This window comes from Miniopterus schreibersii (assembly GCF_964146895.1).
Source record: "Miniopterus schreibersii genome assembly, chromosome: 16".
NCBI classification, from domain to species: Eukaryota; Metazoa; Chordata; class Mammalia; order Chiroptera; family Miniopteridae; genus Miniopterus; species Miniopterus schreibersii.
In genome coordinates this window covers 23037844-23167515 of record NC_138116.1, presented here as the reverse complement: position 1 = coordinate 23167515, position 129672 = coordinate 23037844, and the positions used below count along the sequence as shown (strand labels likewise).

Here is a 129672-nt window from a genome sequence, read left to right as displayed (position 1 = left end):
AACATTAAAGTGATATAATCCACAATTGAACTTTCTAACTTTTGATTTTGGACATTTAAAAACTTTTTGGACATAAAAAGTAGCAAGGAAAGTATAATTGCACCCTATGTATTTCACAATTGATTTTTTTTTAAAAAAATATGTCTTTATTGATTTCAGACAGAGGAAGGGAGAGGGAGAGATAGAAACATCAGTGATGAGAGAGTCGTCATTGATCGGCTGCCTGCTGCACGCCTGGCACTGAGGGCTGAGCCGGCAACCTGGGCATGTGCCCTGACCGGGATCCGAACCGCGACCTCCTGGGTCCTAGGTTGATGCTCAACCGCTGACCCACGCCGGCCGGGCCACAATTGATTTTAAATGAAAAACTTACGCCAAGTATAAATTTGAGAACACTCTCTTTCGGGAATCACTTGAATGCTAAGGTAAATTTGTGTATGGTACCTGTGCCTTGGTAAAAGAAATCAAATCATGTAATATTTTTTAAATAAGTGATTATGTTTTAATATCTTTATAATTATTAGAGAAAGGGTAGAGGCAAATTAAAAAAAAAATTTAAATCCTCTCCCGAGGGTATGTTTATTGATTTTAGAGAGAGAGGAAGGGGGAGAGAGAGAGAGGGAGAAAGAAGCATCGATTGGTTGCCTCCCACCGGTGCCCAGACCAGGCATTGAACCCACAGCCCTTTGCTGTACAGGACAATGCCCCAGCCAAGGAGCCACCTGGCCAGGGCTACTTTTTTATTTTAAGTATTTCCTAATCCTTGTTTACACCGCTTGCTGGGAATTATGCATTTCATGGCGGCATTGTCAGGGATCTGTGACTGCTCTTCGCTCATGTCCGTGTTCCTCCCGATTGCCACGTCCGTGCTCGTGGTCGTCAGCAGCTCGTGGTTGTCAGCAGCTACATTTTCAGCCATAAAATGTATGGCTTTAGCCCGCATTCCAGTCTGCCTCAGAAACACATTTTGCCAGGAATGTCTCCCTTAAAATGTATTTAACTTTTAACAGTCTTCATAGTCTTTAAATGTACTTTCCAGAAAAGCAGCTTTTAGAAAGAGAAAAAATGTTTCCATCATTTCCATTATTTGCTACATTTCTTTCTGCCTTGTTGCCACTGTGGATGTGATGTTGATTTATTGGCAGTACAGTGGCAGCATGCCAGAGCTGGATGGGACATGGAGATCATTTATTTGTTTATTTATTTATTTTTCAATCCTCACCCTAGGATACTTTTTTTCCATTGCTTTTCGGAGAGAGTAGAAGGGAGAGAGAGAAACATCAATTCGAGAGACACACAGTGACTGGTTGCCTCCTGCGGGAGCCACAACCAGGGCCTGGGATGGAGCCTGCAACTGAAGTAGGTGCCCTTGGCTGGAATCGAACCTGGGACCCTTCAGTTCACAGGCCAATGCTCTAACCACTGAGCCAAACTGGCTAGGGCTGGAGGTCATTTATTAATTAGGCCTTCCCAGCCTTTCCCCTTCAGTGTTCACAAAGATGGACAGCACCCCAAGGAAAAGGAAGGGAAGAGGCATGGTGGGAGGGGCTGCCTGGAGGCTCCAGTCACAGGCCAGCACCTATTTTTAAAAAATATATATATATATCTTTTTATTGATTTCAGAGAGAGGAAGGGAGAGGGAGAGAGAGGGAGAGAGAAACATCAATGATGAAAGAGTCATTGATCGGCTCCCTCCTGCACCACCCCTGCTGGGATCCGGCAGGCCACCCGGGCACGTGCCCTCACCAGGAATCGAACCGTGATCTCCTGGATCCTAGGTCCTTGCTCAACCGCTGAACTATACAGGCTGGGCACCAGCATCCATTTTAAGCGCCCTAAGTCTATTTCAACTTCTCATTTTACGAATGAGGAAACTGAGGCTCATTTCTTTTTCAAAAAAGTATTGCATTATGTACACATAATAGTATTATTGTGCATGGTCTGTATTTTCCCTTCTTTTATTGTAAAAGTTGCACTTCCCCCCACTTTTTACCGTAAATGTGATTTCTGTTCGACTCATGATATATTTGTGTTGGTGCTTTTGTTTGTGTTTTTGTTAATCCTTACCCGAGGTTTTTCCATTGACTTTTTAGAGAGAGTGGAAGGCAGGGGGAGAGACACATCAATTGTTTGCCTCCCACGCGTGCCCGACGGAGGCCGGGCCTGCAAGCAAGGTGCGTGCCCTTGACCAGAATGGAACTCAAGACCCTTCAGTCTGAGCCAGAATGGCTAGGGCTGGGCTGGTGCTTTTGTCACAGTTCCTTTGTAAGATCCTGTCCCAGTCATTTGTGCTTTGTGTCTTCACAGGTTTTTATTTTCTGATGAGATTTTAAAATGTTTCCAATATGATAAGGTATTATATTTCCTGCTGCTGCTTTAATATATTGTTATATTTAATAAGTTGATCTCTTTAAGTATCTGGGATTCAGTTATTATTCCTTTATTTCTAGAACTCTTATTGTTCATATTTTTTGGTCCATTTGGACTACTGGTGTCAGTACATTTCTCTAGCTATGCCAGGTTAGAGAATTTGGCTAATTAAAAGTATTTAGGAGATTATTAAAAAATATTTTTTTACATGGTTTTAGTTTCCTGCTCTCCATCATCTGGTTTGTTAAATCCTTGCCACCAAAATAATTATTTAGAAGTCTAATTGAAAATTGGGAGATCCAGCCCTATAGTCACCTTTTAGCACTTTTTATTAATGGTTTTTGTCTTGGAGCTCTTGTTTTCTCAGTCTTGGCCTGCCTGCCCCTCTGGCTCCTTACCTCTCCAGTTTATGACTTTGGCTGTTGACCTGAGGCCTCTGCAGGTCTCAGACAATCCCTCTGTGCAGGCTCTCGGGGCGGCTCTGTGACTGCTCTGAGGATTCCCCAGTGAAGACTGTCAGAGGCCCTTCCCTTGCTCGCTTCAACCCATCTGTAAATTAGTGATAGAACCAAGTCAGCAAATGTGTTTTCAGGATGGACCAAGACCAAACAGGTTGAAACAATGTTCCCTCTGTTGAGTCACCCTGTGATCAAATAAGTAAGGAACCCTGGAAACACCAGCGTCCTATTCCCTCTGCCATAGTTCCTCCTTGGCTCAGGAGTGATACATAGCTTAAGGTGTTTTTTTGTTCATCACGTGTTGAAGAAAAGTCATTCTCAAACTGTTCTCACGTGTTGGAATCAAAGTAATTTTAATCTTATCTTCCCTAATCTGAATTGACATCTGTGTGACAGGGTTCCTCCTCCTTGGCATATCTTAGAAGCATTTGAGGGTACAGAAAACATAAGATTGTATACTCTGGAGCCTTTGCTTTGTCAATGTGGATTTTTTTTTTTAAATAAATAAATAAGCCCGCTGGGCATGGCTCAGCTGTTGAGCATCGACCTATGATCCAGGAGATTGCAGTTCAGTTCCCAGTCAGGGCACATGCCCAGGTTTTGGGATCAATCCCTAGTAGGGGGAGTATAGGAGGAAGCTGATCAATGACTCTCTCATCATTGATGTTTCTATCTCTCTCTCTCCCTCTCCCTTCCTCTCTCTGAAATCAATAAAGATATATTTTTTAAAAAAGAGAAAGAAAGATAGATAGATAGATAGATAGATAGATAGATAGATAGAGAAAGAAAGAAAGAAAGAAAGAAAGAAAGAAAGAAAGAAAGAAAGAAAGAAAAAGAAAGAAAGAGAAAGAGAAAAAGAAAGAGAAAAAGAAAGAAAGAAAAAACTGTCTTTACATACAGGAGACATAAGACATGATTGTACATAAAAAATCCTAAGAAATATTAAAAAAAAAAAGCACTACTAGAACTAATAAGTGAGGTTAGAAAGGTTACAGGATACAAGGCCTATGTATGCAAATCAGTTGTATTTTTAAAATTAAAATTGTTTAATTGCTTATTTTTAAAATTGTGGTAAAATATACATAACATAAAAGTTACCATTTTAACCATTTTAAGTGTATAGTTCAGTGGCATTAAGTACATTCACACTGTTGTGCAATCATCAAGATGTCTTCTTAACACAACATTTTCATAACTGAATATATATATATATATATATATATATATACACACACACATACATCATGAAGAATTGAAAGGGGAATCAGGAAGGTTTATATATTACCTGCATTTCTACTTCAAGATAGAAAAAGCCTAAGCACTGAGTTATACGTATAACTCCTTACCAGCCAGTCTGAATGTGGCAACACCAGATCCCTCACACTTCCTTGGGAAGACAGGAAAAAACAACAACTAATAAATATTTTAATGGTAGATGACAATGTATGCTACATAAAATAACCTCTACCAGGTTTTAAACGTTACAGCATCAAAACGTATTTGTTGTAATAAATATAGGAAATATAGTTAAGCAGAAAAAGAAGACAACCTGGAAGGATACTGACCTTTTGGGAATTCGTAACTGTCCCTTTCAGTATTTGAGGATTTAAATAGGATTAGCTGGTGTGTGAGTTAATGGTAAGCCCGGCAATAACACATCAATAGGTTTTATTTCTGGTTTTGTTTGAAAGAAAGCCTTTGGATGGATCTATTTTATATATGTGTGGGCGTCTTTCCCCCCCTCCTAAGTGATGTTTGCTGCGTCAGCTGGTTAAGTATGTATGTATAGCTCAAGTACATGGAATGTGTTTTCTGACCTTTGAATTGGAAGAGACTCGATTTTACCAAGCGTTTTACATTCCTAGGTGATCATTAGAATTGGATAACACAAGAGTCTGATGATGAGAGTCTGGCTTCCATTTAATTTGGAAGAGAGGTATCGGTGCCAGATGGTGAACTGCCAATGGTAAACTCCTTATCTGCGCTGGTAGAGGGCTGGTACTGCAAACATTTCTCTGGAACGGAATATCCAAATGGCTTCTGTGTCCTTTTGCAACTCATCACCGACTTAGAATAACAGACTCTTTGATCTAGAAGCCCAACCCCTTATTTTTACAGACCCTTAGGCCCCTAATCAGACACAGGTGCTCCTCTCCCAGTTTTCCCCTTGCAGTCATGTGACTAGTTACTCACATTAACGCATAAACAATAGAGTGAGAAATTCTTCAGCCAGGAGATATTTTGCTTGTCTTTGTTGTCTTCAGCACTTAACTCAGTGCCTGGATCTTAGTAGCTTCTCAATAAATATTTATTGAGTGAATGAATGTTGAAACCAAGGCCCACGGACAGGAAGTGACCTGCCTAAGATCACAGATCTAGTTAGTAACTGATAAGTAGGTTATGATAACATTTTAATTACGTTGCATTGCTTGAAAGCACATGGTGAGAGGCCAGAATTTGGCTGAATCTTGGAACAAAACTCTAGTAATGGGTTATTCACAGAATTAGAAATTCATGGGATAGTCCATAGCATCAAGAATGGACTGATTTGGAAAAAAGAAAAAGAAAAAAAAAAGACTTGACTCTGAGGTCCATGGAGAGTTTTTTGGGTTTTTTTTGTACCTTAAAGCTTTGTTTTTCTTGCTAATGCTCTACCAGTCTGAATGATGTGTACATGTTTATTGGGAGGAGGAAGCTACCTTGGTTGGGAAAGGCTAGAATGGGAGAAGTCCCTCATCTGTGGAATGGCAGTGAGACCTCTCCCCATTCCCAGGGTCCATAGACCCTTGATTACATTCATGATTAGTCTTTGTTGGAAATACGTAATCATTTTTAGCATAGGTTGGAGACAGTTTGGCGGCAACCCTGTGTGTGTGTGTGTGTGTGTGTGTGTGTGTGTGAGATGAGTATTCCTGTGCCAAGTTCAAGGCTGGTTTTCTATTTTGTTTTTTGAGGCAGAGAGGGTTGGAGTAGGATACTAGCATGAGAACACCAGCTCAGTGATAGTTGTGGTTTTTGAGGAGGTCAGAGTGACCCAGAAAATGTAATCTGGCCAGTAGCGAGGCTGCAGTCATCACTGAGCTCAGCAGAGTTTGATCTGAAGATGTGCTCCAGGAAGGTGTGGCCCAACAGACCTGCTGGAAGTCCTTTTCATCCACTATTTCAAGGTGACAAGGTGAGCACTAGACTCACCTGTATGGCCATACAGAAAGGCGTGTAAGGTCTGGGTTGACCCACACGTAGGGGTGTATTGCTGTGGGCAAGGGGAGAGGCCTGTGTCCTGCTTTCCTTGGTCATTATGAGCCTCAGGCAGGTGGACCAGTGAGTTCAGCACCTGGCTGGACCTCAGGAATGAGGTTGATTAACCTTTGATCCCAAGTCCTCTGCAGGCTTTTATGCATCTGGAGAACAAGTAGGAAAGAATTAGCTTCAGTTCTCACTCTCTGACTTGCTGCTTCTTTAGAAGTGCCATCATATCTTTATTTTTATTTTTTTATTTAAAAAAAAAAAAATCTTTATTGATTTCAGAGAGAAGAAGGGAGAGGGAGAGGAAGAGATAGAAACATCACTGATGAGAGAGCCATCATTGATCGGCTGCCTATTGCTTGCCCCTGATGGGATCGAGCCCACAACCCGGGCATGTGGCCTGACCAGAAATCGAACCGCGATCTCCTGGATCCTAGGTCGATGCTCAACTGCTGAGCCATGCCCAGCTGGGCAATTTCTTTATTTTTAATATTTTTTATTTTTCAGTTACAGTTGATGTTCAATGTGCCATCATTTTTTGACATTAGGAATTGTTAGCATTGGGTTGGGGCCTGAAGCATGGGTTTTATAAGTCAAGAACCACTTGAAATTATTTTCAAATTCATGTTTCTGTTTTTTTAGGGAGGTTCAGAGTGGATTCTCAAAGAGATCCATGAATCAGCAGAAGTTCAGAACTATTGGCGCAGGGCAAGCGGGAGGAAGGCATGCATGTATTGGGGTCTTATTCACACGGCAGGGGTATAAGTGAATGGGGTGTGGCAGGGTCATAATCATCAGTGTGGTGGCTCAGGACCTACAGATTAGCAGCTGTTGCATCAGCTGACAATGGCAGTTACTGGAAGGCATGCACACACATATGGGTTAAAGGTAGTGGTCAGGAACTTGCTGAAAAAGCAGGGGACAATGGCAGTGTATACAGAGAAATAAATATTGTGCATTCAAAGGAACATAGCTGTTGGGATGGAACAGTCACTGTGGGGAGATCCCTGAACACAACTGAACACTGGAGCAGACAGTTTTATAGTGCTCTCGGGACTGATGTGTTTATAACCCACGAGAGGGCCAGGTTACAAGGATTTCCCGGGGCCGTGATAGACTTCAGTTAAGGTTGTTCCGTAGCTCTGGGTGGGGGACCCTCTTAAGCTGTATTGCCTATGGTTATGTCCTAGAAGCAGAGGGAGTAGTCTGGCCTTTCTTAGCCTCTTGAACTAAACCCTATTATGTTCATCTATTGCGTTTTTCTCATGAACTTCAGGGTATTTTTTCATATTATCCCTGTGGCCAGTGCTCTCTGTGATTCATTTCCAGCCTTGGGGGCCAGGCTGATGGGATACTCAGAATAGTACCGTTTACAGAACTGAAATCTAATTGGGCAAGAGAAAAGTTCTGGGTAGCAGTTCTTGCCAGATTTAAGAATCCTAAGCAAGTGGAGTGGGAATTCTCAGGGAGGACTACAGATTAGGGAAAGGAAGATAAATCATTTTCAAGACTTGGGGCTGTTTGGCCCAGAGTTTTCCTCATTAGCCCTGATGTAGTTTGGTGATCCTGAGGCTCTCTCACTCCTCGCCACCTCCTTCCAGCCATGTCTTGACAGTGGCTGAGCTCCTTGAGCAAAGCAAGGTTCTGGAAGTTGCTTAAGAGGAGCACATCCAGTTGGCAACTTTGTTTTACCCTATGGTTTACCTTCCAGCTGAGCCAGTTCTGACTGCCCCCTTTTCCCATCTTACTTTACAGATTTGGCCTTGGAACTACTCTACCTTCCACTGATATTCCATTTTGGTGTAGCTGTCTACAGATCCAGTTCATGATTCATGACTATTATTTGATCTTGTAGGAAGTAAGATAGCCGTAGTCACTAGTTTGTTTCCATTCAGGTGCTAATGGCACCTTGTATAAGATATCCATTGAGAAAATTTCCAAAGGATCAAATATCAGAAATTCAGCTACATCAAGCCATTTGGTTCCTGATACCATAAGCTATTCTGTATAAGAATCTTGGGCTATCTTATGTCATGCATAAAAGGAATTTTAAAAATTTCATGTCTAAAGTTGCACAATTACATCTCTTCCTCCGTGCCCCCCCTTTCCCTCCTCTTTGAAAATGGTCTAGGATTAAAGTCACAATATTCCTAATCTGTAGGCCAATGGTGAACATACAAATTTATCCTGGGGTAGACTATTATCTGATTGTGTGGCAAGTCTCTTAATGTCTTGTTAAAGGAAAGGCAGGGAGCAGAAGCTGTGGCCTTGACAACATTCTTTCATTTGTTCAACCAAGGTTTATCCAAGAGCTACATTGTGGGGGGACCTCTGGTAGATATCAGGAACACAGAAATAAAGACACTGTCCCAGGCATGGAAATGCACAGACCAGAGGGGGAGACAGGAAAATGAATCATTCATTGAAACATAGTGGGGTAATTTCCAGGAGAGCAAGAACAGAGTGTAGGTTACCCTGAGGAAGGTCGTGGTTTCTTTCAGTGGAAAAGCAGTAGCCCTTCATTTAAAAAAAATTTTTTTTACTATTATTTTTACCCTTGTTACATTTTTATCAGGAAAAAATATTATTCCATGTAGATATGCTTCCCTTTGCTTACCATGCTTTTCCCTGTGGATGTCAGTGAATGAACTACGCCCCTGTCTACAACATCCTACTGGCTGGCTTCTCTCTGTGAAGCTGTCATACCTGGGTAGGGCCAGACCCCCCTTTCTCTGCCTTTGGCCTTCACTCAGCCCCAGGTGGGCCCTGATGGCCCCATTTGCCCAGTGTGAGCTTCCCCCTCTCAGCTGATGAGAGGAGGTGGTTGAGCTGCAGAAGAGAAGTGAACTCCACCTCCCATTCCCCTGCTCAGCCTGGGCCTTTGCACATGGGAGTCCCTCTGCCTTCTCATACATTTCCACTTGGGAAGTTCTCCTTCAGAATTCAAGGCTCTGTCAAACAATCATTTCTCTATGTGACTTCCACAGCTTTTCGTTCTTGCAAACGTTCAACAAATATTTATTTTTTAATAATTTTTTGAGTGTATATTTATCAAAGCTGGGGGTAGTGAAACAAAGGAAGGGCTTAGGCTAGAAGAAGCAACAGCAGAGGGCCTAGGTGGTGCTCTGCTTTGGCTTTCTAGAAACATTATGGGAAAGAAGTGAGCCACGCAGGATGCTGTGGACTCATTGGGAAGTAAAAGTCACAGTGACAGATGTGAGCCAAGGTGGGACTGCTGTTAGCTCACTGAAAAGTCAGAGAAAAGGGGGCCTTGGAGACAGGTTCAGGGGGTTATCCTGGGACAAGCTGCTGCTACCTGCTGCTCCCCTGGTTGCAAGTCTGGCTGGGACCCTTACAGCTTAGGAGAAAGGGAGCAGAGATACACTCCTGAGAAAGGGGGAAGAAAAGCATGAGTGTGCTCCAGAGGAAGCCCACCTCAACAAATATTTATTGAGAACACACTGTTGTGATCCCACTGAAGTATGCTTACCACCTTGACAGTCACTCTTCTGTGTAGATGTCTTGGGCTGTGAATTTTTTGAGATTCAGGGCCTTAACTTATTAATCAAGGTATTCCCAGTTCCTGGAAAGGGTTCAGGCACATAGCCCTTAATATATTTGTTTTAAAAATGAATAAGTTTCCCCTTTCTGGAATGGCTTAGTGGTGGATTTGAGGGTTGGAAGGAAGACTTGCCCACCTCTGGGTTCCACAGCCGGGGTCACTAACATAGCATTGCCAGAGACATGAGGAGGGTGTTTCTATCTGGGTTGCATGGGGTGTTTGACCCTGACTGACAGGGCCTGCCACTTTGCAAGAAACTAAGTTTTACGATTTTACCAATTCATGCTGCAGTGACCCAGCTCTTGGGGGTTTAATTAAAACTTATAAATGATGGATTAGTAAATCAGATTGTCAATTTAAATTGTTTCTGTTAGTTCCCTAGAACAGCCCATCCCCTGTTTAAGACACCCAAGAGGGAATGAAAAGTGAGCCAGTGGCAGTGGGCATTACTGGAGGAGGTATTGTATACTGGATTTTAATCGACTTTCTACTGCAGAGTGCCTGCCCATTTCTAGGGAGATCTAGAATGCTTGCAGCTGGTGGAGACCATGGATAAGGTGTCCTGGACTGATCACTAACTCTGTCCAGTGTCTGTGTGTAGCCTCATCACCCCTTTGCCTCATCTCAATCCACTTTCCAAAGTTACAATCCCTAAGTTTCAGATTCGTTTACACCACTCCGTTTTTGGTAATGTCTCATGTCTCTGTCTCTGTCTCTGTCTCTGTCTCTGTCTCTGTCTCTGGGTCTCTGTCTCATGTAAGTAGGGTCACATCACATGGAATGTTCTGGGAACATTACCTTTAGTTGGCTTATTTTCTCTTCTTCGTTTAGTCAAAAAGAGGCCCCTGTTCCAGGCTTGAGCATTGTGCCTTCTTTCCAGTTTTTCCGCAGCAGCCGTCTCTCATTGGTACTGTTAATTCTGCAGCTTGCAGGCTCTCAGACCACAGGGTTTTTTCACCACCAGCACCACCTGCTGCCCTGATTCCCAGAGGCCTCTCTCCCTTTCCACCTGGCCTCCTCACTGCCCTCTAGTTGACACACGTTGGGGTTTGCGGCAGGCCAAGAACAGGGAGGGGCTGTGCTGGTGTGGGGTGATGGGCGATCTGGAAATAGCCTTGGGGGAGGGCCCTGGCTCTGAAACTGGCATTGAGGTGTTTGCTGAGCTTATAATGCCTGGCACTCGACAGTCAGAAAACGGAGGCATCTTTGCAGATCTAATTAGTTCTCCTTCCCAGGGAGGCCCACTTGCATAGGGTGTTCACTCCTCTGGATTGGAGACTGTAGTACTATCCACACAAACTTTTACTCTGGACTAGTTGGGTGTTTCCTCTGCCTGGGGCTCTGTGCTCTTACTGGATCCTGCAAAGGTGGGCCCTAGGATCGTTTTTGGTCTGGAAGTGGGCCAGTCGGCCATTCACATATAGTAGCCTTGCCACGTCTGCCAGCCTATGATCCCCACTTGTGCACATGTCCCAGGTGATGAAATACTGGTCATCAGGGGCAGGAGCGGTAAAATGGGAGAAGCAAGGAGAGGTATCCATAGTGCAGGGGTCAGAGGTGAAGCCATGAAGGGACCAGGTGCAGGCTGGTTTTCCCTGAAGTCATCTTCCTCCCTACTGGGAGGATCTCCCTGAGTCAGCCTTGGCAACCCATAGTGACAGGCTCATGCTTTGACTGTTGTGACAGGTTTGTGGCCTCCCCGCCACCCTCAGGCAGCCCAGGGCCTGCCTGGTTTCTGACTGCCTGATCTCTGCCCAGTAATCTGGCAAGGGTCCCCTTTGTTCATAAGGGTCTGGCCTGTATGCTGTCCACTGTGTTTACAGAGCTTTATTAAAGATGAATAGGTTCATGAAAGAAAGTGTCTCAGGCCAATAGTGGGCAAGAGGGAAAACATTCTTAAATTTGCCCAAAGTTCCTGGGTGCTCTTCGGCCTCTGTAGGGAGCTGCAGACACCTTTTAGGGCTGGTGCTTCCCCCGTGTGCTGAGCTCTGCCAGCCCCAATCCCTCATCCACTGGGCCTGACCCTCTGGCTTTGGCTGCAGACAGCCTAGGGTGATGAGGGTAAGAAGGCAGGCACAGCTCCCCAGCTACTCTGACCTGTGTGATGGGAACACTTTGTAGGTATACTTGTAGCCAGTTGAAGCTGACACCTCCTCCCCTAGATTGCATCTGCCCTATCAAGGTCACCAATAGCCTCTGACAACCATGGGCCCATCCAATGGCTCCAAAAGACCTCAGAAATGGGATGATTCTATACCAGCCCTGTAAGATATCACAAAAGGCAGGGTGAGGTACAATAGTTAGGAACACTGATGCCAGTCACGCAAACCAGGATTTGACTCCAACCCTGCCATCTACTAGCTGGGTGACTTGGTAAACTAAACTCTTGGCCTCAGTTTCCTTATTTATAAAATGGGATTAATAATATCTACCACTTCAGAAGGTTGTTGTGAGGATTAAATAAAATAATATTTCGTACTTAACACAGTGCCACATGTTACAGCTACTATAATCTTTACCTTTGGGGTGCATAAGGGCCTAAAAGGGGCCCTGACAATCCACCAGTCTAGGGACAACCTGCTTTGTCCTTTTGACCCTGAAGATCTATTTATTTTGAATCCTCACCTGAGGATACATGTCCAGACTGGGGACTGAACGAACCTGCAACCTAGTTATGTGCCCCCGACTGGGAATCAAACCCGCAGCCCTTGTGGTGTAGGGGACAATGCTCCAACCGAGGCACCCAGTTGGGGTGATCCTGAAGATTTAGATCACTATGTATTACTACTTTCCTTCAACCTTTCACCGGAAGTGGAAGGCACTGGACCTTTAAATAACAAGACCACCTGAGAATAGAATCATGGCACCTGCCCGGCCGGGCGTGGCTCAGCGGTTGAGCGTTGACCTGGGATCCAGGCGATCGGGGTTCGATTCCCGGTCAGGGCACATGCCTGGGTTGCGGGCTTGATCAATGACTCTCTCATCATTGATGTCTCTCTTTCCGTCTCCTTTCCTCTCTCTGAAATTAATAAAGATATATTAAAAAAAGAAAAAAAGAGAATCATGGCGCCTTAGCTATGGGCCCATTTTTGGCCCTGCTTACAGTCTAGGCTTCAGGTTTGTTTGGTCTCCTGACTTAATTGTCCTAGACTCCAGCTGCCTGACCAGTGGCTCTCTAGGCCTGGCTCTCAAGGACTACCCCATTTGCTAGAAGATTAAAGGCATTGGGGCAGTCTATTGCTTGCCTAGGGCCTGGTGATGGGGCTGGCAGCTGTGGGCCTGCTGCCCTAACGATCAACAGGACACTGCTGTGGGAACGTGAAACTGGTGGAATGGTCACCTGATACAGGGAGGGGTAGGAAGGAATAGTACGCAGAGTGTCAGATAGTATTTGTGGGCCTTTTTACCCTGGAAACATATTTCTCAGGTGGGTCAACCCCACCTGTTCTCCAAAACTAGGCAAGAGAAGGAAAAGCTAGGGGAGGTGGTTTGCTCAGAGCTGAAGATGCTGGAAATGGGGGAAGACCCTGTTAGTAATGGGGAGGGAACAGGCATTCCCTTTCTCCAGTTCTCCACGCCTTCAAAGAGACCAGTGATTTGATTTATATCCAGTGCTTTATTAAACATAAATAGTCTCACAAGAGGAGAAATAAGTGTGTCCCCAGGCCAACAGAGAGTATGTGTATGTGTTTATGAGAAAGAAATGTGTGAGGTCCCTGATCTGTGCTCTGAAGAGGTGGTCAGTCAGGCAGGGCCTGGGCCAACCTGTAAGGCAGATGAGGGTCTCTGTCCTAGGGGATTCACTGTTCCTGGGTGCCCCAGGAGATGTAGTCTGGCCGCGTGGCGGCATGGTACTCATCGATGAGCTGCTGCACAATCTCCCTGGATGTGTCCAGCTCATCAAAGTTCTCCTTGAAGATGTCCTCCTTGCGGAACTGCTCCAGGAAGGCCTCCCGCTTCCGCAGCTTGTCATACTGGCGACAGGTCCGCTCAAAGAGCTTGAGGTGTGCAGAAAGCAGGGGTCAAAAAGAACTTTGAGGAAAAATATGGCCCAGAGAGCCAGGGAACCAAGGCTGGGCTATCTTCACAGTAAAAAAGCCAGAAGCAGAGCAGCAGGGATGTAGAGAGGTGAAGCACAACCAGGAAAATTATTATGGGAAAATAGGTGCAAACTGTGAAACTCACCGAGGAGATGCTGGTATGGTTGGCCATCATGAGGCCACTGACCCGATGCGCAGAAGGCAGGTAGGGAGACTTTCTCGACAGGGCCACTTGGATGCTGGCTGGGCCCCAGGGGATAAAGTTGGCCAACTTCCGTTCCCGGATCCTCTGCAGGCTCTTGTGGACCTAGGGTGGGCACAGGGGTGGTGGTGGTGGCCTCTCCTCTACCCTTGCAGGTTTCAGGGGTGGAGTGAAGGGGCCTCACCTACCTGAGTGGGATCCACCTCCCCCTGGATGATGTTGAGGATGGCGATGTAGCAGTGGTTGGTCTGGCGATCCCGGCCAGTGGACACCATTACATTCTTGGGCTGCAGCAGCCGCCTCATGACATCCAGGACCGTGGTCTTCCTCACGCTGGCCACCTGAGGGGACAGTGGGCCACAGGGATCAGGCCAGCACTCAGGGCACAGTCCACAGATGCATGGGCAGAGAAGACAGGCAACACATGTCCTGCACCAGACTTGGGGCAGTATGGCCTCTTTGGGGAGTGTCTTTAGATTCAGGTCTATACTGAGCTTCTGCTGTGGGATCAGGAATCTTAACCATCCTCAGCTCAGCAAACTCATGCCCCTGTGCAGGAGCATAAGTAGATCCCATTCGGCCCAAGCCCTGCAGAGAGCCAAAGGCAGGGGACAGAGGAGAGCAAGGAAGTTGTATAGTCTGTGCCAGTCCCTGAGCACAGAGCCTCCTGGGGCAGCAGGGAGAAGAGAAAGGCGGGGTTAGAGCCTCTGGGCCCAGGGCAGTTGGGCCTGGGACACTGAGGGCCGCTCTTACCGACTGGTCCGTGGTGAGGGGGGTGTAACCAGTCATGAGGAAATGGAGCCGTGGTGTGGGAATGAGTGAGGCGATGAGGCCAATGAGGTCGTTGTTCATGTAGCCAGGGTAGCGCAGGGTGGTGGTGCTGGCTGACATGATGGTGGACACCTGGGGACAGGGATGCCAGGTCATGGGTCTTGGCCCGGTTGGGGGTGCTCCCTTCCCCAGACAGCATTCCAGTAGGGAAGGGTTTTAGTCCAAGAGTCCAGGAGTGATGGCTCACCAGCTGGTTGATCTGGGAGAAGGATGGGTTCTGGATGTGTAGGCGGTCTGTGGCAATGCGGTTTAGGGCTGTGTTGTCCAGCACTACCTGGGGGGATAGATGAGGGTGGCAGATTTTGGGGATTAGAAAGAACATGAGCTCTGCCTGAGCCTGGGCTCTAAAGCTTAATTTCCCTTAAATCTTATAACCAGAAAGACCCATCCAAAAGGGATTTGCACAGGAATAGGGCCCAGGAGGCCTTAAAATGGAATTTTTAAATGCATGAAAATGATGAAACAGTTGGGGGGGTTGGGAGTAGGCAAAGGTAGAATCAACTTACCACACAGTCTGCATTCTGGGTCAGCCTCTTGAGTGTGAGCAGTGAGTTATAGGGCTGGACTACCACGTCACTCATCTCATCCTGGTTGGGGAACACTGAGTATGTCTGTACCAGCTTCTTGGGGTACCTGGTGGGGGTTGGGAGAAGAGAGTCAAGGCAACGGATTGGAGACTTAGTAAACATGGGATTCCCAACAGCTGTCTGGAAGCAGCTAAGTCTGGACGGGGAAAATAGTATGGGGCCATAAGATAAGGAGAGAAAGGAGACTTGAATTTGGAAGTCTATAACTTTCCCAAATGGCAGAGAGAAATCTTAGGATCTAGGGTTCCAAGCTCAAACTGTCCAGACTCTCCCTAAACCTCCATCTCTTCATCTAGGGCCTGAATTCTAGGTTCCGGTTCAAAGCCCCAGGAGTGGACCAGGTTCTCAATCATTGTATCTTGACTTTCCTCACTACAGGAGGAACTAGAAGGTATCTTTCCTGCTCCAGTGAATAGGAAGGTATATTTGGAGGGAATCCAGGTTACTTGGAAAACCACGTCCTCCCAGCCCCTCAAAACACAGACTTACCTGTCGTTCAGCCGTTCTAAGAGGTAGGAGCCCAGGCCAGAGCCTGTCCCCCCAGCGATGGAGTGACATAGCACAAAGCCCTACATGGGAAAGAGGCAGTCAGTGTCGTGGTATCTTGTGGCAGGATTCAAAACTGAACCCATCTCACAATTTTTTGGAGTCCTATCTTCCTGAGGCCTCTCCTCCACTTCCCTCCCCCAACACACAGAACTTAGGAGACTCTGTCTTATTTCTCAGAAGGTCTGGTGGCTTCTAAAGGGTGTTACTAAGCCTTCCCTATGTCGGTTCCCACCAGCATTCCTGAGACACTTACCTCTAGACTGTCACTGCCATCTGCTTCCCGGTCTATGATGTCAAAAATGTCCTCATGGATCTTCTCTCCCTGTACAGACATGGGGAGGGTCAGAGTGGCAGGACCATGAGACAAGGACTCTGATATCAGAATAGCCACCCTTAATTCTCCTTATAGCACCTAAAAGTTCTTTTCTGGAGCAAGGCGGCCCTGCTTTTTATTTGCATTGAGAAGTTAGGAGCAGGCACTCTACATCCAGACTGCCTAAGTTCATATATTACGTCTAGTTCTACTTGGCCGAGTGACTCTGGGTAGGTTACCTAATATTTCTATACCTGTTTCACCTGTATAATGAATGTAATAATACAGGTCCATAAACCCTTATCTAAAATCTTTGGAGCTTATGTTTAGAATATTTCAGATTCTAGAAAGGCAATATGGTACATATAATGTATGTTCAGCAAAACACCAGTAGGGGTATGATCAAATATATTAATATTTCTGCAAAGAAAGATATGAGTAATGACAATAAGTTGGATAGAAACTATAAAATAGCCTGTCTCCACTGAGAGTTGGTTTTGCTGCTAAATGAGTTATAAATCATCTTTTGCTTTCAGATTTTTTGGGGGATTCTGGAACGGCAGATAAGTAAGTGTCTGTGGGTTTTGGAGAGGTGTAAACAAGTTAATATATGTAAAGCACTTAGTATGGCCTGGTACTAGCTAGTGTAGTCTCTTAATAATGTTACATAGTTGACTTAGAGAAAAGAACTCCCCTCAGCCATGTCTCTCCCCTCCTACTGTCTGATTTCATCTCTCGGGGAAGTCACAGGGCCTGTCCCCACACAGGAAAGGTGTTGCAGGCCCTGCCAGGGAACAGCAAATTACCTGGGAGAATCCACTGGCCCAGTTGTTGCCAGCTCCTCCTCCATGCTCGGACAGGTAGATGTTCTCTGGGTTGTAGAGCTTGGCATAGGGGGAGTTGAGGATGGAGTGGATCACCCGGGGCTCCAGGTCCAGCAATACAGCCCTGGGGATGTAGTGCTCATCGTCTGCCTGTCAAAAGGAGTCCAGGACAAACCAAATCAGAAAAGGCCTGCCCAGTCCCCTGTCCTCCCAACTTTGGCTCCTGCCTGCCCTCCCTCCTCAAGCCGGCCACCCTGCGTGGCTGTGCCCAGAGAGTTTCCCAGTACCAAGCCTCTGCCCTTCCCTTCAGGCCCCCTGGGCAACTGCCGGCCCCGGCCAAGTCGCTGGGAGCACCTGGTAGAAAAAGACGTCCTTGCGGTCAGTGCCCTCGGTGGCGAATTCTTCCACGATGCCCTCGGGGCTGATACCATGCTCGGCGCACAGTTGTTTCCAGAACTCGAACCCAACTGGGGGGGAGGAGGGATGGGCAGGGGTGAAAGAGGATATCTGGGTCTGGGCAGGTTCCAACTAGGAGCGCCTGAGTGCAGGGATAGGAAGTCAAACTTCAGGAGTCTCCCACGACAGAGGAATAGGCTGTATGCCGACGCCTGGGCAGGGAAAGGCCCCTCCGGGTTGGGTAACTGGACACTGGGGCGGGCATGTCCCGCTTTAGGATTCTGGGAGGGCAGATGGGAGTCTAGGATTCCACAGTGAGATCCCATTTAATCTAGTGAGCCTGGCTAATGGAGGGGGCGGGGGTTCGCTCACTCTGATTGCCGCACTGGCCCAACTGTAGGGTGATGATTTCCCTCGGCATCGCTCCTCAGGCACCGGCGCTTCAGCCGCTCCCGCTAGCAAAGCCGCTGCTCGCCAGCCCGCTCACCGCACCACGCAGGCGCCAAACAACCCGCTCCGCCCACGAACTTTCTCCGCTCCAATGAGAAGTGAGTTCTGGAGATGGTACTTCCTTATTCGTTTGGCTTCAGTCATGCAAACTGCGCGTGCGCAGCTCCGGTTCGGGCTTAGAGCCCGGGAGATCCGGAGGTATTTTTGACGCAGCGTTCTTTCCTCTGGGTGGATGGGAGTTAGAGCGTCTGCGCAGGCGCTGTCAAGGAAAGCCACCTCCCCCGCCGAATCGCGCATCTGCGCAGTTGGTGTTATTGTGATTGTCGGGCCGTGGCCCCGGATGTGGTGGCTGCCAGGGGCTGATGGCGGAGGCTGAGGGGGTTGCCGCGGTCCCAGGCCCATCTTCGAGGCCGACTTTCAGGGGCCGCGGCGCTATGTCAGGCTCCTTGGAGCGGGACCAGCAGGTTGAGGCGGCGCAGCGGGCCCTGGTGGAGGTGCTAGGGCCTTACGAGCCTCTGCTGAGCCGGGTGCAGGCAGCACTTGTGTGGGAGCGGCCAGCCAGGAGCGCCCTGTGGTGCCTGGGGCTGAACGCGGCTTTCTGGTGAGAAACTAGACCCTCGGAAACCCTCCGGGGCGCGAACTCGTCAGGTTTCTCTAGGGCTCCACCTGTCGCCTCCCCTGTTTTCTTCGCTGCACTAACTCCTTCCCATACCTGCCTAATGTTGCCTCACTTCCTTCCACTCTATCCCGCGGGCAGCCTTCGGCACCGCAGTTCTCCGCAGGCCTCCCAGGTGTCTACCTTGTATTATCTACCCCCGCACCCTCGCCCCGCACATCTGGCAGGAGCTTCTGGTAATATCTTGAGCCGCCCGCGGTGAGCTAGGGCCCCTCCTTTTAGGCAGGGAAAGCTGTGGCCCTTTTAAGGCCATCACCTCCTTTTCTCTTGTCTACTCAAATGTGGTTTGAAGGCTGTTTCCAGAGATGTTAGTAGTTGTTATTGTTATTGGGGTACATGCGTGAGGCGTGAGGTCTTGAAAAGGTATCCATAGGTGTGATAAGAAAACAAGCCTGAGCGATGGGAATTAGAATTAGCATGTTTAGATGTACTCTCGCCCACTCAAGGAAGTTTGTGGAGCCTGAGCGTCAGTGAGACCCTCCAAAACTGCTACTTGGAAATTATAAGCTTTTAAAGAACAGTTATGAAATAGTGATTGTGAGATTTCACCCTTTTGAAAGCCACTTAGGATTGCAGCTCCTTCCTGTTCCAAGGAATTAGGCTTCTTTAGCCATGGTATAGAGGCAAGGAAATTGAGGATGTCTGATAGTGTGTGTGAGTTTTCTTGAGCTGGAAAAGGGCTGTAAATATACTTTAAGAATCTGTGTGTGTCTTGCTCTGTGAAAATGAAACTACTGATTCTCTTAGTTGTCATCACCTAAAGTGGACTTAGGTCTTCATAAGATCTACCTGAGCAGATCTAGGGAAGTATTATCGTTCAAATTCCCAGGGAACTGGGGTGGGGGGTGAGGGGGTGGGGCTTCTACAGCTGAATGAAATAAGGCTATTCTGGATGAACCTGAAACAGGACAAGTTACGTGTTTCCAGAAATTTTTGGTTTTGCTCAAAATAGCTTTCCTCTTAAAATTCTTGATTATAAAACCAAAACACTTATTATTCTTTCTCTGAAAGAAGATTTTTAGTCAGTTGTAGCACAGGGTTTTTGAGTTCATTGACAGGAAGACACAACGTTTAACTATAAAGTTAATCCTCTCAGAGTTTGAAGGAGACTCAGGTTAAAGTTGTCACAGTAACCTTTGCCATTTGTTGCTTCCAGAGTCTAGCAAACTTGATAATAAACAACAATCTTTTTTTTTTTTTTTTTTACAGCAGTCTTCATTTTTTTTGGAGGGGGGCGGGCAGGTAGTGCTTCTTCTTTGATCCCCAGGTACCTACTTCTCTCCTGTTGTTCTCTGTCAGAAACCCGTAACCTCTCAGAAGTGTTTACCAAAATGACCTTTTCTTTTTTCCTTCTGCGTCCCTATCCCAACCCCAAAACCCAAACCCCAGACCCCAGACCCCAGACCATCCAGTCAAAACTTCATTTCCTACATTGGGATTGTACTCATAAAAAAGAAATTGGTCCTCAATAAACCAGTTTTGTATCAAAGTGTGACTGGCTAATATATAAAAACTTTATCAGGATTTAAATGAATCCTGATAAACCAAGGGTTTATTAATGCACATGGATCAGTAGCATGTAAGTTGTTATTTTTGAGGAGGGGACTTTCTACATGCCTCTTGCCTGAGAGATTTTTGAAGTAGAATGCAGGTAGAGGTCTAGTATAAGGAGCTGCTCTGACAGAGACACCTCTAAGTGTTACAGTGTTAGCCTTAATTTGTTCATCCCCAACAGTGTTACTAAATTTTATTAATATGCTATGTTTAGAATCTCACTCAGATCCCCACTTTTCTACTCTTGGTCCCTTAAAGCATTGTTGTGATTGGTCTTTATCTCTGGCATTTCCCGGTAGCTTGCCTGTTCTGTATCCAGAACAGTTCCTCTTGTTACGTTCCCCATCACACTCTTAAGTAGGTGGGAGAGAGATATAGCAAAATGAGGGTGTGACTCTTGACACTGAAAGCAAATGGGTATGCCATTTATGGAAAGGACTCATACTTGTGAAGGGCACAGAATGACTAATAGTATTAAGGCCCAAGAAGCTAAGGTAGTTTGGCATTGGAGTTCACAGGATTGTTTGTTTTAGTAAATAAATGCTCTTCCAGGAAGGTAGTTTGAGATTTAAAATGAAAGTTAGACTTCACCTTCCAGTAACATCACATTGAATATAGATGTTGACATTTCACTTTGGAATGTCGAAGAGTGACTTTAATTCTTGGACATTTTAAGTGTTTAGGAAACAAAGGCTCAAGTCAGAGAGAAATCACATCTGAAATATTTTTCATTATTTGTTTTGAATTATGATATATCACTACCTGGGATGTTTTATTCATTTTGCAGTATTAGAAGATTGGGTAGGAGTACAGAAAAATCAGAATTCAGGAAGGTGACTTAACTTTCAAAGTTCTCAGTGAAGTATTCTCAGTGAAGGTTTTTATGTACCTATGAGTATGCTCTCTTACATCTTAATAAAAACAACATAAAAGGTAGAGATAGATGTAGATGCTTTGCCACCACAGTATTTCAAGGCTTTCAGTCTTAAAAAAAAATTTTTCAGGCTTCAGAGAAATTATGGTGATCACATCAGAGATCTTTCAGCCCATTTTTCTTCTGGTCACTGATATGTTATTATCACTAGGATCAGGCCTTCCTTTCCAATTGCTTGTGTGTGTTTTTTTTCTTCTTTTTCCCCCAAGTTGCTTGTATTTTCATTCTCCTCAAAGTCACCTATAAATGAATGATTTGGGAGAAGTGGATGAGTCAGCAAGAGTGTATCCTGACAGGATCAGGAAAGAACATGCTTGAGTAACTTTTTAGTTTGATTCAGGCCTGGTAGATATGGGCAGGACAAAGGAACCTCGGAAGTGTGTGAGCGCGTGGTGACCGCTGGGGCCTAGGTGACCGCTGAGCTGCCTTCCAGTTCTCAGCATTCTGTGATTCTAGGTGGTTTTTAAACGACAGGTACTGATTTAGAGCAATCACAAGCTCATTCCCTGTTAGGATCTGCTTTTATAGTCACTAGTCTGAGTTAACCATGCACCATATTCTAGAGAATGTTATGGAATCTATTGTTTTTACAATTGAAAAAACCCCCACACGATGCCCCCCCATCTCTCCAAATTAAAAAATGGCCCCAAAAGTGATTAAAGATATATAGCAATTCTGATTTTTAAAAGGTTAGAATTTGCCCGGCCAGGCGTGGCTCAGCGTTTGAGCGTCGACCTAGGATCCTGGCGATTGGGTTTCAATTCCCAGTCAGGGCCCATGGGTTGCGGGCTGCAGCTGATCAATGACTTGCTCATCATTGATGTTTCTCTCTCTCTCCCTCTCCTTTCCTCTCTCTGAAATCAATAAAGATATATTTAAAAAAAAAACACAAAACAAAAACCCAAATACCAGTGGCTAAAAAAAAATAAAAAAAAATAAAAAAAAAAATAAAAGGATAGAATTTGAGTAAAAACAATAGTGAGAAACGGGAAGTGCGAGGGAGGGCCCATTTAAGTAGAAACATTTGTGCCGTGAAAAAAGTTTACACCTCAAATTTCAGATGAAATCTGTTTAACAAATGTTTCTGATGATAGTCTTTGAAGGGTTCTTGTTGCTTTTTGTAGCCAAGAAGACTCCCAAGGATGCCTTGGCTTTTTTTGTTTGTTTGTTTTGCCTCTCTTTTGCCATCAGCTTTTATCTGTTTTAATTATAAGGTTGGGTGCTTTCTGTCCATTAACATAAGGTAGTCAAAGCAGCTAGTTGGTTTCATTTCTGGTTTTGTGCAAGCAGTAACTATCACTACATGACATAGGCTGAGTTAATTTTTTTCATTCTAATTTACAGTGGCTCATTAACTAGACAGCCACAAGTGCTGTACGATAATGGGCGTTTTGTCCCTATAGGATGGCATGGTTCTGAAGTGCCACTGAGACAAGCTTACTCTGTAATAATGAAGGAACCCAGCAATAGTGTCTTCTTTGATTGAAAATAGACGTGATCTTTATTTTGTTTGATTATAGCATAAGCTTTTGATTATAGTAAACTCCAATTTACCTGTACTAAAATGAGGATCCTATAGTTAACCTCAAAAAAATTGTTTAGTTTTGGAATTTCTCATGACTTTTCTGGATACTAAACTTTTCCCAAGGAATAGTTTATTTAGACTGATAATTAATTGGATTTTAGCTACTAATAAAGGGGAGGGACAGTTTACAAAGCACAAATAATAAGTCAATGGATATATAAATTTTTACTCTCATTGATAAAAATTCTATGTAAATAAATGACAATGAATTACTTTATTGCTTATTAGGTTTTTAAAAAATTATTTATTTTAGATAGAGGAAGGGAGGAGGAGAGAAAGAAAGAGAAACATCGATTTGTTGTTCCACTTATTTATGCATTCATTGATTGATTCTTGTATGTGCCCTAACTGGAGATTGAACCCCCAACCTTGGCGTATCAGAACGATTCTCTAACTGACTAAGATACTGGGCCAGGGCCTGAAACGTTTTTTATGGAAACTTTAAAGCATGTATAAGTAGACAGAATAATATGTACCACCATATACCCAGCTTTAAATATTTTCACCTCATGGCCAATTTTCAGTCTTGTATACCCCAATTGTTTCCCATCTTCTCCTTGAATTTGAGGCAGATTCTAGATGTCATATCATTTAATCTGTGGTTCAGTATGTGTCTCTGAAAAATAAACTTTAAAAAAATACTACTACCACTATCACATGTAAAAAATTAATGATTTCAGTGAGTGTTCAAATTTCCAGTTTTCTTACAAATGCCATTTTGTTTTTTTTAAAGCTGTTTGTTTGGGTTGTGATCCAAATGAAGTCCACATATATTTACTTTGTTGGTTTCCTTTCAGCCTTCTTCCTCTTTGCAGTGTATTTGTTAAAGAAACCAGTTTGTCTTGTAGTGTCCTACGGACTGGATTTTGCTGATTGCATCCTCATCTGTGGCTTAACATGTTCATGTTTCCCTGTGCTCTGTATTTCCTGTAAATTGGTAGTTGCATCTAGAGGCTTGATCAGATTTGGGTTCAAAAAACTTTTTTTTGTAAGACTATTTCATAGATGGTGTATTAATTTCATTTTTATTTTCTTGATTACTTATATTTTCTAAACTTTCTCCAGTCAACATGCTTGGCTTTAGAAATAAGAAAAATAAATATCTTAAGAACAAAGTGCCCTGACCAGGTAGCTCAGTTGATTAGAGCGTTGTCCTCATGCACCAAGGTTGCGGGTTCGACTGCAGTCAGGGCACATGCAGGGATCAATGCTTAAATGAGTGGAACAAGTCAGTTTCTCTCTCTCTCTCTCACCCCCCCATCTCTCAAATCAATTTAAAAAAACACACAAAGAAAAATTGATTGTGAGCTCACAATGGCTAGGAGTAATGGCCTATGAGCAGTCCCCAGGTTGAATAATTCACATATGACTATCCAGAGTTGACTACATTTGTAGTTGTTTTTGCTAAGTTTGGAAGTTCTCATGCTGATTATAGTTGCTGAAAAATGTTTTTCATGTTGTCTTACCAAATTTGTACACTGTTAAAGCTGCATTTAAATTTTTTGGCCTGTGTGAATAGACATTGCAAGATTAAGCTAATCCAGAGGGATCGTCCCTTATTTTTCTTCCATCCTTTACCTATAACCAGGCTCAAAAGTACTTTATGTTCAGTACTTTTACATGTCAAGGCCTCAGTTATGTCTTGTCCTTGCACATAGTTGCAGTGGTTTTTACAGGTAGGCTTTCAGGTTACCTTCATAAAATGGCATTATGTGACCCTCATTATATCCAAACACATCTTCTGAGATTGATATTCCCTTTTTGGTTAGGAATTTAGTGTCGAGGGCTGGTAGGAAAGGACCACACGCTTATCTATATTCTTTTATATTTCATAGACACCTGAGGGAGTGTTGGTACTGTCTGGTTACCTTGGAGGGATCAACTCTAGTGATTTGAGGTGATCTTTCTATTAATTAAGTTTTTATCTATATGGAGGAAAGTGTTTTCCCAAGAAATGTCGTTTTATACCACAAAAAAACTCTTCTTCCTCAGAAGTTCCTACTTTGGCTTGTTCAAGAAAAAAGTACATCTAGTCCTAAAATTTGGCTTATGGACCAGAATTAATCTTGTTCAAGATGTTAGCCTTCATGACCCAGAAAATACACCCTTTGTAAAACTCTTTACTAATTCACCTTCAAAATCCAATACCCTTTGTCATAAAAGGCCCTTCATGATCTGACTCCTCCTCCTCTCCTTGTACTCACTCTTTCCCTCTGTTTTTATGTTTCAGTTCTGTCAAACTACTTGTCTTAAATATGTCATGCCAGCTGGCTGTTCTCCCTATCTGAATGTCATCTTCTTCCCTACATCCTTTGGCCATGTTTTCTTACCATTTGTCTTTCAGATCCCTGCTTAGATGCCCTCTTCTTTGTTATCATCATGTCATGTTATATTGCAGACACACACAGACACATAAATACACTTGAGAGTAAGGTCCATGCCTTACTCGTTTCTATAACTGGACTACTTACTAGACCTTGGCATGTAATAGGCACTCAGCTGTTTGTGGGCTTAAGTTGAAGCGTAGGTGAGGGGCTGCCATCATCTTTGGAAAACTGACCTTTCTTAGGAGAGCTTAATATCCTTCCCTACTCCAGTTTATATTTGTGTTAGTAATTATGGTCTGGGAAATGGAGATTGCAGACAGTCTGGATAGCCTCCCCAGGGAGCCCTTTCAGGTACTCTGGAGAAAACAGCAGTCTCGCCACCCCAGCTACTGGGACATACTGGGACATGGAAACAGCAGCACTGGGGGCTCTGGAGCCAGTATCCTTGGCCTTGTTAAATTTGCTTGTTTGTTGGGATGATGAACTGGCTTTAGAGAGAAGATTAATGGCTTGGAGAGGCCCTAGAGGCTTATTTCTCTTAAGCTGCTCACATTTTTAATTTTCATATATAATTACAGTATTCTTTCAGTGGTGGGGTGGAAAAATTGGAATAGGGTTGTCACTTGTGACTGGATTTCCAAGTTCTTGTTTCATTTCATCCCTTATTCTTTATAGAGTTTTAAAAGTTATATAACATGGATTCATCTTTATTGAAAAAGTACAGAAATGTCTAGAGACAAAACTTAAAGTTCCTCTGCCAATCCCTATGTTTGTATGTGTATTCATATATATACACAGATAGAGCTTTTTAAAAAATATGATAAGGATTGTACTCTTGGTATTGTTCTGTGATGATGTCAAGCAAGTCATTAGGTCATATTGAGTTGAGAAGCTGTCATTTATAACCAACCCTTGGTAATACTTACCCGTGTTTGATCAGTTGCTGTGATAATAGCTAATAACACTTTAGTAGTTCTGTTCAATTTTACAATGTATTAGGTGACCTGTATTTTCTTCTTGTCTTTTTTTTTTTTTTTTAAAATATATCTTTATTGATTCAGAGAGAGGGAGAGAGAGATGGAAACATCAATGATGAGAGAGTCATTGATCGACTGCCTCCTGCACGCTCCCGACTAGGGATCGAGCCCACAACCCAGGCATGTGCTCTGACTGGGAATCGAACCACAATCTCCTGGATCCTTGGTTGATGCTCAACTGCTGAGCCACGCCTGGCCAGGCTCTTCTTGTCTTTTTAGCAGGATCAAGTATGATATTTTTCTAGATAATTAAGTATGCTGGTTGTAATACCTACAAACAATCCTGCAAGATTGATTATTGTTAAGTTACATATTGATGAGGAAACTGAGGCTTAAAGAAGTTAAGCTAATTTAATCAAGATTACATGACTAAGAGTGGCTGACTGTTCAGAGAAACAAACTCAAGCCAATCTAACTTTAAAAGCCATGCCTGTCTGCCCTGCTGAACCATATGCATTCAGCTTCCTGCTTGATCTTAGAACAGTGTTCCTCAGACCATCTTCTGTGGTGAGGACTAGTGTTGTTGTTTTCACCAATCTGTTGCAAATCAATACCTTTGTAAAATACAAAATAAATGACTTACTAGACAAATTAAGTTTAAAAAGGCATTAACAATACAAGCCCAAATGTATTCTTAGATTCAAAATTACTTGGTCAAATTGCTATACAAATTTCTAAATGCTTTCAATTTCTGTACTTACTTTCCCACAGACTGGTGAAATCAGCCCTGGACTACAGATACTCTTCAAGGCACTGCCTTAGAGGCTTTAGGGTTTTTTATAAGTATTTTACTGTGAGGATTTTTAAATGTATGCAGAGGTACAATAGTGCAAATGAAGAATCTCATGTACTATCACCCAGCTTTAGCAATTACCAACTCATGGTCAGTCTTATTTCAGCTTCTTTCACACTCTTTTCCTTGCCAAACTGTATTATTATTATTATTATTATTTTATTATTTTTTATTATTTTTAATCCTCACCCAAGGATATTTTTTCCCATTGCTTTTCAGAGAGAGTGGAAGGGAGAGAGAAACATCGATATGAGAGAGACATCAGTTGGTTGCCTCCTCCACACACCCCCACTGGAGCCAGGGATTGAGCCTGCAATCAAGGTATCTTGACTGAATCGAACCCAAGACCCTTCAGTACACAGGCTGACACTAACCACTGAGCCAAACCAGCTGGGGCCAAACTGTATTATTTTGACACAAAACCCAGATATCATATCATTTCATTCATAAATACTTTACTAAATATCTCTAAAATATAGGGACTCTAAAAATATAACTCCCATAACATTACACCTAAAAATATTAACAGTGATTCCTTAATATATTCAGATGTGCAGTCAGTGTTCAGATTTCTCAGATTGTAAATATCTATTTATGATTGATTCCTTCAAACAAGAACTAGATTTTCCTTCATTTTGTTAATGTGATACGTTACATTTATTGATTTTTGTATGTTGAACTACCTTTGCATTTCTGGAATAAATCCTGGGAATTGATCATGGTGTATAATTGTTCTAATATACTGCTGAATTCAGTTTTTTGTTTTTTATTGAGTATTTTGCATCTGTATTCATAAAGGATATTGATCTGTAGTTTCCTTGTAATGCCTTTATCTGGCTTTGGTATTAAAGTCATGCTGGCCTCATAAAATGAATCAAGAAGTGTTCCTTCTTCTTCAGTTTTCAGGAAGAGTTTAAGATGTATTGGTGTTAATTCTGAAGAACTGGCTTTTAGATTTAGCTTCAGTGCTTTCTGTGCGACCTTGACAAGTCATTTTACTGTTTTGGATTTCAGTTGGCAAAGGATATCTAATTGAATTAAATGCTCTTTAATGCATCTCTAACAGTTTATTGTCCTACACTAGGGTCTAATTTGGTATAAAAATGTTTGCTTTCATCATAACAGTGTGTTATCAAGGATGAATTTCTCCCTGAAATTAATAGAATCACAGACCTAAAAGTTGAAAGGGATTTTAAGACGGTATTTGGTGTAGTCCTCTGCCTTTATAGAAGCAAATGATTATCTCTGCCCTATAGGTAAAATAGTTGAAGTTCAGAAAGTTTAAGGGATTTTTCTCAGGGTATATAGCTAGGACTTGTTTATTACAGAGCTTGTAGTGCACAAGTGGTCTTTTCTGAAATTAGCTTAATTGGATAATGATCTTTTTTCTGTTCTTCCTTCTCTCTAGGTTCTTTGCACTGACATCCCTTCGTTTTGTATTTTTACTTGCATTCAGCTCCATGATCCTCGTGTGTATAGATCAGTGGAAAAACAAAATCTGGCCTGAAATAAAAGGTGAGTTTGTTAGCATTTAAAACACTCTGAACTTCTTTTTAAATAATTTTTACCTTTAGTTTTGGAGTTTTATGAGGTAGTATGTGGAACTGGGAATGTCTTTTGATATTTGAATTATTTGCTTTAGGAGACGCTTGAAGGGCTAGTGCTTCATCTGCATGTAGTTCCTTAGAATTGAATTCTGCCCTTCCCATTGTTAAGCTCAGGAAATCTGTATTCGCTGACTGAGATATTCTTGCCCTCATAATTGACCTGAGGAATAAGTAGTTCTTAAGTAGTCCTCAAGTTTTTAAAAAATAATTCACTCCTTTGGATACTATGTCTTTACTAAGGCAGTATCAATTTGCCTCTCAGGAATTTCTTTTAAATTGTCTATTTGCAAAGCACTAAACTAGGCATTATAACTTATATAATGTATGCTAAGATGTTTCCTTTCTCAAAGATTATACATAGTTAACATAAGAAAAGTTAAATGACAGTTATAGAACAGTACCAGAGATGTCATGGTATAATTTGTGATCTGTATGTTTGTCATGTATTTTTGTCCTAGCTCAAGCTTTGAATGAAGCAAAAGATTTGGACAGGTAGAGAGAAAAGCGTGTTTCCAGAAGGGCCAGTAGCTTGATTAGTCTGCAAAGCATCTCCTGAGAGCCGGGAATCCATCAGTTTCACAGGAGTGACAAGGTCATTAAAAGGAGTGCTAGGAAATAAAACTGAAAGTATGCTGGGATTAGCTTTTATAAGGCTTTCAAGTTAGCCTTAGAAGTTTGGACTTTATCCTATATATAGTGGTTGGTCATTGCAGATTTTTTAAATTAGAGCTGTCTGCTGAGATGATTTTAGAGATGTGTTTTATCTTTAAATCACATGGAAGGAGAAAAGGGGGAAGGAAGGAGACCTGATAGGAGACTGTGGCAGTACTTGTGAGAAGCAATCAGAGAGGTGTCTATGGAAACAAATGGTAGATAGCTTGTAGAGCTTTTAAGGAGGATGACACATCAAGACTGATAAATGGGAAGTTAGAAGAGTAAGGGATAAAAGCTGACTTTGGGATTTCAAAGCTAGGAGAGTAGGAGAATTGCATTACAGTTAGCAGATACAGGCAATGTCAGACAGGGGAGTTGGTTTGGGTGGGAAGTGAGTGAGGAAAATTGATGTGGGTTTTGGACATGTTAATTTTGAAGTGTTAGCAGGATAATCAAATCAGAATGTACAGCTTTTTAAAAAAATAGATATATATGTTTTTATTGATTTTAGAGATAGGGAGAGAGAGAAACAAACATCGATGAGAGAAGCATTGATCGACTGCCTCCTGTGTGCCCCCCACCAGGGATTGAGCCCCAAACCTGGGCATGTGCCCTGACCAGGAATCAAACTGGAGACTTCTTGGTGTACAGGCCGATGCTCAACCACTGAGCAACACCAGCTGGGCCAAATGTACAGCTTTTAAATACATTCCCTTCCTATTTCACAGAGACTTCAAGGAGTCATGTCAAAAGACTTTATATCATTCATTGTAGTCAATAGGTCTTTTTTTAAAAAGAATAAGCAGATTTCTAGGGTTGGAATAATTATAACATGCCTCGGTAACCTGGTGCACATTGATATGTTTCAACAAACCAGATACACATGAGGGGTGGGATGGACTGATTTTTGTGTATACCTTGGCTCTCAGCTTCAGTAATTAGAAGGGGCTCTGATGCTCCATTTGGATCCTCCCCTCGCCCCCACCACTCTGCTGGAGAAAGGAGCAAGCATCAGGCATCATTCCCTTGTCAGCAGCTCCCTAACTCTGGCAGTATAACATAGTCTCTTCTATTTATTTTCCCCCCCCAAACCTATTAAAACTTCAACAGTTAGACCAACAGCTTAACATTTTCACGTTTAGTTTTCCCTACCAACTAATGCTGGTGTTTGTTTTAATATTGTAGTGTCAAGACCCGACGCGTTAGACAATGAGAGGTATGGAATACTAATTGAATCCCTTTTTATTGTTCTGATTGATGCTCTTGTTGTAATATTCTGGTTATATGTTGTTAACCCCACGTTCTGGACAAAGTGTAAGCTGAGAACCTAGTCTGTTCCAAGTAATCTTTTTAACAAATCCTAAAGTTCAGGCAGCCATATGGTAAGATGGCTAGTGTCCTCCGATATTCACAAGAGAAGTTTCTGAAAAAAGGCATTACAGTGCTCCATAACCTGACATGCCAGGGAATTAGCTGCATTATCCAGCCCTACTGAGAAAACCTAGAGGCAACTTACTTCATTTGTCTCCTGGCTTTTACACCAGGTCCTTTAGTGTTTTCTGTGACCTCTGGCTGTTTAAAGTTCCCTGGTCAGAAAACACATTGGTTCCTGGCATCATCCAGCCAAAAATTCGTCTTGTGTCTTACAGCTCCTGCTTTCATTTTTCAGTCCATTCATTCCATATGTGTGATCCAAGTAATTTTCTCTGCTATGGTTTATTTTTGGTTTTGCTTTATTTTCTCACTGAGGGGTATATCCACCATTGCCTCCCCCTCAGCAACAGTGGTGTCAGACTGCTTTACTTTTATCCCTGGATTGCAATCACAGTGAATTGCAATGGTTGAGTGTATAGATAATGTTTCTAAGCACAAAGGGCCTTGGAGCTGGTGACAGGTTTACACATGAGGATTGGGCTGCCTGTTTGTAGAGTGGAGTTGTCAGAACAGGTTTGCCCTTATAGTTCCTAAATTCAAGTTTCAACCTGGTGAGCCAAGAAAAAAGTCATGCTTCACCTCCAAAGCACCTAGGACAGCCACTCCCCGGCTCCTGTTTAAACTTGGAAGCATTGGCTGCCTACACAGCAAGATAGGGGGAACCCTCAGCACCCTCCTTTCACAGCTCCCCCTTCTCTCTCCATAGCTGGGGCTTTGTGCACCCTCGATTACTCAGCGTGCCCGAGCTCTGTCACCATGTAGCTGAAGTCTGGGTTAGTGGGACCATTTTCATAAGGAATCTTTTGCTTTTCAAAAAGCAGAACCCAGGCAAGGTAAGACTCTTCCCTTTTTCATGTTCATTTTTGGCTTCTCGGTTCAGTTCATGCTAAACTGAAAAAAAAATCCTTTGCTATATATCCTCACTCAATAAAGGAAAGACCATGATTTTTATAGCGACCAAGGGAAGTTACAGGAAAGGGTTCCTGACCAGCCACTAAAACTAAAGCAAGAGCTTATTGACTCCTCCTTTGGGCTCTTCCCACTTAGATCAGGCCATCTTTCTCTTCCAAGATGAGAAAGAAAGCTTGCTTGTGTGCATTCTGTGTCATATTAAACGTGGTAGGTTGTTGGGTTTTTTGATTTTTTAAAAAATTTGACTTAAAAAACCCACCATCAACACTTGCTTTCAGAGAGAATATTTGGCTTAATCCTATTCAAACCAGTTTCCCAGCATGAAAGGTGCATCCCTATGGGGTAGCCACATCAAAGGAGTTTGAATAGAAGTGGACATCCTCTTTCCTCCCAAAGAGAATCACTATTGGATGCAAAGTGGCTGTCATTCTGATGTGTCTGTGTGTTACTCATAAGTCACAAAGAATTATCGCTGTCATATCTCTGTCTTACCTCCCATTCTCACCCCAGTCCCCTGCCATGTAGCAGAAACTTAATACTGTTTCCTGACTCCCCTAGTTCTGCTTGCTGAGCTGTGGGATACTTACCTTTTTGGCTGTCTTGGGCCGCTACATCCCTGGGCTCCTGCTGTCCTATTTAATGCGTAAGTATGGCATATACCTCCCTGTGTGAGCTTACTCTACTCATAGTGTTTCCAACTACAGCTAACTCTGGGTCTGGGGAGAGGACTTTTATATTTTGGTTCTCTAGGAAATTATCTTTTTATATATCTATTTTTATTTCAGGGAGAGGAAGGGATAGGGAGAGAAAGAGAGAAACATCAATGATGTGGCTCTGGCTCCTGGGAGCAGCTGGTGGATTTGCCTTACTCATCTCTTTCCCTTCCCTTGCCCTTCCCCTCCCCCACATGAGGATTGGGCTGCCTGCTTATAGAGTGGACTTGGCAGAACAGGTTTGCCCATGTAGTCCCTAAATTCAAGGTGGGGAGGGGGAAGAAACATCAATGATGAGAGAGAATCATTGATCTGCCTCCTGCACGCCCCCTACTGGGGATCGGGGAGAAACCTGGACATGTGCCCAGAGGGGGAATCAAACCTTAATCTCCTGGTTCATGGGTCAACTCTCAACCACTGAGCCACACTTGCCAGGCTACCTTTTTAATTTTTTTTATGACCTGTTTAGTGTCCTGAAAATATCTTCTCATGTGTATCACAGGCTCCCCACATATAAAGTCCTTATCTTACCAAATTAGCTTTAGAAATTGACAAGGTCCACTAACATATATTGTATTACCAACTATAAAGGACTGTCCCTATTTTTTTTTTCATATATATATATTTTGTTTGTTTTTTTGTTTTAGGATACATCTATAATTTTATTACAAAACTATCCTTTTGGCATTAGTTGGTTATAGTGATATCAAGATACTGTGAGTGTGGCATAGCAGCTCTGAGTAACAATTGTGTTCCTTGCTTCCTAAACAGAAATTTAATGTACCTCGGGTCCGTTACATATAAGCTACCTGCAATTATTAATGCTGCAAATCCTGATGCATATACCATTTAGGGAGGAGTTGATGCTAAAGGATTTAAGTAAGTGTTGATAAGACTACAAAAGTTCCTTTATGGGACTTTATTTCTTCTCCCTCCCCCGAAATTACTTTGCTATAAAAGAATCAAATTTCTTAGAGCTGATCTGCATGGCAGCAGCACCCAAGGAACATCATACTTAGTTCTTGTTAGAAAGCAATACCTGTGCAGTGCATGTTTTACACCACAGGCAAAGGGAATGACTGTTCTAGTTTTAAACTCCTGCATTAGAGTCTCTTAAAAAAATAAAAAGCATTCTATCAAGTTCTTCTAGATGGTGTTATTGCTGTACATTTGTTGGTAGGTCACTTTCTGTGCTGTGTTTGCTTTGAAGGGATCTTCCAATATATCTCCAATACTCGTTTCTTAAAGTGTCCTTTTCTTTAGCTAGGATTTCACATAACTCTAGTGCTTTGTTAAGAATGTCCTCCTTGTTACATTGGTTGTCTAGCATATCTTCATAGATGTCCACAAGAAAAGCAATTAGGTAGGGGGAACTGTGACTTGGTTGCAGATCAAGTAATTGATTTAATAGATTGGGATATTTGGAAAGTCCACGATCCTGCAAAATCCCTATCAAATAGTTCCATGCACTTTCATTATGTAGTACTAGTTTGATCGTTTCCAGAGTGTGCTGGACTTCTCTTTCCAATATAGCAAGATCATTGTAGCCAGTGGTGTTAGAAATTACAAAGTATCTTTGGTTCCAGACAGAATTATTTCTCACGTCCTCTTTAAGAAGTTGGTCCACATACTGCAGCTCATTATCCCAAAGTTTAAATTCCTAGATAACCCACTGTCAGTGTTGCCAGGCATGATAATTCTTAGCATCCTGATTAAGAATATCAGCAATAAACTCAAACTCCTGAGATGGATCTTTTATCCATTCCACTAATACTCGCCTATGATGCCAAACTTGACAGGTTTTGGGCTGTTTTCAGTTATTACAGTGATGTAGTTCATTTCCTCATGTAGATCCTTTTGAAGTTACTTTAAGAGAACTCTTCAGAAATGCCACACTGTGTAATTGGCTGCATTTAACTCAGTAGCATCTCTGGTTAGTTTAAAAGCTCCGTCACTTCTTTCATCATGCTGCAGAATGGCCCAGAAATAATCATAAACATGTCTAAATTTTTCACTGTAACTGATCTGGACCACTGGATTGGAGCCATCATTCTGGGGCACTGGATCTATATCGGCCCATTCTGCTCTGTCTCTGTACAGAACTTAGGTGGGTGAGTCCAGGCTCAGGAACCTGTCGTCCATAGGGGATGCCACTGCTTCTCTGGACTCAGTCACCATCACTTCTTCTTGCTGCTGCTGGGGCGGTGGCAGCTCAGGCTGACTGGGCTTACTGCCCTGCGTGGCCTCCCCGACTCCCTCAGTAGCTGCCACCTCGCCCGGTCTGCAGCGGAGTTGTTCATATGTATATATTTTAATCCTCACCCAAGGATATTTTTTCCATTGCTTTTCAGAGAGAGTGGAAGGGAGAGAGAGAGAAACATCGATGTGAGAGAGACACATCGATTGGTTGCCTTGAACCTGCAACCAAGGTACGTGCCCTTGGCCGGAATCCAACCTGGGACTCTTCAGTCCATGGGCCGACGCTCAAACTGGCTAGGGCTGTCTGTCCCTATTTAAGGAGAGAATTTTTAGAGTCATTGTATTGTGTAACAGAAGAACATAACTGTTAGGGGATCCTCTACTAGGTTCTGTTTACCCTAGATCACTCTCCCCCCCCACCCCCCCCATAGCACAGTTTTATCAATTTAGTTGCTTCCTACTGGCATGAAGTCTGTTTGAAGCTGGAGAAACTGAGTAGTTATGGTTGTGGCCATTTTATATCAGAAGCTCACATGATTTGTTTTGTAGTTTCTGAGGCATTGTTACCCTTTGGCCTTGTTTATGGCTCAGTGACACTCATACGCAAGTGTCCATACTACCTAGTTCTGCCCTCAGTATATCAGCTCTGTAGGTGGCTGCAGAAGTGTCTGCCCGCCAACAAAACCCCCCTCATGTAGTAGGGGAGACTAGTGAAGATGACCAGCAGAAGCGAGCATAACTGTTCCACACTAAGTGTCTAAGCCCCTCAGGACACAATAGCAGAGGAACAGGTAGGACTGTTTTGTGCAGCCCCTTATCCATTTTGTCACTATTTCCCACTCCTCTCAGTTGTCACTGTCATGATGTGGCCCCTTGCTGTGTACCACCGACTGTGGGATCGAGCCTATGTACGGCTGAAGCCAGCTCTGCAGCGGCTGGACTTCAGTGTCCGTGGCTACATGATGTCCAAGCAGAGAGAGAGACAACGTAAGTGTAAGGGGGAGGCTTACTTCCACTTGGACAGTTTGGGGAAGAGAAGGAAAGCCCATAGGCCTGACATAATGGGTAGGTCCTCGAAAGTGGGAAAAGTGGCATGTGGTCGGTGTGTAGGGGGTGGTAGGTAAAAGTGATATTCTATTCCAGGAAAATCTATGCAGGGTTACCAACTTTTCCCATTTGGAATTCAAAACACTCCCATTTTAAACAAATCTGAGAAAAGCCCTCCCACACTGAATAAAAGACAGTGAAGATATCCCTAGTGTGTGTTGTTTTTTTTAAATATATCTTTATTGATTTCAGAGAGAAGAGAGGGGGAGAGAGAGAGAGAAACATCAATGATGAGAGAGTCATTGATCGGCTGCCTCCTGACTGGGGATCGAGCCCGCAACCCGGGCATGTGCCCTGACCAGGAATCAAACCCCAATTGCATGGATCATAGGTTAATGCTCAACCACTGACCCATGCCCAGCAGGGGTCCCTAGTGGTTTTTATAAAACATTTTCCTTGTGCCCAACCACCGTACTGACTGCTCTTCATACATCATTTTATTTAACCTTTACAACCACCTTGAGAAGAGGGTGGTATTATCTTCCTTTTCCAGTTGAGGAAATTGAAGTTCACAGTTGGTAAATAGTAGAGCAGGTCTTTTAAACCCCCAAGCTGGGCCTCTTTTCATTACTGAGAGCTGCCTTCCAAAGATGTTTAGAATTGCTGTCTCAGAAGCCAAAAATGTACCTCCAACAGAGTAATGACAGTTGCGTGAGCTTTTCCTCTCCTGTGGTCTGATCAGGTTGGGTGTTTCATTAAGCCTTGGCCTTCAGAGAGCTCTGCATGTGGTCACCAAGGCCCTGCTCACCCTGGGGCAGCCAGTTGAATAGTATCAGTCCTCAAAAGCCTGGCTTAACTAAGGTGAAACATCTCCCTTTTCCCTCTATGGTAGTGTTTACTTTCCACCTTCACATCCAGTCTGTCCCTTGCGGATCCTGAGAGCTGTTGACAAGCCTGGTAGTTGATCATCTGTCTAGGGGAGGGGAGGGTGGCTAGTGGAGGAAAAGCTGTTGGACGAGAGATCTTTCTTTTCTGTGTTATCAACTTACCTTTCCACTTAGGCTCTGCAACTCACCCTCAGGCATTGTTACGCAGGTTTAGGGCCATATTCAGAGCTGTTGGGTTTTGTTATGTTCTCATTTCATGCCTTCGAAGCTCAAAGAGGGTAGGGGTTTCCCTTCAAGGGAAGGTGCCAAGGCCTTCTGCTCTTTCCACATAGTACGCCGCAGAGCTCTCCACCCAGAACATGCCATGGACAACCACAGTGACAGTGAAGAGGAGCTTGCTGCCTTCTGTCCTCAGGTATCTTGGGTGTGGAAGCTGCACCACTGGCCGGTTTTCTTTACTTTTTGAAGATTTTTTTTTTTTACATTTAGAGAGAGAGGAAGGGAGAGGGAGAGAGAAACATTGATGTGAGAGAGCAAAACATCACTCGGATGCCTCCTGTATGCCCCCTACTAGAGATTGGGCCCACAACCCAGGCATGTGCCCTGACTAGGAATCAAACGGCAACCTTCCACCACATGGGATGATGCCCAACCAACTGAGCCACACCAGCTGGGGGCTGGCCAGTTTTCTTTAGCTCCCTTTTAGTCATCTGGCACCTGCATTTAGGCGGTAAGCTCATGGGCTTAAGCACTGCCCTCGCCCCCTTGAGAGACCAGACATGCACATAACTGGCACTCCTGTGAGGAGAGAAGCTAGTGTTATATTGGGACTTTGTACATAGATCTCAATTTGAACTTGGTGACCAGCACACCGTCTTTCATGTCTCCCTTTAACCCCTACCATCACGGCAGAACTTCAGGAACTGGTGTGATCATCTTTTAAAGAGCCCTGCTCACCTTTGGTTGGGCAGTGTGTGTATCCTCCAGGTCACCTGTGAAAAGTATTCTCTGGATCAGTTTTCCTAAGAGTAAGTGGCTGGTTGACTCCTGCAACTGCTTTCCTTCCTCTGCTGAAGATTGATAAGGGTTTTTTCCTTGGGGGAACAGCCTAAAAATGGTCAAGATTTTGAGGGAAGTCCACATCCATGCCTGGTTACAATTCTGGATTTAGGAGTAGCCTTTAGGGCCAACTAATTAGTAAAGCGCTTTCTGGGGAACTGCATCTGTACTTTTTTTTACTTTTTAAAAAAAAAAAATTTATTGCATTGTTTTTAATGGCATCATCTCTTCAGGCTTGTCTGTGTTTTCTTTCCTAAGCTGGATGATTCTACTGTTGCCAGGGAATTGGCCATCACAGACTCTGAGCACTCGGATGCTGAAGTCTCCTGTACAGACAATGGCACATTCAATCTTTCACGGGGCCAAACACCTCTAACAGAAGGCTCTGAAGGTGAGGGTAACCTTGGACCTGAGTTGATAATGGCTCTGTTGCCTTTCAGCTTCCCCAGACAACGGGGGATACTGCCCTCTCCTCTCCTGTTTTCTGAGTAGTGGATCAGGTGGCAGAGCAGCCTTAGGGATATGGCAGTCAGGATGGCACAGCTGTACTCCTTAGAATCCTGTTTCTTAGTCGCCTGAGGTTGTAGGTTCATGGGGAGCATAGTGGAAGAAGAGAGGAGAAGTTCTCTGGCCAGTACAGGTCACAGCAGTCTTTATGTAGTGGGGGGAAAGCTGACCAGGGCTGTGGGTTTTGCTTCACTCTTAGATATCCAGGGTGGTTATATGGGGCTGTCTTTGTGGGGCTGGGGCCAGGTAGTTGCCATGTCTCACACACCCTTCTATGCTCTCAGACCTAGATGGTCACAGTGATCCAGAGGAATCCTTTGCCAGAGACCTTCCAGACTTCCCTTCCATTAATGTGGATCCTGCTGGCCTGGATGACGAGGACGATACCAGCATTGGAATGCCCAGCTTGATGTACCGTTCCCCACCAGGGGCTGAGGAGCCCCCGGTCTCCCCAGCCAGCCAGGATGAGGCTGCACTGCCAGAGCTCCTGCTTGGTGCCCTGCCTGCAGGATCCAACCTCACCAGCAACCTTGCCAGCCTGGTCTCCCAGGGCATGATCCAGCTGGCCCTGTCAGGCGCCTCCCAGCCAGGCCCTTCTGGCCCACCTCCCCGGAGAGCAACCAGAGGCTTCCTCCGGGTCCCCAGCTCAGACCTGGACACTGATGCTGAGGGGGATGACTTTGAACTTCTGGACCAGTCAGAGCTGAGTCAACTGGACCCTGCCAGTTCCAGGAGCCACTGAGGCAGAGACTCCTTTTGGGGGTCACTGTGGTTTAGGTTTTTCTTCTCCTCATCCCACTAAAGGTGAAGGGGCAATGGAAGAACCCAGGTCCCATCCCCTGAATTATATTTGTATGCCTGGTGGCCTGGCTGGTGCTCAGAGGCCTGTTGAGAGAGGATACTCTCACTCCTTGTTACCAGCTGGACATCATTTCTGAGCTCAGTCACTGAAATGAGAGTGGACTTCCTTAGGGAGGCTTCTCTCCATCAGGATGGTACTTTTGGGGAACAAAGTAGTCAGGGGTATTGGTTCCCCTTTGAGGGGGGTGCTGCTGTTTGCTTCTAGGTATGGGTGCTCTGGGGCCCTCATTGATCGAAGAGCCCTTCCTTCCCTTCCTTCTCCATCACCTCCTTACAGGCCCAAGTCAGGCAGCAGCTGGAAGGGTTACACTGTCATCCTCTTTTGCTAAGCCATGATTTGATTTGTCTTTTTCTAAACAAGGTTGTCCTTTGGTTCTGCAGAGCAGGCCTGTTCCCTCGGCCCCAGTCCATCCTCATTTTTTGAGGCCTAATCCCCAGTGCTCCAAAACATTGCTTGTGAAATTTAAGAAATGTGAACATGATGTGGGGGTGGACCTTTTCTACATTACCTTGGGCCATGGGGTCAGCTGGCTGGAAGGGTGAGTGCCTCTATATCTCATGGTCTCACTAAATCTTCTGGAGCTGCCTAGTTGTCCTTGGTGCTGCTAACCCCTGGCTCCATTTGACCAGCCTGAGCAACTAGCAAAGCAATATCATACCATACCCATTTCTACATTCCTGTTTGTTCCCCTGCTCCTCCCCTGGAGAAGCAATATTCCATGGAGGATGCCAGAGTAGCACTTTACAAATGGCTTCGTGGCATTCATCCCAGGAGCCACCAGCTTTTCTTGCACCAGCTGTTCTTACTCTCTGTTCAGCTCCTTTAATACTTTTTATATTGAACTGCTTCCCAACTTGGTAGGGCCTTTTAAGGATGAGCCTAGTTAGCAAGAATGTTTCTGTAAGGAGCAGAGACCCCTCTAAGGGGTATCTGTTAGACTGCCCCTAGTAAAATCATGTGAGACAAAAACTAAAATGGGTGATTAGTTTTAAACCTATGTCAGCTTACACCCTTTCTCTGCTTCCCCAATCAGAGCTCAAGCCAAACTCTCCTATCCTCATTCCCTCTACACTAACCCTTTGCTGATCCTCAGGGACCACTCCCCCAACACCCCCACACCTGGGTGAGGGATGCTAGAGCCCATTTTCATGTGCTATAGGTGGGAGTGTGCTAACATGTTTGCTCTTGGTTGATGGAAAGTAGAGGCCAGGAAGTGGAAATTGTTAGCAGTGAGAAGGGAGAAGAGCTAGGTGTGTTTCATAGTCACCTTTGTATGGTTAGGGGTAATGGCATCTCCCCACTTCAGGGTTCTCGAACAGATTTTGGGCACCTTATCTTTTCTCAGAGTCCATGTCTTACAGGTGATCTCTGATGTGGAAAAAAATGGGAGGTGTGGGACCAGGAGTGGGATTTTGTATGTTTGCATGAGTGTGTGTAGCTCCAGGCCTTTGGAGTTAGCAAGAGGGAGGGAAGGAAGGAGAGCAAAATCTTTGGAAGGTGTTTCTTGTACCTGGGGGATCCCGCTCTGAATCTCCTTAGTCCTCCACTGTGAATTGGGGTGGGGATGGGGGTGGGAGGGGTGCTGGGGAATAAATCTTGTATGAGAACAATTTTTAAGAGACTAAAGTTGAATGATGTCCTACCCTTGATAGGTCTTCTCTTGTTCATCTGATATGTGATTAACTTGAGGAGGTGAGAGCCTCAGACGAGAGGAAGGCCAGGTGTGAGGGACCCACTTGCCTATCCCTGCTTTTCCTTTGTGATGGTCAGAAAACCACCATGGTATAAGGTCACTCTCCCCTCCCCAAGAGAGGATATGAGCATAACTGGCACTTTTGGCCGGCATCTAACCTACAGGCCAATCATTTCTAATTCTTTTTTTTAAGTTCTCACGTGAGGATATGTTTTTACTGATTTTAGAGGGGAAGAGAGAAAAACATGGGTGTGTGAGAGAAACACTGATTGGTTGCCTCCCGTACCCACCGCCACCAGGGATCAAACCTCAACCTAAGTATGTGCCCTGACTGGGAACAAAACAAGCAACCTTGCAGTGGGCAGGTGACGCTCCAACCAACTGAGGCACACTGAGGGCATCTAATTCTTGATACTGCCCCCTAAACACGTGAAGACAAGTACATTTCAAAGGCTAATGAGATTTTGAGGTAACAGAAAGCTTTAAAAAAGTAACACCACTTCCCTCTGGATTGTTTGAGCTGCAGGGACAGCTGTTCTTTTGGCCTTCAGCTGACCTCAGAAACTAGAAATACTTATTTTAAGCTTTGTCCCATTGGCCACTGTGGGCAGGAATGGAAAGCACCTGCCAGGTGCTGCCATAAGATTGACTCAGCCAACAGTAAACTCTTGTAAAAGCTTTGTGGTTTAATAGCCCCCTCCCAAGCCTACCATTCCTTGGCTTTCAAACTACAGCATGAATTGAGCGCCCCCTGTGTGCGGAGCTCGGTAACGAGCAAACAGGTGACGTTATGCGCTTTCCGGGGTGTTTTAGGCATTCTAGTAAGTCTTCACGACCACTCTTCTGCAAGTACCACTGGTTCCTATTTTACAAATGATAAGACCAACCGGCAAAGAGCCTCGAGGCGTGGAATAGGACAGGTCCCAGGGGGTAACTGCCCTGTGACCTTGAGCTAACCGCTTGCCTCGCGGGAGTTGACCCTGAGGTTTCTTCCCGTTCGAACTTTCAGCCGGCTCAGGTTCAGGAGTGCTTAGCCGCCGTTAGGCTGGGTCACAAAACCAAGGCGTGACTTACTACGGCTTCAGTTCGGAGGAGGAGGAAGGGAGCCTGCAGGCTGTGCCCCCACCTCTCCTCAGAGACTCCAGGAAGTAGGGCCCGGCGCCCAAGCTCCGGGCAGAAATCAACTACGGTGCCTCGGAAGGGTCGCGTCGTTCCTCGCGAAGGCTTCCCCTTCGCCAGTCACCTCACGGGGGCCGCCCCTCCCGCCGCCGGAAGGAGCCGTTGCCCCGAGCAACCGTAACGTCCGGCTTTAGGAGTGTGGTGGCGGGAAAGGCCATGAGTAAAAGCCGGGCTGAAGCTGCGAGTGGAGGTAAGCGGGCCCTGGGAGCCGGGGAGACCCAGAGGGGAGCGGGTGAGGGGGTCGGCAGAGTGACCCGCTCCCCTGTCTCGCCTCTTCCCGTAGCCCCCGGCATCCTTCTGAAGTACCTGCAGGAGCAGAACCGGCCCTACAGCGCGCAGGATGTGTTCGGGAACCTGCAGCGGGAACACGGGCTGGGCAAAGCGGTGAGGACCCTCTCCTGGGGTTCTTCCCCTTGGGACCCCTCGAATCAGCCTGGGGTCCTGCTGTCTCGAGGCTGCCATTCTAAGCCCTGGGCTTCCTAAGGCTTGTCGCGCGCTTTCCGCGTCACTGGCCGCCTGGGCCGAAGTCACTCTGATTGCTCCGCACCCTCCCCTCTACCAGGCAGTGGTGAAGGCCCTGGAGCAGCTGGCCCAACAAGGCAAGATCAAAGAGAAGATGTATGGCAAGCAGAAGATATATTTTGCGGACCAGGTGAGGGAAGCCTGCGCAAATTATCACCCGTGTGAGAGCCCCTAGTATGAACTCTTGGGAGGATCAGTCCTTAATACGAACTCTTTTGGGAGAGTTGAGGCAGTCCATGAAATTCAGCTGTTCTTACACCATTAAAAGGGCCCCAGCCATCCTTTAAATCAGTGTGTGTACTCCCTTGCTGTGATCCAAACCTCATGAGATTTCCAGATTTGAAATGTGATAGATGACAGAAAATCCATTTCCGCTGGGAAGTTCTTATTCCCAATCATCTAGATTAGAATCACCTTGTGCCAAATGATTTTCCTTCTGTTTCCACCTGCCTCCCTAAACACACACACGTTAATTTTGTATCCCCAGCCCAGACCTCCATCTGGATGTCTTTCAGAATCGTGGCTAAAGTAGCATGCTTCCTCTCTCCCTGCTGGCTCCTCTCACATTCTTCCTTCTTAATGGTATCACTCTTCACCCGATCCAGAGACCAGGGAGTCATTCTTAACTTCCCTTATCTCACATGGCTAGCCAGCCATCGAGTCCAGCTGATTTCCCCCTCCTTGAATTCCTCTCCTTCCCACCTGCCATCGCTGCTGTGGTTCAGGCTCTCCTCATCTGTTGCAGTATCTTGGCCCCAGCCTGCCTCTAACCTCAGCTGTCCCTGTTACTTCTTCATCCGTTAATACTAGATCATTTATATGTGTTTTACTCCTGTATCCTTAGCTCATTGGCCTTCCCCTGCCTGGAGTTTTTAGTCTCTTCTTCCTCTTTGCCCAGCTAACTCTTACTCATCCTTTAGAATTTCACTCAGGCATTACCTTTCCCAGAAACCTTCCCGGATGCTCTGAGCTAATGGCTTCTTCAGGTGCTTACCTCTTGAGACATACAGTACTGTGGTATAAACTGTTCTAGGACAGATCCCATTTCTCATTCCTCTTCCTTTACTTAGCACTCCACAGTATTTAACATCCAGTAGACATTAAATCCTCTTTTAACTGAACCAAATCACCATCAAGGCTAATTTTCCTAAAATAGGTTTCATTATGTTACTACTCTGTTGAAGGCCCCTTAAAGGAGAAGTTGGCAGATTTTTTTTTTTTCTGTAAAGGGTCAGACAGTTAATATTGTTATGCTTTGCAGGCCAGATGGTCTCTTACCACAGCTACACAACTGTCACAACTACTCAAGTCCACCACTGTAGAGCAAAAGCAGCCATAGACAATATGTAATGAATGGGTGTGGTTGTCTTAATACACTTTTGGTTTAAAAAGCATGCATCGCCCGGCTGGGCGTGGCTCAGCGGTTGAGCGTCTACCTGGGATCCAGGGGATCGGGGTTCGATTTCCGGTCAGGGCACATGCCCGGGTTGCGGGCTCGATCAATGACTCTCTCATCATTGATGTTTCTATCTCTCTCTCTCCCTCTCCTTTCCTCTCTCTGAAATCAATAAAGATATATTTAAAAAAATTAAAAAAATAAATAAGAAAAATAAAAAGCATGCATCTGGCAGGACTTGTCTTGCAGGCCACAGTTTGCTGCCTCTTGCTATAAAGGTTTAACCTTGCCTTAATGTAGAGTCCAGACTGCCCAGGATTCACATCCTTTCTAACCTGCTCCCCCTCACAAACTGAGGAGACTCCTACTGAGCCCCAACACGTCTTCCATGGGAGGGGCTCCTCAGACTTTATTACGGTGTTACCTCCGGTTTTGAATGCAATCCGTTCCGGAAGACAGTTGGAGTTCTGAAACGTTCGAAAGCTGAGGGATCAACAGCCGACAGCTAGGCCTCAGGATCCTGCCCTCAGCGGAAGCCGTGTGGCATGTTCGGCTTCCGAGGCATGTTTCAAAACAAGCATTTACTTCCGGGTTTGCGGCGTTCGTAAACCGAAATGTTCGTCAACCGAGACGTTGGGAAACCGAGGTACCACTTTACTAGAGTCCCTTAACTAAGTACCTCCCAACATGCCTCCTTGCCTGTCCAGACTCTTCCTATTGTGGAAGCCCATAACTTAGGTATCACCACTTGGGGAAGAATGTTCCTTTACTACTTCAGCCCAGTGAGAGGATTGACCACTAAACTGAAAGATATTTGTCCTATCCAGTCTCCTGACAACCTAGAAGCCCCTTGAGGACAGACATTAGGTTTCAACTTTGATACCTTGTTGGACCAAGTACTAAACTGAATGATTTCTCAAAGATACACTCCTGCTACTTTGGAAGGTCCTTTGGAAGGTTGGGGGGGGTCTCAGGTTCTTAAGTGCATGTGAATGTTGCCTTTCTAGACGTGGGTTCCCATCCTGTGTCACATCAGCCCACTTTTCTTTTCCTCCTTGTCTTTGGCAGGACCAATTTGACATGGTGAGCGACGCTGACCTCCAAAGCCTGGATGCCAAAATCGTGACCCTCACTGCCAAGGTGCAGAGCTTGCAGCAGAGCTGCCGCCACATGGAAGCTGGTAGGAATGAGCTCTTCTGGAGGGTGCCCCTAGCATCAGGGTCAGTTCAGAGGTCAGGAATTACTAAGGGAATGGTTTGTTGACTGTATTGTTGTCTCATTGCAGTGAAGATCCCTTTGCTGGGCTGCCATGGCATTACATTAAAAGAAATATAGGACAATTAATGGCTTTTGAAATACAAATAGGCAAGAAATGCATTTGCTTTCCTTACCATAATTATCAGTATACTGTTCCCACACTTCCCTTTATTCCTGCTCCTTTAACTGGCTACAGCTAACAGTCTGTTTAGCCTCACACCTGACCACTACTTGTAGATGGAGGAGGAAAGGAAACTAGAATAAACTGATAATTCTGTAAGTCTTAATCTTTCCTGAGCATTTCTAGAATAAGGGGCCCATTCTGGACCCTGGGTGTAGGACCCAGCGAATGGAGGCCTGGTCTCCTACCTCAGGGAGCACCCACTGGAAAAGACTCCCTTGGGGGATAGCAGGTGATCTCAGGGAGATGTGTTTTCAGAGCTGAAGGAATTATCTAGTGCCCTGACCACACCTGAGATGCAGAAAGAGCTCCAGGAGTTGAAGAAGGAATGTGCTGGCTACACAGAGAGACTGAAGAGCATCAAAGCAGCCACCAACCATGTGACCCCAGAAGAAAAAGAACAGGTGAGTTGGGAGGGAGGGCCCCATGTGCTGAGAAGTGAGGGCAAGGGTTGACCAGTGGCTGCCATGGGGCGAAGGGCTTAGAGGAACCTGTTTCCCCTGCTTAGGTGTACAGAGAGAGGCAGAAGTACTGCAAGGAGTGGAGGAAGCGCAAGAGGATGGTAAGTGCAGAAACTCCAAGGCAGGCCCTGGAAAATAGTAGCCCCCAGAGAAACTGCTGCCCCATATCATGTATCTGTCAGGTACTGCCAAGTACTGTCCATCTGTAAAGGGGTGGTTTTGTTTCTTGTCAGGCAACAGAGCTGTGTGATGCAATCCTTGAAGGATACTCCAAGAGCAAGAAGCAGTTCTTTGTAAGTGGTTCTCTTTCCCTTCCTTGCTCACATGAGGTTTCATCCAGGGAGGCCTCATTCACTTTTCTCCTTGCCCCACAGGAGGAAGTTGGGATAGAGACAGATGAAGATTACAACGTCAAGCTCCCAGACCCCTGAGAGCCCCTGTGCTAGGACTGGATTGTGGAGACAGAGACGTCCCAGACTGGCTGCCCGTTTCAGCCAGGTTTTTTTTGTTGTTACTGCTGCTTCCCACCTTTGAGCAGAGCAGTTGGGAGAGGGGCATAAACCAGAGTATTAGGCAGAGAGGGAAGGGAGGGAGTGCTAGTCACCTAGAATGGATGTTTATGCTCATTACATGGTTCACATTTCAATTGCTTGAGCTTAACACTTAGACTTGGAACAAAACTAAAGGAAAGCATTTGCCAATGTTTATTGTAATATAATTTGATATAAAAATATTTAACTTCCTCTGGATAATTAAACCTCCCAGATATCAAATCTGAGGAAGGCAAAAGGGAGCTTGAGGGACAAGGGTAGAGAGAGGCTATTATACACAGCATTCAAGGAGTCCAGGGCTGTACCCTGGACTCTCTTGGGTTCTATACACCCCGAGCCTTCACCTCCCCAAGTCCTGAGAGAAGTGCAAGCAGCACTGAGAGATGGTAGAGACCCAGATATACCTGACAGAAAGGCTGGGAGTGGTTTTGAGGCCCAGCTAATAATTGCAACTTTAGCAAAATTGCTTTGTTGGTGTTTAGAAAAATAAAAACTTTAATATGTGGTGCCGTATCCATTTGACTTTGCTGCACAGTGCCAATGCCTGTGGGGACAGTGGGCAGGAGTAGGGGGGAGGCTGCTTCTCTGCTGTCCAGAGCAGAGGGTAAAGAAGTGACGGAGTAAACGGCGGAGCAGCAACCTGGCAGCCCTGCCCTGAGCTGGCCAGAAAGCCGTGGCTTTGCCTTGGGCTGACCAGGCAGCTCTAGCCTCAGCACAAGCCCTTTCACCCTATGCAGCTATGAAAGTATTTTCTCTTAATGCTTTCCTCCTGTGCAACTACTGCCAAAAAGCCTAACTTGGGCCAGTTGTCACCCAAGAGGCCAACACAAGCAAACAGTAGTTTCTAAGTATGTGCAGATCATATGCCGAAATCTGAAGCTTAGGAAAGGGCAGGGTGCCCAGAGCGGACCCCATTCTGATGACTCCTATGTGTGGGGGGGAGACTGGGTAGGTTTGAGCTCTATGGTCAATATAATAAATTAATCAGAAGCTTTCACAAACACCCCAGCCCCACTGAGGATTAGGGGGGCTAGGGGACAAAACATGAAGAGAAACCAGCTGACTTGTGTACGGTGTCACAGTTCAATCTCATAAGCCCAGTGGTTGTGGCCAAGTAGGAGACTCGGGCCTTTGGTTGGCTGTTCTGCAGGTCAGTAAAGCTGGTTCTTCAGTTGGTGCAGGACACCAATCACGATCTCCCGTAGAGTCTGTTGGAGGCATCAAAGGAAGAGATGATGCTCAGGTGAGGGCACAGAGCGGTCTGTGACACCTGCCTAGACCAGGTGTGCTCTTTATAGTAAAAACAAAAGAAAGCCCCTTGGAAGCACTGATGTCTACAGTTTACTTTGCAATGCCCCCAAAACAGGATGGAGAAAGGGATGGAGAGATGGACAGTTATGTGATAAATCAAATGTGGAAAATGACAATGGTAGAATGTAGGTGATAAATGAATATTCATTGTAAGTTCTCTTGATGTTCCAGCATGTTTTAAGTGTCTTACAATAAAAATGTTGGGGAGCAAAGAAAGCAAGAATCTCAGGTACAAGTTCAAACCTCAGAAAAAGCAACTAGGCTTCAAAAGCAGAAGACTGTTTAATACCATTAACACAACGCACTGCTGCAAATAATAAGCCCCAGGAAAAACTACCTTAGTAGGCCTGCGGGTGGAGGCCAGAAATCTTTCCAAAAACCTCAAGTATTTCTGCTTCAAGTGATGGGGGCTTATATACTGGGCAGCCAAGGAGTGACTGATGTGGCCACAACATGGGCCTTACAGAAGTGCTCAGATCATACTTGATAAATGAAACTGTAACAGGAAAATTTAAACTTTAGAAAGCAGAGGGAAACGAGTGCTGAAAGTTGTAGAAACACACTGAAGAAACCTAAAACCTGCTACCTGCTTTTCTGAAATTGGCTTGGGTCACTTTGCCTAAGGGTGGGAGAAGACCCCAGACCCCATGACCACTGCCGCTCCATACCTGAGGCTTACAGTGCTCCTCAATCCAGCTGAAGACACAGGCTGACAGCTCCTGAAAGCTGGCCATGGAGATGGAGGCATTGAAGGACTGGAACAGGGAGTCCATGATGCCTTGAAACACGTTGAACTTGACCTGGTCAGAGACCTGGTCCTCCCCCTCGTGGGGGTTGTCCTGGTGTGCCTTCACAATCTGCTCATAGTTCCTGAAAGCAAGCAGGCCAGGGCTAAAGTGCTACAGCATCTCTACCAGGCCAGGAAAAATAATAGGGTGACCCTACATACCGCCCCCCACACCAGCAAGGTAATTCCTAGAGACCTTCTGGGATATATTCACAAGCTAGATATTGCTTCTAGGTCAAAAATAGACACCTATCTTCTCCAACCTTCCTTTCATTAATCCAACAGGCTTTTTCAGAGTGTCTGCTATGTGTCAAACTGTTGAGGTACAGGGTCCTGCGACTTATTATCTAAGTGGCCACCGGATGGAGTTAGAATATTATCTATTATCTAATATGGTCTTTGAACAAAAGGGAGGGTGTGACCTGAAGTTGGCCTCAGTCCCCTCTGAAGCCCTGGTTCCTGCAGTTCAGCCCCCCTTACACTTTCATGATCTTTAGAGCCATGACGTCCTTGCGTAGCGTGGACACTTCCTCCTCCTGCTTTTTCTTCTCTTTGTGCAAAAACTGGATGTAGTCAATAGCTGGGGTGGGGGTGGGAAGAGGGGTGAGCACAGAGGAAATCTTAACCAGAGGGCAAAGCTGGTCTTGTTCCCTTTCCCCTATACCCCAACTCTTCCATTACAACCCCCCAGGCTAAAAATGGGTATGAGGCTAGCCTTCCCATAGCCCCACTGGCTCCAACCCCTCCAGTGTTTTCCCTGGCCATACTCTTCTGTAGAACGATGGCTTTGCTGAGCTTTTGGGAGCCAATGGAGAAGTCCTGCTGCTGGCAGGTAGGGACGATGGTCTGAAGGTCGTCATAGCCTCTCTGTGGAGACAACAAGGGAAAAAGTTTCCTTAACTCTGAGGGGTTAAGGCAAACTGGCACAAAGCTTTTCTTCCATGACACCAAGTTCCATACAAACTAAAAGGGGTGAGTGGCTGGAAGGAGGGAGGTGTTCATGTCCAGGGACTAGACTAGCTGCCCCCAGGCCACTTGGGACTGTCTGATGGGGTTAGGGCACAATGAGTCTGAAATATGCAGGGCATTCCTGTGCTGGCTGAGGCCTCCCCAATCACCTTGATAGCATCCCTCCTCTTCTGTTCAGCCTGAGTGTGTGCTCGCCGCCGCCGGTCCTTGTAGGACTCCTTGTAGGACTCCTGGTGGTAATCACTGTCCTCGTCATCTATGCTCAGAATTGGGGGCAGGAAGAGGTCATTCTGGGGCCCAATGAGGCCCAGCTAATCCACTTTTTCCTAACTGGAAAAAGAACAGGGTGCCCAGATGACAGATGGACATAGGAACCTAATATTCTAGATGGTGAGGCCTTGTGTTTAGCACTAGGACTCTAGCACCCCATGTGGATGGCTGGAGCTTCCTAAGATACTAAAATGATGGCATACCTGAGCCCTGCCAGGTGGGGGTTGTTGCTGCCTACCTGTGTTGGGGACGGAAGAGGCACTGGTGGAACCGATGCTATTAGCTCTGGACACTACACTCCCCTTGCGTGTGCTTTCTACAAAAAGCCCTGGAAAAGAGAGGCCCCAATCACTAAGGGGTAAGGTGGGGGGACACTGCAGGACCTCAGACACCTGGGGGCACTATGGCTCCCTCATCCTTAAATGCTGACCTCTCCTCCCCTTAAACCCAAAAACCAGCCATACACTGGGCCACACACTTCCTGTAGTGCCATGCTGCAATGCTCCTGTCCCCAAGTGATTCCACTGCTCCACTGGCCTGTACCAACGATACTCATTGGCTCACAAAGTAACATCTGGGCTTGAAGAGGGTGAGAGAGTGACCAGCTGTCACTATTTCCATCACTTCCGTGCTCCAGAGCAGAGGGAACTAGGCGTCACTCTCCCATGTCTCCTATCCTTGTCCTCCAGCACCTCCCTCACTGTATCAGGCTCAGGGATAGTGGATTCTGGTCAGGTGCGGCTTGCAAGGCCAGGCGAATTTACAGGCTTTAAGTGGAAGTGTAACTCCAGAGTTGAAAACGGTGTGTGTGGGGGGCACTCACCGGGGTCCAGGCTGTTGTCGCTGTAGGCATACTCCACCTGTGGCACCCCGCAAGGGAGAAAAGCTCATCAGACCTACATCCCTGGATGGCGTCTCCTCCATTCACTCTGTGCATACAATCCTACGCGCGCACACAGGTGCACAGACAACTGAAGGACGGACACACACGCACGTGCTCAGGCAATGGAAAGACAAGTGTGTACACACACACACACACACACACACACACACGTGCGCGCGCCCGCGCGGGAAACTGAAGGATTCCCCCCCCAGAGCCAAGACTGGCTAGGTCGTGGAAGCGCCGCCCTCAGCATGATCCCACCTGCCCCACACCCCCACGTCCCCAGTCCCAAACCCCGTGGCCTCACACTCGCGCATACACGCTTCAGTCATCTCCCCACCTTGGCACGCTCGGGGGGTGAGCTGTCTTCTCTGGAGCCCCTGGGCCCGGAGAGCGAAGGTGGGGATACTGTGGGCACCGGAGGGACTTCCCTCATCTTCCGGACCCCCTACGTGCACGCGTGCGACCCACCCTCCCCTCACCGGCGTGCTCGCCCAGGGGGCTTGCCTTGACCCAGGGGTCCTCCGGAGAGGCGCCGGGTTCCGTCATCTCAGACACACCGCACCGGAAAGCAGCCAGCGGGCCGCGCTGGGCGGGGCCCTTGCAGGGAGGAAATGCGTTGCATGCACACGTGACCCAAACCCGCCAATCCGCGGCCAAGTGGTAAAGGGCGGGGCAAGGGTGGCGCGCGTGCGCACCAAGAGACACCGAACCGGGGTAGTGGGGTGAGGGTGCTCTTCGGGTTGACACCGGTTGCTTTGGGGATGTCTCCTTGTTGGTCTTTCCCTCCCTCGCGTAGGCACCATGAAACCCATTCAGTGAAATGGGGTCCCCTCAAAAGGCTTGTTCCAGTAGTGTCGTAGTTGTGCACATGCGCCCTGCCAGGCCTAGCCGTCCCGGGGACGTTTCCCCAGGCCCACCAGCCCCCTGGCCACCCCGTCCCACTTCACCACGCTGCGGGCTCTGCGGTGGCAGAGGCCTCCCGTCTTGTTGAAGAATAGTCCTCCGACACCCTGCCTAGCGTCCAGCTGGGTACTTGTGGAATTAACGCTTTCAAAGAGCCTATTGACCAAGTTATACTACTTTATAGATAGGAAACTGAAGAACCTAGAAAGTCTATGTAACTTGTCCAAATGCAAATAGCTAGTCCGTGATAGGGCCAAGGCTGGCCTCAGTCTAACTAGCTCCAAAGGCCATGCTCTTAACCACTGTACTCCTGGCTTCCACCTTAGGCCTGAGGCCTGCACCTGTGGCTCAAGGGTCCCAAAGATACCTTAGAGGCATTGAAGCAGGAAGCAGACACCATACAGACAGCACCTGGAAACATTAACCTTTAATTGTTACAATTTCCAGTGTTTGCCATCCCCCAAACCCATGCCCCTCCCCAGGTATCATACACCTGTAGGCAAGAATGGGGTTGGAATATCAGAGGGGCTGTTCCCCCATGGGCCACATCCTCAGTGTTGGCCAACACCTGCAAGCTGGGTAGGCTTCCTGTGTCCACCAGGCCCTGCCCTGCCCCGCTTAGCTCAGAGCCCTCTAGGCCCAAGCTAGGGTGAGCACAGAAGCCCCCATTCCTCCTCACCACAGGATCTCTCGTCAGCTCCAGGGGCCAATCTGGCCCCACAGAAAACTCATTATCAGTCATGGCTTGATGGCACCTATGCGCTCCTGCAGTAGGGCCCAAGCTTTCTCCACCTTTGGGCAAGCCAGAATGTTAGGAGAAAAAGAAGGCAGAGTCAGGCAGGCACTCGCTGTAGACTCCCTCCCCACAACCCAGTCTTTCCCTGGGCACCAACCTGGCGCTGGGTGACATGTGGCTCCCATAAGGTGCTCAGCACCACGTGGCTCTGGTCCACAAGCTGCTGCCCACTCATCTGGCTCTGCAGCCGGCTCTGAGCTGCAGCCTCACTCAGGCCATCCCTCTCCACAATTCGTCGTATAGCCTGAGTACAGACATGGCATTTGTCAGCCAACTGGCTCAGGCCAGGATGCAGTCTGCAGTGGAGATGGAGTGGAAGGTGGGTTCCAGATACCTCAGTTTCAGGGATGACAATGGTCCACACCTCATGCACCATGTTCTGCCAGCCGGCTTCAAGTAGCATGGCAGCTTCAATCACGCATACACGCTTTCCTGTAGGGAGACTCCAGTCACTGGCAGCAGTACCCTGCCACTTGCTACCATTCAGAGACAATGAAACATAGTCCCTGGGAAAGTGGATGGTCTGGCTTGGAGTGGGGAAACTCCCAGGGAAGGCATCTGCTTAACTGTGTCCCTTAGCCACTCCCATCATCCCTCCCACTCACCCTCAGCCACAGCCAGATCCATCTCCTCTCGGGCCAGCTTTGCGATAACTGGCCACATAATGTCCGTGAGCATCTTCAGCTGCTTCTGAGGAGCAAGATAGAGGGAGTGGGCAGTGGTTCCTCTCCTTGGAGATAGAGCCAGCCCGAGAAATGAGGTAGTTGGGAATAGATGGAGATTGGCATTCTCAGCCAGATCAGAGAGCTCCATTGGGTCCCAACCCCTAGGTCTATAGCAGCTGAGAACATTCGCAGAGGTGTGTATTTACCTTGTTCCCAAACACCCGGCTGCCCAGGACCTTTCTGTTGATAATGCCATCTTTATGGAGAATATCTAGATGACAGAGACAGAGGACTGGGCAAGGAGACCAGGCCACCTCCTCACTTCAGGCGACCTCCAGCCCTCTCCAGTTATTACCTGTTCCAAAGGCTTCCACCACGGGCTGGTACGCAGGACCACCTGGGGCATAGGCCCGATGGCCCAGTTGGTCACTGTCGATGACAAATGCCCCCAGGCCCTTCAGCCGCTGAGCTACTGCACTCTTGCCAGAGCCACTTATGCCTGTCAGTCCAATCACGTAGAGACACGGGGGGAGCTCTGGCCTAATCTGGGGGTAGATATGAGGAACTCCAGTTACTAGGGTCCTCAGGCTCATGCTTGAGCTGAATCCTTCAGTATCTACCTTCCAGCATTTCCAGCCCATCCAGGAGCTGGGAGGAAGGGAGGACATGCTTACATCTGGAGGCCGAAGCAAGATTCCCAGCATTCGCTGGCGGAAGCTGGAGGAGCTGACTTTGCCCTCTTCATTTTCCTCATGGCTTAGGTCCTGCAGTAGCTGTATCTGGAACAAGGCAAGCTCCTCCAGGTCCTGAAGTAGAGAAGGGGTGAGGTGAGGGAAGGAGGGGTGAGGTGAAGAAGGGCAAATAGATACCCAACTTGCCCCTTAGCCTCCCCTACTTACCCCAGAGGTAGAGCTTGCCTCAAAGGACAACCCGAGAACCAGTTCCTCTTTGCCTCTTTCTACCACCTTGAGCCCTCTCTTCCCTCCTCTGGGGTCATGGTACTTCCAGTAGCCGCCCCCCACCCCCAATGGCCTTCCCCGTTCCCATCCACTCCCTCTGCCAATCTCCCTCACAGGTTACATTCTCAAGGCGGAAGCGGTTGACGGCCATCCCCCCACGATAGGTCTCCTCGCTGACCACCAGGAACTCCAGGGAGGGGTCAGAGCCAGCGGGCCCATAGGGGTCCAGCAGGGGGATGATATCAAAAGTCAAGGAGGGCTTGATGTCCACCAGGAACTCACTCAGATGTTCCACACGTTCTGCGTAGGGCTGGAGCAGCTCAGGGAGCAACTTGCCTGAGGAAGGAGCCCAGAACAGTGAGATCTTTTTACTGGGGAGGAAGAGTGCGGGCCAGTTTGGGGGTGTCCTTAAGCATTCTGTCTCCAGAGGAGGGTGGCAGGAAGAAGGGACTAAGCTGGGAAGTGGTCAGTGATGGGAAAGCTATGAGAGGCAGGCAGCAGGCAAGCACAATACTCACTGCAAGGGCTGCCATGTGTCCAGAGAACTAGCAGTGCCAATGGGCATCAGAGCCATAGAGAGACTTTCAAGAACCATATCATCCTCGAGACCCCTCTTACTGTCTCTGCCACAACTCACTTGTCCATTTATTCCCAGGGTCTCAAACCTTAGGGTTCCTTGGCTCCATATTTCAGGGATTCTGATTGAGTGGTGACTAGACTACACATTGAGGAAGCTGTTTTTATTCATTTAACAAAATTTCCTTAGCATCAACTGAGTGCCCGGCACTGTGTGTGACATTTGGGAGGGGTGGAAAGTAATGGATGGCCCCACCCTTTCTCAATCTTGGCATTGGCAGGGGAGTTTTGGGGGTCCTCCACCACCCTAATCCAGTGTTTCTCCAACTCACTCTTCAACAGGTCTTTGTCTGCTACTCCCACCACAAGCTGCTCCTGGGCCAGGATGCACGCGACACTGAGCAACACCTTGTGGGCATTGTGCAGGCGGTCAAATGTGCCACCCACAGCACCGCGAAGGTAGCCACGCACCGGCTGCTTTGGAGATCTGGCCATGGGGGAGGATGGCCTGATGGTGGAGGATAAGGGGACATCCAGGGGCTCCGCAGGCAGCTCTCCAGGCCCATAATCGGGGTAGAGCAGCACTGAAGTAAGTTGTGGGGAGCAACTGTAACAACTGGTGGCGTAACGCTCTAGCTGTTGTTTGACAGGGTTGTACTGGCTTCCATCCAGGGTCTGGAAGTCAGTCAGCACCACCTCCGGCGGGTGGGCCAGATTCTGGACTGAGCTGGCCAGGGGAGGGAGAAAGGCGCTCTTGGTTCGGATATTGGTCAACAGGATTCTGATGTCCAGGTGTGAGTGCACGTTCGCGCCAGCATAGAAGTTTGTGATGAAATCGATAATCTCAAATGTGGCCTGCACGGGGCTGGACTGGGGCTGAGCCGGGCCCTCCAGGCTCATGCCCGGCTGCAGGTGTACATAGAGTGTGTGATTCACCAGCCGGGCCGCAGAAGTCAGGATAGGGGCCAGGCGAGGGGCCAGGGAGGCCAGCGGCGTCGTCAGCACCAGGAGGCCCGACCGGAATAAGGCCATGCTGCCTAGGCCTGTAGACAGTCAGGGAGACCAGTAGAGGGTGACTGAGGGGGATGTGCCTGAGGCCGGTATCTGTACGGGACCTTGGACCCAAGACAGGGGACATAGAGGGTCTGTGCCCATTGGGAGGAACCCTGGGGAGGGGACGGGGCCTGGTAAACTGCGCCTCGGGGCTATGCTGTAAGACTCGGTTTCCTCATCTCTCAGACGGCGAGGTGAGCTCGCAGAACTAAATCGAAATCCTGGGAGAGGAAACTGGACAGGAGTCCCTGAGTCATAGGGCTGGGGATTCAGAAATCCTGGGCCCTCCTGCTAAGCTGTACCAGGCTTTCCAAGGAAGCAAAGGAGGGGACTAAAGGCAGACACTCAGGCTCGGTTCGGCCCCCTACTTACTGATACCTCCGGTATTTGGTTCCACTCGCAACACCACTGAAGCTTTCCCGGGATGCAACCCGGAAGCACTAGTTAGGGACTGGGACTCCGAGCTACGGAATCCGGGAAAGGCCAAAAATCTCGAGTCTGTCGGGAGCGCGATTCTCGCGAGATTTCTCACGGGTCGTTCTGCCAGTGGGATGGGGCCGAGCTCCGAGGCTTGGGAGATGGGTGGGTGAGTCCCTCCTCCCTGACCTGAGCCGCACCGGGGCTGTGCGGGGGACGGCAAGGCTAGCTTGAAGGTGCGTTTCGCGGATACCATTCAGACCCCGAGAGAAAAGCTGGCTTCAGCCAGGTCATCAGGGGGTGGGGTGTGTCACAGGGTAGCGCTTAAATTAGGGCGCCGCGTTCCGGAGTCCTCCTGGCTCCCCTCAGTCCGAGGATCCTCACGTAGGAGGCCACTGGAAAACCCTGTCCAAGTCCCCATTTCACAGATGGGAAAATTGAGGTTCTGTACATTATAGGAACATATAGGGAGGTAATGAGAGACGCCGTGTCTTGTGCCTTCGCTACACATCCCACAAAACCAGTGATGCGCTAGTTTGCAGGAGGCGGGAGCGCTGTGTGTGAGCTCAGTAGAGCCGCCAGAAGATGGTCTTTGTGGCAGGAAAAAAACGGGCAAGAGCGGTAGGCGAGGGTTTACTGTGAAGCGAATGAGTGCTGGAAAAGCTGGAATTGGTAGTCTCCATGAGGGGGGAAGCCAGGTTGCCATCAGGAAACATTTCAGGTCAATTGTCTATGGAGATCCTCAAAAAGAAGGGAAACCAGTCTCCAGGATTCCAGGAATGTGCTGTGGTTTATTTTCCCAAACAAAATAAATGCTAACTTTCACACTTACGTGATTGTTTTTGTACGCTTAAAGAGGTCCCCCCAAGGTGTATGAGCCTCTGGCCCCACAGAACCTGGATTGGCCTCTGAAGTCAAGGATGGAATGTTATAGAGCCACAAAGGCACTGAGGTCAGGCTTCTTGTAGGAGGCATCTTAAGCTGGATTTTAAAGAGAGGAGCAGTTTGCCGGGCCAGCGTGGCTCAGCGGTTGAGCATTGACCTAGGATCCAGGAGATAACAGTTTGATACCTGGTGAGGGCTCCTGCCGGATCCCAGCGGGGATCGTGCAGGAGGCAGCGGATCAATGACTCTCTCTCCCTCTCCCTTTCTCTGAAAGCAATAAAAATAAATGAATAAGTAAGTAGAGGAGCAGCTTGAAGAAGCAAACTGCAAAGACTGTCAGGAACTGCTCTGAAACATCTGGACACACAGCCTCCCTTTCCTATACCAAGTCACTTTTGGAATAGAGCACTGAGACAGCAACTGCTGGTTAACCCTTGAGCTGGACCTAGGCATTAGGAAGCTCCTCACCCCCTCTTCTGTCCTGGGAATGTATGCTCTGCACCATTCTCACAGTGGGAGCTGTCTTCAAGGACGAAGCCTTGAGAAAGCAAGGTGTTGAAACCATCTGGACGCTGTGTGTGACTGAACCTAGTTAAAGCCTCCCTAAAACTTGTAGGATTCTGGTGGGCTGATGCAGAGATCTACTTGTTTTGTGTCCGCCCAGGACAAGTCTTGTAAGTTTTCTTCTTGCTTATTAAACCTGCCACCTAACCACTGTGCTGTACACCTGAAACTAATACAAAATAATACTGCATGTAAGCTGTAACTGAAAAACAAAATAAATAAAAAACCCCTGCTACCCACTAATCTGGAGCGGTCTGCCTCATTCTGCACCCTCTGGGTACGGGGAACCAGTTTCAGATTCCACCCGGGGAACTCCCCAGGTTGTAAACCAAAAATTGGCAAGCCATCTAGGAGACTGAAGAAACGGGCCTTGGGAAAGAGGCATCTGCTAGGGAAATTCAGGTTGGCCATTGACCTCTGCAATGGGGGGGGGCGGGGAAGGGGTTGTATGTTAGATGCTTGTGGACCACCATATGAGTACGGGGACACCCCAAACTCCAGCAGGTCTAATGTGCTTGTTTGAGGAACTGCACATAGTGCACTGTGGCAAAGAAGGGAACCCAATGGCTGCTCCAGTGGGCTGGCCTCTACTGTGGGCACTTTGACTGGCTACCAATGCCCAACCAGAGGCCTGACACTTGAGTTGGAAAGTTGGAAGAAGAGCTGAGATTAGAAAGGATGTGCAGCTGTTCACAACTCTGCCCGCTTCGGGCTGGTAGACAGAGGAGGGAGAATAGTAAGACAGTAAAAAAGGAGGTGAGGCCAGATCAACAAAGGTGTTGGGAAGCCTTGGGGGAAAACCTTATATTTTACTGAGAAAGGAAGCCACTGAAGGTGTTTTGAGCAGAGGCATGAAATGAGTACACATTTTTTTTTTTTTAGACTTTCTTTTTTTAAAATCGTCACCCAAGGATATTCCTTCCAATTGTCTTTCAGAGGGAGTGGAAGGGAGAGAGAGAGAGAAAAAACATTGATGTGAGAGAGACACATTGACTGGTTGCCTCCTGCATGTACCTTGACTGGGGCCAGGGACCTAGCCTGCAACTGACATACGTGACTTTGACCGGAATTGAACCTGAGTCCCTTCAGTCCATGGGCCAACACTCTAACCACTGAGCCAAACTGGCTAGGGCTATACTTTCATTTTTAAAAGATCATTCTGGTTGCACTGTGGAAACTTTGCTGTTGGTGGGTAAGGGTGGAATCAGGGAAACCAGTTAGGAAGCTATTGCAAAAATCCAGGAGAGATGATAGTGCATGGACTAGGGTAATTTCCAAATATGCCTTAAAGATTGAAAGTAGAGCTGTCAGTATTTGCTGGATTGGTTGAGGGATGAGACAGAGAGAGACTGAAGTCAGGAGGTATCTAAGGTTTTTGGACCAAGCAATTGGGAGCATGGAGTTGTCATGTACTGAAGTAGGGAAGACTGAAAGGGCTGGAAATCAGAAATTGGGCTTTGCACACATTAAGTTTGTTAGGCAACAAGACATTGAGCAGGCAGTTGGATATACGTAAGCCTGGAGTTTGCGGGAGACAATGGAGTTGGAGATATGTGGAGTTTTTTTGTTTGGGGGGGTCATCATCATGTAAATGGTATTCAAAGTCATGGCACTGTTACTGAATCACCTCCCAAAATTCAGGCTCATGTACCTGATGTGCTAATAGGCCAAAACACTGAGACATCAGTGCTTGGAGATACAGAAAGGTTTATTCAACTTGACAAAGTGAGAGGATGGGAGAGCAAGATCACTCAAATCCATCACTCCCCAAAAGCAAAAGAGGGAGTTTTTTTGTGGCTAGGGAGTAAGGGAGGGGGAGTTTCAGGGAACTGAGAGAAAAGTGTTTCTTTAATCACAGATAATTTTTCTGCATCAGACTCCTGGGTAGCAGCAGCTGGTCATAGCTACCTTGAAGATATTCTTTCCTTCTGCAAACAAACTCATAAATCTCTTCCTGCCCCTGAAGTTATCTCCCCCAGCTTGGCAAAGAGATACCACCACATCAGCAACTTATTACTACATTCCTGAGAACAAAGGGGGTTGATCAAGGAGAGTGGTTAACATTTGAACAAAGCCCTAAGTAAGAATTAAAATTACTTAATTCTAGCTGCCAAAATACTGTAAGCATTAAAATCACAAGGGGTTTGGCTATAGGGCTTTTTTTTTTTTTTTTTAAACTGAGAATTTAAAGAGATTATTTTAAAAATGTTTTTATTGATTTTAGAGAGGGAGAGGGAGAAGAGGTCCCATGTCTCAGAGTTGCATGTCACTTTGGCCCTGACCCTTTCCTGTGACTTTCCTGGATGCTTCAGGGACAACAGACTCATCTGGACCAACAGGGCAGGTAGATAGGTAAGGACAGGGTGGCCAAGGCCCCTTCCTAAACCTTCCCCCAGGAGCAGAAGCAGCGGGCAGTCCAAAGGCCCAGATCAGATCATTATCTGGAGGTAGGGGCAGGTCAAGATGAGTGCCACCTTCCCCCAAGGTCCCACACAAAGCCCTAGGAACCCCAGTGGGTCCCTCTTTATTGTAAGTCCACTTCCAGACGCTCTGCAGCCATGCCCCTGGTTATCCCCTCCCCACTCCTAGTCTCCCCTCAGTACCATCCCCTCCAGGGCACCCTTGCCCCTTTCCTCTGCCTGCGACCTCTTCACCTAGTTTCTGTCTGTTCACCCTTCCTCCAGTACCCAACCTGGGAGGGAGCTAGGAGATTGGCTCCACAACCCTGCAGGCCCTTTCAGTGGCTCCTGCCACTCTAGCTCCTTCGCTGGCTTCAGGAAGGACAGACCACTGAACAGAACAGCCAGGCCTGGAGCCTCAGCTAAACCTCCTGGTGAGAGGCAGCTTCTAGGCTGGTGGGGATCTCTCTGCTGAGTTTTGTCTAGGGCAGGGGGCAAGGAGGAGGGGGAGTGGGGCTGTCTCCTTTTAATTCATTTGGCCCAGTTTCTTCCTTACATCTCCGGCTTCCTCACGGGAATACAATGACAAGACTAGTAATGCCACTAGTAGTAGTAATAACTGTGCCTGCTATGAAGACCTCTATACCAGCACTTTCAGGCATTATCTCAATTCATTCTCACTACGGTCCTTGATACAGGGATTATACCCATTTTACAGATTAAAAAAACAGAGTCAGAGAAAGTAAAGAACTGGCCTGAGGTCCCATGACTAGCGGGGACTGAGTCACAACCAGACTTTCCTCCCATCCAAGCCTGCCTAACTCCTACCGCTGCAGATAAGAGCAGTGGACTTGAGGCCGGACCGGGGCTAGCTCTTCCCTCATTCGGGGAGGTTTCCAGGTAGGTGTAACCCGGCCTAACAAGTATGCCCACCGGCTGCACGCGCCAGGGCAGTGCAGTCCCGCTCCATTCCCCAGAACCGCACATCCCCTGGGCGCAAAGGAGAGAGAGGGAGACCACGGGGACCAGGCCTTTATTTCAGGGCAGCTGGGGAAGCGCTGAGCTCAGGGCCTCCCAGTTCTCCCACTCGGGCCTCCGTCTGGGCACCATCTGGACCCGCAGCGGGCTTGTCACTGAACACTGCACGGTGCATGGCAGCGACATAGCTGCAGCCGCTGGGGTCGGCGAGGCGCAGCTGCACCAGGGGCAGGATGCGCTCGGAGGTGAAGTAGCGCAGGGCTGGCTGCGAGGAGCGCAGGGCTGTGAGGAAGACCTGCGGGGGAGAGGAAGCGCCCTGGCTGGGGCTGGATGCGAAACCCAGGACTCGAGTGCCGCCTCGCTCCCAGAGCCCTGCCTGGCACCTACCTCTGTCACCTCCTCTGGGTCCTGTGCCCCCTCACGGAAGACCTGCTCGAAGTGGCGCTGGTACTGGGAGAAAAGGTCTCGGGTTTGGGCGTCTGCACCCTCCAGCACCACGTCGAGGCCGTCCTGGACCTTTTCCGGGAAGGCAGTGCGCACTGGGCCGCACTCGATGAGGCTCACGCTGGTGACCGGAGAGAGTGGCGAGTGGGCTGAGGGCCAATGCGAACAGGGCCCCGGACCTGGCCCCCAGACCCAGCCACTGTGGCACAGAGGCCAGAGGGAGGGTGGGAAAGGTCTGCACACCTGCACCGGCAGGCGGCGGGAGCTTAGGCTAACCACAGTGCTAGAAAAGTGGTTCACTGCCTGAACAGCCCTCCCACTTCCATCTGAAGGTGTGAGAGTGACTCTAGTGGCAGAATTCCAACTTGGCTGGGTCTACTGTGTGACCTTGGGGTAGTCAGCTAATCTCTCTGGGACTGAGTTTCCCAATAATAGTACAGACACCTCATGAGCATGGGCCCAGTACAGTGCCTGGCACACAACAAACATGGGCTGCAGTAGGGAGAGGCCGGGGAGAACACCTGGAGCAGCTCCCAGAAGGGATATGGGGGTTCCCAAAGTCAGGGTTCAGGGGGTTCTAAGGGCAGGGCGTGACTCACTGGATCCCGAAGGGAGGCAGCAGAACAGCCAGGCTCTCACATAAACCTTCGACTGCAAACTTGCTGGCACAGTAAACGGCGTTGAAGGGCAGCCCTTTGAGGGGAGATGAGGCTGCTGAGACTCCTATGGGAGCGCATCCCCAGAAAGCCCACTGTGGGCGCACAGTGCGACTGAACCTGGCCCAGCCCCTCGTGACTCACCCCACTCACCCATCAAGCCTCCCATGCTCCCAGTCACCAATATACGTCCTGAGCGGCGGCGCTTCATGTCTGGCAGGAAAGCCTGAAGCATCTGCACCATCCCGACCAAGTTCACGTCCAGCACAGAGCCCACGGCATCAGCTGAGTGCGCCTCCAGCGGCCCGTGCAGGCCCCGGCCGGCATTGCACACTGAGGGAAGAGGTCCGACCCCATGTGTCTCATGCACCACCCTCCACCCCAGTTGGTCCCTTGTGTTCCCTGGGCCTCAAGACACCTTGGTTTGGACACCGGGCAGGGAAGGCTCTTGCATATGTGTTTTGGGGAGGCTCACCCAATACATCCACGTGGCCCTCTGTCACACGTGCCCTGGCAGCAGCTACGGAATCTGCGTCCTGCACATCCAGCTGCAACGTCTCCAGGGAGCCAGGAGGGCACCCTTGGGACCTGGCTGCCTCCCACAGTTGGTCCTGTGTGCTCAGGTCCCGTAAAGTGGCATACACTGGAGGTTGGGGCCGAGACGAGGATCTGAATGTCCTGCTTAACTTACCTAGGTCCCCTTGGACCAGGGGCTGCTCCCATCCCAATCTCCACATGTACCTTTGAAGCTCTGGGACGGGTCTGATGCCAGGCGCAGGGCCAGGTGCAGGCCGATGCCCGAGGAGCAGCCAGTGATGAGCACCACTGTGCGGTCCATGGGGAGAGGTGTGTGGGAGAGGCTCTGGCAGTGCTAAGCTCCAGTCTCTGGATTAGATATCACCTACTTCGCTCCGCCTCTGCCCCCAGAGGTACCCACCCCTTGTTGTGTCTTCAGCACCACCTCAAGGCTGAACTCTCCAGAGGTCCCTGGCCTGCTCTCCCCACTCTGCTCTAGGTCACCGTAGAGATGAGGCCACTACTTGGAACACCCTTCTTTAGTTACTGGTCAGAGGTTGGGCGAAGCTTTGCAATCAGGAGGTGTGGGCTCCCACGTGGGCACTGAGTGTCCTGCGCAGATCTTTCTTCGGGCATGTCTCTGTCCCACATGGACAATGATAGTTTCCAAAGTTTGTTGTTGAGGGTATGAAAGGAAATGCTTTGGGAAGGCATTCTCAGTTCAAAGGTCAGGGGTTAGTATTAAAAATGAGGAGACCAAGGCAAGGGGGCAGGGAGAACTGGGCTCACACCAGTGTCCATGCTATAACCCCGAGTCATCCCAGGCATTGTAGCAGTGACATTCAGACACAGGGGCCCAGGTGATTCACCAGTTTATTAAGTTGTACTAAACAGTACTTTGATCCCAAATTTGGGGTGGTGGGGGGAGGGCAGCTCACTTCCCTCCAAATCTCCTACCCTTGATCCCACTGGCAGGTCTTGAGTTCCTTCACCAAGGCCTGGGGACCTCCAGTGACACTTGCCCAGCTCCAGACCCCAGGAGCCTGCTCAGGCCTGGAGTTTGGGGAGAACATGGCCCAGGGGTGGTTAATCTGTCACAAGGTGCCAGCCACCCACCGGGGGTAATATTTAAGGAAGAGCTTCTTGGCCAGGTCCACAGTGTCACCTTGGGGTTGCGTAGGATACCTCTTTGTGCTGAGGACAAAGGTCTGTTCCAGCTGGAAGGCGTTCTTTTCAAACTGGTGCTGTTGGAAGGGGATGCCTTGGGCCAGGCTTTCAACCAGCATTTCCATGAACAGCTGCCAGCGGGGGGTGTAGTAGTCAGCCACCAGTCCTGCCAGCTGCTTGTTGGCATAGTCTAGAACATTGCCCTCTGGCCCCCAAAGGGTCACCTGGTAGCGGCTGTTCTGTTCATAGAAATGGGCCTCGGCCTCACTGACTGCTGCTGCCCGGGCCTGCTCCAGCCAGCTGCCCAGCAGGAAGTGGCCATCACTAGCCAGTATGTTGTCCAGTGAGGGCAGAAGCTCATAGGCTAGGATGCCTGCAGCCCTCAGCAGGGGAACCAGCTCCTTGTTCAGGTAGGCAGTCCTCACCTCCTCATAGTACAAGGTGACCAGCTCCTGGACCGCCTGGCGAGTGATGTCCACCAGGTCGTAGCGGAAGGATGGGTTGCTGGCCAGGGTGGGGGTGGCTGTTAGCAGCAGCCGCCAGGCCTCAAACACATCTGATTGGTTGTACCAGACAGTAGTAACCATCTTCAGGGATGGCCGCCTGACCAGTGGGCTACGATTGTGGCCCCTGCAGGCCTCGCCAGAGCAATTGTAGACACTCCTGAGAAGTAGCCTCCATGCTGCCTCTGCGCCCCCATGGGAGACTCCATACCGCCGGGCTGCAAAGCTGGTCACCCAGGCCCCCAGATCTGTAACTGGATCCTTTCGCCAGCCCAGCTCAGCCATGAGGGCATAGACCACTTCGTTCTGGCCAATGCCTTCAGGGGCTATGCCCGTGCCTAACATTGTGGAGTTGGGGAAGAGGCGGGCGGCAGTGGGGCCTTGGTTCACAGCCTCTAGGGCCCCAAACAGGCCGTGATTGCCCCCAAAGTTATGCAGCATGCACCAGATGAAGGGCTGGCCCTGGAAGGAGGCTGTGCGGTTGTACACAGGCTGGCTCTCAGCAAACAGGTCCAGAACCAGGAGGCGGCCACGGGGCACTGCCCTGAGCACAGCCTCCACCTGGGCAGGGCCCCAGAACTGACGCTGGTTCTGGAAGAGCCAGCCTTGGAGGAGCCATATGGCGTCAGGGTCCACTGTGGTTGGGGTGGGGGGAATAGAGAAGAAGATGATGAGAAGAGAGAGGGTCAGGGGGACATTTACCCTCATTCTATAGAGAGGAAACAGAGGTCCAGAGAAGTTAAATGACTCTGTCACAGGACACTTCCTTCCCCTGGACTGCCAACCAGCCGGGCACTTCATCACACACACCCTTCCCATCTCCTCCTCCTCCCCCACTGGGAGCTCTAGGATACTGTTATCAAGCTTTGTGGAAATGGGAATTACCCAGAGGGCTGGTTCACACACACATTCATGGGCTCCAGCCCTGGTCATTCTGACTCAGGAATGGGAAGGGAAAAGACGGAGGTTGTATTTGCAGACCTGACAGGCTCTGGGCTGAATCAGACTTGGAGTAGTGCTGTTCAAGTAACTCTGAGCGAATTGGTTCCCTCTCTGGCTCACACACAGGCCTCCCCACCAAGACACTTCTGACCTGGCTCCTTTCTACCCCTCCCCTGTAAGTGGCAGGAAGAAGCACTGGGTTTACATTTGTGTACCAGGAAGGACACCTACCAGTTTTAGGTACATTCCCTATCCTCTGGCTGCTTTCCGTACCTCAGCTGGAGGTAGCAACCAAATAAAATATGGGGTGGGCAAAAGTAGGTTTACACTGTAACCAATGATACAATAATTAATAAATAAGTAATAATACAAGAACAAACTATTTCACGTACTCACAATTGTAGACCTACTTTTGCGCACCCCTGTATTTTCAATAGCCAGCACTTAATGACGCTTTACTCTGAGCCAGGCATCATTCTACTTATAAGAGAGCCCCATTTTATAGATGAAACAACTGAGGCACTGACTGGGAGGGAGGTAACTTTGCAAGTCACAGGCAGGAAGTGCCAGTGCCAGGGTTTGAGCAGGTTGCCTGGTTCCAGAGCTCACCTCTCAACCAGGGTGATTAAATAAGATGACATGCGTGTACAAGTGCTTGGTAAACTGTAAAGTGCCATGTGTCACACTCAGGTGTTACTATTCCCAGTCCCTTCTCCCAGCCCTACCTCCCTGAGGGTCCAGGGCTCCCCTTCCCCACCTCCCCCTGGCAGCAAACCTGTAATCATGGCCTGGTAGACGGCGGCAGTGGCTGCAGCGAGGTAGGAGGGCTCTGAGGATGGGGGCTGCATCTCATTGAAAGTGTCGGCCCCATAGATGTGATCTGTGCCAAACTCTTTGGTCAGCTCCCGCAGGAAGAGGCTCCCCACAATAGGGAACAGGGGGTCTTCTGGAGCCAGAAGGAAGGAGCAGGAGTAGGAGCAGTTGAAGTGTCCCCAGCTGCCCATCTGGGTGATATTGACCTGAGGGAACACCCTAGTTGGGGGTGGGAACAGTCCAGACATTTAATGCAGGCTGACACAGTATTCACTGCCAGCCTCATTCAGTTATCTGCAACTCCTGGAACTCATCCTGGTGTCTCATGCCTCCATGCCTTTACACATACTGTGCTCCATGCCTGGAGTCCTTTCCTCCCCCCTCTGCTCACCCAGCTCATTACTCCTTGATATCTTTTACGTTTTACCTAATCTGGAAAGCTTTTGCTGTCTCGCCCCTCCCACTGGCTGAAACAAGCAACACTCATTTTTCAAGGTCTGGCCCAGTACTGCCTCTGCTCTGAGCCCTTGCGGCTCCTCTTCCCCAGGCAGAAGTGACCTTGACAGAGAAGTGGGCCCTATCACTGTATTGCAGCCCCTGCCAACCTATCTCACTCCAGGGACAGGAACTCAGTGCACCTTTGTCGCTGCATTCCCAAGGCCCAGCACAGAGCCTGGTCTGGTAGTTCCAGAGAGCCTGACAAACATTCACTGAATGTATGCATGAGGCTCCTGCCACTCGGTGGGAGAGATGAAGGGGTGGCCAATGAGGCCAGCAGCATGCACTTAGTACTGTGAGAGTGGAGGAAACCAGGTGCTCATGGGAATGAAGGAGGTGGTGACCAATGCTGGGGGCCCCAGCAAGGCTTCCTGAAGGAGGGGAGGTCTCGGTTGGGCCTTGAAGATTTTTCCCAGCCACAGGAGAGGATGGGTGGGTAGCACAGAGGAGCAAAGGAGCAGGAAGGACAGAGACCAGTGCACCCCTACTACTCCTCATAAGAGCTGCCTTTTTCTAAGTCTCTGTGCCAAGCCATGTATATTTGACAAGTGAGGCCACTGAGGCGCAGAGTAGTCATATAATCCGTCCAAGGTCACATGGCTAGTGGATAGCAGAGCCTGGAATCAAGCCAGGGCCTACATCTAGAGCTTCAGTTTTTCTTTAAATCATACCTTGCAGGGGAAAATAAGTTCTGTCTCTGAGCTGAGTGGGAGGTGAGGGCACAGAGGAGGGAGGCTCACCTGGTTATAGCCTTGGGGACATGCCCTGCGAATGCAGGTAACACAGGGATCATGCCGAAGGAGCGCATCCGGTCCAGGATCCGATGCTGGGAAGAATGGGAGGGGAAATGGTGAGCATGGCCCGAGATGGGAGGCCCTTACTCCCCCAGGGCACACGGAGTCCCCAAGATCCAGTTAGGAGCCTTGAGTCTGGCCAAATACCACCCTCCCTTGGCCTGTGGCTGTCCAGGACCAATTCTATCCCCTCTCTTCCCCATTATTTTACCTGCAGGTAAAGCTGCTTGAGATGCCAGGAGTGGGGCAGGGGGCCACCCCAGGTGTGCAGGTTGCCCATGCGCCCCCAGGCCAGGAAGGCAGGACCGGTGAAGTACTCATCAATCTCTGACTGGGTCAGTCCCAAGGCCAGGTACACCTGAGAAGGAAGGCAATCCCCACACACATAAATACTTCATCTCCTTTCATTGATTCATTGAACATTCACTCATCTTTTCTCTATGGGGTGCCCTACAGTTACTAAGACAAAATGCAATCTCTGCCTGCAAGGAGCCCACAGTCCAGCAGAAATAGATCTGTGAACATGTGAGCTTACTAGTGTCACCCTTGTCACACAGGTGAAGTGAGGCACAAAGGGGCTCTCCCCAAAACAAGGAAGGGGTCTTAGACGTCTTCATGGAGCAAGGCTGGCTAGAGTGATGGGTGAGGACAGCCCTGTGGGAAGCTTAAGCAGCCCCAAGGATGGAAGCTCCCAAGCCCGGCAATGGGGCACTCCTGAGTGTGTTAGTGGAAGGTCTTGACCAGATAGAGGAACTTGAAAGGCCAGGAGTCCTGTTCAGAGGCTCTCGTGGAAATCCAGGGGGAGGGCATGAGAGCCTGAACTAGGACCATGACTAAGGATGGAAAGGATAAGGCAGATCAAGGACTGCTAATGACACAGAATCTATAGAAGCAGCTGACTGGACTTCTTAAAGGGTTTACAGTGGGGTGCTGGGAAGCACTCCTTCCTGCTTGTCTCAGCAGTGGAAGCTGTTTCCAGAGGGCTAGAGCCATCATGCACGCTACAAACACTTCTGGAGCCCTTATTCTCTGTGTGCCAGACACTGTGCTGATGTGGGGTAGGGACACCTGGGGTGGCCCGTGTGGTGCGCACATACCCGCTGCCAGATGGCCTCCTGGCCGCTCCAGGCCAGCGCCAGGTTGATGCCATTCAGTGCCATCCAGTCAATCTCCTGTTCCCAGCGGGCCCAGTCCCACCACACAAAGGAGTAGCTTTGCGTGCACACATTCTGGTAATAGCGGTACCTGTAGGCAGGAACATGAGCTGGGGCGTGTCCCTCAGTGCAAAACAGATGTCCCTCACCCCTGACATCCATCATCCTGACATAGCACAGAGGGCAGCCTGAACCCAGATCTGGCCCAGAGGTGAGGGGTTCCAACGTGGCCCCTCTACTGCTTTGCTTGGGGATCTACCCCCAGTAGAGCTAAGACTCAGGACCTGAGCTTCCGAGGCGCCCGCTGCCTGCTCCCAGCACTCCACCAGGGCCCTCTAGCCCTGCAGAGCAGACTCTTTTTTTAAATCCTCACCCGAGGATATTTTTTTCCATTGATTTTTTTAGAGAGTGGAGGGAAGGGGCGAGGTGGAGGGGGGGGGAGACATCGATATGAGGGAGACCCATGGATTGGCTGTCTGGCCCACTGCCCCCCACCACCGTGGGGATCAAGACTGCAACCGAGGTACCTGCCCTTGACCAGAACTGAACAAGCGACCCTTCAGTCCAGGGCCTACGCTCTAACCAGTGCGCCACCCTGCCAAGGCAGAACTTAGACTTTCAGTCTTTTCAGTCGTGCATCAATGTCTGGATATACAGCTAACCTCCAGATAACCCTCTGATTACCCCTGAGGGACTAAGGAAAAAATGGTCATATTCAGCCCACAGGATAACCATCTGGAACCAATCCAGAGGTTAAGAATGCAAGACGATTCTTTTCAAGAATGTACCTTTTACGTATAGGGCCATACCACCTGGAATGCTTCCAATCTTATCTGACTTCGCAAGAATGCACCTTTTTACTATAAGAACTCTTAGCTTTTTTCTTCTTGGGAACACTCTGGGTATTGCCTACTTGTGTTTCTGGTTTAGAAACCCTAAAACTCTTGAATAATTAAATCTGCATCATTTATTTCCAGCCCAATCCTCTAGATTCTTTCTGAGTTACTTGGGCAAGGCAGAGCTAGGATCTGAAGCCAGAGTGGTGCGACCCTAAGGCCAGCGCTTCCTACCAGCCTGGCGCTGCGGAGGGGCGGGGACCTCAGCCAGGTGTGAGCCGGGCCGGCGGCGGGAGGCAGCTGCAGGGGAGCCGACGGGCGCGTCCCGCCGGTACCTGTTGGGCGTGGCCTCGGTCAGCTCCTCCGGCACAGCGGGCAGCGGCCGCGGCAGGTGCAGCTGAGAGCCCGACCAGGCCACGTGGCAGCCGCAGAAGTCGCGCAGGTAGCGGTGCAGGCCCGCGGCAGCGGCCACGCCCGTGGAGCCGACCACCCGCACTTGCGCCCCGGCGCCGCCGCCGCTCAGGCGGTAGGTGTCCAGGCCGGACTCGGCCGCCAGGGCGCGCTCCACCGACACCGAGAAGGCGGCCGCTGGCCCGGGCCCCAGCAGCCGGGCCAGCAGCGCCCGCACGGCCTCCGCCTCCCGGGCCTCATCCCTGGACGAGGCTCCCGCCATGGCCAGGAGCAGGAACCCCAGAGCCGCGGACGCCGCCGCCGCCGCCTCCATGGTCCAATGGTCTCAACTTGGCGGCGGCCGCGCGGGTAACCAATTCGGGACTCGGGCCTAAGGGGCGGGGCGGCCCGGGCCCAATCAGCTGCGGGCCTTGGGTCACGTGGACCCGAAGAGAAAGCGCCCGCGGGCCGCTGAGAGACCGGCTTCCGGGTCCCACAGAGCCGCCCGAGGGTGTCTTCTGACTGCGCGTGGGGCGCGAGCGCGTGACTCCGGGAACCTCAGAAGCCTGGAGCCGGAAGCGGCGCGCTTCCCTTCACCAGCGTCTTCAGATTCCGCGCGCGTTCGCACACGAGTCACTTTCCTTCCATTCACCCAACCATCCAATAAATGTTGGGAGTTTATTTTGTACCAGGACTGCCGCCCCTCTCCGGGGGAGACCTGGAAACCATGTACTTGTGGGAAGATTCGCATGATCGTTGTGATGCTGTGAAGAAATACGAGGGCACCCAGCCTAAGGCTTCCAAAGGAAGTGACATTTAATCCGAATTAAATTGGGATTGACTAGGAGAAGAGACAGGGGAAGTACCCAAGGTAGAGAAAATGTCTGTATGAGGACCCCTGAAGGACAAAGAAAGCGCTGGGCAGATTTGAGGAACTGAAAGATCATGCACAGAGTTGGAGGGGCCATGGGCCATGGAGCCTGGGCTGGCCGTGGGGCAGGACCTGGTGGACATGTTAAGGTCTCTCCTTGGATCCTTAAGGGGTAGCAGCAGCAGCAGCCGCAGCAGCCCAAGATAGGAGTTATTTTCATTTTATATAATGAGGAACTGGGGGCCAGAGAAAGGAAATGACTCAGACAAGACCAATACTAGTAGGAGAGCAGGCCTGGGACTGCAGCTGGAACTCCCAACTCCAAGACCAGCGTTCTTGCCACTATTCCCCAAGTGCTGCAACTTTTCAGGCTCCCTCTCTGGGCGGGGAGGGCTTGAGTGAGGCTTTGTGGTGGGCCCTTTAGAAAACCTGTTTCCTAACAGGATTCTGAGTTCTTTTGGAGGCAGGTGTCGATCTCTCCAGATTGTCATACCTGAGGGAAGCTGCTTAGAGACAGGAAAGAGATCCCAGGAGGACTGCCAATCCACGGAATTTGGAGTCGTTACTGAAAAAGAACATGGGAGCCCACTGAGCTTGGCCCGCTCCCCTGCTCCCTGCCCCCAGCTGCAGACACAGCTGCAGGACCCCTGCCTTGCTCCTGGCTCAGTGAGCAGCTCTGTCAGGAGGTGCAGCCCCTGCTGTCACTCAGTTCCTAGAATCGAAAGATTCTCAGCCTTCCCCAAGGAGGGCTCCAAGACCAGCCCAGAGAGATGTGCCCTCATGGGGCTATAGTCTGTAGCACCTCCCCCCAGGCCTTTCTCCACTCCCCACCAGTACCCCTCACCCCCCACCCCATTTTCCCTCCAAACACCCCTTTCTCTGGGTGAAACTTATCAGCTTCTCTTCCTGCCTGGACCTGTTTTACTGGGATTTCTGAATCCTAGGGAACACATGGGTGAGGGAATTGGGGCTCTCTGTGCAGTCTGGATTCACCCAGAGTGGTAGTGGGTTGCTGGCAGGGGCAGTAGGTTGGGGACACCATCCAGGGAGTTGGTAGCACATTTAAAGCCTGAGCTCAAAGATGCCGGGCAGGAGCTTCAGGGATGACTCCATGCATGTCACACTCTTTTCTTACTTCCCCATCAGGCTGGGAGCTCTTTGAAGACAGTAGGAGGCTGGTTGAAGAAATTCAGGTATGAAATATTAAGCATTTACTAAAATATGAGGAAGATGTGCTGTTAATGATCTAGAATGTTCTGAAAATGGTCAAACCACTTGGGTACAGTACACTCCCATTTGTGTGCGTATTTTTTTTTTATTTTTTTTAAAAATATATCTTTATTGATTTCAGAGAGAGGAGAGGAGAGGGAGCGAGAGAGACAGAAACATCAATGATGAGAGAGTCATTGATTGGCCGCAGCCCGCAAACCGGGCATGTGCCCCGACCAGGAACCGAACCCCGATCGCCTGGATCCTAGGTCGATGCTCAACCACTGAGCCACGCCCGGCCAGGCTGTGTGCGTATTTTTAAAGGCTATGGAAACAGTAGTTGCCTCCCATGGGGTACTGGGATGCTGGGGGTGGGAGGACTTTACTTTTCAATGAATGTGTGTGAAACAAGTAGTCCGGGCTCTCCGCTCTCCATCTCATCGTGTCCTCTTTTGTTCCTGGCCCCTCTGCCTATGTACCCCAGAATACTGTACAGCCAACCCAGTTGCCTGCATGTCGCAGCCCAGCTAGGATCACACTCACCTTGCCAGTGAGGAGGAATGAGTCTTTCCCTGTCTGGCCACCAGGGAGCAGCCGATGCCTAGGACATGCCTTGGGTAGGCCGGGGAGCTGGGAAGGCAGCCAGGTCACTGGGACCTGAGGGGAGCTCCAGTGCTCCTTCGCCCCAGGGCTCCTGGGGCAGAAAGAGGCACAGTCCCACCCAGGACCCCAATGAACAAGACAGAGAGTGGGTTCTGAAGGTGGTGATGGAATTGTCCTGTTTTTATGACACCGAGCAGGCCCCAAACCACAGTTCCCATGCTGGTTCTAGGACCGTAAGATGAGAGGCATTCATGGGACAGGGGCATAGACTCAGCAGATGCCTGGGGTCCAGGGGTTCCACAAGAAGGGGATCTCCCACTTTAATCCTGTCCCCAGACGCATCCAGCAGCCAGTTCTAGGCAACTACCCATCTGTTTTCTGTCTCTCTAGATTTTCCCATTTTAGACATTTCACATAAATGCAATCATATAATGTGGTTGTGTCCAGCTTTGTAGCATAATGTTTCTGAGGTCTATTCATGTTGGAGCAAGTATCAGTGCTTTATCCATTCTTATTGCAGAATGACACCCATTATATGGATAGACCGCCTTTTGTTATCCAACCGATGGACACTTGGGCTGTTTCCATTTGGGGGCTATTATGAATGATGCTGCTATGAACACTCGCACCAGTCTGTGTGCACGTCTTTTCATTGTTTTTGAGTCAATACCCAGAAGCCCAATTGCTGGGTGTTCTCTTAGTTCGGTTTAACATTTTGAGGAACTGCCATCTGCTCTCCAAAGCAGTTGCACCATTTTACATTCCTCTCAGCAGTGACTAGGAGTTCCAGTTATTCCACATCCTTGATGACACCTGTAATTAACTTTTTTATTGTAACCATTTTAGTGGTTGTGATGTGGCATCTCCTCGTGGTTTCGATTTGCATTTCCCTAATGACTAATTATGTTGAGCACTTTTTCATGGTCTTATTGGCCATTCAACCTGGGGATAGGGTCAACTATATGATTTGTAAATATTGTCTCCCAGTGTTAACATTTTGATTTTTGTCCTTTGAAGCAAAATATTTTTAAATTTTGCTAAAGCCCAGCTTATCTTCATTGCTTGTTTTTTGTGGTGTTTTTTTTTTTTGTATCGTATCTAAAAATCATTGCTTAACCCAAGGCCAGCATGAAGACTTGTGATTTCCTCTTATGAGTTTTAGTTTTAACTCTTAACTCTTACATTTAGGTCCATGATTCATTTTGAGTTAACTTTTTTATATAGAGTGGGGTTGTGGTCCAAATTTTTTTTTTTACATGTGGATACTCAGTTTACTAATGCCATTTGTTGGAAAGACTGTTCTTTCCCCATTGAATTATCTTGGTCCCTTTGGGGAAAACCAATTGACCATAAATGTTAGGGTTTATTTCTGGACTCTCAATTTCAATTCTATTCCACTGATTCCAAAAATCTACTTTATTTATTTATAAAATTTTATTTATTGATTTAAGAGGGAGAGAGAGAAACATTGATTTGTTGTTCTACTTATTTATGCATTCACTGGTTGATTCTTGTATGTGCCCTGATCTGGAATCGAACCTGGAACTTTGGCATATTGGGGCAACGCTCTAACAGACTGAGCTACCTGGCCAGGGCCCAAATATCTATTTTAATTAGGCCTCCCTTTTTGAGTCAATAACAGAGCAGAGGCTAAAAGAGCTCATTTACCTAAATTTCCACTCTGGACTTTCGGAGGAGCCAGGTGGGGGTGCTGCCCCTAAGGCCTATTCCAGGCAGCTGGCCTGTGAGGGAGGAGAGGGTTTGAGGCTGGGGGGGACAGGAACATGAAATGAACAGGGTTTTCCTGCCCCTCCTGGAGCTGCAGTTGTCCGCCTGCTGCTCGCATTCCTGCCCAGCCCCTGCCCTGGAGGCCCTAAGAGGGAGGGATGGAGAGGGAGGGCACTGGGAAAGAATGTGGATGCCTTACATGGCACCGAGGAGGGAGAAGGCGCCCTCCCTGCCCACCCCGCCTGCCAGGACAGTCTGCAAGCTCTTCGGCCACCTGCCTACCTCAGCACCTCACATTCTCCAGCTGCCCTAAGAAACTACATGCTGAGCCTCCACTTACACCAAGGCCAAGGACATCAGGGCTCAAAATAGCCAGGCTTCTGAACCCTGAAGAACACAATTGGAAAAGAGGGAGAGGATAGGCAGATGCCCAGACCCCCATGAACCTCTGCTTTTTGGGTGTGTAGTGTATGAAGGGGAGATGAAGCTGGGTCCCTAAGTCCCCTCCCCACCATGGGTGGTGTCTGCAAAGCAGACTTGGCTCATGGAAGGGGGAAGGCGCCTGTGAAACTTGAGATAAGGAGAGAATTTCACAAACTAACTGCCTGGTCAGGGTCACAGTAGCTGTGGCCTTTGATCAGAGAGAAGCAGAAATGCTGGAGGAGGGAGGGGGAGACTGTGCGAAGCAGGGGCTGTGGGTACAGAGACAGGCAGCCTCCCTCTGTAGAGTCAAACACACTTTATTCAGCACAGGAATGTCTGAACAGAAGGGCCTTGGGAAGGGTTCCTGACAAAGAACTCTACTTCAAGCCCCGCTGTAAACAGAACAAAGATCATCATGTAAACCATGGGGACCACTGGGGGGGGGGGGGCTCTGCACAAGGTCTGGGTCAGGTCACACTGCCCAGCACATGGTGAGGCTGGGGCAACTGGGGCGGATGGCCCACACCCAGGGCCAGACCAGCCTGGGAGAGCTGAGTGAGCAGTTCTAAGAAGCTCACTCAGGAAAGCCAGGTTGGGAAGAGGGCAGGGGCCTGGACAATTCAGGGGATTATCTCGGCCACTGAAAGTGACTGGATCAATTTAGCTGAAGCAGTCAGGGCTGCTGCGTCAACACATGCTTAAAAGACTCTAAGATCCACAGCTGGTGTGGGGGTGACAGGGGAGCCGGCCCCTTGGGGGTGCTCATCAGCAGCTCACAGGGCAGGGCTGTACAGCCCTCACAACCACATGTCCGGCAGCCCTGCCAGTTGCCTCCAGTCAGCAAACTGTAAATCAAAGTGACCCTCCCTGCCCAGGATCTCACTCCCCAACTTGGGCTCACTGTGGAAGTGGGAAGGGGCACTAGGGGCAGAGCAAGGCTGGACTGCTAGCGAACCAGCCTTGATGACTACTGTCTTTCACTCAAGATTCATGATTTGGGGGTGGGGAAGGGTCTCAGGGTCTGCACCAGTGGCAATTGAAGAGCATCAATTTAAACCCTCTGCCCAAAGGATGTGTTTGGTGGCAGGGCCCTCAGTGGCCTGAGAAGCAGCAAGCCAGGACCTCTGTTTTGGGTCACTTTCAGCTGTGCTATCATGCAGGGTGCAAATGGGGGAGGGAAAGAATGGGATTCTGGGAGGGAGGAAAAGAGGTATGAGTATAGAGTGGAAGTTAGGAAGGTGGTGTTGAGTATCCTAGGACCCTTGGGGGTGACAGGGAGAAGCCACGCACGAAGGCACAGCAGGGTCCAGCTCAATTCCTGATTAACAAATGCTTTGAAGCTGGAGGTGGGAGGCAGAGGACAGAAATACCATCTTCCTGGAACCGCTCTTGCTAACCCAAGGGTAGGGTGTTAAAGAGCATCCCTCCCCCACCAGTATCTAGCATGGCAGGGAGATTCTAGAAGCTCAGAATCTGGGTGTGGATGGTAAAGACGCTCTTTCCCTGGGCTTTGGGCTCATATGTAAATGCACACAGTCACCACCAGGCGACAGAGAGGAGCTGCCTGTGGCTGGAAGGAGACGGGGAGGGCAAGGCTGGTGCCCAGTGGTGTGAGTCCAGAGCCCAGCTTCTCAAGAAAATCACTACACTACAACACACACAGCTGAGGTGGCAGGGGACCCAAGGGAGGGCCAGATCTATCTAAATGACTCATAAGTGGCTGGGGGAGGGTGGCAAGGAGGACACAAATGCCCCAAAATCCAGGAACCACAACCAACACGAGAGAGGAGCACAGCTAATCACCACGGAGTGGGTAGGGGAGGGCAGTGGGCACAGGGCCCCTGGAGGCTCACTCGTCAAACCTCCCTTCCAGAATCTGCTCGAAGGAGAAGGGTAGGAACTTGAAACCGGTCCCGCTGTAGAATTTATTCTGGAACTCGACCCTGGGGAAAGGGAAGAGGGGAGTCATCATCCCACAGAAACCATTTGGGATTTCACAGTTGGGCCAGAAAGATGCCCAACCCTAGGCTCCCCAAAGCCTTCCTTCCCTAGATGAGCTTGGGAGAGCAGCTCTGCCTCCTGCCGCCTCTGCCAGCCCACTAAACCCAGACCTCGGCCAACTTCTCCCAGTGCACACAGCTCCGCCTCGGAAGCCCAGGCCTGCCCTCAGCAAGAGCAGTGCAGCAATGCACTGGCGTGTCCTCAGTTCCTGCTCTGACCTGCTCAGCACAGGCCCATGTGCAAAAGTTCAGCAGGCGTGAGTTTCTAACAGCAAAGAAGGAGAGGACCCCAAACTCCGTGGCCTGGTGGGCTCAGGGTAGACCTCCCAGGGAAGCCTCAGGGAAGCCCCTGGGGGGCTGTGACCTCAGCTCCAGCAACCCTGCAAGCACTGCTGTTTTCTTGCTTATTTGTCCCCTTGAAGGGAGGTTTCTGAGTGAACATTGGAGACTTTCAATTTAGGGGAGGAAATTCCCAGGAAAGGGGGGAAGTCAGGAGGGGAAGTCTCCTCAAAGCCATGGCAAAAATATGCTCCAACTACAAAAACATCTGAGAAAGAATTCTTCTCTTGGGGACTGAAAGGAAAAACAGAGCTTCAACTCCCTTCCCAGGCAGCTCAGCGTCTATCCCTGCTGCTCTCCCGGGGGCCTCTCAAACTCTAGGGGAAGAGAGCGCTCCTGTGAGCACTGGGCTGTGCTTCCCCTGAAAACTCGCCCTGGATGGCTGCCCAGCAACCAAATCAGCACCAAATAAGGGCAGAAAAATGCATGATTCAGATGATAGAAAAGCCAAGGAGAGCTGCCCTGAGGAATAGTTTCCACTGGGGCTGTGTGACCCTGGGGGCACCAGAACCCCTGTAAGAACAGGAGGGGCCGGCAGGCTGCAGGCAACAGTTTACACACTGGGCTTCCTCCCTCTCCAAACCGGAGGGGAGCAATTAGCGGAAAGTGTGGGAGTGGCCTGCCCCCCCTCCCCAGCCCCTTTGTGGGCATCAGGAGGACTGTCTGCAGGAGGCGCTGAGAGGCCCTCAGAGGCCTCTTCAGCCTTGGGGTGCTGGCTGGGGACACTGACTGCAGAGCTGTCAGCTCCACCCCTGGGGAGAACAGGTGAATAATTTTCTGTGCCATTGGAACAGGTGGCCTTCTCTCCTAGCTCCACATTCCAGGGCCTGGGCCAAGGTCCCCAAGCATCCCAGACTGGAGAATTCCCACGCGCTCCTGGGCTGAGCCCCCAGGGAAAACGGATCCAGCAGGGAGAGTTTCAAACTAAAGTCAGTCACAGGATTCCCAGCAAGAGCAATTCAAACCAGGAACTGGATGTGCCCCCATGCCCCAATACTCCTACTAAGTGCCCTGCCAGTTCCAACTACTGGGAACTTGGGGAAGGTGGTGGTGATGGGGCTAGGTCCCTGTTTGTTGCCCACTGCTGTCAGGTCTGAATTCTTCATGTTGGGTAGGCTGTTCTGCATATGGCAAGGGATTTCTGAACAACTGAAAAGAGACTGACTCATCCCATTTTCATTTAACAATATGTAGCAAGATAGTGGGCAATTCACCTTCAGGTCCATGAGGTATCGGGAATTCTGACCTCCTGGCTGGCTAATTGTACAAACAATTCTAATTCCAAATTGGGCGAATGGAGACGTTTTTAGATGCCTGTGAGGTCACCACCCTTCTCTTGCCATCCCTCTGCGTGACTTAGGGTGGCCACCACTAGGGACATCTTGGGCATCTCTAGGTCAGCCCGACTTCACCCTCCTTCTCAGCGGTGCTCACCCAACCTGGCACAGAGCTGGAAAGTGATTTCCCTGTTGTCCTCCCCTCCCTCTTCTCCCTGCAAACCAGGGAAATGTGTGCTTCCTGAGAAAGTACAAACACAAAGTTCTCTGTGTGAGGGTGCAACTGGGCCCCAGGGGCCTCCCTGTGAGTTTTCCTTCCTTAGGGGCTCTGCTCAGGGAGCCTCTAGGCCCTGCCATGCTCCAAGCCACTATGACACACCTCAGAATCCCACAGTAGTGAGGACAGCCCCAGGCACTAGAATGAGTTTCTCTATCACCCCTTCCAGCTCCAACACCTGGCAAAGGCCACCCAGTGACCCAGAGGATAAATGGGAGTCCCCAGAGAGATGGCTCCTGCTATGTAACAGGAAACCTGTTTCCTTGAGTAAGTGGAGGGGGAAGAGTTCCGGGGCCTCTTCCCTTTCCTGGCAGGGGTATGACTGAGGGGAGGCAGTTTTAGAAAGATGATTCTAGGCCCAGCTGCTTCTCTGGCCCTTTCTGTTCCCCTCTGAGCAGTTCAGGGCCTGGAGCACATGTCTGTCTGGTGGCCCAAGTGTCCGGACGATGATGTCAGCCTGAGGTTACGTTTCAGGTTCTTACTTCTGGGGCAGCCAGCCATTCACTCAACAATCCCATGGAGTCCTGCTGTGGCACCACTGCATCCCTTACAACAAATTGGTCCCGGTCTTGTCCTTTTAGCCACCAACCAATCTGTGGGTGTGCAATGGCGCACGTCTATACAAATGTGTAGTCTGCGAGATAAGAAGGCAGACCATGGGCAACAATCTTTCTGCTAAAACCAATTTGGTGTCCACAGTTATAACTACAGACCCTATCCCTTCCTTTGCCTTTCCTGAGGAAGAGAAGACATCTAATTAGGGTGGCAGGAAAGTCCACTGACTCTACATGGTTGGGAGAAAAGAGAGGGACAGAGAACTCAGAAGGATGCAGAACTAGCACATTAATCTGCTCATTGTTGTTTTCAAATGTCACCCACCTCCTTCTGACCCTACATGGATCTCAGACTAGTGGTTTATATTTGTTATCAAATCATGTTTTTCTTCTCGAGCCCACAGAAGAGACTTGGAACAGGTATAATGGGTCAGCCCTTGCGTCAGAATCAGGTTACCCCAGGTGAATACCAGGGGCAAAGTGACAGGTGTGGGACATCCAGGCTGGACACCAGGAAACACAGTGACACTGTCCCTGCCGCCAGTCTCAGCAGGGCAAGCTGCCCCACCCCTCCCCAGTGCCACAACTAGGAACTCCTCTCCCCCAGGACTGAGGCCCAGGCATCCCTGAAGCACATCCACATTTGGCCAGGAGGGGGTGCACTAGTGCCAGTTTCATTCCCTCCTTTCCCATGGTGGGGATGAGCCCCACAAGCCTCCTCTATGATGGGATTGGAAAGTTGCTGCACAGTTTTCACTGTTTTTTCTCTTCTACCCAATACTTCCACTACCAAACCCCACAAATGCAACGTGGTGGACGAGCCTATTCCTTGCAAACTACATCGGAGAGGCATTCAGATGGTACATGTACCCTCCCACCTAGTGGCCTCCCCTCTCTCTAAACAGACTAAAAGCAGTTTCTTTACAAGTCACCACAGCCAGGTGCCTTCACCACAGGGCACCCCACTTTTAAGCAGGGCAGCCGTGACCTGCACCTGAACAACAGCTTACATGTGCCAGGGCACCGTGAGAGTCACTGGTATGTACATTATTTCATGTTCAGTCGTGGTGGCCTTGGCACGGGAATATTATCCTCTCTTCACATGAAAGTGAGGTTCAGAGAGGTAAGTGTTTCCCTCAGGGTTGGCCAGCTGCTGTGGGCAGAGCTGGAGTTTAAACCACGTAGGCCTGATTCTGAAACCTGCTCTCTTGTCATGTGTCACTTCCTTGGTGAGCCTGAGGAAGAAGTATCCTCTGTGACAAAACATGGCCTCGCAAACTGGAGGCTCACTCTGCAGGTTGGGCCCAAGTCCAGGCGACCTTCCTCACATTGTGGTGCGCCTGCTCACTGTACTAACAGCTCTCGTCCCCCACCTGAACGGCTCCCCATCCCGCCCAGGAAGGAGGCTACAGGCTCCCCACTTGGGAATCAAGGTGGGGTGGTAACTGTTCCCTCAAGCCCAGGGCTCAGGAGACAGAAAAGTTACCAGGAAAGGAAGGAAGCCAAGAGCGCAAGAAAAAGTGAGTCACCACAGGCTGGCTACACAGACGCTCCCTCACACCGGAGAGGCTGAGGAAGTGTGCTGGGCAGAGAGGACGCTGATAAGCTAAGAACAGGAGCGGCCAGCAGTCTGAATCATGCGGAGCTCCTACCTCCTGGCTCCACAGTAAACAACAGCTGGGCAGGGAGGAGGGCGGCAAGGAGGAAAGCCTTGTGCACTCTCAGTTGTGTACGTGTACTGAGCAACGTGTACTGAAGTGCACTGATGCAGCAGGGCAGACTCCTCCAAAGGAGCTTCTGAGGGGAGACTAAGTCCCAGCCCTCTCCCCTTACATGCCTCACTTCTCTGTAATTCAGAACAACAAACAGTGGCAACATTGAGGAGGCTCAGCTATAACAAAGCCAGAAGGAATATCAAAGATAAGGGGGGTTGGGAAGAGAAGAAGTTTGGGGTTCAGATTCTGGATTTTCTTCAGGTTTGGATTAGTGATGCAAAGAGACACTCCAAGCCTCTTCTGACCTTGAGATCATTAACACCACAGGTCATCTCATATAGGGGTTCCTAAGGTTGGGTCAGCAAATTTGCGACCCCCTCAACTGGTAAAACTCTGTGTGCACACACCACACTGGGGGGGTACTTTGGAGAGAGGGAACAGAGCTTCCAGAGCCCCTGGGGTTTGAGACTCAGAAAACGGAAAATCACAACATAAAGGAAGAAGGGGGACTCGAAGGGGCAGGTAGCCAGATATGCACATTCGGAAAATACACTACAAGAAATCCCCACCAAATTATTCATTGTTGACCTGAAATGCAAATTTAACTGGGTGTCCTGTAATTTTATTTGCTGAATCTGGCAACCCTACTTTGAGGTCATGGAGTCACAGCCCAGCCCAGACTCCAGCTATCTCTCTCACTCCCTAGGCTGAGCTCCCTCCCCATGCGGGGCCATTAAACCACAAACTACATCAAAGAAAACAAACAAATCCCGAACCTGCCCTTCTGAAGCTGCTTTGGTACACTGAGATACATCCTAGGGAAGCAGGAATCCCCCCACCACATGGAGCTGCCAGGGTCCTCCTCAAAGACGCTGGCACAATGACAGAACAAGGGGATAAAACTGGGGAACACTGTGCTCTAGCACTTTCCTGGGCTTAGAATCTATTTCAGAGCTGCTTTCATTGCTCTGAAGACAGGAGAAAGTGCTATGCCAGAGCCAAAAACCACAAACAAGCAAACAAACAAACCCTCAGCAGGTCTTTTAAGCTATCATCAAGAGCATGGAAGAATGCTAGAGAGGCAGGGAGAGGAATCTGACAACCCCCACCTGCGAATTCTCCCCGAAGGCTATGAAAATTGAGCTGTGTTATCTGTGAGCATTTCCGGAAGCTCACTCCTAAGATAGGTCCTTGGGTGTAGTGATGTGAAAGCAGACACTTCCAGTGTCACTGGATTCTGTACGGGAGGAGCAAAGCTGCCCTCAGTGCAGCTAAGGACACATTCCCCCCCCGCCTCTCCCCTCACCAGTGTAACCGCAGTGCGTGGAGGAAGGCCGAAAGGCCCTCCATGATCAGGAGGATGGTCACGGTCAGGGTGGCAAAGGCGGTGAAGATGAAGAACAGAGCCAGACTTCCTGCCAAGCTCTTCGTACGTAGGCCAATGTGGATCACCATGGTCCAAAGCACCTCAGACAGCTCTGGGGACCGGGGAGAGACATGACATGTGGTTCATTTTGGTGAGAAGCACTGTGGGCCTGGCATTTTGCTCTACCACCACTCACCTGGAGTGTTCCTTGCACTCTGGCTTCCCATGACCTTAGTGGGACCACTGTGAATCGCTAACCTGGCAAAAGTGCTGAGTCTCCCATCTGGATATCATTCTCTCTGGACTTAGGAGTCTGAATAATCCCAGAACCTTTATGTAATTTCCACTCTCTTTAAGCCCCCCACCTGAGAGAGTGCCCAGAGCAGGGGAAAGCCATAGTTTTCAATCTGAGAGAAATATACTCACGTGCATGGGCGAGGCTGAGGGCCCAGAGCCGCAGGTACGAGGCGGTGTTGGAGATGCAGCCCAGGCAGTACTCGATGGTATGGATGGCCTGGTGGACCATGGTGTCTCCAAAGTTAAACTGCGGTGGGAAGAAACCAGAGAGAAGATGTAAGGCTGGGAGGGAATGTGTAGAAGTCTGGGCTGTGGCCACATGGCACTTTGGGCTCCATGAGCCAGGAGCCCCCAGTTTTGTACTCCAGTGATGATTTCAGCTACACCATCCCTAGAAATCCTGCCAGGCTTAGTCCCCAACTGGGACACCCCCATTCCCCTCAATTCACTACATTTGAATGAACTATGTCTTTATGAGAGTCTCAACACATTTGTTTTTCTCTCCCTGCTAGGCTGTGAGCTTAAGTGGAGTGTATGCGAAGTTGAGGGTGCTCGAAGAGAACAGCTACCTGGACTTTAATGACCTGCTCTAGCCAACTCCCACCTTCTGGTGTGTGGAGTCCCCAGTTTGGAAGCACCTGCTGTGAATAAGCCAGGAGAGCAGGAAGCCCCCACGGCCAGCTGTCAGGCCCTAACCCTCTACAGTCACTTTACTTAATTAGTTTAACAAACCCTAGCAAGCAAGATAACCAACCTCCTTTTTTTTGTGTGACTTCTGAAAAGATGACACAGACATTTGGAAAAAGTTTTACCAGTTCCTAGTTAGACAGTTAAGACCAGACAGAATATCTATTGGTTTTTGTTTCTGTTTTCCTCACACTCCCTTTCTCCCAGTTTTCCTTTCAACATCAAAAATTATTTCCAGCCTGGCCGGGCGTGGCTCAGCAGTTGAGCATCGACCTAGGATCCAGGAGATCATGGTTCGATTCCTGATCAGGGCACATGCCCCGGTTGCGGGCTTGATCCCCCATCAGGGCGTGCAGGAGGCAGCCAATCAATAATGACTCTCTCATCATTGATGTTTCTCTCTCTCTCCCCCTCTCTCTTCCTCTCTCTGAAATCAATAAAGATATATTTTTAAAAAATTATTTCCAGAATAAAGGGATAGGGCTTGAACAAGCTTTCAGGAGCTCACATTTAGGACTGTTCCAAGCACAGCTGGGGAAAAATACAGATCTTTAGAAGCACCAGGTGCATTTTGTGGCCTCTCACTCTCCCAGGTGGAGAAACCAATAGAACAGGAGGTTGTTCCATTCCGGGGGCCCCTCCCCACAGCCCAGACCAGAACCCCAGGAGCAGAGGGCAGCTGTCCAATGGGCCTCCCTTCCCCAGCCTGCTCGGCCCTTGGGTCAGAGTCTATTTTTTTACTAGTTTCTTTCAAGACCCACATGACTCCACACCCAAAATATGCCAGAATTGCCATGGGAAATCACAAGCACAGGCCGAGAGAAGGGGCTAGGCTGGTAAAGGGCTAGGAGCCTGGCCTCCTGGGTGTGGCCAGTGGGGAAAGGGGCCAGCTCCAGCGCACCAGCCTTGAGCAGCTGCCTCATTTCCCTCCCCTCTGACTATCTACACCCAGAGTCCCTCAGGGTTCTTCTTCTGGAACAGGCTTGTCAAGCCACCTAGTTAACCTGAAAACTAGGCTAATCCTAGTTACCTCAATTCCAACAATGCTGTGGAGAGTTCCTTCCCACCACTGCTGGCTGTTGCCCCAAAGCCCATGCTCAGAGGAAGGAGAGGCCCCTGGCTCTAAGGAGCACAGGTATTTACTCCCAAAAGCTCTGCAAAAGCAATGACTGCGGGGCTCCCTTAGAACCAGCCACTTTCAGCATTTTTATCCCACCTCCAGTTTCTCCCATTAAAAAAAAAAGGAATGGAAGGATGGAGGAAGCTTCTCTTCCAGGCATTACCCTAACCTTCTCCTGTCCTTCATTCCCAACTTCCTGCTTTGTAACCTCTGGCAAGTTTTCTGTGTAACAGGGGAAGACAGTGGGGGGAGCATTAAGGGAGTCTAACTCCCCCTGAAAATGCCTTGTTTCTCCTCAGGCCTCCCAATTCTTTCCTGACTCATAGCAGACTAGCTGGTCCCCATGCCTCCAGACTATGCCCCCTCCCCAATCCAGTATGCCCTGTAACATCCCCACTAGGGTATTTCAGCAATGCACATTTGTTGTGTCACTTCCAGCTTCACCACCCTCTGATGGCTCCTTGTTGTCCAATCTATGGCTCATTTCTGCCAACCTCTAGTCTCACTTCTCACCAGCTACCCAACTCCTGACTCTGAGCTTCAGCCAAGCTGAGTATCTATTTATCCCCCAAGCATGATGGGCCTGCAAGCCCCTGCATCTTTATGATAACTATTCACAATGATGGTTCTGCATCCCCTGCTCCCTCCACAGAGACTCTTGCTTGACCAGACTAAGCCTAGCAGTAATATCCTTGGGGAACCCTTTCCTGGTCTCCTCCTTCCCACTCCCACTCAAGTGTTTTGCAGGTGCCCTCTTTCTGGGCATCCTGGGCATCCTGGGCATACTACGATCACAGCATCTGTCACCCAGACTGTCTCCTCCTCAATTTGTTTGGGAGTTCCTTGAAGGCAAGGACTATGTTTTTCTTCTTTTAGTTTCTGCAGCATTAAACAGAGTGCTTGACACATGGAGGGTGAATGAATGGATAGATGGGTTGGAGGAGTGCACCTGGTGAGATGACACAGTAGGGCGAGGTGCCACTGACCCTTGCTGAATGGTTAGAGCCTTCAAAGGTTTCTCTGACAATCACATTACCTGGCCCTGGTTTGCAATCGTACTAAGTGCTCTCCAGGCAAAGGGACCACTGCTTCCACTGGGCTGGAGCAATGACCTATATGGGGCAAATGGTTTTCATAGCCAAGCAAAATGGGCAAGTCTAGAAGAAATAGGCTGGACTTTAAAAAAAAAAAACTGTTTTGTTTGAAATCTTTAGATAACTGTGACAGTTATCCAGATTTCGTTGTAGGGAACTAGACTGTGTATGTGTCTGATAAAGATAAAAGTGTTATGACTACTTAGGAAGCTATGAGAAACTAAACCCCTGAGGGAGCTGGGGGGCCAGGGACTAGGGCAGCTGAATTACAGTCCATCTTCTTTGGATGTCCAACTCCCCTGTGACATGCTACAAATATGAACTGTTCTGACAATGACCATGGCATTTGGGTGCTCAATTGGTAAGACATTTAGAAAGAGCAGTATTGTCGGAGGCAATGTTACTGGGAGAAGGCTGGGCTCCTCACTAACATGGACCATACTCCTGCTGGCCCTTCCAGGAAGCTCAGCCAGAGGCTATGCACAGATGAGTGGTCCAGAGGAACATGGGAGCTCCTGGATGCCAGCACAGGGGGCCTCTCCCGCCTTCAGGAAGATGGAGCACTGTCTGTTCTTACACAAAACAGCAAAGCTTTTCCCATTCCCATCACACTGTCCCTTACAGAGGCCAGGAGAGCAAGGGAAGGGAAGGGTTCATGGGTCTAAGTATTTCAGAGAGAAGTTTTGGGGGAAGATGCAAACAGTGCAGCATGGCCTTTTAAAAACCCAATTCCAAACTTGTATATTGCTAACCGAACTCTTGCTGAGCTGGAAGGCCTACTCCAGATGCAGCCTAAACATTTCACCAACTTTCTCCCTGTTCCCTGTCATTGTTCTGTATGAGTGTCTGATGTAATATGAACTCTTTTCACACAGATGGATTGCTTTTTACTGGGATACTTCTAAAGGCAAAGCCTCCTTTTGAAGGGTGTCTACCTCCCACGTGGGTCATACAGAGGTAGAGGTGACCCTAAGGCAAGGGTCTAGCAATTCTCACTCAAGCATCATCAAGCTGATGAGGGCAGCAGGAAGAGGCTGGCTGCATCTCAGACAGGGAGGAAGGGGGAGTTTTACTCATAAGCACTCAGAGGATCAGGGAGGAAACAGCTACTCCCAGTGGCAGAGCGACCATACATAACATCACAGGAGAGGCAGGCAGAAACCAATGGGACTTAACCCCCAAGGGGAGTCACTTCAAGAATGCCAATGCAGACATTACTTGTAGCTCCTTACAAAGCCATTCTCAGAGGTATTAGATCAGCGAAGTCAATGAAACAAAGACAAAGGTGACCGACATGAGATGCAGTTAATGGAGATGAGCTTTTTCAGAACATGGATTCACGAACTGGTTAGAAATGGCCAGTGAGATGCAGGATACGTGGGTGTAATGTGTGGCCCCCGGATGCAGCAGGGTCAGCAAAGTGATCACAAGGACGGGAAGACAAGCCCCAGATAAACATGAAGGCAAAGCAGCTTGTTTCTTACCACTTCATCCTCGGTAGGCTTGAAAACACAAAGTTACACTTAGTGGGAAGCCACAGCACACACAAGGTCACAAGTCACGAACACAAGACTATCATTGCTTCTTGGGGAGGACTGTTAATGTTAAAAGGGTCTGACATGTTAGAGGCAGGCCTCCTCAGCACACAGGAAAGCAAAATCAGCAGGATTTAGAACAGTAAGACACATATTTTTAAAAGGCATCCCAACCCTTGCAGTTTCTTCTTTAAAAAGCCAAACACATAGTGAAAGTGGTCAGTCAGACTGAAAAGTCCAGCCACCTGGGTCCTCAACTCCTATCCTATTTGGTTTAAAAAGAATATAATGAATGGATGAGATTCAAAAGTTCAGAGGCTTTGTGCTATGAGTGGTCAGGTAAAGAGAGTGGGTTTTAAAAAACTGAAATTGGAGGTGGTGGTATAGGAGAAGTCTAGCTTAGCCTTACTATTTTACTCTCCCTATAAAAAGTAGGCAAATGACATTTTAAAAAGGCTCAAATAAAATATCTGCAACAAGAGCACATCCGTGGGACAGGACTTCACAGTATCAGTGGTTACAGTTCCAATTGGAACCATCCTTGGAAGGTGCAAGGGATGTGGATGCTGCCTAAGTGGGCTGAGTTTCTGGTAGTAAGAGTTGGGAAGCTGGGCCTCCTCTGTCTCGGTGCCCAGGAGAGCAGTTAGTAATTGAGATCTGCATGCAACTCAGAATTTAAGAAGTCGAACAATAGAACAAAACTGCTGTGGGCTCTGCCGGCAAGCCTGGGGTTTACAGGGCTCATTGGAAAAAGCGGTGGTGCTGTAAGAGGTCCAGAAGGCAGGCTGATCATTAGTATTAGTATGTTCATTTTTCAAGGAGAAGACTGGAGTGAGGCCACTTAGGTATACAAGACTAGGGCCGAGCCAAGGTGAAAGGAGAGGAAGCCCACACCACTGGATCTTACCTCTTCTGCATCTTCTGAATGGGTGGAGAGCTGGTCATGCTGAATAATCTCAGCATCCTCCTCTGTCGGTCCGTTGCCCACCCTGATCCCACCAAAGTTGAGAGTTCCCTACACACATGAACAGAAAGAGTAGAATTTGCCTGGGCTTTAATATGACATTTTGTGAGGTGGGGAAGGGCGATGGTTAGTACATACAAACCTCAGAAAAGCATGTATTCTAACAAAAACAAAAACTCACTGATCAAACAGCTAAGTAAAAACAAGCCACTGTTCCCACCCCAACCACCACCACCTGGGCCCCAGCCCCAACTACATTTACCACCTTATGATGGGAGGAAATATGCAGTTCTGCCTGGTGCACCAGGAGACAGCAACCTTGCCTCGGTCAATGCTAACTGAGAATCATGCTTGAATGGAAAGGCTTAATACAAACAGACTCCCATAATGAGGGTAGCTCTACCGGTAAAGCCTTCAATGGTCTAAGTTTTTCTGAAACTGAACTAAAGAGTAGACTTTGTAAGAGGGAGGGGCACCAAATGACATGGTGATTGTAACCTGGTCTGATAAGCTTTCAACAGGAGCCCCAAGAGTTCCAGCAACCTCTCCCAGAAATGTACCGGGTCTCTGCTCAAGAACAAAGGACTTCCTAGGTCAGGGAAGGAAAAAACGCTTTAATGTACGTTAGCTTGCGGCTAGAGAATACTGAGTTTAAAAAAAAGAAAAAAGGCTCCTTTCCTTCAATAGAGGATTCTGGAGTGTGAAAACAACTCTTTCACAGGCATGTGAGCAGATGCTGATAGGTGTTTGCTTCTCCTCACTTCCCAGGCATAGTTTTCAGCAGGTTCTCCAGAACCAGAATTTCTATGTCAACCTGATTTGGAAAAGCTTTGGTTTATTGAGGCAAAAGGACTCTGTGGGTACAAAAACTTGGCAGAACTGGGATTAAGTCTGACAGGTATTAATTAGTGCTAACCTGCAACAGAGTGAAAAGAGCTGAAGAAACAGCCCCTAGCCCTGGCCGGTGTGGCTCAGTTAGTTTAGTCCCATGCACCAAAAGGTTGCTGGTTGGATTCCCAGTCAGGGCACATGCCCGGATTGTGGGCTCAGTCCCCAGTAGGGGTGTGCAGCAGGCCTCTGATCGATGTTTCTCTCTTCCTCTCCCTTCCTCTCTCTTTAAAATCAATAAAAACATATTTTAAGAAAAGAAACAGCCCCGAGACCCACTTCATATGGTTTCTGTCTGGGGAGCCAAACAAGGCAAGAGTTGGAAGATGCTCTCCTGTAAAATGGCCTTCTGGGCAAGCAGCACAAACAGTGTGTAAGCAGGTCTGGTCAACTGCTTTGAGGTCCCCACTCGCACCTTCACCTTTTACCAGTCTGACCACTAGACCCCACTGTTTGGACAAGTTCTCTCTCTTCTAGCGGTGGTTCTCATGTGCTGGGTAGAGAACCAGTTGCATCAGAATCACCTTGAAAGCTGCATTTCAGTAAATAGAGATTCTCAAATATTACTCTCAGAAAGTGTAAATTTAGTAGGTCTGAGGTGGATCCTAGGGGATCTCTATTTAAAAATATATACCCCCTCCAAAAGGGGACATCTGTAATACTTTCAACAATAAAGATTATTGTTAAAAAAAAAATATATATATATATATATATATATATATATATATATATATATATACCACCAAATACAAACTGTATAATCATTTTGATTGTCTATCAAAATTGAAAATGCATGCACCCTTTGAGACTCGGCAATCCAATCCCATCTATGGCTGGGAACTTGCTTGTGAAATTTTATCAAGGACGAGGATGTTCCCTGCATTGTTATTTATAATAGCAAAGAACTGGGAACAACAACCACATCCATCAGTAAGAAAGTGATTACACAATTTTAGTATATCCAATAGAATGGTCTATAAAAAAGAGTGAGAATCACTATGAAACAATCTCCAAGATACACCACATTTTTAATAACTTAATAAATCAAGGGGCAGAATAATGCTACAGTTTAAACACAATTCTTGATGTGTCTTAAAATATATATATATGTACATCCACATATACACTTATATCAAAAGATGATAGATATATGCTGACATATGCAGAAAAAAACTTGGAGGCAAAATGCTGTTAATAATACCCTTGAGGAGGAGAAGGGTGCTGGGGACAGGGAGGCTTTCACTTTCAGTATTATTTGCATTTTCTTTTCTTTTTTTCCTCCAAATTTTTATGAGTTTATCTGAGTCAAACTGATGACACATCCAGGGAGCAAGATCTCAAATGCTCCCTTATTTGCATTTTCTAACCAAGGGCACCTATTGCTTTAATTTTATTTTTAAATGTCAGTAGGGGATTGTCTTGGTCATAGAATTATAGGCCATTTTTATTTCTTCTTCCACTTATCTGTTTTGATACCCTAAGAAACAAATGTAAAGTTCACCAGGTGATTCTGATATGTAGTCAGATTCAGGAACCATTGAAGCCCTGGGCACCTCCAGGTCATGCAAATATTACACCTGGCAACCCCTCAAAAGGTGGACTGAGAAGGCAACACAGGGCATGAGTGACAGGAGAGGACTCCTGAGGTGAGTTCTAGGGTACAGGGGGCAGGCTTCAAGACACCTGAAGCACAAGGCCAGTTCTGAAGTTTTCCCCAACTAGAGGATGAAGGCAGACAGGTTAAACCTTCCAGCTACACACTAACGACTGTCTTTTCAGAACATGGGAATGAGAGTTGTAGGAAGGGGGATGAGACATACACACACACTAGCAGAAAAAAAAGGGGGGGAAATTATACTGTGATACACAGCTTACAGACAACCAAGAGGACGCAGAACAGAACAAAAACAGATCAGTGTTCATATCCTTAGCCCTTGGGGTCAAGAGTCCAGGGTCCTTGTTACAGAATTATCATCCTGACACCTTCAGGCTGCTCTCCAGATGTCTGGCTAAAAAAAAACCCACTGGGCTAAGAGGACCTTATGAATGTGCAGGTTCCTAGACTAGGGACTTTTAACTTGGATGGCATGAAAGAAAAGATGCCAGGTTTAAGGGCATCGAGACTGATGCATCAGAAGCACACCTTAAAAACATTAAGACTAGAAGAAAGAAGAACACATGGAAAGAATGTCAATAAATGGATAGTATGTACTTTAAGCATTTTAAAAAATTTTCTTATAGGAAAAGAGAAAGCCCCTACTTGAAAATAATTTTATGCAGCAATATTAAAATATCTTCTTATTCAAAATATCAGCCCTTTTGGACTAGTTCTAGAAGGATGACCACAGTAGTTTTCTAAGTTTAAAATGATCAGAAACACCTAATGAAGGAAATGGTTATCCATCTAAATATTTCATTTTCTTTTAAAGGAGTACAATGCTACTAGACCACAATAGTACATGAGTAATCACTAGTGGTGAGACTTAAAATTCTTACAGATTCATTACCTAGAACAGACTGGACTAGTTGATATGAGGGTATTTGTAAGATTTTGGTTAAGAGATGTTTTTAAGGACAGATATTGAAATTCTTAACATTCAAAGTGCCGATACTGAATCGTAAGTTAGTATTGGAAGAAGGAAAGATCACAACAGAGATGACTCTGGTTATCACACCAGATGTACAGTACACAGGAGACACATGGCAGAGTGGAGTTCTCACTGGAACAGCTGAGGACATGAGGGCTTCTGAGTCTCTCACAAAAGTAGACATGTATAAGCTTCCACTGGAAGGAGAGTAAGTCACAGCTAAAATGGACCAAATGTCCAAGCATCATTCTGAAGCAGAACTTCAAGTGTCGGGAAATCAATTCAAGAATCACAGATATGTTCTTGCTCCATGCTGAAAAATCATCCAATACATGGTCACAGAATACAGACATGAAAGTGGATGAGTCCAAGAGCTGCCATCTTAGATTAAGATGATGGGACCCAGAGAAGGTACAACAGCCACTTTGCTTCCATAACCATGACTGTGCTTACATATTTGAATAGAAACTTAGTAGACCAATGGTAAAGATGATAGCAGGATCTACTCCTAAGAGGTGGAAATCTTGTCTGTCATCTCAATGAGTAACAAGGACATACTTCCCAAGAGCACACATGTCCCACGCTCTCAATATAGTTAAAAAAGAATTCTGCTGCACTGTTTGCCACCTCTTTACACAAAATGTGATGGTGTGTTGGTTTAAATTCACTCACTGTTGCAGCCGCTGCTGCCTCTAGTCCCTTTTGGCTCGGGGTTGGGCTGACTGGGGCCTCCACAGGTTGCCCTTCCTGATAGTGAATGGAAGAAAAGAAGAAGGGAGAAGGAAACAAAAGAGGGAGGGAGTGAAGGGGGAGACGAATGCGGGGCACATGGAAGGGTGAAGATGGTCAGAAAAGGGAGAAGGAGGGTCTTGTAACTCAGCTGCTCTCCAACAGGAACAATAATCTAACAGCCACATGAGAGTCATGCAAAAAGATGTTGTGGGTTTTACCACAGTGTAATAAGCATTACTGCACAGCCAGAAATGAATATTTGGCAACTTAAGTGTGTGTGTGTGTCTATGTGTGTATAGAATTCCTATGCACAAATACATTAAGTAAATACAAGTTTGTATGTTGCTTTTTAAAAAGAAAAAAACAGCATGCTTCAAACCAAATCTCTTCCCCGGATGTTTTGGTTGGTGAAAGTATCACAGTCTTATTTCAAAAGAAAGTGTCTCGGTGTCAGCCCTGTGGCTGCCCAGGCAAACCACATGAGTGAGTTCACCTGGCGGCAGCTCTTGCTGCCTTGCTGTGTCTGATGCTGCATCTAGACAGGCCCAGACCTGGGTTTTGCTGAGCATAGCACGAGCAAAACATGACCAGGAGAGGAAAAAACTTATGACTTATTCTCTATACCCGAGCTACTCAAAGCTGAATCCAGATGTCCAGGCAGCAAAAACATGGTTTTTTGATTTTAGCAGGTCCAGTGCTCATGCTGGGATATGACACAGATGCATTTTAAGAGTATATAGACTTATGCACAATTCATTAGATCCAACGAGGAACTGACTTGATCTTAAAAAATGTCTAGTAACTTTCAGCAACAGAAATACACCCACCAAATGCTTCCTCCTCAAATATTGATGGCGAAGGACCAGTGGTTTACACAGTAGCATCCATGGTACACACAGCAATGCAACTACAACCAGGAAACACTGAACTCCTTGCTGCAAAGAAGGACAAGGCACATCACATTAATCAAACATGCAGTTTCCAACTCCAGGACAAATTACCCCCCAAACAGCACTTTCTTACTGATCTGTGAATAACGCTATCCAGATTCTCAAAATAATTAGCAGATGTTGTGGTGAAGCCCAGGAATTGTCCCATAGGATGAGAGTTATTCTATCCTTTCTGGATACAGAAATTATAGTAGACCCTCCCAAGTAAGGAGGATGGGCTGAATTTAGATCTGGATGTATGAATTGAAAGCCAAATTTTACAGAAAGGGATTTTTAAAGGTTTTTTAGGGTAACAGAAACATCTAACTTCCTGACCTAGGATAACCACCTAAGACGGTCCACTTCTGGGCTGACGCACCTGTCCAGAATATAGCATTGTTTTATGAATGTCCTCGTAGTTAAAGACAAACATGTTTATGAAATGGATCAGAAGGCTTGGTGCTTTCTCAGATGTATAAGCGTCATAGGCTGTCCACTTGTAAAAAATAAGGATAACCAAGTAGCCAAACAAAGAGGTCATGAAGATTATTTCAGGAATAAACCCAAAGTAGATATTCAGGGGCTTCTTGAAATAGCTAAAAAAGGAAGAGAGAAAAAATGTGAAAGTGAACAGACCCAGGGTCACCCCTATACCGACTGGAGTCCTCACTAGATTTTTTCCTAATGCTCCCTCAATCTGTCTTTATCACTTTAAGAAGCCAACAGCCAGAAGCACTGGAGGCAACAGAGACAAGCAGGGTTAACTATGACTTCCAAACTTTTGGACCTTGAACAGCTCCAGTACCATCGCCACCATTCTCCCATGAGACAGAGTTTGGAAAATCTAGTACATTCCAAGATGCAGTTCATAATTTTATGTGAGTTACACATCAAGGAAAAAAAATAACTCACTCATTTTGACGAAAATTACACAAGGTTCTCTCAAAGATCTTTATGCAATTGTAAATTGTTAAGGGACTAATATTAAGTAAGCCCCATCTAAGAACACGCGATTTCTTAAAAGCATTTTTTTAACACAGAACAGAGTTCTGAGTTACTAGTCCCTCCCCCCAAATGTCATGAATTCCTTAGGTAAGAGCCCTATCTAAACTATGCACATTCTTATGACAGAAACAGAGCGGCTCACGTATGGTTGAAAAGGCTCAGGCTGACTCCAAACATCATGTGGATGATTCCCAGGATAACAGACATCTTCATCTTAAAGGAGTTGAGGAAGGTCAGTTTATTGGTAGCAATGTTCCAAATCTGTCACAACCCAAGGAACAAAAGGGTATTAAAAAGAGTGCTCAAACTGAAAAATAGTCACCCATTTAAAAAAATAAGTGTTTTTTAAATTATGGAAAATTCTAAGCACATACTTAAGTAGAGAGAATAGTGTAAGAAACAATTCCCATGGACCTGTCACCTCGCTTCAGCAATTATTACCCACTTACGGATGCTCAGTCAACCTTGTTTCCTCATAACCCCAGCCCGCTGCCCACCTCCATATTATTTTGAAGCAAAATCCAGATATTGGAACATTTTACCTGTAAATATTTCAGTGCAGATCTCTAAAAGGTAAGGACTCATTTTAAAAACATGACCACAATACTGTTATCACACCCCAAAGCATTAGTAATGATTTTTTAATATCATGAAATGTATAGTCAATATTTGAATTTCCCTGATTATGTCCAAATATTTTTAATAACTCATTTATTCAAACTAAGGTCGAGACAAGATCTATATACCGTGATTGCTGATATAGCTTTTAAGTCTCTAATCTATGGGTTCTCCCTCCAGCTCTCCTTTTTTTATTCATTATAAAATATTTGTTGAAGAAACTGGGTCGGTTACCCAGTTATTTGTAGATGCTCCCACAATCTGTGTTTTGCTGACATGGCCCTGTGGTGTTGTAGGTCCATTTACTTTTAAATATTAATTGCCTTAAGCTTTGTCCCCTAAGGACTGGATGCCTGTAATATTTTCCTGACAGTTCTTCTGCCACCACTTGGCCGTCAGATAACATTTCCTAAATCCTGACTCTGATGCAGTCATTTCCCTGAGCCAAAACCTCCCCCTGAGCCTCTACCGTCATCTCTAGGCTAAAGTGCAAAAATCTATAGCCTAATAGGCCAGATCTTCTACCATCTAGCCTGGCATCATTTTTTTCTGAACTGGCCTCTTCATGAAGAGCTTATCCTCGGTGACTTCTAACCTGAAAAGTTGTGACTGGTTCTCCCGCTAGCCCCAGCCTCACCTGAAATTCCGCTCTGTAACTCCAACTGCCTGACAGACATTTTTATCTGGGTGTCCCACAGGCACTTCAAACTCAACATCTACCCTGTAAGCATCAAATGAAATGTCTGCAAAAAAACTTTGTAACTACAGAACACTATATAAATGTGAGGTTATTATTAGACTCCAACTGACTTGAGGGTAGGAATCATGTCTTAAAGTTCTGTGTTTCCCCCAGCAGGCACTATGCCTTGCAGACAATAGGGATTCAATAAACATTTGTTAAATGCATATGTGAAATGCTATTAAACCTCTCAAGCCTCAGTTTTCTTATCTGTATAATAGGGATAGCATTATCTATCTGATAGATTGAGGATAAATCAGATATGCTGAGGGCTCAGTACAGTGCCTGGTACATAGTAAGCATTTCAGTAACATTAACTTCTCTAATAATTAAATGATCAACTCTGTATCTCACCACCTCTATGTTTTTGTGAACACCTCTCCTCACGTACAATAATCTGAAATATTTTTAAAGGCCAGATTATTTCCCATTTTAATAAGAAGCTTTAATCTCTCCGGGCCATAATGATGTTTTTTCCCATGAAATTTTATAATCGTTGCTGTCTAACGCTTATTCCTCAGCTCCCCCCACCCCCTTTCTTAGGCACATAATACAAGATTTAATCACATTTTATTTGCCTAAGTATTTGAAAAAATAATTAAATTCTGGGATAAGTTCATACAGTACATAAAGATAAGAATGGAAATTGAAACCCATAAGAAAGATGTTAAAACATCTGTGAAAAATAAAAACCAGCCCGGCCGGGTGTGGCTCAGTGGTTGAGCATCGACCTAGGATCCAGGAGATTGTGGTTTGATTCCTGGTCAGGGCACATTAGCTGGGTTGCGGGCTGGATCCTCAGTTGGGGGCGTGCAGGAGGCAGCCAATCAATGACAACTCTCTCATCATTGATGTTTCTATCTCTCTCTCTCTTCCTCTCTCTGAAATCAATAAAGATATATTAAAAAAAAAAAGTTAAAGCTATCTTTAAAATAAATAAACAAATAAATAAAAAGCAAATTAAGTTAGATTAAACTGGGAAGGAGTCTTGAAAATCAGTCTTCCCAGAGTAAATATTATTAACTACCTCTGAAATAAGCAGTGCAGGAAAAATTGGCACTTGGGTCTTCTATGGCTTTGAAGTACACTGGCAGATAAACCAACGTTTTCCAAAAATATGTCAACTAAAAACCAAATAACTACCTTCACTTTCATTCTCTTGCTTTAAGGTCACAATTTAAAATTTTAGTGTTAGACATATAGGAAAGAAGGGCTCTTACTGGATCGATGCCAAAAGGATATGGTCCACCAAAAACTCCAGGGACAGTTGGGTTCAACTGGAGCACAGGGTTCCCCCGAAGCGTCTCCTCCCTACGACGTTAGGAGAAAAGCTGCATTTATTTTTTATTGACAGAGGGGAACTACCGGGGTCCAGAAACTGACCCCGAAAGAAACTACTATGGTTATCGCATGTCTTCAATAAAAAGAATAGGGACAAGCATCTGAGATGAGAAGGGGTCAGAGACAACAACAACAAAATTAAACACATGTAAATAACCAAGTAGGGAATTTGGGGAATCTGCTTTTAATTTATAAAAAGGACCAATGTCCCCAATTTAGTCTCAGCTCCTTGAGGCTGCTGAACAAACCACAAAGTACTTCCCAGGCTGGGGGATAAATAAGAGGAGACCCTGCATTCTCCTGAAGTGGAGTTGCCAACCAGCTCCTAAGGAAGTGTTAGTTCACCACTTGTCTGGAAAACCAGAGGTGATTGGAAAGGAAAAAGCTTTGACTCTTAGTTTCTTTTGCAACTTACGTCCAATTAGATATGAACATCGGCCGCACACTCCAGGATGATCCAAAGATATTAAGAGACTTGGAAAAGCAATCGTTGTAGATGAGGCCAGTGTAGATAGAGAACACACCCATCAACAGAATAATGTACCGTCCGCTGAACACAGTGTTAAACATCTGGGAACCAGAAGAAAGAAGTCAATGAAATGTACTTTGTAGCTCATATTGTGACAATGTTGTTTAGAATACACTAGACCCTTCCTCTTGCACCACTTTACCCCATCCTGGGTCCAAGAACTTCAAGTAAAGACCAAAATACAACGTGAACAAAAAATTCACTTTCACAGCACATGGCCTCCTTAAGTGTTAAAATGAACATAGCTTCTCTATAAATCATGATGAAAGTCTTCCAGATAATAATTTTCATAATGATTGTTTGAGAAATTATAGTTTCAGTCCACTGCAGATGTAACTTAAACATTACCTCATTCTCATTCTTCTGGGAAAGGATCCGGCTCTCCCTTAACACCATCCATACAGCAAAAAGGGTCATCAAAATGCCATGGCCAAAGTCCCCAAACATCACAGCAAATAGGAAAGGGAAAGTGATGATGGTATATGGCGCTATAAAGAAATCAAAGGATGTCAGGTGGGTACCAGACTTATTGGGGTGATCATTTGTAAGGTGCATAAACGTCTAATCACTATGTTGTGCACCTGAAACTAATATAAATGGTATATGTCAGCTGTAATTAAAAAATAAATTAATATAAAACCAAAGGAGGAAAAAGACAAAGCACAAAAGAAAACCGCAACAACTTCCAACATATCACATTCCTCTCCGTATGCTACGATCGATATAAGGTGACTTTGGACTCCCAGGGAAAATATTCCCTGGCACTGTGCACCCTGGCAAAGCAGCTCGCTCTGATGGTGTCTGAGTTACTGCTGGCACTTTGAACAAAGAACACAGGAAGTGAAAGCACTGCCTCTAGCATTGGCAACAGTGTGGGTGGTTCTCTAATTCCTCTTTTCTAACCCTTGGGACACTGCCTCTGGAGCAGGTCAGCTTTCTTCTCTCGTGTAGCAACCATTTCCCAGCCGAATAAAGTCGCCGGGTAAGAGACAGAAAGCTCACAACCTGGAGCAAAGCAGATCCCGACAAAGGCTCCAGCTGAAAAGAAATTCTCAGACTCCTGATTTAATAATTAACTCTCCAAACAGATGGGAAACCTGCTTCGTGACTAACATGGTCAATAGCTGCTGTATTTTCCCTAACCTAGAACAGGGAAACCCCTTTAAAATGTCAGATATCTTGCAAAAAACTTTTTGCTTAAAGCGGTTCCTGCAAATAGCGTGTTAGAGAAAGCTAGATTTTATATCTGTAAAATGGAAGAATCCAGTCTGCTTAGCCCATGCCTATAACACCACCACTTTTTTATATATAAGATTTTTCTCCCTTTGATGGGAACTTGAATGAGATAATTTCTATAATTATTTCAAAATTTAATAATAAAATTATGAACATTTTAGTCAAGTTTTCATTGTATAACTTTTGCTTCATAATCAACAAAGTTCTCCAAATCACCTGTTCCGTAAAAACCAGAGAACAGGAGTGCCTCCTGGAGATAAACAGGCCCCTCTTCACAGGAATTACACCAGATTGAGGTCTTGACACCTTTAGCTTTAAGTCAGTTGTCAATACCATTTAAAGTGAGGCATTAAAAGATTATAACAAACAAAAAATAAAACCTCTAGGGAAAAATGATTCAAGCTTTTTTACCTGGATTTATCTCTCGGTAAGTTCCAATTCCATAAGCATCTACTAGGTTCTGGAAGCCGTACGTGAACTTGTTCGTTTTGTTATAGGTTGGGGGAGTCTGGTTCGTCTGCATCCTGTTCAAAATGGAGGGAACGGTGGAACCACTGTGCTCCTGGCAAACATTAAGCACACATATCACAGTCAGGTCATGCTCCTGAATGTGGTGGTGGTTACACAGGTGTACGTATATATCAAAACCCATTGAACTGTACACATAAAATGTATTTTTTTTTAAAAATATATCTTTATTGACTTCAGAGAGAAAAAAGGAGAGGGAGAGACAGAGATAGAAACATCAATGATGAGAGAGTCATTGATCGAGCCCGCAACCCGGGCATGTCCCTGACTAGGAATCGAACCCCGTTCGCCTGGATTCTAGGTTGAGGCTCAACTGCTGAGCCACGCCCAGCCGGGCTAAAATGTATTTTATTTTATGTAAATTATATCTCAATCTTTCCCAGTTCTTGGAGAAACTGAAACTAGGTATAAAATTTACAATGAAATATTTAAATTAAGTCTTGGGAAGAAAATTCTTACTATGAAGAAACATTTAATTCTAAAATGTGTAACCAAAGAAAACATGGAAACTCTTTCTCCAGAGACATCCTCATTTGCCTTTCTGGGAGTATCGCTGTTCTGTCCTGTTTATGGGGACAGCAAAGCACATCCTCTGCCTCTCCTGCTTCGCCACCTGCTCTGCGCTCCCTGACCCCTTGCAGTCTAGCTGAGCGTGCTTATTCAAGGTGGCTGCTGGCCACCAGACCCAAAGGTCTTTTCTCCCATATGCAAGCCCCTGGAGAGCTTCCTCTTCTTGGGTGAAAACCTTGATTCCTTAGGAGTTCCCTCCTGCTCACTAACCATGCTTTTTAGGTCTTTGCTGGCTTTCTCCTCTGCCTATCCCAACACCCTGCAGGGCTCCCCAGGTCCTGTCTTTAGCTTCCTTATTTTCTTTCTCTGAGGTCTCATTCCCTTCCACTCTCATGAATCCCACATCTTTCATTTTGCCTTTTCTATTGAGAACCTGTCCCATTATCTGCTTGACATTTCCATGTGGATTTCCATCCAGCCCCTCGATGTGATTGAAACTGAACTTACCACCTTTCCCCTAAGTTTCTCGTGCTGAACTTTTACTTCTGTTAATGGAACCATTATTCTGGCAGCCACTCGGCTTTGATGCCTCAAGAACATTCACATTTTTTTCTCCTTGTATTTCTCCCACCCACTGCTAGGAACCAGGAATACCTGATTCTTCCTTCAGAATGTCTCACAAATTCATCATTACTTTCCTTTTCCATTGTCAATTCTTCCCCTGGGGGGCCCTTTTAACTTACTACCCTGTGTTTAAAATAACATCCTAACTGACTCCCCCCCTACAGACTCTCTACTTTCCAATCCAACCAAGATGCTATGAACAGGTTACTCCTTTAAAACTCTGCTTTGATAGTGTCTTTTCGCTGCTAAGTAACTTTCAGAGCCTCTCCATTTCCTCTGGAATAAAATTTAAATCCTTTCACCTGATATTTTAAAACCTTTCTCCACTAGGTTCCAATCTACCTAATCAGGTTCACATCCGAGTCTTCCAGTTTTTTGTTTTTGCCCACCCAAGAATGGTCGTACTATACTTCCTGCCTTTGTCCACATTTTCTTCTCCTCAGTGTTGAGCAACATCTCACCCATTCTTTGAAGCCCCCATGCCACCTTCTTCTTGAAGCTTCTGTCCAATCATCTTAGTTGGAAAAACCAACCCCTCTCTCCATACACATATACCACTCTTAGCAGACTGCCTTGTATGTTTGCATGTCAGTCTCTCCAAGTAAACTGTAAGATATTTGAGGGCTTATTTTGTATACCTCTACCTAGATCAGTGCCTTGAACAGAACAGTACTTCTAACTAAATGAGTGTGCCAGGATTATACTGCAGAAGCTGTCTAATGGACTGAGAATGTGCATCAGGGAATTGACATTCTGGTCAAGAGCTACCCTGAAGAATCATGGATATATGATTAAGTCATTTAATCTTATTTGAACTGTTATTTCCACATTTGGAAAAAGGGGACACATATACAAGATGAATATATTGAAGAACTCAGAAAATAAAAAATGCCATAAAAATGTAATTAATTGTTATTGCTGATGGGAACCTCTTTTCCTAGCTGTAGGCTACACTGCTAGCTGTGGGGGACTCACCGTGCCCCTTCTGAGGGCAAACTGGATGGAGTCAAGGTCAGTGACAGGACACCAGACCTCTGCAATCAGGCACTTCTGGGTCACATCTATGTTGCACAGGTTCAGGGTGTGGTAGATGGCCTTCATCTTCCGCACTTTGATGAACCAGACACGGATGTTCTTAGCAGCTGCCTGCAGAACCCTCTGGCGGTGATCCTCTGTTTGATTCAAAACCTTTGGGAGAGAAAGTAGCATGGGATCCTTCTAACGTCAGTCTTAAATCTCAGAATATGAATGGCAAAAAGGCACGACTTTCTGAGAAGTACTCTGGGGCTCTTTGTTTTTTTCTTCCTTTGACCTGAATGTTTTTTTGTTTGTTTATTTTAGGCCAGATTACAAGAAATTAGATTTCTAGTTGCTAACATTCATTTTGTTTAGCTCAAAGCTCAAGAGAAGCCTGAGAAAATGGTTTTTACCTTTACACTATACATTTAATCTTACAACCAAACATATGGCACAACAATGCAGGTCATTGGTTTTTACCTGGACCATTAAAGAGTAGTGATTTTCCAGGTGGAACCTGTAACTCAGACTCAAAGAAGTCAGCATCACAGGCCCGGGCGCCGACAAAGCAACAAATCCATACTGAAGAACGGCAAGCTGCAGACTCCCCTGAACGTAAGCCAGCATCAGGGGACAATGGAAAAAGGCAGTGCTGAACACCACCGTCTGCCTACGCCAAGAGAGACCCATAACAGGAAACAGGAGACACTGGGGTCAGGAGGATCCAGAAGGTTTAGAGGGGATTTAGACTGCCACATACCACTGTCACCACGGGGCAGATAAGGCTCCATGTTTCTGTCAGGCTTGGGGGGAAAATGTTTCAGTGCTAATCCTCTAGAAACCAGTATAGATGTCCCTCAGAGGAATTATATTGCCAAGATTAGAGCGGGAGAATGGGGCAGGGACATTTGACATTCTACCACCTTATTTATCACCAAGTATTTAAGATTTAATAGCAGAAAAAGGGCTAGGCCAAAACTCACCATTCATATTTCTGCATGAAAATCTATCTTAAATCACTACATTTCTTTGAAGAGAAAAAAGCTACATACTAATCATTTTAGCACAAGTCTTCATCATAGCTCTTCAAGTCAGTTCAGAAAAAAAGTAGTAACTACTCCCTGAAAAACTGTCTTGGGCAGTAGGATGTGAATTCCATAGAGAGGTTTAAAAAAAAAAGCGACATGCTAGGTAAACTCTTAAACCACTCGAGAATAAAGGAACAAAGCTACTTTTTCTCCTGGCTGCTGACAATTTCACAATTACTATTATAACTTCTGGAAGGACACTAAGTAAACTGAGAAGCAATGTTCTGTTTGCTTTTTCCCTTCCCTGTCTCCCACCCCCATATCTCACTCCTTGCTATTCAATCCCTCTTTAAAGTTTCAGTTCATACGGCTGGACTGAACATGCTCTTTAAAATCTACCTATGAGCCTGGGAGGGGAGAAGACAGTCCTGGAACCCAGAACATACTAATACGGCCTATCACCCACCAGCAGTTTGTGTTAAACAGGTAAGTATATCTCAAAGGAACCGGCAGTAGGTCAAGTTGGTGGGTCACATACAATGGGGGTTGGAGGGACAGATGAGGGAGTTGAAATGGGAATTATAACATATCTCTGACAATTCTGCCACTGCTGGGAAGAAATGCCTTTGGGATTGGTATGTTCATTAATGTTTCAAGGGGCACTCATCACATTCTTTCAACAAGAAACAACACTCCAACTGGCCACCCTTTTCTATCCATGTACACATAAATCATGACTTCTTTCTTAGAGCCCCATGACAACCATGGCGTGTGCAAACCACATACACTGCGATTTGGTAAAAACCTAACGCAGTCTCTCCCTGGTACAAGTTATATCAGGATGCTTTGGCTAGACTGTGTGGTTAATATCCAAGGTGACCAGAGGGATACACACCAAGCTGTTGAGAGCGGCTGCCTCTGGAGGTAGAGTGTATGTGTGAGAGGGAGGAGCTGACTCTGTACATACTTCTGTATTATTTCTTTTTTCTTAACTAAGCATACTTTTGACTCATGATGAGGAGAATTGAATACTCTAAGCAATGATTTCAGATGCATAGCATTCCTGTCTCATTTGAGGACGATTAATGCTATTTTTAACAGTCATTCCATGAAACTTTTCCCCAGCTCCCAAGGGGACATTTCCATTTTTGGTACTCTGAGCTGCTGCAGGTACCTAATAAACTGTGTTTCAAGCAAGGAGATTGGTCTTCTATTTCAGTATTTCACAAGAACAAATTCCCTCAGCTTTCTGCGTACCATTTGGAGATCATCAATCCTGGTATTAACTCCAGAAGCCATTTCCTTCCTCTCCTGCGGTGTCTCAGGACAGGGATAGAGTGAAGCCCGGAACCTGAAACGTACAGACACAGCCTGAGGAACATGGAAATTTCTTAATCTATCCAATTTAAATAATCTCAGAAAGTAATCCTAATTTACTAGAAGGACCAAAACAGGATTAGTTCAGACTGGTGTAGTAATCAATAATAATTATTTATGGGAAGTGGCTTACAGATACAGCAGTAACATTTGAACTATCTTGACATTCTCTGTAGCTATTAAATTCCCTTAGATTAAAAAACCAAAAACCAGTAATATAAGTTATATTAGAAAAATGGCACTGAAGAAAGATCTTATGGGCAGAATTTCAGAAAAGGGCACAGTGCCTATGGCACACTGCTGGGTACACAGATCCACTGTCCCAGAACAATGTAGCATTTATAAGTCATGAATCCTAATTACTTTTTTTCAAGAAAAGGAAGTTGTGGTTTTGACAGTACTTTAAAAACTGAACTTGGGCCACTTCTAATTGTTTAAAATAGCCCTAACCTTATTAAAAGATATATTCACCGTGTCAAGGTCAACTAAAAGGATCTGGGTTTCACTATATCTTCTAAGAAGTTAGGCTGCATGGCTGTACCCTTGGGGGGAGGCACGTTTCTCTTACCCTTCACAGATTTTCTTGACTCGGTTTTTCAGCTGATCACCTTGAAAGAAAATGATGAACACAGACTTGTGCACGTAGTCGCCCTAGGCCCCAAAATGAAAACCGAGAGTTCAGACTTGTAACCAGGAAGAAAACTTCTTAAATAACTTACTTTCTCTGTGACACAGGAACAACAAGAATCATTTAAGGATACAGTGACCCTGTACTTTAAGCACTATCCTCCATCCATGTCTTAAGCTCCACTACAAAAACATCTGCCCTGTAATTACTAAGTCACAAAAAGCTTCCTATTTTGTTTTTAAACTCAACCAGGGGCTTGACACAGACACTAAGATGATTCTCTTCTTGGTACAATGTAGCCTTATTCACCAATTCCACTTAAAATCTCCTATTGCCTGGATGCCCTAAGTACAGAGGAAAGAGAAGAAAGCCATTCCTGTCTGTCCCCATGCTTGGAAATTCCCAGGTGAAGGGAACTGGGTAACTGCAAGGAACGGAATAGCAGGGGAGGATGTTGATGTAGAATGTCACGACCTAGGCCGATTTAGACTTTAGGGGGCAGGGCGGAAGCCAGTCCATTCCCAATACCAAGCTTACACCTGAAGTCTCATGCAAGCACTGGAAGGAACCAGGAGGAAAACAAGCTCTGCTGAGTGTTAACCGGGGTCGCCTCTGGTTGCCTATACTTTCTCACATTCCTATGGAGCTTTTATAATAGGAAAACAGGCAAACGTAACTTTAGAAGGGATAAACGGGGATGAAGAGTGAAGAAGGTAAGGCTCAAGACTCTTAGTTCCTAAGGCCTCTAGGAATAGACCGGTGCACATTCTTGGCACGGCTGCTCCGCTGTAGCAGTCCAGATACCCGGGCCACCCTTCCTCAGTTTGTTGATAATGGTTTCTGTTGCCCAGACACTTGGCTGAATGTTCCTGAGGACAGGTCCATGTTACCTGTGACTGCACCCTGCAATGTCTTCACAACCCAAGGCCAGCCTTCAGTAAGACTGTGAAACTGCTCCTGGGTAAGGGGACTCACCATAACTAAGTGTCACCATGCTCCTACTCAATACCGAGGGTGAAAGCCATATACTGTCACTGGATTATTTTTAGCTGCAGGACACACTCACTCTGAGAAGTCTTACAATTCAATCTCTCTTCTTAGGTAGGGCAAAGAATACTAATTTAACAAATCCAAAAGATAATTGAGAACAGATAAAAAAACTTCAGGCTTCTAAATAATACTAATACAAAAAAGAAGTAAATTTTTTGCAGAACATTTTCTCTTCTTTGCTTGTGATCCCTGAAATGAGGACTCACTGTACTTAATGTAGGTTTATGTAAGAACTCTGTCTCTTTACATCAAACGCTAAGATGTTAAGCTGTTCCTACTTTCCAGACCATTGGGTAGGGGAAGCTTGCACAATACGTATTTTTAAACTAAATTTCTAAATCTCCCAACGAACAAATAGACAATAAAAATCTTACCAACTAAAATTTCATCAGCTTACAGAGATCACAATTTAGGAACTCTCTCCTTCTCTTTTTACATATGAATAGTACCTAACTTGGAACTGGATGTCTTACTTTAAGTTAACTTTCGTAGACAGTTAATTTTCTTTTGTTCCCAGATAAATAACAGAAAATATATAAAGCTAAAGGTTAAAATAACTGGAAAAAAAGTATTTACAATCAAAGTAACACACAGTTATAGCTTTAAAATGTATATGCCATGTATACATCCTATGTACACATATGATGGAAGTTAAGAGGAAAAGAGCAGTCCCTCAAATTCGCAGATCAAAGCACGGTAAACACAGGGGCTCCTCTGCGGGACGGTCAGAGTCAGGTGGCACCATGCTGTGTTACTGCTCTGAGCTCCCTTTACAAAACCTACTCCACTGGACACAATTTCCTTGTCTTACAGTCACAGGATCCTCCAGGGGGTTCTCGATTTCAGCCTGTCGCAGGAACACGTTCCCCCGGCACACCCGCCAAAGCATGCGCTCAAAGGTGGGGATGCGCTCCCGGTTGATCACACCAGCCACGAAGCTGTGGGAAGAAGAGCCAGATTGGGGCGTCTAGTCCATGCCAGGGGATGGAGGCTTTAAGACAAAGAAGGAAAGAGAGGAGAGGGACAAAGAAGACAAACTCGATGCTATGCATTGTTATGTTAAAAGGACTGCTAAAGTTCTATTCCTGATCTCAGAAGGGAGTTGCCAGAGCACAACTCAGGATCTGGATCCAAATCCACTGAGGAATGCCTCTCACAGGCTCAGAGGAGACTGCATTCTGGAAGCAAGCGAAGGCCCAGCCATCTGCTCTTTTGAACGGCAAAAAAGAACTTGCCCCCACTGAGTATGGAGGGCTGAAGGGGAACTCACCCGAGCCTTAAAGGTGTGCCTCTTCCGATCTCACTTGGCTCCAGGAGGGATGAGGACTCTTCCAACAGGTCTGGATCCGCCATCTGCTGATGATGCAATTCAGCCTGAATTCACAAATCAATTAATATCTAATGAAAATAGTTAGTGGCATGCAGGGAACGAGGAACCAGGAGATAAGTTCAGAAAATGAAGATGAAAAACAAACCACCAAAATAGAAGACATACCCACAAAAAGAAACCGAGAACAGGGAAAGAAAACGAAGGAAAGAAACAAGGGGTAAAGAAAGCATAACTGCCCCAGTAAAGCGCTGGGGAAATGGTAAGAAACAAGGAATAAAAAACCACCATTAAAGGGTGGTGACATGTATAAATCTTACTTGGTGGAAGCCATTTTTTCTCTTCTATTTTCCTAAATGAGCCATGAAGGTACCGGGAAATACCTTTTCATGTGGATAGCAGCTAAAGTGTTTCTTCCTTTTGAGCAAAAACAAGGCAGCTCTACAGAAACTCTCAACATCAAGTTTCAAGCAGTTACAAACCAGAACTTTCCCTTTGTGAGAATGTGAAAGACGGAGACTCTCTTTCCAAGGAAGAAGGCAAGGCACCGTCACTGTCTTAAACGCAGCTGTGCGATCTGGAGAAAGGCCGAAGAGGCATCTCCAGATAGCTAGGTTTTCTGTGTTCTTAAAAATGCAGAATAGCTCTGGCTGGTGTGGCTCAGTTGGTTGAGTTTCGTTCCATGCACCGAAGGGTCGCTGCTTTGATTCCTGGTTAGGGTACATGCTCAGGTTGCGAGTTTGATCCCTGGTAGGGATGTGTGTAGGAGGCAGCCAATCAATGTTTCTCTCTCACATTGATGTCTCTCTCTCTCAATCTCCCTTCCTCTCTCTCTAAAATCAATAAAAATCTATTTTTTTAAAAAATGCAGACCATGAGAACTTTCAGCATGGCCACAGTATAAAATGCTCCAAACCATGGGATTTAAAGAGTATTTCTTTCTCCCAAAGGATAAGAAGTCCACGACCTGGACAGGCCTGCGCCTCTACCGCACCCATAAAGGGTAGAAAAAGTGAAAACATATCTAAATGTCCTAGTTTCTGAGCAGGAATCTAGGAATATTAAAAAGTTCATGTAGGCTTTACAGTTTCAGGATTCTTGAGAACATAGCTTAATCTAACAATCTGAATCAAGTGAATGAAGCGAGGAACAGATATTAAGTCAATATAGAGTGTATGGGCTAGTTTAATTGTTTAGATTTAAAATGATTTCCACCATGATGGTTTATACAATGAAATGAAGGAGGAAAGGGACCTTTTCAGATGTGCTAGGTCTATGTTTCCTAGCCTCTCTCTACACGACACATCTTACCTACCACCTTTACTCCCATCGGGAAGGAGAAGCTGCCCTAAAAAATAAAGGCCAATAGACTTCTCCACTGCCTGATCTCTCCAACTTTAATATCCATGCACTTCTTGCTTGACCAAAGACTAGAAGTAAGCCTCAATAATCTTCCTTTTCAAAAGCAAAACTAAACAAACAAACAAACAAAATCAGGAAAATTTTTCTCCAACATTTTCATTCCAATTTCAAGATTCTATTCCTGTCAACCTATTATCAAAAAAAACCTTGTGGGAACCTCAAATGTAAGTTTGAAAGCCTTAAAAAGTGAAAGCAATTGTTTTGGTAAGTAAATTCTAAAAGCAGGATCAACTTTGATCCAAAAAAAAAAAAGAAAAAGGGAAGGGCAGAGAAACATTGTCATGAGATTTAAGATGAGATAAAAGGCCCGGCCAAGCATGGCTCGGTGGTTGAACATCGTTCTAGGATCCAGCAGATCATAGTTCCATTCCTGGTCAGGGCACAGGCCCATGTTGAGGGCTCGATCCCCAGTCAGGGGCGTGCAGGAGGCAGGGGATCAATGACTCTCTCATCGTTGATGTTTTTATCTCTCTCTCTTTCTCTCCCTCTCCCTTCCTCTCTCTGAAATCAATAAAGATATTAAAAAAAAGAAAAAGATGAGATAATGGGCCACAGGTTACCACCTGCTGTCAAATGGAAGTTTAGGGGTTCTTTCTGTTTCTACTTAAAGTCAAACCAGCTGACTATAAGCCACAGGCAATTTATTTTGAGGATCCAGATGACTACTGCATTTCAACTTGCTTGTGGGATATTCCTTGGCAGAAACCAGTGAAACTGACTGATTCTGGCTACTTCCCTTTGCGGCCCGTAAGACCTGGTTTAAATAAACCCTAAAGATTAGACTCAGAGCAAACATATGCGCCCTAAAGGGGACAAACAATGAAACAGCAATTAGACTACTCCAAAGACTACATCTGGGACTCTCTTGGTATAAAAAACAGAATTAAACTTAAATAGAAACTTGCAATAATATTCTAAATTATAATTTCACTACTTCATACTTAAGAATTGCCCTGTCCAGTTGTCTCAGTTGGTTGGAGCGTCATCCTGTGCATCAAAAGGTTGCGGGTTTGGCTCCCAGTTGGGGCGTGTATGGAAGGCAACCATCAATGTTTCTCTCTGTCGCTCTTCTTCCTTCCACTCTCTCTAAAATAAAAACAAAACAAAACAAAAACATATCCTCGGGTGAGGATTAAAAAAATAATAATAATAAAATCCTAAGTCTTAGAGAAGAAAGTAAAAAATTTTTAAATAAAATAATTGAGCCTGATGAGAAAATAGGATGACCAGAACCACTAACTGAGGGCCTTTAGAGCCATCTCTAAAACCACATCATCAAGTAGCAAAATCCTAATCTGGGTTCTCTAGTAACAATAATGACACTGTCAATGTTCCTCTAAATTACTTGCTATGCCCTCTGGATTACCCCCTGTCCCAATCAGAACACTGAAACCATGTCTTGAACAAGGAAGTAGGTCTATTTCTACACTTAAGTATAAGCAGCACACGTCCAGTTCAAGCTACGTTAATTACCAAGAGCAAACACTCTGAATTCCATCTACGTTAAGAGAGAAATTGTACTTCATCACCTAAGGTATTCACCCAAACCCCAAGAAGATGGCAGATGGGAAACAAAAGTAAAGAAAGCAGATGAATGGAAAACTCAGAAGGAAAGGAAGGCAGGGATCTGCATGCCATTAACCATTACTTTTCCAGTCTTCTTTACGCTCTCATATGTTATGGTGCTTATGGTAAAGGTGCAGAGAAATCTCTCCAGCTCTTACAGTTCTTCATAAGCAAGAAGACTGAGAAAAGGATAATCATTAACAAGTCATATTAAATGCTCTGGATAAGAAATGGCTAAGTCGAATTTGTAATCATCTTAAATCATAAGAATATTCAATGTGTTCACCTTTCCCATTTTACACCCCTCACCAATCATAACCCCTACACCAAAAGATGGAAAGAATCATTCTCTGATTTAGCCATTTTCTGCTAACTCATTATTATAAATTATTATAAAAGAAGGCTTTGAAATTGGTAGTGTTTTAGGCCATTTGCAACCCTTCTAATTTCAGGCATGGAAGAAAATCTCATGAAAAACCTGTTTCTAAGATTTGAGGGTCTCAAGTTTCCTTATCTTTTGCATTATTAAAAGTGTACCTTGCATGCGCTTACTCTGTGAGATCTGGTCTCCTGTTATGGCTGGGACACCTGAGGCTGCTGTTCAGTAATAGCAGGGCTAGGGCTACTGAAAGGGGCCTGGCTGAGGTTACGAGCTAGTGGCAACAGCAGGCAAGGCACTGACTGTGCAGTTGGAGAGAAAAGACAGAGTGGTTCTTGCTGGATTTCCTGCACTGTGGTGAGGGCGTCAGGAGTGAGAGGGACTGATGACAAAAGCAGCGGAAGAATATCTCATAGCCAAGGCCTTGTGTTCACAAGTACTTCCAGAATTTTTTTTCTTCTTCAATGTTTTGCTTGATTAGGAGGGGAAAACAACTCACCATGGAATGGGCATGAAGGTCATGAAGATTTAAGCCTGCCTTCTCAGCATGGGCATTTCAAGTTTAGACTTATTAACCACAAAGAAAGTCCTAAATCCATAACTTATGATTTTAATATCTTTTATCACTCTCCCAGTGGTTCTTTTTACTTTATTCTTACTATTTTTAAAAAATATAACATTAAAGTTTAAATAACTATTTCCCTAAGGGAGTCCATTTGTCAGTCTTTATTCGGAATTTCTCCTAGAATGAACTAGACAAGGAAGCCTATTTCAATCCCTAAACTCGGGAGGTTATGAAAGACATTTTCATACTTTTCAGCAACGTCTCAGCAGTAAACGAAAGGAAAAAAGAAAAGGGGGGAGGAGAATTAAGCCCCAAATGATGCTAAAAGTAGCTGAGCTTTGTTTGATCTTGAGGCCAGCAGCGTGAACACGTTTAGAAAAGCACACATCTGTGCGCACACAAAGCACTGAGTCCGGAATGTTTCCTGATCTGACCAAGGATACATTCCCAGCATAGGGACCGTGTCTTACTCATCTTATGCCTCACAAAGAGTAGGTGTTCGTCAAATGCTCAGTGAATTCATGAAGATAAATACAATGTGTAGGCAGTGAGCATCCTGGAATTCCAGATTACTTGTTCATTAAAACCATATGGCATAAGTGGCCATGCCTGTTGCAAAAGACCTGAAACACTTGTAAAGAGTTAATCACTCTGTCCCACACCCACCTCTGTGATAATAACTGGGGACTGGTGAGAGAAGTTATCATCGGTCTCAAAATTCTCAACTCAGTGAGCAAGCTGAATATTCACACCAAACCTCTCTTGATAAACATTGCCAGACTCTGATACTTAGGAGGACCAGGCAATTAAATTCATAAGACCTTTCCCCCATTCCCTCACCCCAGCAGATCTTTTTAATTAGCATGGCTTCTCTAAAGTTAAATCCTTAGTTATTGAGGAATGTATTACATCTTCAGCTGAGTTTCTCTAGCACAGTGGTTCTCAAACTAGCATGCCTTGGGATGACCTTGTGAAAACAGATTGCTGAGCCCCACCCTCAGAGTCTCTAATCCAAGTCTGGGGTGGAGACGGTAATTTACATTCTGACAAATTCCCAGGTGAGGCTGCTGCTGCTGGTTGGAGAACCCCTGCTCTAGTCTAAGAACTATGTGGAGTTGTTTTTCCCTCAAAAGACAGAAATTAAAAGTAGAACCGAGAACAGAGCAGATGCTAACTAAAATGGGCCCTCTATTTTTTAAAAATTTTGCCACAAAAAATTGTTTTTTGAGCAAAGGAAATAAAGAACTTTATGGGAAGGCACAATGAATGGTGACTAAAGCAATCTCTAAAGTTTCTGATGTTGCTTATCAGGTGGCAAAGACACCTGTAAAAAAGAGAATTACCCATATTTTAAGCCATCAGAAATGGCATGTCCAGGTTGAAAGCTAAGACTCCTTCCCGGGTTTAATTAGCAGAAGGAAACTTTCTGAAAGCCTTGCTCCATATCCTTTCCATGAAGCTGTTGGCAACTTAGTCACCTACATTTTTAATCCCGGAGTTTAGTAACATTTTTTCCTATCTGGTTATGCAGTTAAGTTTATGTGAAAATCCAGGAATTCCAAATAAGCATCCTACCAATATTTCCACATAGTACTTGAAAAAACACTTAAAAAATTTAAAGTGTGATATGTGCTATCTAAAATAGTTAAAAGTGTGCTCAAATGTTAATGGGCAAACAGAGAAATAAAATCAAAATTTGATGACAAAAGGTTTGGAGATTAAACGTTTGTTATAATTTCACATATAACCAAATGTTTCTTGTTGCTTCAACTTTACCCTTACACATTTACTTACCTTGAAATATCATGTAAAAATTTCAACTAACTATGTTTATATGACTACTTTAGGGTTCCTTTCCCCACCTTGGGATGAAAAATTACAGAAAATGCAAAAATATACAAAATTATGTCTGGCTGTGTACTTCATGAAAAATGGAACATAATCTGACATTTCTTCAACTAAAACAGGGTGTGAAAATGGTATTGCTTTCAAACTAGCAAATTAAAATAATTATTGGAATAAAAATATGGCCCACTTGTGCAGGTGTAATATCAGCTGCTCAGATACTAAAAGAAACAATAGTCTGACCTCATCGAAAAACTGCTGAGTTTTGCGAAGTATAAATTTTAATTCAGTCAGTTCCAAGAAGTTTCTCTTCAGGGCTTCCTGGTTGGTGTTGATTTCCTTCAGTTCATTTTCAATCTTCTCAAAATTAGCCTACAAAAAAAAAAGAAGTCAAATTATTAACTCAAACTAAGTTCAATGAGCTTGCTCTCAAAAACATAAATTCATCCATCCAACAGAACTCTTGCCGCCCTGACAGTTACCTTATATCTACCTTACAAGTATGTGATTTTACCAGGGTAATTTTCTTTATGAAAAATTTTGTTTAAAATCGTTTTTGCTTATATATTCTATCATACACTTGGTTGAATTTCTCAGGGGATTTCAGATGGATAAAACAAATACTGAAATCTATTGGCTATTCATTTACTTAGTCATTAATAAATTACTAGATAAATTGACATTAATCCAATAAGTTTTCAATAGCCAATAAACATTTATTTAGTGGCACATGATACTGTTCAACATACTGTTCTATACCATAAAAAAGAAACTTCATTTTAATCCCAGCCACAAGAAATTAGCAATCAATAAACAATGCCAACAAGGGCAGCTAGAATTACTCTACCCTCCATCCACTCAGAAATTTCTACATTTAAGTAGCAAGACACTTATCTGGCTTCCTCAGAATTGTTTACCTCTAAGTCAATCATGTCCCGGGGGAAGGGCACCTCTGGATTTTCGCCAGTGTCCATAATTGGGATATTAGCTTTTCTTATCTCTTTCTCAACAAATCCTAAAATGACAGAATCAAAACATTTATGTTTGGTACATGCCTGGAACTGCCAATATTTGAGGAAAAAAATAATAAGATGCCAAACCTTGCTAAAAAGAGCTTCATTCTAAGAAAGATATTTTTACATAAAAGAAGCAGAATATGTAAATCCTTCTTCTCTCCATTTCTCTTCTTCCTACCCCCCCCAAAACACAGCTACCCCAAAACAGGGTTATCCTGCTACTGTCTTCATTCCCTCTTCTGATCTTCAAACTGGTCCACATCTGCTTTCGCTCTGCAACCACCCCAGAGTATGATGGTTCTGGTCACAGGCACTGCTGGCAAGAGCAGAGCTACAGAAGAGTCAATTCAATAGGGTATTTGACAACTGACACACTAGTGAGACAAGTCCAGAGCAAAGGGTTTCATTACATTTGAAACCAAACAGGGCAGTTTAAGTGAAACAAAACAAACAAAAGCAAGAGGCGGATTAGGCCCCAAACCACCAGAATAGTGTTTCAGGTGATGACTACTGACTTTTTTAAGGATGGGACCAAATTCACCTATCAGCTCATTGAGAGCTGACATAGTAGAGTAGCAAGACCTTGGGTTTTAGAGCCAGAAAGAACCACCTGGATTCAAACACTGATTCCACCATGACCACTTGCATTCTTGGTCCAAGTCACTTAACCTCTCTGATCTTTGCTTTCCTCATTTATTAAATAAGGCTATCACCTGTTTTGAAGGAATGTTGTAGGAAATGAGTGAAATAAAGTATATGAACACCCTAACTCTCAGTAGGATCTCAATAACTGTTAAGTTTCTCCCCTCATACATAAATAGCTCAGATTAAAAAGTGGCTATGCTGACATCTAAAATCGATGTTGTCTGGGTTCCGTCTCTCGGAATTCTATAATGTAATTCTGCTATAAAACCCTTCCCACAAAAAAATAACCAGTGTTTTCAGCTTATATCCTTGTCATCTCAAACAAGGTTTCCACTAAGCACCACCTTAGCCCAAACACCGCAAAATCTACTTGTATACTAGAAATTCATCTTAACATCAGGGTCACAAGATTTTTCCTCCTTTCTTTTTCTCCTGTAGTATTTCCTCCCTTTATTAAGAGAACTGGTGTCCCTCTAATTTAAGATAAATGACTCATTATAGGAACATCGAACAAGACTGAGAGGCACATACGAAGCTTTCGATCCATTTCTTCACATCTTCTAACTTCATTCACAAACTTCCGCTGGAAAACATTCACATCTGGATTTAACTGCAAAATAAGAACACAATACCAAATATTCAAGCGCTACATCTCTTTCCTCTATTTCACAAGCAACACAACCTGCAAAGTGAAAGCCTTCTTTTGTGTCAATGTATGATGCAACACTAATAAAAACTGTCTACTGATATGCTTTGGGGCCAGTTACACCAACTAAAGATAAAAACCCCTTCCTCACTGCTGCAACATACTGGAATGGAGGAAAATTAGACAAAGTACAAAATGTTCTTCCCAGGCGGAAAGTCTCAGTGAGCCCCCCTCCTTCACCACCACCAAAAATGTGGACCACTAATATAATAGAAGCTCTGCCTGGTTTTCCTTCTCTCCTTCCCAATCAGAAGAAACAGAAGGCAAACGTCTCATGTTCTTCTGTCCCAGGTTCTTCACCTTTTAAGTGACAGTCTGGTTCATTCATTCATACCTCACAAGTAATTTTCAAAGCAATGTGAAATACAAACAGGAATAAAACAAGTTCCTACTCATTAGGAAACTTGCAACCTAGTAGAGAGGAAACATGAACATGATCAATAAGATGGCATGTGATAAATTCCATAAAAGTAAAACAAATAAAGAACTACTGTAGCTATTCCTTCAACGTTTATTGAGCAAGCACCAAATATGTGCCATACACTGTATTAGGCACTGGTATAAATACAAAGAATAAGAAATGTCCTAACTTTTAGGAGCTCAGTTTCACGGAAGAGACAGACACAAGTCAATAAATACACTTTGTTGTGATAAACGCTATTAAAAAGTAATATATTGTTGGCAATTTCTTATATAATTAAACATATTCCTACCCACCACATGTCTGAGCATTCCACTACTAGGTATTTGTGTAAAAAAATGAAAACACACCCACAGAGATTGTACAAGAATGTTTATAGGAGCTTTGTTCATAATATCCCCAAACTAGCAATGATCCAAATGTCCGCCAATAGGAGAACGGATAGAGACATTGCGGCATATTCATGTAACAGAATATTATCAGCAATAAAAAAGAACCAACTACAGATAGCCACAAAACCAGATAAATATCAAAAACATTAGGCTGAGGAGAAAAAGATCTAAGAGTTCGAAACGTACAATTCCATTTACATAAAGTTCAAGAATAGTCAAAACTAATTGATGATGCTAGAAATCAAAACAGTGGTTACCTAAGAGAGGAGGGGGGACTGACCAGAAGTGAGCACACGGCAACTTTCTGGGCTGCTGCAAATATTCTGTCTTGACTGGGGCGGTAGTTACAAAGGTGTATGAATTTACCAAAATCATCAACTTGTACTCTTAAAGTGTATGCATTTCACTGAACATAAATTTTACATCCATAAAAAAGATGTGGATAGGGGGGCTTGGAGGGGGGACAACACTAATTCTACTTAGAAGATAAAGAAAAAAATGTGCAAAGGTAAACCACCCGAGCTGGGACTATGGGGGATGAAGCGAGAGTTCACCAAGCAGAAATACACAGAATGGAAGTAGAAAGACCATGACAAGTGACTCACAGACATAAATAAATCATATATTCTGAGAAGAGAAGAAACTTACTATAGCTGAGGAGAAGGGGTATGTAAAGAGCAGGAAGTAAAAGACTTTGTCCTATGGGCAATAGGGAATCAAGTGATCTTTTTAAATATACTTTTTAAAGATTTACTGTTTTGAAGAATAACATTGTATGTGAAGAGTGAACTGTGTGAGAGAGAATGGTGACAGAGAAACAAGTAAGGAAAGTATCCGTATTATTATATTAACATTAAACAGAAGGAATCTAAGGCAAACGGCATTATTAGAGATTAAGAGAAACACTACATAATGATAGTAAAAAAAATTCCCAGGACGATGCACGATTCTAAACTTGTGTGTCCCTAATAAATTGTTTGTGTGTTTGTTCACCGAGCAGGCAGTACTTCGGCTTCTCATTCAGAAATTTCCACTTCAATAAACATGAAGTGAAAGTAGCCACAAGAAGTACTGGATTCAAAATCAGAGGCAAGGTTCAACTACAGCCACCCACAGCCTGTTTTGAATAAGGCATCCTCAAAATATTTCAAACAAAAATTAACAGAACTACAAGGAGAAACCAAAAAACCTGCCTATGCAGTAGGAAATTTTAATGTAACTTTTATATTACTGATACAGCAAATCTACTAAATATAGAGAAAATTTGAACAACATAATTAACTTAATCTAATACATATACACACAGACATAGATACATTTAATCCCACATCCAACAGTTTTCTGTTTAATAATTCATTTATGAAACTGACTACAAAATAGGTCATACAGCAAATCTCAGTAAAGAACTGATACTATACAGACAATGTTCTCTGATTACAATGCAATTAAATTAGAAATCCATATCAGAAAATACAACTTAAACAACATATTTGGAAATTCTAAAACAGTTCCAAATAATTCATGGCTCAAAGAAGAAATCACAATGATTTTTTGTTTGTTTCTGAATTGCTGATTTTAATGGTGATATGACTAGTTCCAAATACATTCAGTCATGCCCACATTAGAAAGTGTAAAATTTACAGCAACCATGGTTGCCATGAAACAGTGTTGTATTTACTTTGTATTTAACATAATGAGAAATGATTTTTATTCCTCTAAACAAATGAAAAAGTCCAGTTCAATTGATCTTACAGGTGAACTAACACATGGCTTTCTCCTCAAATAACTACAAAAGAAAACCGACTTATCTTATTTCATTTAAGTAAATTGTACTTAATGAGTAACACAAATGTATGTTTAGATACAATAATGCTTTGCATTTGCAAGGCTGAGTGGTTGTTTACCAGGGTCTCTGAAGAGTCTAGTAATTGCCTATAAAAGAAAGAACCATTTCTGCTAACTCTTGTCCTTAATAAGTAATATGAATACAATACTTGATGCAATACTTCATTCATTAGAATAATCCTATCACAAAATTGCAGCTTATGTATAAGTTTAAAGATTTATTTATAAATGATTACAATAATTCCTTATAAAATATATTAATAGTAAAAATAAATTAGTATTTAATAACTGACATATATGAAGCAATTTAAATAATTTATGAAATGATAATAAAAATGCTAAAGATCAAACTTTGTAGGATGCAGCTAATGTGGTATTTAAAGGGACATTTGTAGCCTTAATGAAAATCTTAGAAAAGCCCAAATCTTAGAAAAATTAATCCAAAGAGGAGAAAAATGAAGAAACACTCCTCAACTAATAAGTGAAATTGGCCAGTATAACTTTGATACCAAAATAAGATAAGAACAGTTTGAGAAAGAGTAATTATATGCCAATCTCACTTACAAAAAATGAAAAAACCCTAATAAAATATTAGAAAACTGAATGCTAAAATTCTTTTGAAATACACCTCATGACCAGTTGAGTTTATCCCAGACTTGCAAGCATAATTTTATATATTTTTAAAAAATCTATACAAATGACCGATAAACATGAAAAAATGCTCCTCATCATTAGCCGTTAGGGAAATGCAAATCAAAACCACTGTGAAAGCTTGGCAGGCGTGGCTCAGCAGTTGAGTGTTGACCTATGAACCAGAAGGTCACAGTTTGATTCCCGGTCAGGGCACATGCCTGGGTTATGGGCTCCATCCCCAGTAGGGGGCACACAGGAGGCAGCTGATCAGACTCTCTCATCGTTGATGTTTCTCTCTCTCTCTCTCTCTCCCTCTCCCTTCCTCTCTCTGAAATTAATAAAGACATATTTAAAATTAAAAAAGTGAAAACAGATACTCAAATACTTGTACACAAATGTTCACAGCAATATTACTCACAATAGCCAAAAAGTGGAAACACCCCAAATATGTCCATCAACTGATGACTGAATAAATAAAAGGTGGTATATACATACAATGACTATTAAAACATAAAAAGGAATGAAGTACTAACACGTGCTACAACATGGATGAACCCTGAAAACAATATACTAAGTAAAAAAAGCCAGTCACAAAAGACTACATACTTTATGATTCCATTTATATACAGGGTGGGGCAAAAGTAGGTTTATGTTTGTTCATATGGAAAATAATACAATAATTAATAAAAAATAATACAAGATGCCCGGCCGGGCGTGGCTCAGCGGTTGAGCGTCAACCTAGGATCCAGGAGATCGGGGTTCGATTCCCAGTCAGGGCATATGCCCAGGTTGTGGGCTCGATCAATGGCTCTCTCATCATTGATGTTTCTATCTCTTTCTCTCTCTCCCTCTCCTTTTCTCTCTCTGAAATCAATAAAGACATATTTTTTTTAAAAAATACAAAAATAAACTGTATTTTGCACACTCACAACTGTAAACCTACTTTTTGCCCCACCATATATAATGTCCAAAACAGAGAAATTCACAGAGAAAGGTAGAGTAAGTGGTTGCCAAGGGCTAGGGGGAAAGGAATGACTGCTAATGGATACAGGGTTTCTTTTGGGGGTGATGAAATGTTCTGGAACTAGATAGTGATGATTGCACAGTCTCATGAATACACTAAAAACCACTGAACATACACTGTAAAAGGGTGACTCTTTTTGGTATATCTCAATTAAAAAGAACACAGGCAGTGGAATCAGACAATCCTGGGCACCAATCTTTGTGTCCTTGGGGTAGTTATTTTCATCTCTGCCCCAGGTTCCTAGTCTGTAAAATGAGAATGGTAGGCTCCACTAATCAAAAGTAGGTTCTGCTTTGCAGGGTTGCTGTGCTAAATGCCTGCAATAATAATACAAAATGCTCAAAATGGCATCTATTACAAAACTGTAAACTGTCATTATGATTGCATGAGACAGTAAGGGACTGAAGAGTAGGAAAAGAGTATGATAAAGAGAAGGAACAGATGAGGGAATATGTAAGATTCTGAACAAGTTGAGTGAGGAAACATGTCTTACTCAATTGTCTCTCTAAAACCCAGGGTGGTATCTTCTGCAGAGTAGATAGAAGATACCAACTACTTTTTATATTGAAACCACTCATTTTAATATGTTGCATATTTTCATATTAAGAAAAAAGGTGCAAAAAGACAGAAAAGCATTGATACATGTTACAACATAGACGAACCTTGAAAACATTATGCTAAGTGAAAAAAGCCAGTCACAAAAGACTTATAATTCCATTCACATGAAATGTCCAGAATAGGCAAATCCACAGAAGCAGAAAGTAGATTAGTGGTTGCCAGGGGTTGGGGGGGGGGATTGGGGAGTAACTGTTAATGGGTACAGGGTTTCTTGTTGGAGTAGTGGTAATGGTTGTACAACTCTGACTATACTAAAAATCATTGAATTGTACACTTTAGTTGTTTGTTTTAATATGTCTTTATTGATTTCAGAGAGAGGAAGGGAGAGGGAGAGAGAGAGAAAGAAACATCAATGATGAGAGAGTCACTGATCGGCTGCCTCCTGCATGCCCCACCCTGGGGATCGAGCCCACAACCTGGGCCTCTGCCTTGACCAGGAATCAAACCACGATCTCCTGGATCCTAGGTTGTTGCTCAACCACTGAGCCACGTCAGCTGAGCAGACTTGTATACTTTAAATGAACGAATTATATGGTATGTGAATTATATCTCAGTAAAGCTGTTTAAAAACAGTAGGAAAACAATCTGGACATGTAACTCACCAAACTAATAGATGAAGGAGAAAAAACATGGTAACACCAATAAATGAAAGGGTATTCAATAGAATGCCACAAATGTGTAACAATAACTTTAGAAAATCAGAAACTGAAAGGAATCAGCATAATCTAATTAATAGAATTTTCCAAAAATGTAAGAGCAAACATCTTATTTAAATTGTGAAACATTAGCCCTGGCCGGTATGGCCTCATTGGTTGGAGCCTCATCCCACATACTGAAAGGTTGAGGGTTCGATTCCCAGTCAGGGCACATGCCTGGGTTTTGGGATGGATCCCCAGTGGGGGGCGTAGAGGAGGCAGCTGATCGACTTTTCTCTCTCTCTCCCTCTCCTTTGCCTCTCTCTGAAAATCAATTAAAAACCATATTAAAAAAAAAAAAAAAAGAGAGAAAGAAGAAGTATGATGGGGATTTCTGGGAAAGTTTTTTTTTCTCCTGATAAAAGTACTTCCCCTTCCTCCTCGCACTTCCTTCAGTGAAATGTCTGGAGATCTGGTGGTCATCTATAAGCACAAAAGCCTAATGTCCAAGGACAGTCCAACAGAGATATAGAATGACTTTAGGGCACTGATGAGAGTGCAGAGCTGGGCTTCATGTTACAAGAGAAAAGTACACTCCTATCATTTGGGTTTTTGGTTACACACAGCTAAACACAATCCTAAGCAGTATTAGCTTGCTGTTCCTCTTCTTCAACATGCTACTGAAGGTCCCAATGTTATGGTGAAATGAGAAAAAGAAAGGAAAGGGTAAGGATTTGAAAGGAAGAAACAGCTTACTCCCTAATGGTGCAGTGACAAAGATTATATCAAATGTGACAAAATGTTAACAACTGGTAAATCTACATAAGAGTATTTAGGCTTGAAATTTTTCAAAATAAAAAAATTTAGGGAAAAAACAACCAATAAGCAAAAAGGAAAAATCAGGTTTACGTATGACAAAATACACCATAAACAAAGGGAAAAGATAAGCGACAGCCTAGAATTCATCAGTAAAGGAGGAGAAAAAGATTAGCTTCCAGATGACATGAAGAACTTTTACAAATTCTACAAGTTAACAAGCAAAAGACAAGCAAACCCAACAGCAAACATGCAGATGATACGGACACTCATGGAAAATGAAACCTATTATGTCTACTAAACAGATAAAAAGATATCAAATGTGCTAATCTAGAAAATGCAAATTAAAACAACAATAGGATACCACTTCACAGCCATTGGATTGGTAAATTTCTTTGAGCACAGAGGTGTTGACACAACTGTGGAATGACAGGAACTCTCAAGCAGCCATGGGAGCATGAACAGATACATGCACTGCGAAGCACACTTTGCCAGCATCTAACAGTCAGAGATGCACACTATACTCAGCAATGCCCCTCCTAGTCATAATCCTTGGAGTAGCATTTTCACAGTAACAGTAAGACATTATTTGCTTTTTTCGTTCTCACTGTCTCATGAGTGTTCAGTGAGGTTTTCCAGAGTCTCATGACATACATCATAGCAGACTGACTGCAGAAGTAAATGAGAATCCAGCTATCTTCTATTAACTCAGACACTAGAAGATTTTTAAAAATGTAAAAGCAATACCATTCTTCCCATTTTTTGTTTTGGAAAATGTAGTGATTTTCCACAAATATATATTGATAACATCTAGTGGGTTTTTATTATAATTTTTTAATGATTTAATACATATTTTTAATATTTCTCAGTTTTAGTTTCTAATTCAGTAAGTATGAATAGCTATAACTCACATAAAAGCCCTTTAGAGTTCTCAATTTTTTAAAAGAGTGTAAAGAAGTCTTTAGGCCAAAATATTTGTGAACCACTGCCCCAGAGAAACTATCACAGATGTATACCACCAGACAGAGACAAGCCTTTTCATTGTAACATTGTAATAGCAAAGAAGGCAATCAACCTAAATGCTCATCAGAAGGAAAAAATGATAAGCTATACATTCTTATAATAACTATATAGCAATTTAAATAAGTGAACTGGTGCTACCTGGTCAAATCTCATAAATGTTAAATTTAAAAAGTACCTGCTGAAAGATACATACAATATGATACCATGTACATAGTTTTAAATATACAAAATTATACTATCTATTATTCAGTGATATATATATGCATAGCAAAAGTGAAAAATAAAAACACATGGGAATAATACTGTCAACAATAATAAAAATTAAAAAAACAACAACCCCATAGGAATGATAAAAACAAAAGTCACTGTAGAAAGTTACCTCTGGGGAGGAGGGGAGAGAAATGAAAGGCAGAGAGGAAGGACAGGCAGAAGCTTTCAATTATATGTGGAATGTTTATCTCTTAAGTAGAAAGTATAAACATAGGTACTCATTATATGACTCCCTATAATTTTTTGTATGACTGAAGCACATCATCAAGTTGGGAACACTGAATGGACCTGATAGGTGTTGGAAAGGGAGACACTATATAGGGCCAGATGAAGGATTGCAAATTAAGGGTGACTTAGGCTTGATTTAGGTTTCAAGTCTAGAAAACTGGAAGAATATCAATGCTTCAGCTCAAGTTTAGGAAGTCAGGATGAAGAAATAGTTTGTGAAAAGGTAAAGTGTTGGAATTTAGACATACTAGCTTAAGAAGCAGAAATGACAAAAACCTTAGAGAATTGTATACTTGTAGGGAAGGTGTCTGGGAGGTCAGGGCCAGATATATAGATTTGGGACTCACTGAATAAAGATGAAAATTTTGAGAATAGATGAGATCACCGAAAAAAGGGCGTTAAAGGGAGATGTGGGTGTGAGCAGGCTTATCCAGAATGAACAGAGGCGAGAGCTTGGGAAACACTGACACCATGGGCAGAGGTGGAGAAGATAAGAGAGAGGCCGGTGGGAGAAAACAAGAAGTCCTCAGAAAGGTAAGAGAAGAAATCCGAGTCAGGTAGGAGAACACTCCAAAAGAGATGGTATAAAAAGGTTCGAAGAAAATGAGGGCTAAGGCTATGTCACTGGAGTATATTTGTGCAGTTTCAGCTCGGACTGAGAACTTCCTGAAAGCTTGCCAATTCCAGGAAGCCAATATTTGATGAATTCCCTACCTTTCTTTCATCCATCCATTCAGTCCAACAAATACTGATTGAGGATCTTCTATGTGGGTACTAAGGACAAGATAATGACTGTCTCTGTCTTCATGGTACTTAGATCAGAGTAGAAGAGAGAGACTTGAATCAACTACTCACATTGATGAGTGTAAAATCACAACTATAATGAATGCTATCAATGAGAGGTACATGGAACTTTGAGACTGCCCAACAGAGAACTGTTAACTCCCCCCTCCTTTCAGCAGCATATGTCAGATTGTAAGTCCCATAGGGCATACTTTTTTATACTCTTAGTCTGTCTATTTTCTTTTTATCATTGATTTCTTTTTTTTAAGAGAGGGAGGAAGGAAGAGAGAGACACAGAAACATCAATGTGAGAGAGACACGTCAATTGGTTGCCTCCCAAACACACCCCGACTGGGAATTGACCCGGAAACCTAGGTATGTGCCCTGACCGGGAATTGAACCCACAACCTTCCGGTGCATGGGACGATGCTCCAACCAACTGAGCAACACCACCCAGACTGTCCATTTTCTTTTGATATCTTCTCCAACATCCCAGCATAATGTTTTAGAATAATGATTATTCAATATAAGTTTACTTATATATTATATATATGTAACTGGAGGCTTCAGATCATGTAATAAATATATGCTACTGTATGAAAGAGCTATGAAAATATTTTTAATACCCTGCTATAGGTGTTAAGGAGCTCCAAAATAAAGTGCAAGCCTTGAACAGGTTAGTTTGATGTCCTACATTTATATCCCAAGCAATTACCTTGAGAATGCTTAGGGTTATTCTCAAAGGGGCAGCTAGTAAAAGCATTAAAGGATTGGCCCATGATATTCTCACCTCTAGAAAGACAACTCATAAAAATGTACCAACAGTGAGCCATGCTATACTGTTATTTTTGCAAATAAAAAGCAAAACATTCATCATAAGGCAATTGGCCATGACAAGAAAAATACAGTTCAGTGGTATTCAAGAAGCAGTCCCACAACTACTTACATCACGAAACTGAACCTTTCCAAGTTCTCCTAATTCACTGACACAACAATAAGCAGCTTCTGACTGTAGAAAAAGCTGGGCCAGCGTCATCTCCTCGCTCCGGAAAAGCTCCCCCATGGCGGCAGAAAGTACATCAACTGAGTACCTGGATTTCTCTTGAACCTAAGGCAAAAAGAGAAAATTAAATGACCTTGGAAATTACTAAGAGGGCAAAGGGCAATCATCACCCAGTAAGGCTCTTCCGTTTTGCATTTCATGTCTTCCACCTCATGCTGACAGGTCTTTAACAACTGTTTTTGACATCCTGCTTAGAAAGATGGAAAGGAGAAATTGCAAAGGCTGTCACTGAATCCTCTCCTACAGAGTGCCTGATGAAAAGTCGCTTCCTTTGCAGTCAACATCGGGATCAAATGACAATATTTTGGGAAATCTCAATACATAAGAATGTATCCATATTAAAAATAGGAACTGGGAATCCCAAACAACTTTTTAATGCCCTGGACACAATATCCTGAGGCAGTGACATTCATACTGCTCTATCTTGTTTTCTACTTGTGTCAGAAAACAGGAGACCTCACTCATTTTCTACCCTCTACTGCTCATTTTTTTTCTTTTTTCTTCTCACCCAAGATATGTTTTTCATTGATTCTAGAGAGAGGAAGGGAGAGGGCGGGAGAAACATGGATGTGATAGAGAAACACTGATTGGTTGCCTCCCAGACCGGGCACTGAACCCTCAACCTATGTATGTGCTCTGTCTGGGCATAGATCCCACAACCTCTTTGGTGTACCCAGGCAACAACGCTCCAACCAACTGACCCACCCAGCCAGGGCTACTGCCCATTTCTAACAGCTGAAGTCCCAGCACTACCCTAACGCTACACTATCTTAAAAGGTTTAACCCTCCAAATTCCACAGAAAGCACCATTTCCTCACTAAAGAATCTAAATATGTAATCATTATCTTAAAAAAAAAAAAAAGTAACCAGTTAGCATAATGAAGCTCAATTTCAAGTCAAGCATGACAGGAATACATTGACCATGACAAAGCAGTTTCATCAAGCCACAGAGAATAATAAGCTTCCACCTCAGAAGCTTTCTGTCCCTTATCCCTACCTTCAAGGTGAACTACACGGTTCCATCCGTGAAAGCTCCTCACGCACGCACGAGTCAATAAAGGTTTCTCAGGCTGCCGGGGTTATAAAGACAACTGGCGCTATCAGTGGTCCTGAAACTGCAATTATTTATTCTCAATCAGCTATTGTGAGGCACAGACTGTCCGGTATCTAAGCTCAGCAAGAGGTACGGTATTTTTAGTATCATGAGAGCATCCATAATGACAGGTAAAACTGGCATCAAAGGATGGGTTACCCTTCCGGAAGGCTGGGAGACAATTGGAGAAAACTGAATGACAAACCTTTGTGCATCTGACGTTTCGAAGGCGGCAGAAAAACACGCTCAGATATAAGCTAGGATTTCTCAAGAGATTATTCAGCTTTACTCTAGGACTGCCTATCCCTGAATCATCCAAACAGCCATTACCAGCCCCCAGCACACATTACTCCTCAATTACGGGACAGTCCATAATCTCTAAACACATAAAATTATGCTTGATCAGCCTAGTTCAGGGTCTGCCCGATAATGACAGCCCCCAATGAGTTGCCTCCCTCCTATGTTTTTTTTTTTTTTTTTTTTAACCATTACAAATCTCCCTAGAACATCTCTCCGGCTTGAGCCAAACAGAAAACCAAATAGGCCCAAGCGACCAGGGGGTGGTGTGTGTGTGTCACAAACAAAATATGAAGAAACAGGAATTCTGCACAAGGTGAATCCACGCAGAACGTCCCCACGCAGTCTCACGGTCATGAGGTATTCAGGTTCACCTGCTTCCTTTCCAGTCCGCCCAGGGAGCCCGGGCACACCCACCTCCTGGGGTGGAGGCTAAAAGGGGGAACTCCTCAAATTGGGGCCCCCTTTAAGAAGTCTCCCCCCCCAAATTCTTCGGACATCCCAATAACCTTCAGTTGCTCGGCCTACCCCTTAAGTAGGGGAAGGGATCAGGGCCTCCAAAGGGGAATGAGCCTCCGGTTCTTGTGCCCACAGAAGGGGTTCCCCAAAAGAGGTGAACCCCCATTTCCTTTCCTTTCCGAGACCTAAGATCCCTGCTACTTCCTTTGACAAGCAAGGGGGATGTCAGAAGAATTCCCTGTGCCCCTCGGACGCCGCTCCCTGCCGCGTTGTACCTCCAGCCCCAGCTCACCTCCAGCCGCCGCCAGGGCCACTACCAAAGCAAGCGCCGCGGACCCAGCCCGCAGCCTCCGCGGCTCCGGGCTGCTGCGCCTCGACGTGCGTGCGTCCGCAAAGCCCCGCCCCTGCGCCGCCGCCGGTCTCCGCCCCTAGGATGACCTCATTGCAGTCGGCCAATGGGGTGCGGCCTCGGTGGGCTGCCGCAGTGCGGAGTCCCTGGGGCTCTGGGGAGAGCTAGGTGCTGACGCCATCTTGTCTTCCGCTGCGGCGGCTCCGGGCGGGGAAGGACGGGTGGGTGGGGCCAGCAGTGCAGGTGCTCGAGCCCTTCAGAACCCCTTCTCTCTACCCTTATTCTGCATGCCAGACTGTCTGCTTTATTTCATTTCATAGCCAAAGAATTAATTCACAAGTTTTTCTCCTTGAGGGAAACAAGGGGAGCTTGAAGGCGCGCGCGTGCGCACACACACACACACACACACACACACACACACACACACACACACACATCCCCTTAGTTTACAGAAAAGAAAATTTGAGCCCTCGAGTGCGGAGCATCTTGCGAAAGGTGCTGGATCCTGTAGGAGAGCCTTGACCGGGGAGGGGCTCGTCACTTAACTATGGAAAACCCGGCTTTAAAAAGGTACTTGGTTTAGTCTCTCCGGCAACTGTACAGGGTCTTATTTTTCTCCTGTTAGCAGTGGGGGAAAACCCCCTAAGACCGTGTCTGTGAAAGTATATTTGTAATCTTGTTTGGTGGATTCCTGCGGGCCCATTGAACCCCATACAGGTTTTCTATTCCTTAACATTTTTTAAAAAATAACTTTTTTTTTTAAGTGGACATGATGCCTACCTATTTTTGTTAAAACGCCTTTCTGAAAAAATTGATCTTGATTCCTTTTTCTTGACCTTCTTTTAAAGAGGAGTAGGGATCCCAAGTCGTTTGTAATAACCAGAACTGTATCAGGAAAAACTCGGGAAACCGGTTGTTGGGTCTCCGTGGGTGGTAGAAAGAGCTCCATCGACGTTCAAGTGCAATGAGGGAGGCACTGCAGATAAAAACCTGACGCTGGTCGTTTTGCCTACCTGACAATAACATCATCAATCCTGCTTTACCAACCTACAGGAAATAACGAAGGGCAAAAATAACACATTTTATTTGATTTTTCTATGTCACACTGTGAGTGAAGATAGAACTTAACTGCGTTATGACTTAGATGGCGAGTAGCACCTTGGAGAGCCCCAGGCCCTCCTTTTCACTCCAGATCCTGAACGCTCCCTCCCTCTCCCAACTTTCCAGGCAAAGTGGATAGAGACCCACATTTGGAAGCCTGCCAAGTTTTAGAAAAACGATTGCACAATAGACTGTCATTTCCTTCCTCTGAGTCTAAAAAAAAAAAAAAAAAAACCAACAAAAAACACAACACATTTAAACCTCAGAGTCAGCTGCTTGCTAACCACAAATTTTCATACTTCACCTTTAAGACAGCCTTTCATCTGGACTCAGCTCAGTTCCCTTGAACTCGTTTTTTCATGGCTTCCTTGAAATGATACCCTCCAGAGCTCCTTTCCTGTCTCCTTTCATCTCCTGCTATCAATCTTTCTCCAGGGTTCTGTCTTTTCCCTTGGTGATCTCTTCCATAGCAGTCCTGTCAGGTTTAAATGTCTATGTGTGGGACTCATACCTATTTTTCCATTCACCTCTCTTCTCGAAGGCTCGGAGATGGAATTTCAAGCTGCCTGAATAATGACATTTAGGCAACAAATGCTTGCTGAGGGCCTACTATGTGGCAGACATGGTGCTAGGTGCTGGGGATAGGAAAATGAAACAGACACCCTTCCTGTCCTAGAGGAGCTCACAGTTCAGTGAGAAATAAAGTTCTAATGATTGAGACAGAGAGAGAGAGGACAGAGGTGTGAGTGCAATGATTAATATTTACTATGTACCATGCACTTTTCTAAATGCTATATGAACTCATTTAAACCTCACAATACTGGGAGGCAAATCCTTTTATTACCCCCATTTAACAAATGATATGGTGATGGTGAAACTGAGGCACAGTAATTTGCCCAAGGTCATTCAGCTAGTAAATGGCAGAGCAGGATTCAAACCCAGCCAGTTTGGTGCCATTTCTTGACTCATGTATTGCACTATTCTGCCTCTGGTAAGGGTGCTGTCTCTGAATTCAATTCTTTTTTCTTTTTTTAAAATATATCTTTATTGATTCGAGAGAGAGGAAGGGAGACGGAGAGAGAGAGAAACATCAATGAAGAGAGAGTCATTGATCGGCTGCCTCCTGCACGCCCCCCACTGGGGATCCAGCCTGCAACCCTGGCATGTGCCCTGACCAGGAATCGAATTGGTGATCTCCAGGATCCTAGGTCGATGCTCAGCCTCTGAGCCATGCCTGGCCAGGCTGAATTCAGTTCTTGATCTGCCATTTAATATCTGTAACCTTAAGGCTTGAAAGCCCCAGTTTTCTTACCTGTAAAATGGGATTAATAATAGTATTGACTTCATACAGTTATTTTGAGGAGTAAAAGGAACTTAGCACATGCTTGGAACCCACCCTGCATTTAAAAAAATGTTAGCTGTCATTATTGTCCTTATTATTGTTGTTGAGACACAAAATACTGTATGATGGACCTGAGGATGTCAGAGAAACTTACATTGAGGAAATGACATGAGAGCAGAGTTTTGAAGGATTAGAGCTCTCACTGAATAAAAACTGTCCCTGTTCCTGAGATCCTTAATCTTGCTAATGGCATCATTGTTTTTTGTAATTATCCAGGCTCCAACCTTAAGCCATCTTTAATTCTACTCTTTCACTTTCTTTCCACATTTAGTTAGTTGCCATGTCATGCTAATCGTGGGTCCTGTATTTATTTTTTGCCTTTACCCCCTTCCTCTTTTTATTTTCATTGCTGATACCTAGTACAGGTCCATTTGCCTCTCTCAGATAACTAAAGCAATGGCCTATGGGAGGCAGCATGATGTAGTGAGGTAAACCACAAGCTTTTGTACCATCCTGAACTAGGCTTGAATCTCAGTTCCTCCGCCTAGTCCATCTGATATCAAATAAATCTCAGCTCTAGCAGTTACAAGGTATATGAACTTGAGCAAGTTCATCCACTTCCTTAGCTTCATTTTACTCATTGGAAACCTCATGAGGCTTTTCTGTTTCTCTTTTATAAAACACAGTGCTTTCTACATTTTTTTAAATTACCAAACTATGAGCCCCTTTTCTCCCCTAGCATTGAGCCTACTCATTCAATAGTAAGGGTCATTTCTTGACTGAATGAGTGAATGGATAGGTGATCCTGAAAGAAGTGAGGACCTCTTAATAGAAATCTATCAACAGAAGAACACAGGTATCAGACAAAAAGGAGCATGATCACACCCTGCCTCTTTTCTCTGTCCCCCCTTTTTTATGAACTTCATTATTTGGGGAGGAGAGCTTGTGACAGATGCTTGTATTCTGGGAAAGGTTCAGAGCAGAAGCTAGAATCAGAAAATGTCTATGGAGTCTGAAAACTGCAGGATCATCAACTTCAATAAAATGGTAGCACTGATGTCTGTATTCTACTTACAGTTTTCAGAGTTATTCTATTTCAAATCATACCTATGAGAAAAATGCTCATTAAATTCATTGAAGAGTATTTTACTTAAAAAAAACCCAAATCATCAAAAATCCAACATTCCCTTCAGCAAATATCTATTAAGTACATGCTTTATACGAGACATAATGCTAGAAACTAGAAATGCAAAAATGAACAGGAGCTCAGAATCTATCAAGGAGATAAACAACTAACTACAATATATAATGTGCAATATAGCAGCGATTAGAACAGAAGTTTATGGAAGCCCAGAAAGAGTTTTGTTAATCCTTTTTGGACTATGACATTTGAGGTG

General features: G+C 45.7%; 8 protein-coding genes and 1 pseudogene across 21 annotated transcripts; 2 read left to right on the top strand and 7 right to left on the bottom strand.

Moving 5' to 3' along the window:
• Positions 1-13232: 13232 nt before the first annotated feature.
• Positions 13233-17900, bottom strand: TUBG1 (tubulin gamma 1). Its single transcript, XM_081162386.1, has 11 exons — positions 17751-17900; positions 17337-17449; positions 16965-17132; positions 16099-16167; positions 15786-15865; positions 15216-15342; positions 14897-14983; positions 14632-14781; positions 14067-14219; positions 13822-13983; positions 13233-13634 (listed from the first exon to the last, which is right to left on the bottom strand). The coding sequence occupies exons 1-11, from the start codon at positions 17797-17799 to the stop codon at positions 13437-13439; spliced, it is 1356 nt and encodes a 451-aa protein (XP_081018512.1). The 5' UTR covers positions 17800-17900; the 3' UTR covers positions 13233-13436.
• A 236-nt stretch (positions 17901-18136) lies between these two features.
• Positions 18137-40262, top strand: RETREG3 (reticulophagy regulator family member 3). Its single transcript, XM_081116221.1, has 9 exons — positions 18137-18429; positions 28143-28249; positions 30181-30211; positions 31136-31262; positions 31900-31984; positions 35103-35240; positions 36520-36602; positions 37505-37637; positions 38038-40262. Exons 1-9 carry the CDS (start codon positions 18191-18193, stop codon positions 38493-38495), a joined length of 1401 nt encoding a protein of 466 aa, XP_080972347.1. The 5' UTR covers positions 18137-18190; the 3' UTR covers positions 38496-40262.
• On the bottom strand, positions 33124-34549 carry LOC308546812 (protein farnesyltransferase/geranylgeranyltransferase type-1 subunit alpha pseudogene; annotated as a pseudogene). Its single transcript has one exon. The product of its transcript is annotated as a protein farnesyltransferase/geranylgeranyltransferase type-1 subunit alpha pseudogene (transcript).
• Positions 40263-41061: 799 nt separating the features above from the next.
• PSMC3IP (PSMC3 interacting protein) lies at positions 41062-46368 on the top strand. The gene is made up of 8 exons (XM_081115957.1): positions 41062-41677; positions 41771-41871; positions 42050-42139; positions 44474-44585; positions 45102-45247; positions 45352-45405; positions 45538-45597; positions 45679-46368. The coding sequence occupies exons 1-8, from the start codon at positions 41644-41646 to the stop codon at positions 45733-45735; spliced, it is 654 nt and encodes a 217-aa protein (XP_080972083.1). The 5' UTR covers positions 41062-41643; the 3' UTR covers positions 45736-46368.
• On the bottom strand, positions 45679-50707 carry MLX (MAX dimerization protein MLX). 2 transcript variants are annotated; one of them, XM_081115955.1, is made up of 8 exons: positions 50583-50665; positions 50016-50052; positions 49431-49520; positions 49072-49178; positions 48721-48820; positions 48434-48533; positions 47835-48036; positions 45679-47063 (listed from the first exon to the last, which is right to left on the bottom strand). In XM_081115955.1, exons 1-8 carry the CDS (start codon positions 50622-50624, stop codon positions 47007-47009), a joined length of 735 nt encoding a protein of 244 aa, XP_080972081.1. In that variant the 5' UTR covers positions 50625-50665; the 3' UTR covers positions 45679-47006. The 2 variants fall into 2 exon arrangements, with proteins under 2 accessions (XP_080972081.1, XP_080972082.1); XM_081115956.1 differs by lacking the exon at positions 49431-49520 and having other exon boundaries at positions 45986-47063; positions 50583-50707.
• Positions 50708-51384: 677 nt separating this feature from the next.
• On the bottom strand, positions 51385-55466 carry COASY (Coenzyme A synthase). 2 transcript variants are annotated; one of them, XM_081115758.1, is made up of 10 exons: positions 55409-55466; positions 54310-55020; positions 53523-53737; positions 53117-53248; positions 52798-52987; positions 52649-52713; positions 52383-52467; positions 52112-52209; positions 51875-52021; positions 51385-51773 (listed from the first exon to the last, which is right to left on the bottom strand). In XM_081115758.1, the coding sequence occupies exons 2-10, from the start codon at positions 55007-55009 to the stop codon at positions 51720-51722; spliced, it is 1686 nt and encodes a 561-aa protein (XP_080971884.1). In that variant the 5' UTR covers positions 55010-55020; positions 55409-55466; the 3' UTR covers positions 51385-51719. The 2 variants fall into 2 exon arrangements, with proteins under 2 accessions (XP_080971884.1, XP_080971883.1); XM_081115757.1 differs by having other exon boundaries at positions 55403-55463.
• A 4393-nt stretch (positions 55467-59859) lies between these two features.
• On the bottom strand, positions 59860-62423 carry HSD17B1 (hydroxysteroid 17-beta dehydrogenase 1). 2 transcript variants are annotated; one of them, XM_081162663.1, is made up of 6 exons: positions 62115-62423; positions 61849-62016; positions 61527-61706; positions 61317-61410; positions 60661-60838; positions 59860-60568 (listed from the first exon to the last, which is right to left on the bottom strand). In XM_081162663.1, the coding sequence occupies exons 1-6, from the start codon at positions 62209-62211 to the stop codon at positions 60329-60331; spliced, it is 957 nt and encodes a 318-aa protein (XP_081018789.1). In that variant the 5' UTR covers positions 62212-62423; the 3' UTR covers positions 59860-60328. The 2 variants fall into 2 exon arrangements, with proteins under 2 accessions (XP_081018789.1, XP_081018790.1); XM_081162664.1 differs by lacking the exon at positions 61527-61706.
• A 322-nt stretch (positions 62424-62745) lies between these two features.
• Positions 62746-69379, bottom strand: NAGLU (N-acetyl-alpha-glucosaminidase). 2 transcript variants are annotated; one of them, XM_081162661.1, is made up of 6 exons: positions 68932-69379; positions 67704-67851; positions 66818-66964; positions 66553-66638; positions 65277-65533; positions 62746-64194 (listed from the first exon to the last, which is right to left on the bottom strand). In XM_081162661.1, the coding sequence occupies exons 1-6, from the start codon at positions 69318-69320 to the stop codon at positions 62984-62986; spliced, it is 2238 nt and encodes a 745-aa protein (XP_081018787.1). In that variant the 5' UTR covers positions 69321-69379; the 3' UTR covers positions 62746-62983. The 2 variants fall into 2 exon arrangements, with proteins under 2 accessions (XP_081018787.1, XP_081018788.1); XM_081162662.1 differs by lacking the exon at positions 68932-69379 and adding an exon at positions 68831-68859.
• Positions 69380-73097: 3718 nt separating this feature from the next.
• ATP6V0A1 (ATPase H+ transporting V0 subunit a1) lies at positions 73098-126041 on the bottom strand. Of its 9 annotated transcripts, none has more exons than XR_014000549.1 (22): positions 125776-125875; positions 124632-124749; positions 123518-123679; positions 113709-113787; positions 112434-112531; positions 111760-111888; positions 105683-105765; positions 105224-105350; positions 103303-103385; positions 102615-102708; positions 100288-100500; positions 98062-98212; positions 96763-96902; positions 96301-96455; positions 95765-95855; positions 93330-93448; positions 92562-92778; positions 92081-92188; positions 86976-87096; positions 81775-81892; positions 81289-81460; positions 74121-75763 (listed from the first exon to the last, which is right to left on the bottom strand). XR_014000549.1 is itself a non-coding variant. In XM_081162459.1 (22 exons), the coding sequence occupies exons 3-22, from the start codon at positions 123632-123634 to the stop codon at positions 75670-75672; spliced, it is 2496 nt and encodes an 831-aa protein (XP_081018585.1). In that variant the 5' UTR covers positions 123635-123679; positions 124632-124749; positions 125776-125875; the 3' UTR covers positions 74121-75669. The 9 variants fall into 9 exon arrangements, 6 of the variants coding, with proteins under 6 accessions (XP_081018585.1, XP_081018583.1, XP_081018584.1 ...); XM_081162459.1 differs by having other exon boundaries at positions 86989-87096; XM_081162457.1 differs by having other exon boundaries at positions 86989-87096; positions 105683-105786; positions 125776-125858.
• Between the last annotated feature and the right edge of the window lie 3631 nt (positions 126042-129672).

Excerpts from the sequence above, each read along its gene's own strand:
- TUBG1 (XM_081162386.1), bottom strand. The coding sequence starts at position 17,799 with ATGCCGAGGGAAATCATCACCCTACAGTTGGGCCAGTGCGGCAATCAG. Across the intron at positions 15,866-16,098 it reads ATGGCAGTGACAGTCTAGAG|GGCTTTGTGCTATGTCACTC; the intron begins GTAAGTGTCTCA and ends TTTCCCATGTAG. Across the intron at positions 14,782-14,896 it reads TCTCCCAGATCAACCAGCTG|GTGTCCACCATCATGTCAGC; the intron begins GTGAGCCATCAC and ends CCCTGTCCCCAG.
- RETREG3 (XM_081116221.1), top strand. The coding sequence starts at position 18,191 with ATGGCGGAGGCTGAGGGGGTTGCCGCGGTCCCAGGCCCATCTTCGAGG. Across the intron at positions 18,430-28,142 it reads GGGCTGAACGCGGCTTTCTG|GTTCTTTGCACTGACATCCC; the intron begins GTGAGAAACTAG and ends CCTTCTCTCTAG. Across the intron at positions 36,603-37,504 it reads TTGCTGCCTTCTGTCCTCAG|CTGGATGATTCTACTGTTGC; the intron begins GTATCTTGGGTG and ends TTCTTTCCTAAG.
- PSMC3IP (XM_081115957.1), top strand. The coding sequence starts at position 41,644 with ATGAGTAAAAGCCGGGCTGAAGCTGCGAGTGGAG. Across the intron at positions 41,678-41,770 it reads GGCTGAAGCTGCGAGTGGAG|CCCCCGGCATCCTTCTGAAG; the intron begins GTAAGCGGGCCC and ends CTCTTCCCGTAG. Across the intron at positions 42,140-44,473 it reads AGATATATTTTGCGGACCAG|GACCAATTTGACATGGTGAG; the intron begins GTGAGGGAAGCC and ends TGTCTTTGGCAG.
- MLX (XM_081115955.1), bottom strand. The coding sequence starts at position 50,624 with ATGACGGAACCCGGCGCCTCTCCGGAGGACCCCTGGGTCAAG. Across the intron at positions 49,521-50,015 it reads CGACAACAGCCTGGACCCCG|GGCTTTTTGTAGAAAGCACA; the intron begins GTGAGTGCCCCC and ends TCTCTTTTCCAG. Across the intron at positions 47,064-47,834 it reads AGGAGCACTGTAAGCCTCAG|ACTCTACGGGAGATCGTGAT; the intron begins GTATGGAGCGGC and ends TGCCTCCAACAG.
- COASY (XM_081115758.1), bottom strand. The coding sequence starts at position 55,009 with ATGGCCTTATTCCGGTCGGGCCTCCTGGTGCTGACGACGCCGCTGGCC. Across the intron at positions 52,714-52,797 it reads GGTGGAAGCCTTTGGAACAG|ATATTCTCCATAAAGATGGC; the intron begins GTAATAACTGGA and ends TCTGTCATCTAG. Across the intron at positions 52,210-52,382 it reads GGATCTGGCTGTGGCTGAGG|GAAAGCGTGTATGCGTGATT; the intron begins GTGAGTGGGAGG and ends GTCTCCCTACAG.
- HSD17B1 (XM_081162663.1), bottom strand. The coding sequence starts at position 62,211 with ATGGACCGCACAGTGGTGCTCATCACTGGCTGCTCCTCGGGCATCGGC. Across the intron at positions 62,017-62,114 it reads CCCGTCCCAGAGCTTCAAAG|TGTATGCCACTTTACGGGAC; the intron begins GTACATGTGGAG and ends CCCAACCTCCAG. Across the intron at positions 60,569-60,660 it reads ACCCAGAGGAGGTGACAGAG|GTCTTCCTCACAGCCCTGCG; the intron begins GTAGGTGCCAGG and ends TCTCCCCCGCAG.
- NAGLU (XM_081162661.1), bottom strand. The coding sequence starts at position 69,320 with ATGGAGGCGGCGGCGGCGGCGTCCGCGGCTCTGGGGTTCCTGCTCCTG. Across the intron at positions 67,852-68,931 it reads ACCGAGGCCACGCCCAACAG|GTACCGCTATTACCAGAATG; the intron begins GTACCGGCGGGA and ends TCCTGCCTACAG. Across the intron at positions 64,195-65,276 it reads CTACCAGGCCATGATTACAG|TGGACCCTGACGCCATATGG; the intron begins GTTTGCTGCCAG and ends CCCCAACCACAG.
- ATP6V0A1 (XM_081162461.1), bottom strand. The coding sequence starts at position 123,634 with ATGGGGGAGCTTTTCCGGAGCGAGGAGATGACGCTGGCCCAGCTTTTT. Across the intron at positions 105,351-105,682 it reads GGCACACCTTTAAGGCTCGG|CTTCGTGGCTGGTGTGATCA; the intron begins GTGAGTTCCCCT and ends TTCTTCCCACAG. Across the intron at positions 98,213-100,287 it reads TTGCCCTCAGAAGGGGCACG|GAGCACAGTGGTTCCACCGT; the intron begins GTGAGTCCCCCA and ends AATGTTTGCCAG.